General features: G+C 44.1%; 4 protein-coding genes and 1 long non-coding RNA gene across 6 annotated transcripts; 2 read left to right on the forward strand and 3 right to left on the reverse strand.

The window, feature by feature from the left end:
- Nucleotides 1-19,482: 19,482 nt before the first annotated feature.
- On the reverse strand, nt 19,483-36,314 carry UTP14A (UTP14A small subunit processome component). Its single transcript, XM_040265179.1, has 15 exons — nt 36,238-36,314; nt 35,235-35,313; nt 34,336-34,406; nt 33,795-33,859; nt 31,956-32,098; nt 31,499-31,654; nt 26,978-27,097; nt 26,785-26,879; nt 26,048-26,171; nt 25,888-25,965; nt 25,060-25,450; nt 22,614-23,011; nt 21,703-21,896; nt 21,474-21,573; nt 19,483-19,921 (listed from the first exon to the last, which is right to left on the reverse strand). The coding sequence occupies exons 1-15, from the start codon at nt 36,261-36,263 to the stop codon at nt 19,649-19,651; spliced, it is 2,313 nt and encodes a 770-aa protein (XP_040121113.1). The 5' UTR covers nt 36,264-36,314; the 3' UTR covers nt 19,483-19,648.
- On the forward strand, nt 21,892-79,771 carry LOC120881474. The gene is made up of 3 exons (XR_005725314.1): nt 21,892-22,061; nt 33,615-33,665; nt 79,623-79,771. It is a non-coding gene; the product is annotated as an uncharacterized LOC120881474 (long non-coding RNA).
- Nucleotides 64,712-65,353, reverse strand: CCDC169 (coiled-coil domain containing 169). Its single transcript, XM_040265180.1, has one exon. It carries the CDS (start codon nt 65,351-65,353, stop codon nt 64,712-64,714), a length of 642 nt encoding a protein of 213 aa, XP_040121114.1.
- An 11,371-nt stretch (nt 79,772-91,142) lies between the features above and the next one.
- On the forward strand, nt 91,143-120,289 carry ZDHHC9 (zinc finger DHHC-type palmitoyltransferase 9). Of its 2 annotated transcripts, XM_040265181.1 has the most exons (11): nt 91,150-91,332; nt 91,675-91,740; nt 92,910-93,210; nt 103,353-103,513; nt 107,438-107,596; nt 112,459-112,596; nt 113,505-113,553; nt 114,310-114,412; nt 115,324-115,427; nt 115,828-115,924; nt 118,493-120,289. In XM_040265181.1, exons 3-11 carry the CDS (start codon nt 93,044-93,046, stop codon nt 118,604-118,606), a joined length of 1,092 nt encoding a protein of 363 aa, XP_040121115.1. In that variant the 5' UTR covers nt 91,150-91,332; nt 91,675-91,740; nt 92,910-93,043; the 3' UTR covers nt 118,607-120,289. The 2 variants fall into 2 exon arrangements, with proteins under 2 accessions (XP_040121116.1, XP_040121115.1); XM_040265182.1 differs by lacking the exon at nt 91,675-91,740 and having other exon boundaries at nt 91,143-91,332.
- An 8,311-nt stretch (nt 120,290-128,600) lies between these two features.
- Nucleotides 128,601-142,718, reverse strand: SASH3 (SAM and SH3 domain containing 3). Its single transcript, XM_040265183.1, has 8 exons — nt 142,477-142,718; nt 135,079-135,174; nt 134,560-134,706; nt 132,628-132,769; nt 131,307-131,455; nt 130,953-131,162; nt 130,678-130,828; nt 128,601-130,187 (listed from the first exon to the last, which is right to left on the reverse strand). Exons 1-8 carry the CDS (start codon nt 142,531-142,533, stop codon nt 129,997-129,999), a joined length of 1,143 nt encoding a protein of 380 aa, XP_040121117.1. The 5' UTR covers nt 142,534-142,718; the 3' UTR covers nt 128,601-129,996.
- Nucleotides 142,719-143,587: the final 869 nt, after the last annotated feature.

Genomic DNA, 143,587 nt, shown 5'->3' on the forward strand with positions numbered 1-143,587 from the left:
GTGGTGACCATTCTTATTTAGTGTTGTTGTAAGTAAGCAATGTTCTGCCTGTTACCTATCAGACCTAGGGCATTTCTCAAGTCACTCCCTAAGATCCTGGAGAGATGAAATTGCTCCAGGCACCCCTCCCTTTCCAGCATTTGCTGGAATCATTATCAGGATTGACTTGGGATGTACCTAAGATGCTGCCAGGATGGCATTGGCCAGAGGTAATATCCTCTGAGGGAATTTAGCTTTGTTGACTACAATGGTTTTAAGTGGTCAGCTGGGGGCTCAGGGGAACTCTCCCTCCCTGGGCTCTAAAATACAGACCCGTGGTATCTAGGGCCAGGCTAGTACCTCGGCTCTAGGCACCAGCTAAGTGTGTATTTACAATGAGGCAGCTTTGAAAATGTTTTGCCTGATTTACTTGATAACTTCGATCTTTAAATGGCCTTTGTTTAAAAATTTACCCTGGTGTGGAATGAGAGAGAGAGAGTTCACTTTTAATTTCAAATTTTGGAGGCGGGCACTAGTAGGCCGGGGAGCAGCGGCTCCCTCCGTGCTGGCCAAGATGGGCAGGGACACACAATCTGGTTCTGCCAGAAGTTCACGAATATGTAGCTCCAGCGCTGCTTTTGCAGGGCACTTTCATGACATTTTTGGATTCATCCTTTTTTTTTTTTTTTTTGGTGAGTTTGTACTGCAAAGGGGAGGGAGACTGAGTCCCACCAGCCTCTAGCTCCCTGAGGTTGGAGACCTTGTCATCACCCCCCATAGGACCAGGAGCCTTCCGACGGCGGGGTCCTAGTCTCCCCAGTTAGGCTGGCGGTTCCCCAGAGTGGGAACCGAGAGCGCAGCCTCGGTCCTCGGAGCATCTTCCCCTACCGGCGTCCGGTGCCCTTGTTGGTATTCGAGGCGCCCCTAGGCTCAGCACCCGCAGCAGAGCAATTGGCGCGAACGAAGCCCGGAAAGGATGATGCCTCGGGGGCCCTAACTCCCCAGACCTCTGCTGGGGAGGGGAGAGGGGAGTTGCACGCCGCTCGCGGAGGGAGGGGCCACGTGGTGGGGAGCTGCAGAGGGGGCGCCCCAGGAGTCTGTCCAAGACCTTTTGTCTGTCCCCCGCGCAGAAGCCCCCTCCCCAAAGAGGGATGGCATGGGGAAAGAGGGAGGCAAGGCGGTGGCGGGGTGAGGGGGAGGCGGGGGCGAGAGGGGAAGGGAGAGGAGCGGGAGGGAGCACCATGGGGGCTGGGAGAGGCTGGAGGGGTGGAGGGCCGGAGGCCGAGCCGAGAGGAGCGGCCGGAGCTGCCCCAGAAGGCAAGGAGGAAAAAGCGGAGGAAGGAAACCCATCCTGCCCCCAACCCCCGAGTGTCTCTTGTTACCAACCGAAAGGTGCTGCCTCAGGAAGAGGTGATCGGAGCCGTTGAGAGCAGTCGGTCACGTGAACCGAGCCGAGAGAGAGCGAGAGGGCTGGAGAGCCAGTGCGAGAGCGAGCCGACAGACAGACCGACCGACAGACAAAAGAGCCCGAGAGAGAGGCCGGCGGGGACCGCGAGAGGAGGAGGAGCCGGAGGAAGGGCAACGCGGCCCCGGGCCTCCCCCTCCCCTTCCCTCTCTTCCTCCGCAGCCTCAACTCTCCGGTCTCCCACTTGGGGAGCCCAGTGATCGAGGGAGGCGGCCCTTTATTCCCCTCGCTGTCTCACTCTGCCCGTGCAGCTGGGCTTGACGCTTCCCGTTCCCGGAGCGACAAAATCAGCTGTAACTGGGCCTGGTAAATACTCCTTTCTAGATTGCAAAATAAGGGCAACTCCCTGTTATCCGCAGGGGGGCTTCCCAGGGGATCTGGGAATCCGGAATCTGCTTCCCTGCTCCCGGGAAAGTCCTTTGGGACCCCGCGGGGTGGGCACTGTTGTCCATCGGCAACGAGAAAGGAGGCTTGGGTGAGGAATCCACTGGGCCGGGCACTGTGCTGGGTCCAGGGGGCCGCTGAGATGGAGAAGGCTGTGCCCTCCCTTCTGGGGAGTGCCTACACTCTAGAAGGAGAGGGGCTCACAGTGGGACAGTCAGAGCTGACCCTGAAAGGGGCTTTAGGCAGCGCTAGCAAAGAGCTAGAGGGAGTATGGAGGAAGAAGTGACCGAGGAACTGCAAAGCTTCTTGGAGGAAGGATTTGAACATGGCCTTGAAGGCCAAGGAGGGGTTTGGGGGATGTAGGTACAGGTGGAGGAATTATTCTGAGCAGAAGGGCTGGAGCCAGGCTAGGTCCTTCTAGCAGGAACATGCACTGGTTCATAATTATAAAGGTAAATCTGCTGTTTTAAAACAAATTGGATTGTAAACATTGCTATTTTTTTTTTTTATCTAATTGCAGGCCCTACTGCTGGCCCCTTGTTCATGCTGATTACGGGGAATTGGCTGTAATTTTACAAAGTGCTACCAGTTCAATGAAAACTTTCCTTAGCCCGCTTTTTCCATCGGGGAAGCACGGGATAGGAGGAAATGAAGTCAGTATCCTGTTCCCTGTCCCCCTGCCCCACAGGGCTCCTAGGTGGCCACCCACTGACAAGTCTGGACCAAGGGCACAGAGAGATTTGCCTTGGCCTGCCCTCACCTCTCACTGCCCACTGGGCCTCACCACTGGGCTCAATGGGCAGGGATTCCAGGTCCCTCTGAGCAGCTCTGGTGTTCCTTGGCTATCCTGGGCCTTTCTTATTGGTATATTAATCATGTAAATTCCTTTATCTTTTTTTTAGCTTGCAAAATGCAGTCAACTCCCTGTTATTCTCAGGGTCTTCCAGGATGCTCTGAGATTCCAGTATCTCCCTGACCTTAGACCCCCTCCCAGGTCCAGCCCGCTAGGAGCTGGGGCCTGAAAAATACAGGGGTGTTTTAGTGGAAGGAAAGACGTGGTAGCTACAAGCCTTGGGTGGCAGGCCCTGTACATGAAGTTCTCAGGATTAAGTATATCACTTGAGATATGGCTGACTGGGTTGCTCAAGGCAACGGGACCCAAGTCTCATAGGAAGGCTATGGTCCTAATGGCATCCTCAACATTCTGGTGAAAAGGCTGCCCTTCCCCAAGCGCTTTGCAGACACAGGGCATTTACATCATCAGCATGATGAACTTTTTCATGACTGTTACTCATTTGTTCCTTCATTCAGTCCTTTATTCCACAAACATCTCTTTAGCATCTGTGTGCTCCTCTGTGTTCCGGGCTGGGGACCGAGTCCCTCCCCAATGGGAATTTCTACTCTACTGACAGAGAGATCACAAATTCTGAGAACAGGAGAGAATGTGTCCCTTTGTTCCTGATCCAAGAAGGATTAATTAGTCGAAGAAAAGGACAGTTGGGGAAAGGTAGAAAGCACATGTTCTTTGTAAAAAAAATTTGGAAAATAAAGAAAAGAAGAAACATAACTTTTATTTTTAAAATACATTTATTCATTTATTTATTTATTTATTTTTGGCTGTGCTAGGTCTTCCTTGCTACACGGGCTTTTCTGTGATTGCAGCGAACGGGCCTACTCTCTGTGGTGTGAGCCTCTCATTGTGGTGGCTTCTCTTGCTACAGAGCACAGGCTCTAGGGCACGTGGGCTTCAGCAAGCTGCGGCACGTGGGCTCAGTAGTTATGGCTCCTGGGCTCTGGAGTGCAGTAGTTGTGGCACACGGGCTTAGTTTCTCTGTGGCATGTGGGCTCTTCTCAGACCAGGGATCCAACTGGTGTCTCCTGCATTGGCAGGCAGATTCTTTACCACTGAGCCACCAGGGAAGCCCAGAAACATAATTCTTAGCCAGTAACTTTATTATACTACTTCTGAGCTGTATGGCATTGAGTCTCTGGGAGACTAAATTTTCTCATCTGTAAAGTAGGAGTAAATGCCTCAGAGGGTTGTTGTGTAAAGACATGTGATAATTTATCTAAGTAGAATGCCAAGCCCAGGCCTGATATTTAATAGGTCCTTGATAGTTTGCCTGTACCTAGTATTGTTTTTTAATATTCATTTTTATTTATGTATTTATTTGGCTGTGCTGGGTCTTAGTTGCGGCGTGTGGGATCTAATTTCCTGTGTGCTCATGCTAAGTTGCTTCCGTTGTGTCTAACTCTTTGCACCCCTATGAACTGTAGCCTGCCAGGGTCCTTGGTCCAGGGGATTCTCCAGGCAAGAGTACTGGAGTGGGTTGCATATCCTTCTCCAGGGGATCTTCCCGACCCAGGGATGGAACCTGGGTCTCCTGCACTGCAAGTGGATTCTTTACCACTGAGTCACCAGGGAAGTCCCATTGTTAAGTAACTACCATGCGAAGACAGTTAACTGTGGTTAACATTTTGGTGCATTTTCTTCTAGTCTTTTTAAAAATTCATAGTTTTCCCACACAGTGATTCAACTCAATATATCATTTTATAGCTGGCCTATTTTACATTTTACTTAAAATTATAAGAGTTTCCTCATGTTATTAGAAAGGTCCTTGTAAACATCATTTTAGTGGCCATGTAATAGCCCATTGTGTCGAGTCCTGTTGCTTTTTAAAAGCTATCAGGTTATGTGTCAATTATTTTCAATAAAGCTGGGAAAGAGAAAATAAAGAAAATAAATGAAAGCTCCCAGGCCTACTGTCTCCTTTATCCTTTACCCATGACCAGCCCAGCAACACTGTGTCTTTGCTGAAGACAATTAGGAACCACCTGTTTCCTACCCCTCACATTCAGATCTAGGTACTTCCTATGACATATATTGGTCCTTCCACAAGTGTTTGTCCTTCCATTCACTCATTGGCAACCAGACATTCTCAGGCCTTGTGGTACCATGTTGTCAGTCAGCATAGTCTCTACCTCAGAGGACCCTATCTTCTTCCCCCTCACAACCTTTGCCTCCCCACTCGCGACTCTCTGGATGTCAATTCCATTTTCACCCTTCCAGCCAAAGATGGCACCTTCACTGCATTACAACCTCAGTTTCAGGTTGTTTTTTTTTTTTCTTTTTAAATTTTATTTATTTATTTATTTATTGTGGCCACATGTCGCAGCTTGTAGGATCTCAGTTTCCTGACCAGGGATTGAAACCCAGTCACAGAAAGCCCAGAATCCTAACCACTGTGAAAGCAGGGAACTCCCTACAACCTCAGTGTTGATGTCACCAAGAAAGTAGGCCAGAAGGCAAGCACTGTAGCCACTGGTCCCCTTCTCTCCTGGGCTGTGCTGGAATACAATTATACAGAATAAGGAGCCAGTGGTTGGGAGGGGTGTGGAATGGGGAGTTGGTGCTTTTTGGGGGCCATTTATTTTTTCATTAGGTAAGGCCCTCTAACCCCTCTGAGTTTCTCCAAATTGGGGCTGGAATCATCAAATTGATGGCTTGCTGTGGGGAGACCTAAAGTCAGCCGATGTGTTTCTTAATGCAGTCCTTCAGCTTAAAAACATGGACATTCTTAGATATCCAGAGTATTTAGTATAAAGCAGGCAGTCTGGGGTTCTAAAACAGGAGACTTCCCCTGGGGAGAAGAGAATGAAAAATTCTCTAGGGTTCTAGGAGAGACAAGTTGTAGTCAATGAGAGAGTTTCAAGGGCAAGGGCTCACTCAGTGAAAAATCTCAGGCATTTCAAATCGGTGGGAAGAGAATGGATTATTTAACAAATGATTTGTGGATATCTGATTATTTGGAGGGGGAAGTTACCACCTCACGCCATCTACCAATGTAAATTTAATAGTTAAATTGTAGTAGCCTGATGGGTCAGGTTCTTTGTTGCAAACCACATAATCTGATTCGAACTGGCTGAAGCAGGAAAGGAGTTTGTTGGAAGGCTGTTGGGAATCTCACTGTGACTATGTTAAAGAACCAGCCTCAGGAAAAGGGTAGGAAGCAGGTGAGGCAAGCTCGATCGGGATCATGCCACAGGCCAGGCTTGCTTAGGATGCTGTGGCTGCATGGTCACAGGCTTGCTGCTCTTCTGGATGTCTGGGTGCTGAGACCTCCAGGAATAATTGCTGTTCTCCCCTGCAGTGCTGTATGCTCAAGTTCCAAAGTCCAGGGGGAGAGAAGGCATCTGACTGGCAGATCCTGGGCTGCATCCCTGCTACCTAGCTGCTGGTGGGTAGAGAGATGGAATATCTCCCTTCATGTGTCTTAGAATTTGCTTCAAACCATCAATGCTTGTATCCTGAGCAACTAAAAAAAATGTCCAAATACAGTTGCTGATGTTGCTTGAGCGTTATCAATTTGCTATACATATTCCCCTCACCATCTTTGCCTCTCCCCACTCCCTAACGTGCCCTCTAAGCCTGGGATGGGAGTTCTTTAAGGACTGTTTGGATGCCAGTCTCATTTCCATTCTTCCAGCCAGAGATGGCACTCTCGTTGCTCTGTGAATTCTTTACATATACTTTTTCATTTAATCCTGAAAACCACCCTGTAAGTTGAAAACTATTATTATCCTCATTTTATAGTGGAGGAAGCTGAATATGCCCTTGGTCACAGGGCTAGTAAGTTGATTTTGGTTCCAGCTCCATCTGACTTCTGAGTCAATGCTTGCACTACCCAGTCTGCTCCAGAGTGGAAACGAATGGCGAACAATAAGACCATAAGAAACCTAGAAGAAAATAGGGGAATATTCTTCTGGTCTTGAGAATAAGGGAAGTCTTTCTAGGCATAAAGGTAAACGAAGATACAATAAAGATGTGAAAATATAGATTTTGTTATATGTGAGATGTATGTAAAGCTTCTGTATTAAAAAACTAATAACACCACAAGGGCTTCCCTCATAGCTCAGTCAGTAAAGAATCTGCCTGCAATGCAGGAGACCTGGGTTTGATTCCTGGGTCGGGAAGATCCCCTGGATAAGGAAATGGCAGCCTACTCAAGTATTCTTGCCTGGAGAATACCATGGACCAAGGAGCCTGGCAGGCTATAGTCCATGGGGTCACAAGAGTCAGATACGACTTACCAACACCACAAGCAAAATTAGAAGGCAAAGAATATTTACAATATATGACAAAGTTTAAGAATCTTTGGTGGAGAAGGAAATGGCAACCCACTCCAGTGTTTTTGCCTGGGAAATCCCACGGACAGAGGAGCCTGGCAGGCTACAGTCCATGAGGTCACAAGAGTCAGACGCAACTGAGCAACGAGCACAAGAATCTTTGGTGTATAAAGAATTCTTACAAATCCACATGAAAAACACAAATACCTAGTTAGAAAACCAGGCAAAGGACATGAAGTGGCAATTTTCCAAACAAGAAATACCAATGGCCTATAAACTAGGAAAAATATTTAATATTGCTGAAGAAATGCAAATTCAAATTCAAATCCTGGTATATCAACACAGAATATTTTACCCATATAAACGTTTACATTTTATTTTAATAATATTTATTTCAATAATACCCTTCTGGTAAGAGTTAAGGGAAGCATGTTTTAAAAATCTACCTGATTGAAGGATAATTAGCTACAATTAATGTCCATTTAAATTGTGTAATTTATTGAGTTTCAGTATGTGTCTTGACCCTGAAAGTGGCTCAGTCATGTCCGACTCTTTGCAACCCCATGGACTGGACAGTCTGTGGAATTCTCTAGGCCAGAATCCTGGAGTGGGTAGCCCTTCTCTTCTCCAGGGGATCTTTCCAACCCAGGGATCGAATCCAGGTCTCCCACATTGCAGGTGGTCTCTTTGCCAGCTGAGCCACTAGGGAATCCCAAGAATACTGGAGTGGGCAGCCTGTTCCTTCTCCAGCGAATCTTCCTGACTCAGGAATTGAACTGGACTCTCCTGCATTGCAGGTAGATTCTTTACCAAATGAGCTATCAGGGAAGCCCTATCAGTATATATACCTACCCATAAAACCAGTGCCACAAGCAAGATACAAAACATATCCATTGCCCCCCAAATTTTTCTTTTTATAGTCCATCTCTTCCCATACCTCTCTCCCCTGCTTTATGTCACTATAGTTTTGTTTGTATTTTCTGGAATTTCATATAATTATACAGTATATAGTATTTTAGTCTGATTTCTCTCAGTCAGAATAAATGTTTTTGAAGTTCATCAACATTGTTACCTGTATTGGAATTTATTTCTTTGCATTGCTGAGTGGTATTCCATTGTAATAAATATACCATTAAAAATTATTCACCTGGTGATAGTTATTTGGGTTGTTTCCAGTTTGCAGTGACTGTGTTATTGTGAATAAAGCTTGTCTGAACATTCTGGTTGGAGCCTAAACTAGTAAAACCTTTTAATAGGTCAATATTGTTCTGTATGTCAAAATATTAAAAATATACCTACCAAAATTACATGATGTACAAGATTTGCTTCTAAATAATCTCCATTGGCAGGAAGAAATAAGTGAGGGTGTAGGTGAAAAAATATTAGTCATCACTTGATAATTATTGAAAAGGGGAGATGGGTACATGGGGTTTGTTAAACTATTTAACTTCTACACATGTCCCAGTCATAAAATTTTAACATGCATACCTCTTGTCATAAAGTCACATATGCACAAAGAATGTTCATAAGAGATTATATTTATTTAATAGAAAAAGCTGAACAATCTATACACCTAACAAAAGAGTGGGTAAATAAATTATGGCACATTCACTGAACAGAATACTATGAAGTCTTTAAAAATCATGTTTTCAAAAAATATTTAATGACATTGAAAAATATAATATACATTTTATATAAAAATATAGGTTACAGACTAATTGTATATAGCATGATTCCATTTTGTTTAAAATAAAATATATTGTAAAATACAAAGGCTGAAATGTTGGCAGTGGTAGGCTATGTGGTAGGATTATGAATTTTTTAATAATCTTTACAGTTTCCTGTATTTAAAAAATTTCTACAATGAGATGTGATACTTTCATAAAGTTTTTAATGGAAGAAAAATAGTATTTCATTTTTCTCTGGTATTTTGCATTCCTTCCAGTTCTTTCTCCCTTCATTGTCTTATTTTTAACCCTACAAGATCAATGGTGGTGGTTTAGTTGCTAAGTTGTGTCTGACTCTTGCAATCCCATGGACTCTATCCTGCCAGGCTCCTCCATCGATGGGATTCTCCAGGCAAGAATACTGGAGTGGGTTGCTATTTCCTTCTCCAGGGGATCTTCCCAACCCAGGAATCGAACCTGGGGCTCCTGCATTGCAGGTGGATTCTTTACCCACTGAGCTATGAGGGAAGCCCAGAAGATTGATAGAACAGCTTTTTTTTAATACTCCCACAGGCTTGAAGTGGTACATTCTCAGAACTAGATGGAACCTTAGAGACTAAGACTGATCCCATTTTTTTTAATGAAGAAACTGAAGGTTAAAGAAGGGAAGTGGCTTGTTTAAAGCCAGCCACACAGAAAGTGGGTATCAGAACCAGGACTAGAAATCAAGCCTCCTGAGGCCAACTCTAGGGACTTTTCTCTGCCTCCTCGAGGAAAGGATCCCAGTTAAACCCAGCTGCTGGCAGAGCAGGACTAGGCATTCTTTAACGGGAGGCTCTAAACAGGAGACACCTGCTCTGACTTCTAACCCTGGCCCTAATGCTGGCTGCAGACTGAACCCTCCCCCATTATTCCAGGGCTCAATGGACCTCCCAACTCCACACACTGACCAATCCCCATAGCCCTTGCCAGAGGCTAAATTAGGATCTGTTCTGCACGTGGAGACTTCTGTCCGCTCCCACTTCCCAGTATACAGATCCGTCTGATGGAAAGGTGGACAGGGGCAGAATAGGGGTGAATCCATAGAACATCCTCCCTTCAAGGGTCAAGGGCAGCACTTTCCAAATAGGCAGTCAGGCAGGCACCTTTTCACTAGAAAGACAAGGGTAAGTCCAGGTCTCCAACAGAGGATACCCAGAGCCAGCGTTCTAACCGGGGGCAAGTCTGGCTTCTCTTGAGACATCTCTCCTATCAGCCCGCGTGGTTCTTTGGGGTCCTCAGCCTGCTGGATCAGTAGGGCCAGGCCCGGAGCCCCTCCTGGGGTCCCCGAGTTAGCTGAGGGAAGGGAATGGCCTAGTGTAGGGTGGTTCTTGAAAGGCCTTTGGGAAACAGGGGCGGGGCGCCAGGCGCGGGGAGTGTTGAGAGCTGCTGGAGGAGAGCCAGAAAAGATCGAGGGAAAAGATGCCACCCGTGACGCCCAGTTAAAGGAACTGGAGCGACAGGAAGGAATGGACCATCCTCTCTTCACCTTCATTCCCGGAAGCTCTGTCAGAACTCCATGCTGGGAACCCCAGTGGAGAGGATGGGGACTCCCTCAGGATTAAGGGGGTCCCCAAAGCTGAAAAGGAATTTCTCTTCCTGTGAGATAATTGGACTTGTCCTGTCTCCCTCAGCGCCTCAGTTCCCCCTTTCTGTAAGATGGAGCAGCAATAGCCTTCCTGGGGAGAGAAGTGAGAATGCATGAGAATCAGGTACAACATTGTTGAAACATCTCTGGTTTCAGGCTCAGCACGGAGGGGGAGAGGTGTCACACTAAGAGAGTTACAGCCCATTTTGGTGCTTTTACTGACAGGTACTGCAAGGCTGGGCATTTAGCTCTGGCCTTTTTCAAGACTAGGACATTCCTCACCACCTTCACTCTTAAATTTCCAGGGTGGTTTTGGGAGAAAAGGAGGGGGCTCAAAACTTGCCTCTCCACCCTCCCTTGCCCAGTAAGGGGAACTTGCTCAAAGATGAAAGTGATCCCTCAGTGCTCAGCATCTTTCCAAGTGGAAAGAATTCCTTTGGTGGCATGAGGTGACCCTGTCTCTAAGTCTGTGGAACATTGTCCCAACCTTCCTTGCTTGGAGTTCCTGAGATCTGGAAAATGAGCTGTCTCTTTCTAGCTGTAATATTGTGTGTGTGTTGGGACAGTTTGGGAGGAGGAAGGGGAGAGGGGCAGGCGAAGTAGATAAAGGGGAGGGAAATGAGAAGTGATGTTGCAGGTATTAACCTGCCCAATAGATTTTGTTTCCCCTCCCACAAATGTTTAGGGAAAAAAAGACCCTCAAATCCAGAGAGTAGCTTCAGGGTGAATTTTCTGTGTTTAAGGCTTTTCAGACCCAGGTAGCCCTCTGCCCACCTGAGCAAATGAAAGATAAGTGTGAAAAAATAAAAAGAGGTCAAGGTAAACATGTGACTCTCCTTTTTACCTCATGATCTTTGTAGAAAGGATGCCAGTGGCAGCAAAGCTAGAAGCCTAAATGACAACGTGGAGGAAGCAAGGACCAAGGGAAGAAAAAGGAAGCTGACCACGTGTCTTTCTTGAAAGACTTTCCTTTATTTCTCTGTAGCCAAAACTGTGAGCTCAAGGGACTTACAGTGTGGGCAAGGAAACAGATGATAAGAAACAACTAGAGAACTAGGCATGAGAGCAGAGCATCAAGATTTAGCAAAAGTTAAAAAAAAAATCAGACTGGATGAAAAAGCTGAAAGATGGTCAGAATCAGGGGAGACTTCTGGGAAGAAGTGAATCTTGAACCTTGACTTGGAGAATTAAGGTATGGAAAGAGGTGGAGAGGGTATCTCTGACTACAGGAACAGGAGGAATCTGAATCCGTGTGTAGTGGGAGATTGAGGAAAGAAAGTATTTCCCTTTTGAGAACACCGAAGCTCCAGGAGATGGTGGGGGAGGCTCTCCCAATTTCCTCAATACCTGGAACACAAACACTGCTCAGGCTTCTGCCCCCTCTTCCTTCCATGCTTGCAGGGCTAAGGGGTAATTCATAAGGTAAGGATATTGATCCCAAAGACAAAAATCAGTGCAATTATTTTACAATCCTACTGTGAATGTGCAGGTCACTGTGTGGGTGTGCATGCTTGTGTGCATACATGCACATGTGTGTGCGCTACTCTATGAGGACACACGCATGTCTTGTATTCTGTAAAGCTGAAGCAGAGCAGGTGGCAGTCTGTCTGGCACTCTGAGGCAGGCTGTATAGCATAGCGAGCAGGGCACAGGACTTGGATTAGAATCTCGGCTCTGCCGTTGTCCATCTGGGGGAACTGGTTAAGTCTCTTCACCTCTCTGAGTCTCATGGTCTCACCTGTAAAATCAGGATAACAGTACCTGCCCCATAACGGGAGGGTGAAATGAGATCAACCATAAAGCACATGGCTCATGTGCAAGTCGCTCAGTCGTGTCCGACTCTTTGCCACCCCAGAGACTATACAGTCCATGGAATTCTCCAGGCCAGAATACTGGAGTGGGTAGCCTTTCCCTTCTCCAGGGGATCTTCCCGACCCAGGGATCAAACCCAGGTCTCCTTCATTGCCGGCGGATTCTTTACCAGCTGAGCCATAAGGGAAGCCCGATTCATAACCTGGCTCATAACAGGGGCTCAAACATGGACAACTTTCTATATTAGTTACCTGCTCCCCCAGCCTGCATCACCCCTGGGAACCTGCTCTGCAAACCTAAATCCCCACTACTTCCCACCCACCAAGCCCCAGCTCCTTTTTTGAAAGAGCTGTTCAAGGCAGTGCTAGGCACTGTTTGAGTGGGATGGGGGATACAAACATGAAGCAGGCAAAATCTTGATAGCTGTGGAAACTAGGTGATGGGGGTTCACTGTACAATTCAGTCCTTTGAAACCCAAACAAAGTATAAAATGAAGCAGAAGCAATCCTTGTCTACATGAAGGTTACATCCATCCCATATTTACAGCAAGCCAGCAACTCACTTGTACACCTGCCCGGCAGAATGTGCAACGAGGCCCTCAAAGAGAGACTGAGTGCTGGGCTTCACCCGAGACACCTTTCAAAGGTGAGCAGCTTTCTGGAGCCGGGGTGCGGGGGGATGGGGGTTGGAGGGACAGTTGGGCTCATCCTTGGAACAAGAAAATTTGATTTGCAGAGAACAGGGTGGGAGGGTGGCGCTGGTTACAGGGGTCCAGAGTCAGAGAACAGTTGCCAACAGCGTGGTGGACTCTAGCACAGATCTGACTAGTGTGCTCTGAGAACTGCAGTCCGGTTGGGTGTGGCTAGAGGGACAACACATTAACCCCTTAGCGCTCAATAAACAGTTGTGGAGAAGGCTTAATTGATCAGGTTAATCTGCTTTTGGCTAGTGAAAGTGCCCAGCCTGGAGGGGGCCTATTTCAGGGCTCCGGCTGGGAGGTGTGGATGAAGGAGCATGGAGCTTGAGGAATAATGTGGTTGCTTGGGTGTGGGAGGTACTCCAGGTGTAGAACTGGAGAGGATAGGGCCTGTTGGAGTTGGGTGGGTCTGCTCGAGGCCCAGAGTTCAAGGTAGAATTTACAAGAAGGCTAAACAGAGCATCATGGACAATGAAGGGTAAAATATGTCTCCTGCCCAGGCCACCTCAGCCTGTTGCAGGCCCAGAAATCCCCTGTGCCATCTGTCTGCATTCTTTTCTAGGCACCTTGAGGCTTTGTTTTCCAAACTAAAGAGGTTCCTACAGAAACTCCAAGACCTGGGGAGGGAGTGGCATGTTAAACCACTACTAGGGTAACTCCTTACCTGTGCAGAGAGAGAGCATGTTCTAAAGCAGTACTTCCCAACCTTTCAAATTGACAGCAAGACTCTCCTGGAACAGGAAGGGACAAAGGGAGATGGGGTATCAGTGGAGCTGGCAGGTGAAGAGGGAGACTATTTGGCTGAGGATAGACTTCCTTGGCAGGTGACAGGGAAGACAGCAGGCTTCAAAAGGAGAGGCTGGGGCAAGAAGCAAAGGCCACCAACTTTGACTGGGTCACAGTTATTTCTCCTAAAGATCTTGTGGTCCCCCTCCACCCCTTTTCTCCTCACCCTGGCCCCTGTCAGTACTGTGGTCCCCACCTGTCTTGACACACAACAGGAAGAAGGCAACCAAGAACAGCCTAGAATACTCTCTACAGAATGGGTCTGGTTGGCTGTGGAGGGATGCCCAGGACACTACGAGGCTGGTCTCCACCTGGAAAGGCCAGCATAACTCAAGTCTCTTAGTCAGGTGCCAGGACAGAAGGCCCTAGAATCCAGCAACCATGGAACAGGGCAGTGATCATTAAGGAGTGACGCTAATCCCAAGTTAAAGAGATAGCCTTAAGAAGTTATAATTAATTAACCAACAGCATGCCTTTGCCAGCTGTATCTGGGAGGTTCTGGGGACACCAGGGGCCCAAGCTCACCTTTCATGGCTATTATCTAGCAACCATAAGTCATTTCTTTTTCATCTTCACTAGCTACCACTTTTGGAGTGTATACCATGTGCTAGGTACTTTATTGTTAACGGTAATAGCTAACAGGCATTGAGCAGTTAATGGTGTGGCAGGCTCAGAACTTGTATTATCTCAGTTCATCCCCACAACAGTCCTGTGATACAGATACCGTACTGGTCCCCATTTTACAGAATGGAACACGGAAGTTCAGAGAGGTTTATTGACTCATTGAAGGCCACACGGTTAACAACTGGGAGAGGCAGGATTCAAACTCAGGTCTCATGGGCTCCAAAACCACATAGTGTGTGCTTTAGCAGCCTGCTCCACAGTCCCCAGCATGCTTTGCTTCTGACTGGTGATGCCTTCTCCCAATTAGTAGATTAGTCATGTGTTGACACTTGTAGTCTCGGTCTAATGGCTTGTTTATTTAACTGATGGATGCTGCTCCCCATTTGAGGCCATTAGCATTTAAACAAAACAAAACTCTTGAGCCTGGCAAAGTGACACTGTGTTTACTGTTTTTCTCCCAGTGTTAATTGTGGGTATTTTCCAAATATGTATTTTGGTGTGCTAACGGTCCCTAAAGAGAACTTTGGAACAGTGTAGTAATCTCCTCATATATAGCGCCAGCCCCACTTTCCTTAATCTCCTTGTTGAGGGGGACAAATGGTCCAAGGGGCCAGTCTTGACTAGGATAGGTAAGAGAGATGGTGACTGTTCCATTATCAGGAGTTAGGGGGCAGAGAGACTGGGTTGGGCTAGCAATTCTGTCCTTGGGGGCTAAGCCCTGGAGCAGCCCCCCTCCACAGCTGGGTAGGGAATTTCCTATTTCTTTCCAGGACAATAAGAACATTTGTGCCAAGGCAGAGGAGGAGGCCGGGCGCTCCGAGGCATCTCTGTCCGACTCTCTTGACACTGTCCAATTGTTACTGTTTGAGTTTCTGCTTGGATCACTGACCATGTCCATTTAGAGCAGGCTGGCTTGGGTAAAGACAGTGTAGGGCTGAGGAAGGACAGAGAGGACCTGTTGGACTGTGGGCGGGGGTGTGAGGTGGGCAGGGAACTGGACTAACTCTAAAGTGACCACATTACAAATAAGCTACGGCCAAGTACAGGGTGAATCTTGCATCGTTAAATGAGAGGAAGGAGCACTTCCACTGTCCCTCCTCCCCTGGGGTTGACTGCTGTTGATTGGGTCCGGTTTGTTTGTAGCTTCCTTCCTCTGACACAGTGGGGTTCTGTTTGACCTTGGGGTAAATGGATGAAGAGCTATAGGTTTGATCCTTATATGGGACAGTTAGCTTCACACTGAGAAAAAAAAAAAACAAACTGGTTACCTCCCTCCTCCCAACTCCATCTGCAAACGGATGGGAGTTAAACTGGGAATTTTATGGTTCTCTGCAAACCCATTCTGAGTCTTGGAAAGGCGCATCACCCAATGTGTTCTGATAACAAGTGTAGCGGTGTCTGGTCCTAGGAAGTCAGCCTGGGACTGGGAATGAACTAAGGCCGCTCCTTATTTTCTTCCTTACTTAGGCATCCAGCTCTGGAACTGGGAGTTTTCAGGACTAGGAGGAGGTAGGCATCTGCCTCCTGCATAATTAACTACACCAGTCTCAAAAAACGTTGATGGCCCATCTCTCTGGGCATCATGCTGTGCCTGGCACGAGCTAGTAATCCGGACCCGGTCCTGTCCCTCCCGAGTTTACAACCTTAAGTCACACGATAATGACAGATCCCAAATGCGGGCAGTTAACAAATACATCCGCTTGTCTGTTGATCACAAGAGATCCATTGAGGGAGCCACAAACAGGGCCCCCTTCAAAGAGCTTCCAGTCTAGTGGGTAAATAGGTAAGACTGAGTGGGGAGTGGGGTTGGGGGAGAGGTTTAGGCGAGGAAACGCCTTAAACGTGGGCATCGCAGGATATAATTTTTTTTTAAGTGCCCATTGGCCTGTGGTTGGGTTTTCTCTTGAGCCGCGTCTCCCGTCCCGACTGAGGTTTAATTCCAGTGCTACACGCGAGTGGGGTGGATACAAAAGGCTAGAGGCAACATCGCTCTACGCCGCGAGGTGGGCAGCCCGGGACTGGGAGGCGAGGGCCGAGGCGATCGTCGTGGGCTCGCCCTTTCTCCTTGGGTGGCCGGGGTGTGTCACTGGCCCTTGCCTCTCTGAGCCTCACGGTCCCCTGCTAAGGTCCCTCAGCGTATTTTCGGGACAGTTCCCCTCCACTTCATCCCGCTTGCCGCCGAGTCCCCGCTGTGCGCGTTGGAGGGACAGGTTTGAGGCGGGAGCCGGCAGGAAGCTCTGGGTAAAATCATCCCGGTCGGTCAGGTCGCAGCGTGTCCCTGCGGCGCACTGGCCAGGCCCCGGTTGCGGGAGACACCGCGGCCCACCGGGTCCCTCAAACACTTCCGACGGGCGCCTGCGTCCCGGGCGGCCGCCGGGGGCCGGGCTGGGTGGGTGGGGGAGCGACCTGGCCTGGGTTCGCGCTCCCGAGAGGTGTGCCCGCCCGCGAGGTGCCCGTGGCCGCGGGGCGCCGAGGCTCCCCCGAGGGCAGGCTGAGCGCCTCTCGGGTCGGGCCACCGCAGGGCCGCCCGGGCGAAGTGGGGCGGAGGGAGTGCGTGTGTGTGCGGGGGGGAACTGCGCTGGAGCGCAAGCCTCCGGGCCGGGAAGGGTGGGTCGGGGAGCCGCGGCGGCGGCGGCGGCGGGAGGAGCGAGCCGGGAACCCGGGAGGTCGGCCGGGCTGGCGGGCCCGGAGCCGCGGGGGGGAGGGGGGAGGGCCGGGGGGGGGGGTGGGGGCGGGGGGGGGGGGGGGGCGGGGGGGGCGCGGCCAGGGGGCGGGACGCCGGGACCCGGGGAAGATAAGAGCGTGCTCGCGGGCAGCGAGGGCGGGAGTGAGGGAGGGGCGGGGGACTTAGAGACCAAAGAGGAGACAAAAGGACGGGGTGGGTGGGAGGGGCGTGGACAAGCAGGGGTAGGGGAGGGGCGCCGGGGGACGCCTCGGAGGGAGGGGTATGTGTGTACGGGTGGGGGGGTGGCTGGGGAGGGAGGGACTTAGCGAGGGACGTGAAGGGACAACATAAGAAGGGAGCGCGGGGTACGGAGAAAGGCGGGGTGGGCCTAGAGTGCTCCACCACGCTGGCCACGAAGGGGAGGGGAAGCCGCGAAGGGGAGGCCGCTGGGAGGAAGGGCCACACACAGGGAGGGGGATCCTGAGGAAGGACAGTCCGCGAGGAAGGCGGGCCGGGGCTTCGGCGGGCTTGGGAGGGGAAGGGTGAGCAGACGCGGGGAGAGAGTGCTGCAAGAACCCGAGGGTGGAGGCGGATGGGCGTGTGTGGAGCGCTGAGGGCAGCGATTTAACGCTGCCGATCGGGATGACCTAAAGACCACGGTGGGGGCCGCACAGACGGGACGGGACTACTGAGGCTGGACGAAAACTGCCCAGGGGAAAGTGGGACCTACGAGGGCTGCAGAAGGGTGGCGGGGGCGGTCTCGGGCTCGGCAGGAAGGCGCCACCACCGCCCTCTGCCCGTCCCCAGCGTGCCCCGCCCCGTCCGGGGGCCCTAAGGGCAGGGGCCTGGGCCGTGGGGGAGCCGAGCCAGGGCGGTACCATTCGGAACTGAGAGGGGGGCTGGGAGGGAAGGGAGGAGCCAGGGGTCAGAACCCTGTTGGGGGCGGGGGGGCCACACCCTGGGAAAAAGGCTTGGGCACATCCAGAATGGACCAATCAGCGAGCAAGGCCAGGGTGGCGTCAAGGGGCAGCTCTGGCCAATGGGAAGGGAGAACACTTCGGAGGTTCGGAGGAAGAAAAGAAAAAAAAAGCCCCACGAAACAACAATCGAATCCGTTTGGGGGCTTGGAAGGCAGGGAGTGGGAGTCGTTTATAGCACGTTACAGCGCCTGTCCTCCCCTTGGAAGGATAGGGTCGTTTGCATCACTCGTGGGCCGCGGGGAACACACGGCGCTGAGGAGGGTCCCGAGAAAGTAGAAAGGGATTGGCCGTTTACTGGGGGCACTTGATTGGGTGCTTCGATTTTGGGGGGGTGGGTGGGACAGAAGTGGGAGCTTTGTGCTCAAAAGAGTGCAAGAGAAGCTTAAGGTCTCTTAAAGAGAGGCAGGAATTGGCAGGGGTCCCCCATTCCTCCATACGGGCAGTGTCAGCCAGCAAGTGGATCGCAGATAATTTCAAACCAGTGGATAATTTAAAAATACCCCTTCAGCTCTGAACACGATCAACATACTCAGTTCCCTTCCTAGCACCGGGCAGGTTCTTGAGAGGATGAGCAGTGTTAGCCGGGGTCCACAGCTGCCACTGAGAATTTGAGACACGTGTGGCGTGGCTTTTGGCTTCAGAGTTAAGTCTAGGGTCCCAGTGCTTACTCGGTCACTAACTGAAATCTTAAACCTATAAAATAAAGGCATTGTGACTAGTTACCATTGAGGTAGAAACTGACTTGGGGAGTGATGGGCTCAGAAAAAAAGAGCCATACTGGTGGGGAGAATTGCAAAAGGAAATTCGTGGAGGGGCAGAACTTTTAACCCAGGATTTCAAATGTCTGCAAAGCTCCTGAAGCTGTATGTAAAATGGTGTAGGTGTTTGTTTTTCTGGTGAGGGTTCATAATTTAAAATTCTCATAAGGTTGTGACATAAAAATTGAAAAGGTCTAAAAAGACTGTGGGGACCTATCTCCAAGACAATAGGTGAAGTGCGCTAGTGGCTATGTCCTTTCTGTATCATAGGGGGTTTCTCCAGTTTCTTGTTAGGAATCTCTGGCTGCAGGGGCCCTTTTGATACATATGGTCATCCAGAGAAAGGCAGGTTCCTAAGAGCTGAGAAGCTGACCATGAACTGCCATATAGCAAAGTAACACCTGAATAAATCATAAACAATTGTGAGGAGTTGGCCCTTCATTAGGAAGTAAAGGGAATAGAGCTTTATTTCTGAAAGCTCATTTACCTCATCTATAAAGTAAGACTAAAAGTGCTAACTGCTCTAGACTGTAACCTGTGAGCTGGGAGGCTCACACATAAATTCTTCATACTGAAGTGGTTGCGGTGCCTTCCTGCAGGGAATCTTCCCAACCCAGGGATCCAACCTGTGTCTCTTACATCTCTTGCATTGGCAGGCAGGTTCTTTACCACTAGCACCACATGGGAAGCCCAGGACTAGCCCCGAGCAGAATCCAATTGCCTGATTTGTGCATACTGCTGCTAGGTTCAGAGGTTGAGAATATACAATATTTAGTTACTATTTCTGACTTAAAACTGATTATTTATGGTTATATCTGACATGGACTTAAGGTCATAGCCTAGGGTAACTTCCCTCTAGTCCAATTTAGGACAACTTAGTCCTTGGTAAGAAAATAACAACATAGTAAACATTCCAGTTAGATAAAAATGCCTTTATTTCTAAAATGTGGCTTAACTACACCCATGGTGTGCTAAGCTTGTTTTGGAATCATCTTGCAGCTCCAAGTAAAACCAGGCCAGTGGAGGAACAGTCAGGGCTATTGGTTCCCGGCACCATGGTGTCACTACTTCAGCAATTCAATCCACACAGTTATTCTCCAGATGTTTTTTGTGACGTATGGAGAGTCGTTTTGGATTCCTCTGTACAATAGAGAGGTCCGACCTTGAGGAAGATCGGTAGCCCACATCCTCTGCTTTGATAGGCTTAATGATATGGCCTGGCTTGGTGACAACCTTGGGCATGGTCAGCTTTTGGAAGGCCCTCTGGGTGTTCCATGTAGATCCTACGGGGGTCTGGATGGTCCTTTCAAATTGTTGATGGTGTGTGAATGGATGCGGAAGCACCTGCACCTGGAAAGGAAGGCAGAGTGACTTGGCCTGAGCCAAGGCTGTAAACTCTAATGGCAGCTGGCCAGGGAGTTTTAGCACATAAGCCTACATGATGGCTGTGGCCAGTGGAGCTACCGAGTGGCCAAGGTATGGCCACGCACCCATCCAACCTTAGGAGTGCCAAGCTGCTTGATGACACTTGGGAGGGGCCCAATTGGGATCAAAAACTCCCTTCCCCCAGGCTTGCCCAACCATGGAGGGATGAAAAACCATCCCAACAAGGCCCCTGTGGCAAGAGGAACACTAAGTAGCTGCAGGGTTGCTGGCCCCTAATGGGTCTTCCTATATAGCATTGTGACTACCAGACATCTGAGTACTGGTTTATCTGTGCCTCTCCTGCCTCTTCATCCCCTTCCTTTTCCTTCCCTTGATTCATAGCATTGATGTTTTAAGGAACCCAAAGATTTACTCCCAAATCCTGAACTCCACCAGGCCACTACACTCAGCTTCATGCTCTTCCCAAGTCTCATTTCTTTGCCCAGGACACTTTTGCATCCCACCAAAGTGCTGGTTTCAGACTTAAATAATCTTTAAATGCTTCCCCAAGGCCCAAAAGGAGGAAAAAGACATAAGCAGAAAAATGGGGAAGTTACAATCAGTAGTCTCTGGAGATACTCAATGGAACACTCAAAGAGAAGCTTGAGTACTGCCAGGCAGTCCTGGTGGTGGTGAAGGACACAGATTCTTTAGGTTAAGGGAGGGTCTTAGTGGGGTTGACAGAGTATTATTGAAATCATATTTTTCTCCTCTCTTCTGTACCTATTAAATAGCTCCCCCCCTCTTTAGAATGAAAAATACAACTCATTTCAATATTAAACTGACTAGAGTAGATCTCGGGGTCATAGATTTTCAGAACTGAAGGGAACGTAAAGGTCACTGAGTCCCATCTCATTCCCAAGTCCCCTCTATGCATGCTCACACCCCCAGAGCAACCCTTTCTCTCTTTGGACCAGCAGAAAGTTTTTCCTTGAATGGGAATCCTGCCTTTCCTCTAATAGAAATGTTATGTGGCTGCACTCCAAACAAAAGCCTTCAATAAAGTTGAAAGCCATGATTGTGCTCAAGTTTGCTCTTCTCTTGGGTAAACATCCCTAGCTTATTATCATATGATACAGTTTTACATCCTTTCACTGTCCTGAACAAGTTGGTCATTTTTCTTAGGACGTAGGTTAAACCTATAGCCTCCAAACATTACCTGGACTATAAGCACAAGCCCAAAGAATAGCAACTCTGAGTTTTTTCAGACCTATTTGCATCAGCATTTTCTAGGGTACTGGCTGAAAATGCAAATTTGGGGGCTTCACCAATGCTACAAAGATTCAGTTTTAACCTACCCACCAACAGAGTCAATCTGGGGAGTTATTCATCTCAGAGCCAGTGAAAACAAGAATAGATCTGATCTGTGGTCAAGATCACACCCCCCTCTTGACCACAGAGCCCTAGAACGCTCCTCCCGAGGAGGAGAGCCAGGCAACAGGAGGAGGAGGCTGCTAAATTGCTCTCTATCCCTCACCTGGTGAGCTGCTGCATAGGTGTTCCGCTTCTCATTGATAATCACGTTTGGCAAATTCTTGTCTTTCCTTGGAGGACCCTCAGGGGCTTTAATGAGAAACCTGGAAAGCAGAACAGCAGGGTGTCTGACTAAGAGCATTAAGGACTTAGTCAAAAGGGCAGAGAGGACACGTGAGGGTGAAGTGGGAGAACCTGGTGCCCTTCGAACGGGCTTTCTTTCCTGTACTTACCTGCGTCTCTTCTTGGCACTGGGCTTCAGGCCCATACCACCCCACTCGCCCCAGCCAGGCAGAGTCAGGTCCAGGTCCTTTGGCTTACTCGCCTCCATAGCTTCCCTCTTCTCTTTCAAGAAGTCTCTGATGACATCATCCCCAGCAAAAGCTTCCTTTATTATCTGCCTTTGATCTCTCTCTTCTTCATCTTCCTGGGAAGAAACAAGAACAGTTACGGCTTGCCTCCTGAGCCGAGGTTTGTGGCAAGATGGTTGGGTTGTGACACTCTAGCGCCCTCTAGGGGGAAGTGCGGAACAACGATGGTCTTGCACTACAAACCAACCGGCAGCCAACCAAGCTCTGATCTTCTCTCTAGGGTAAATATCCCTAGCTTGTTACCATAGGACACGATTTAAAACTTTCAAGAAGAAAACTGTAGGGTGGAGGAAGGAACCAGTCAGTGTCAGGAGGGGGAGCTCCAAGTGGGCCTGGCTAGAATGTGGGAGTCCTTCAGTTTATATCCCTGAAAAGACAGGTGCCGGGGCTCCTCACTTGAGCAGTTTCAATGACTTAATCAGGGAGCCCCAGACCATTTGAGATCCTACTGAGTAGAGCAAAACTCACTCACCTTTGAGTTGTCCTGCCTGGCATCTGGCCAGATCTTTGAATGAGTCCCTCTGTCCTATGAGAGCTTTAGAGTCACAGGACAGGGAGGATGTGGTGGCTCAGAATTTAAGATGAGGGAGTCTCAGCGGCACTCATAATTGCATCTATTAAGCTGTCACTGGGACCAGCCTGGGCAATACTATTCTGGACCTCTCAACTACCGCCATGTGCCCCCAGCAGAAAACTTTCGATTCTATTGCTCGTGCAGGAAGGACACTTTCCACGCCAGCTCTGATTCCCCCCGCGACCCTGGCTCTGCTCACCAACTCCTGTACAGTCGTGGGAACTGCCAAGGACTTCACGGAAGGCGATTTTGTGGTTAGGAGGTTCTGGAGATCAATCATTTGCTCCTTCCTCTTCTTCTCCTTGGGAGCGCCAATATGATTACTTAGATTCTTCTCCAACTGCAGCCCTTCCACTGCAGTTCTGGGAAGCTCCTTGTTTTCAACACACCCTTCTCTGCCCAGCTCCTCCAGCTCCTCCAGCGTCTGAGCTCTCTTTGGCCTCTGCAGCAACATGGGCTCCTCTTCCTCCCTGGCAGGTTCCTCTCTCTGAGCTGTCCTCGCTGAACTCAGTTCTTGCTTCCCTGACTGATGGTTCTCCGTGATGAGTTTCTGACACAGTGCTCTCAATTCGGACAGCACCTCCTGGCTGCTAGGATCTGGGGGAAGCAATGAAAGGTGTCAGAAAAGTAGGGTGGGTGGTGTCTCACAAGCATTTACTGACCTCTTGCTGGGCATGGGGCACCAGGGGAGACAGGCTAATGACAACAAATGGGTAAGAGAATATGCCATTCATTAGATCTCCTGGTGAGTTCACTACCTGTCAAGTCACAGGCAATGGAGTTTAGGATTTAAAAGCAGCATGTTAGGAAGCGGATGTTCTGGGTCCTGTTCCTAGCTTTGCCAGTGACTGTATAAATAGAGCCGTGGCTTAATTTGCCCAGAGAGTAGGCTCTACTTGGGAGGATCTCTCCAAATTCCACATTTTTATTAAAAAAGCTGTTTTAGCAACTGGCTTCTAAAGGCAACTTTGTTGTCATTTATTGAGTTGGCCAAAACACTCAGATTTTTCTGTTGCAGCTTACGGGAAAAACCCAAAGGAACTATTTGGCCAACACAATATTATTTGTAATTTCTAAAAACTGTGACGTCCTATTTGTAATTTACACTGTGATTTTCTACTTGTAAAAACTGTATACAGCATTGTTTTACCTTAAAGCAGCATCTCACAACCTGCTGTGGCAGTCAAGTAGCTCACACTTTCCAGCCACCAGGGCCATCTGAGCAGAGCAAACACCACTAGTCTCTGAGAGCCCCGAGGGAGACATGGCCGTGACATGCTTCAAGACTGTACCCTGCACTGACTCAAGTTGCTCCTGTTCCCAAGTTCATCCTTTTCTCTAGCTCTGGCTTGAAGTCAATGGCACAAGCTACTTAGATCTGGCCTGAGGATATGTGTGTTTATTGTCAAGGATCAACTTTCCTTGCTCATTTTGTTTGGGGTCCATGCCTTCCCACTATTTTAGGATACTATTTCCCCAAAGGTTTGAGATCTTTCATATTTATCATCTGTCTATGCTAAGTTGCTTCAGTCATATCAGACTCTTTGCAACCCCATGGACTGTAGCCCGCCAGGCTCCTCTGTCCGTGGGATCCTCTAGGCAATACTGGAGTGGGTTGCCATGTTCTCCTCCAGGAGATCTCCCTGACCCAAGGGTCGAACCCACGTCTCTTATCTACCTTTCATTCCACAACCAACTGTTTGATATATTTCACTAGATAGGCAATTTTTGAGGGGTCTGGGAGGAACCATCCTGGCCTGTGGCTAGTGCTTTCTACAATCCTTTCGGAAGTGACTGCTTATAATTACTAACCCTGGAACTCTTAAGCTGAAAACCCCAAAGGTCCCCCAATACATTCTAAACAACAGCTCTAAAAAAAATTTTTTTTAAACCACGGAAAAACAGAATCTTGTCTGTAAATGCAGTCATTATTCTTATAGGAAATATAATTGTACCCAAGAACCTGACCAGACCAGGTGGTTTCTGAGTGCAGTTAGTTTCCTGAGCAGGCTTTATAACACCCTGCTTTGTCCCCAGAACACGAGCTCCAACCTGCCTCAAGGGTGCCAAGGTTGCTAATATATATAATATGCAAATCGAGTCTGAGCATGGGCTAACAATTCTAATTTACCCCATACCTTGTAGTCAGTCATTCATTCCTATCAAGAAAGTCGCACCCCACATCAACATATCAACCAACATTAACAGAGTGCTAAAAATGCTACTCCTCCTCCCCAAACAAAGCAGACAACTGCAGTGATGATCTGAAGACATTTCATAATATCTCAAAATACACCTTTGCATCTATAGCTGTGAACAGTTTTCAGATTTGCCAGCCCACTACCCGCTCTCTGGCTTGCGGGTCCCAGTGATGTTAACTCCCGCCCCTCCTTCAAGGATGCTGTACTTCTGTCTTTCTGAAGACTGAATACATACTCTAGAGCCATGCAGATGCCCGCTTATGAAATGCCTTTGAAGAAAAACGGTCATTACGAATGTATTTTTTCTTCAGGCACCCATGGTACTCTCTTGAAAGGCTCTAGAGCCTAATCTCTGCAGCACGGGTGGGCGGGCACAGTTTTCCTCTCAGTTGGCCAAGAGCACCAGCACCAGGCAGCACCCCTCTGTGGTGTACCACTGCTCACCCTTTGTTACACGGCTGTGCACTGGCTCCGCCATGTGGTTGAGCTCAGACTTCTGTCTAAGTGATCGCCTTTCCTCAAATTCTTTCAAGAGAGTTTCCTCCTCCACCACTGCTCTTTCTTCCTCACTTTCAGAAGTCTCCTGGGCTTCAGGCTCAGCAGGATCTTCCAAGTCTTTCTGGATCTCAGCCTCTTTGGCATCAGTGAAATGATTCTGGACCATCCAGGGGTTCAGTCCATTTGCCTTTATCTGCACCCCATTCACCACGTCAGGGACAAGAGGTTCTTCCTCTTCCTCCTGGCCTTCCTCCTCTTCCTCACTCTCAGAGGCTGCCCGGACCTTCTGCGTCAGCTCTTTGTTCCTGGCCAGCTGTTCCTGCATAGCCTGGCGAGCCTGGGGGAAAGTCATAGCACGAGCACCTATCATTAGTGACTGCAGTCACACCTCTCCCAGTCCACTCCTCAGAGCTGCCTCCTCTCAATCTTCCTGGTACCTACCGTTTAAACTGCTTATACACCATTGTGTTAACAGGTATGGAACAAAATGGAAGACAAATTCTTTGTCCCCAAGGAATCAACATGTGAAACAAGCTTTTTTTTTTTAACATACAACTCCTCTCTTCTTGCCTTTGGTACTGTTTCTCTTTCATCTCTCCTTTTCCACATAATTTTCCTGCCTTAGAAATTTTCTGATGCCTTTTTAGATTCCTGGTTTTCCATTCATCCACATGGCTTTTTTTCCCCAACTCTGCTTCTGCTAGCATCCTTATGGACTGCTTTGCCTTTCTTTCCTCCAATTCCATATCTCCTTTCACCCTGATGGCGTCTTACCTCCATGTCATATTTGGCCATAATTGCCTTTGATTTTGCCCATTTCCCACTGTTCTGGTGCTTAAGGCTCATTCGCTCCTGGAAAGAAAGGGCACAGTGAGCTCTTTATTGCTTTCTAGGAAAAGCAGGTTCAAGGGTTGGGGGCCAGAGGCAGCCTCACCATCATTCTGGCCTTATCGAGTTTTTCTAGTTCTTCTAGTGCTGCAGCAGGATTGACCTTCTGCAGCCTCTCAAAATCTTTTAAGGCTTGCTTGGCCTTTCCTTTCTTCAGAATTCTGTGATACCTATAGGGTGAGAGAGGTATGAGGGAAGAGATATAGCTGAACCACTGGTGCCACACATGTAAGTGCCCCCACCACATGAGGGGTCTCCTAATGCCAGGGATGGACTGGACGTCACAGAGCTAGCTGACTGCAGGGAGCCGGCTGGAGACCTGCGAGGCTTGGTGGGACCCTCAGTCCCTGCAGCCCCCAAGGGCAGACCTCCACAAATGAGTCCCCTCCGCTTCTAGAGCACAAGCACAAGGGAAGAGCAGAACATGATCCCAAAAGGCAAAAAAGGCAGGAAGGAAGCCCTATTGGCTTCATAGCTGTTGAAGTCAGAGCTCATTCAGCAGAACCACTCCGTGATGCCCTGGAAGGGAGTGAAAGTAACTGAACAGTCCTGTTTTTTTTAGCAAATCCAAGATGGAAAGCCAAAGCCAGAGAAGCAGGCACCACTGAAGCAGGCAAAACTCTCTGAGGTTGGTGTGAGGAAAAAAGAGGCCAGTCACTCCTCTTTGGGACTTTTCCTACAGGACCCCACAGCTGCCACGGGAAAGGTTCTCTCCTAAGGACTTGTGATTAGCCATGCCACGTTCCCATGGAACCCAAGGCTGGTTCACAGGGGATTCCTTACTTTTTGCTTTTGATTCTCTTCTCTCTTCGAGCCCTGGCCTCATAGTAGGATTGCAGGGCCCGGGCCCTTTGAAGCTCTGCTCGGCGCATCTTTACCTACAATGTATGACATTTACAGTGACTCCTAGGATTGATGGTAAATGCCGGAGGAAACAGAGCATGCCTGGGTGGATGAAAGGGCTTATCACACTTACCTCTTCCAGGCTCATAGCTTTGAGAGAGGCCTTTTCCATGGGAGTCAGTAAAGGGTCTGTCACAGGCTGCTTGTTCTTATGGAGAAGATTAAAAATCTCCTGCTCCAGGGGAGTTCCTGCCTTAAGGAGGTAACAGAACACTGTAAGTCTTAAGTCATGCTCCTAGAGTCTCCCTCTTTACAATCCTTTGGCCATCTACACAGTGACTGGAATCACAAACTGGACAGGATGGGCTATTACAGCAAAAGAAGGGGGTTCTAGGCTTGCTGTTCAAGTGTGCACGTAAAGCCTTACATTTTATTCTGATTTAAGGTAACTTCAGCAAGGGGCCTCTGAGGTTACTCTCTAATATTACTGAGGGAATCACTCTGTGTTCAGATGACCAATATATATAAAACAATACCATTCTCTTAAGAATCAAAGCAGGATGCTCTTAAGGTAAATGCCTGCAGGACAGAGGAACAGCAGTACCAAATTGTCAGTCTAGAGAGACACAAAACCAAATGGTCCCTGGATTCTTATGTATATTTGAAGCAGATTACTCTTAACACAAAGTTAGGGACCTCAGATCTGTATCAGCCTGCCTTTAAGAATATTTCTAGAGGAAAGGGGAGGTTAGGTCTTAAGATGAACACAAAAAGACACCGCCTTTAATAAAATGACCTCCAGGTAATTAGCCTGCTTCCTGACAGTTCAAATTTAACTCTAGTCAATTTTTAACTTGGCTCTGATGCTTCACTTTCCAGATAACTTTGCATGCTAGGTGGTGTCTATGCTAATGAAACGAAATGGACTGTGAACCAGTGACTTCACATGTCAACAAAAGACCCCATTTGCTGCTTGACTGATATTGTAAGGATGGCTAAAATAATCAGGCTGATCATGTCATGGTCCGCTTTGGCAAGGCATAAAGATAGCCCTGGGCAAGAGCCAGTTTCAAACCTCATGCACATATTTTATGTGGTTTTCTTGAAAAGCCATATATATCACAGTCAGTGTTAAACTTACAAATATCTGGACAAATGCGTAAACACACATCATCCCATGTTACACTACCCTACTGATCGAACCGTAAGCCTATCCTACTGAATAGTAAAGGTGCATGTTCTTCCATTTTTAGTATTTGCAGTAGTGATCAATCACAAGCTATAAAATGATTTATATTACAATGTTGTAATCTCCCTCTGACTCAATTCAATTTACAAACACTTATTGATTGTAGCTACATTCCAGGCATTTGTGTGGGGTGCTAGGAATACACAATTAATTAAGATAGTACCTGTCCTCATAGAGCTCATAGCCTTTCAGAGGAAAGACACTGCACCATCACCAACATGATGGGTTAAAAGTCCATAGGAGTAATCACAGAGGAAGGAACAATTCCGATTAGGAGATGGGGTAGGCTTGGGGAAGGAAGAGACTTTTTGAATTAGGCTTTGAGGCTTCAGCACAATTCTACAAGGAGGGGGAAAAAAAACCTAAAGGGAGAGATGTGTATAAGCAAAACACAGATCTAGGGAAGGGAAAGATACGTTAGGGAACAATGCATTGTCCAGTGTAGCTAAGATGCCCGGTACTTCTGTCTTATTCTGTAAGTGGAGAACCTTTTGAAGGATTTTAAGCAGAAAACTGACAACTGGTGCTGTGTTTTGGAGAGAAAAGCCTGGTGACTGTGTAAGGGGTTCTATGGAAAGTGTCAAATGAAAATAACACAAGGCACCAGGGCTGTGAGACAGAATTACAGGACTCACCCCCTGCATGGGCTGGCAGTTGAGGGGAGGAATTATGTCACTGACTGAGGTACAGCATGAAGGTCATAGTACAGCTTAAGCATCTGGGGAAGGAAAATACTAGGTGTACTTTGTCGTGTGTCAAGTTCAGGTGCACAGGGGAGACCCAGGTGAGGCCTGTGAGTCATGTGCAACACGGGTCGAGAAATCGGGAGTTGACAGTGATCTGTACCATGTTTACAGCCCAAGGATAAAAAAGGACTAAGAAAGTCAGATAAAAACCAAAACGGACACGAAAACAACAGCAAGCCTATGTTCCAAGGCAGCAGTTTTAATCACGATATGTTAATGGTGTCAAATAGGCTGAAGACACAGACCTGGGATGTGGCCATTGGGAGGCCCTTCACTAATGCATTTTCAAAGAAGTTTCAGGAAGGTAGTAGGGAAGAGGGTGACAGAACAGGCACCAGCTCTTTCCAAAGCATGTTCCTCATCAGCTGATAAGCTTTACTTCATTTTTGTAAAGTTTAAAATCCAGTGGGTTTGATGAATAAAATCAGTTTGCCCTCTAAGTCAAAGGGGTTTCTTTACCATCTTTTCATACCATTTAAAAGGGTGTCTGGCACACACCATGGTCTGCCTAACTCTCAAGAGTGGCCTGTGCTATTTTCTAGCAACCAGACTCTGCCAGTACCCCCTAGCCCACCCCCAGGCACACCGAGAAAGGAAGGTTTGGAGGAGCACACTTCTGGAAATGGTGGTGCCAGCTGCTAGGGGAGGGAAGAAGGGAGTGGGTGGTAAGTTACCTTACCTCATTTCTAGCACTTTGCTGTTTACAAATGCTTTCTCACGCATTATCCCCCTTAATGCTTCTCAGCTAGAGTCAAATGGAATTTTAGGAAGCTGGACCAAAACTGTAAGTGCTGACTTTTTAGATTCTTTATTTCCAGAAACACTAGTATACTGCTAGCCCCTGGGCTCTGCCTTCTAAGGTGCTACTAGTCACCAAGGACCCCCTGACTTCTCTGTGCCATGTTGGTATAATTTCGCAAAAATGAACCTCAGACTGGCTGCACCATTCTCAGTGCAACCCCTCCCCCACTCTCATCTTCACTGACCAACTTGGCATTTGCCTGCCACCTCCAAGATCACACCAGCATTTGGAAAAAGCAAGGTGCAGAACAGTGTGGAGTAGATTACTACTACTTTTTTGATTTTAAAAAATGAGATAAACATAAATATATCCATAAAACTTTTAATTTAATAAGAACAAATAACTTGTAGGAGTAGTGACCTCTGGGTGAGAGTATGGGGGTAAAAATGAGCAGATGGGGGACAGGGGTGGGGTCAAATGCTACATTTCTTCTATACTTATTTTCAAATCCTGCAAATTGTATTACCTCTTAAAATTTTTTTCCTAAAGTCTCCCTTCCATCCTGCAGCCACACTTTAAACCTGATCTCATTTTCATGTGGAAAAGGAAGCATCCTAGAAAGAGAATGGTGGTGACTTTCAATAACAACATCAGAAACAGAGTTTATCCCCATAATAAGCAACACCTTGCTCAATGTCTAGCTTTGACGGCAAGCCATGTTTACTTTGATGAGCTTTAATTATCTCAACTTCCTGACACATACGACACCATTTTGGGATTTACAGAAAGCAGAGAAACCATCTATCCAGGGTTTGGGCACTGCTATTTTGGACTATCCTTCTGCTGAAGACAGAACACCCCCGTATAGACTCCATAACCAATGGTGTATTGGAAAAGAAAGGCTAGCTGTTCTGAAGTTGTTCAGACTAAACACTGACACTTCAGGTACAACATGGGACTACTAACTTTTTAACTTTGCCATTGGCTTAACTACTGTTCCACCTCTGGCCCCATCATTTACCACCACCACCATTTCATAACAGATAAGCTATTTCAACACCATTAAAGTGGAAAGAATAACTTCATGATAAAAAATAGCTGACAACCCGACACCACCATATTCACAATTATCCTTACAGTTCAGATGATTGAAAAATTTGCCAGAGATTAGTGTTTGGGAAACCCAGCTCTAAAATATAATTTTTATTTTCTGCAGCTCAGTCATAATGAGTTACTTGCTAAGATTCTAGTTATTATCACCAATCTGCTATATTTTAATGTGGTGTTCCTTTTCAAGTAAACTTCGGTCCTGCTGCTCATATATCCTGCCTAAGGCATCATTAATGCTGCCAGGTTCCTGACTCTCCCCAGATCAAAATGCTGGCTGTAAAAGCTTTTAAAAAACCAGGGTGTGAAAAATAAAACATCACGATGTTCCTTCTCTATTGGCAAATCAAACGTCATCACACAAAAACATGGAGATAATCATGTGTATGTGGGGGAGGAGGGCTCCCTGGTGGCTCAGAATACCTCCCTGGTGGTAAAGAATCTGCCTGCTACTGCAGGAGATGTGGGTTCGATCCCTGGGTTGGGAAGATCCCCTGGAGAAGGAAATGGCAACCTGCTCCAGTATTCTTGCTTGGGAAACCCCATGGACAGAGGAGCCTGGCAGGCTACAGTCCATGGGGCGGCAGAGTCGGACACAACTCAGGGACTAAACAACAACCATGTAGGGGACACTCCAAGCTGAGGAAGGGTGAGCTACCGCCTATGAATCTTGCTTTCCCACCCCCTCCCTTTCTAATCACTCAACTAAAATGACCACAGTTGCCATTTCCGCTTAACATGTCTAATGAGACCAACTGCAGGCTCTGCAATGTCCATGCTGTGTGACCTCACCTTTCAAGGGGCACTAACCTTCCAGCCATTGACCACATGTTCGATGGGAGCAAAGGCTGATTGGGGCTTGCTCAGGGGAAAAACCAGCTGCTCTGCTTGCCGGTTCTTCAGAACGACAGGATCCCATTTGGAGAGGATTTGGGAGCTTTTATTGAATGCCACTTCTCTGTGGATCTGAAACAGGCAAAAGCACACAGAAAGAAAGAGCCATGAAATGAGGCATTAAACTCAAAAGAACCAGCAAGAAATTAGGAGGCCACGTTACTCAGTCCAAGAAAGAATCAGGATGCTAGAGATTAGCTCTTGCTTACTTCTCAGGACTGCACTTGCCCTGAGATTAGTTTTAATCTTTTCCAAGGTGAGGCAACCACAACTTGCCCCCCTCCCACTTCTCAGGCCTTCCCCGCTTCTCATCTTGCCCTTTTTTTCTTGGTCAGTTTCTTCCCCTTAGTGGACCACATTTTCTTTGACTTACCCGCTCAATCTCTTCTCTGTGAAGTGGTAACTCCACAGTCTTCTTCGATTTCACTCGATTCAGCTGCTTTTTCACAGCAGCCAATGAAGATGAAGTTTTAACAGGCTCAAGCAGATCTGAAAGGACCAGCTTTTCTCCTGATCCTGTAGAAAGGCCAAACTTTCTGGTCAGACAGAAGTGAGGCAAAACCTCAGCATCACCTCAGCAGAAAGTGCTGGTAGCCAGGCAGGTGTGCAGGGAAGCAGGAATAGCCCTCTTACTTCCATCACTAGCCAGAGTGATGGCACTGCTTTCCTACATCCCCAAACGTGTTGAAGTGTAGAAGTGAGAAAACTATTTAAAACAGTCATTTGCTTTTCTCCTGGTCTTTCTGGTTCCATGCTTGCCCACTGCAATTCATTCTTCACACAGCAGCCAGTGTTTTAAAACTGTAAATCACAGGATGTCATGATCCTGCAGAAAGTCCTCCAATGACTCCCCATTATCCTCACAGCTCAGTGGGTCAAGAATCTGCCTGCAATGCAGGGGACCCAGGTTTGATTCCTGGGTTGGGAAGATCCCCTGGAGAAGGAAATGGCAAACCACTCTAGTATTCTTGCCTGGAGAATCCCATGGACAGAGGAGCCTGGCAGGCTACAATCCATGGTATCACAGGAGTTGGACACGATTCTTAGTGACTAAACCACCACCCTGTCTGCCTCTCCAATCTCAAGTTATCCATAAGTGGAGGATGGTCCAGCCACACTGACTTTGCTCCTCTTCTTCAATCATGCTGACCATATTATCTCCCTCAGTGCTTTTGCACCAGCTGCTCCCTTACCTGGAACACTACTCCCTGTCTCTGCATGCTTGACTTTTCTTGTTATTCAGATCTCAGTTTAAGTTTTGCCTCTTCAGAGGCATTTCATTCATGCTTACCCACTCCAGTACTCTTGCTTGGAAAATCCCATGGATGGAGGAGCCTGGTAGGCTGTAGTCCACGGGATCACAAAGTCAGACACGACTGAGCAACTTCACTTTCACTTTTCACTCTCATGCATTGGAGAAGGAAATGGCAACCCACTCCAGTGTTCTTGCCTGAAGAATCCCAGGGACAGAAGAGCCTGGTAGGCTGCCATCTCTGGGGTCGCACAGAGTCGGACACAACTGAAGCGACTTAGCAGCAGCAGCAGCCAAAGGAAAGTAGCTGCTTAGTCTCCTGACTATCATTTTGTTATAATTCCCTTACTGTTTCACTGCCTTAGAATGTAAGCCCCAGGAGGTCCATCACTTATTCTTTACTCTGTATCTAAACCAATCCTGAAACTCATATATAGTAGAGGTACAGTATATGCTGAATGGGTAAGCTTGGGAGAATACATTGTTACCAGTGCTGAAAGATTACATTAAAGATCACTAAAAGTGCCTAACTCATTCACATTACCTAAGTTGTGAATACAGTGGGAAAGATTTGGCACCTAGACTCAGTGTCAAGTGAAAATCTCTACTCTGCTATTTACTAGATCATATATTCTCAAATGGGGTGATACCATTTCCCCACCTAGGGGTAAAAATTGCTTCTTGGGTGAGCACGCATAAGGAAAAAAAGTAACCTTAGATACAGTTAGCTCATTAAGCTCTATGGCAGATCTTGACTGTGGCCTTTTCATTTTCTTTTAGAAATGGAAGAAGTTCAAGAGCATCCGATTACCCTTCTTCATTCACTCATGGGTAAGTATGTATGGTATGATTCACTAACCACATCAAAAATAGCTGGAAAGAGGGCGCCAAGGGGAAGTAGACCATTATGCTTTTGGAATTCCACAAGGTCCATGCAGACAGTTTCCTTTGTTAACTTACCTTCAGAACTTACACTGAACTCTGACACCTTCAGACTAGCCTCAGACCTATCAGCCAATTTCTGCCTGAAATTAAGCAAAACAGAATACATAGAGAATGGATACAGTCTGCTGGGGAACAAACACCTCTCTTCAAACAATGCTTTCCTTTCATGTTTATTCTAGAATTAGGTTTTGTCACAAAATAACCAGGAAATCTGTTCCTAAGCTGGACACAGTAGTTTAACCATCTCTTAATGAAAACAAGCCTCTCAAAAACACAAGGCAGTGCAAGGTAGGCATAGTGAAAAAGGTATTGGACTTGGATTCAAACATGTCTGGATCTGAATACCCGATCTGCCACTTATTCTAGTGACTTTGGGACATGTCAATCTTATTTTCTATTTGAAGAAGCTGATGTGCAGAGGATTTACCTACAGTCTCCAAAGTACATGCTCTTAAGAATGATGCTGAAAAATGTTGTCTTCGGCACTGAATGTTAGCTGCAGATAAGTCCCATGGAATCAGCTAGTTAGAAATGTCCATATTGAAGGGAACGTTACCTATCCTTTCCATTAAGTGAACTGATTGATTCCAGAAGCTTCTGATGCTTTCTTTCTCCATCATTGTCCCCCTGGAAACAGAAAAAGGAAGAACCATGAGAATGATAAGGGGAAGGAAAAGACAGTATGGAAACTGAGGCACATGTAAAATCTCCCATTCTTTTGGTCAGTGGAGAAGTGGGAAATCAGATGAGGTCTGGCATGCAGGCATTCCAGCTCAAACAGGAAGAACTGCTTCAAAAACTGAAATTTCCCCACGGTAACGAATATAGAGCCTTAGTAACCAGGAGCTAATGCCATGCTTCTGTCTTCATTGGTTTTAAGAAAAGTGCCATGAGAATAATATTTCTGTATAGAATATATAGTGTGATCTGACATGGGAACCTTGACATAAAAAAGCCAATCTAAGTAGTTTTCTCAAGAGAATAAAGAGCTGGAATTCCTATAGCAGCTGCCCAGCTTAATTATGCATGTGTATATTTCAGTCAGAAAATCAAGTAACTCTCTATGGAAATCCAAACTTGGAAATAGGGAAATCATATGGCACACACACTCCAAGTGGCACCACTGAGCCCCCTCCCCAGAAACTACACTTAGCATCTCAGCATCAAGCTGCCATAGCTTTCACTGTGTCTGTGAGCATCTATGCTTTATCTTGATTTATTTTGAGTTTCTATTAGCAGGGTATGTTCTAAGGTAATCACTTCTTTGCTTTCTGCCATTTTGGCTTAGGTTTAGTAGGAATGCTCTAATTTGGAAAATTGTAAGTAATTTATTTGTGAGACCTGAACAAGTATAAACAATGTTGCCACCCCTTTTCCTTCCATGAAGTGTGTCCTCTACCCTAATTTTGAAACAGAAGGGAAATTGGAGAAGGCAGTTTAGCAGGTGTCACTCACTTCATCTTCACTGGTGCTCAAGGGGTAGTCTTTTGGCAAATCCTCTAGTTCTTTCTGTTGGTTCGAAACCAGGAGGTTGCTAAAGGAGATAAAAGAGAAATACTATCACTTGAAGGAATTTTTCTTATATTGAAATGATCTCTAAAACATAACTTCAGTTCTCAGTACAGAAGAGTCTTATCCCCTGGAAGAGGTGCAAAGCAAGTACTATTGAGCATCTTTGGAAATTTTCCAAGACATACAATCTGGACTGCAGAAGGCAGGCATCACCCGTTAAAAGGTGAGCAGTGTTCGTGGTATCCATACAGAACTGCATGAAAATGGAAAGATCTAATACTCTTCAGTGATTGATTAGCACTGCATTTTCCACCTCTGGGACCTCTGGGAGGCTATAAAAATGTCAGACCCTAGGTAAGGTGGCAGAAGATGCTGTTGCTGGCCCTTGAGGCAAGGCAACTTCACCATTAATATTTCTAAGCAACCGCCACATGGAAGACACCTGTATAGGTGCTGCTTACTCAAAAGTGACATCTTGATCACTTATTCTCAGAAATCAAAAAACAGGGAATTGGAAGAAAGCAGCTGAAGCGTGTTCAGCAAAGCAGGTACTTAATTAAAATGTCGTGGATGACACCAATTAACAAAGGTTTCCAAGATAAGGCGAGTTTATAACAAAGTCACTGCCTGCGCAGTAGGCGGAAACGCTCCGCACCAGCGGCATCAAAAGGAGTCACGTGATGAGGAAAGTGCTACATATTAACTTCTCTGGAGCGGGAGAAACCGCCAACAGGACCAAGGATGAGACTAAGATGCAGAGCGGAGGGGGCGAATTAAATTAATAGGGCTTTAAAGCATGGATCATGAAAACAGTAACGAATCGTGAGATCCTGGGAGGGGAACAACTGTCGCCAGCTAAAAGATGGCCTCTGTTTCTCAAAAGCCGGGAAAACCGACCCCCAGCGAGGCTCAGACCCTCCCCCTCCCTCGGACCGCTACCCCTCACCTCTCCGCAGCCTGGTTCGCGTTCATCTCAGCAGCCTGTCTCACATGGACCAGGAGCGGAAGTCGAAAGGAAAGAGATTTCCGTACCGGCCGCAAAGCAATTTAGGCTTCCGCCAATCACGCGCGACTAGCGGCGTCACTTCCGGCCCGCCCCGAGGTGTGCAAGGAAATAAGCAGTTTGGGAGGCGCCAGCGGGGAATCAGGAGTCTGGAGGAAAAAGCCTGTCAGCGGGTGGAGCTCTGCTCTCCCCACCCACCCCTCAGCTCTTCGGCGCGTCCGCGTCTGTCTTCCCGGGCCCGGGTTTCCAGGCGGCCCGGGCGGGTGAGGTTAGCATGAGGGTGCCGCGCTGTCGGGGACCGGGCTGAGCCTTCGTGGCCCTGCCTGATCCAAAAGGAGAGGCTCCAGCGTCTGTCGGTGATCGACAGCGTCCTGCGAGCCTGCCGCCAGCCAGCTCGAGGCGTTATTGACCGCCGAGGAAGTGGCCAGCATTGTGCTAAGGCCCTGGCGATCCGCCGGTGAACAACAAAGCAAGTTTCCTGCCCTCTTAAGGAAAAAATCCTTTGTCACCCCGCGCCCCCTTGTAATTGCAGCTCTGGGTTCCTACTTCCTACATAACAAAGTTTCATTCAAGAATGGGCTGTGTCTGTGGCTGCAACTTCCTCCTCTCCCATCAACCTTTAAGAATTTTTCTTTAATTAAAAATAGAAAAGTAATACACGGAAAAATACACTTATTTTTCGAAGTCACTCCCATTTTGTTTTCACCCCACCATTCCGCTGAAACTATTCTGGACAAGATCATCTTGTTACTAGATAAAAGGGACACTTCTCGGTGTTTGTCTTCCCAGAAGTCTGTGGTATTAGATACTGTTGGTTTGTGTTCTTAGGTATATTCAGGGAATGTTTTTGAGTAACTACTGTATGCCAGGCCCCTTGGCACTGGCGATACACTGGAGAATAAAACAAACATGTTCCATGGCCTTATACAACCTGCTTTCTTCTGGGGTTAAAGACAATTTTGTCATGGTTGCAACTCCATACTGGGCTCCCATGACTCCACTCTCCTGGTATCTTAGCTTTATGACCATTTACCAACGTCTTCTCTGCTGGATACTTTTTATGTACGAACTCCCTAAATGATGATGTTCCTTAGGTTTTGTACTCAGTGCTCTTTGTTTATACCACGTACTCTTCTTAAGCCTTTAACGCTTGTATCGGTTCAGTCCCTCTGTCATGTCTGACTCTTTGTGACCCCATGGACTGCAGCAGGACAGGCTTCCCTGTCCATCACCAACTCCCAGAGCTTGCTCAAAGCCATGTCCGTCAGGTCGGTGATGCCATCCAACCATCTCATCCTCTGTTGTCCCCTTCTCTTCCTGCCTTCAGTCTTTCCCAGCATCAGGGTGTTTTCCGGTGAGTTCCTTCTTTACATCAGGTGGTCAAAGTATTGGAGTTTCAGCTTCAGCATCAGTGCTTCAGTGAATGTTCAGGACCGATTTCCTTCAGGATTGACTGGTTTGATCTCCTTGCTGTCCAAGGGACTCTCAAGAGTCTTCTCCAACACCACAGTTCAAAAGCATCAATTCTTTGGCACGCAGCTTTCTTTGTGGTCCAACTCTCACATCCATACATGACTCCTGGGAAAAAACAATAGCTTTGACTAGACAGACCTTTGTCAGTAAAGTAATGTTTCTGCTTTTTAATATGCTGTCTAGGTTTGTCATAGCATTTTCTTCCATGAACCTGGAAAAGGGAAAGAGTACCTACTCCAGTATTCTGGCCTGGAGAATTCCATGGACTACAGTCCATGGGGTTGCAGAGCTGGACACGACTGTGACTTTCACTTCTTCCAAGGAGCAAGCATCTTTTAATTTTATGGCTGTAGTCACCATCTGCAGTGATTTTGGAGCCCAAGAAAATAAAGTCTGTCACTGTTTCCATTGTTTCCTATCTATTTGCCATGAAGTGATGGGACCAGATGCCATGATCTTAATTTTTTGAATGTTGAGTTTTAAACTGGCTATTTCACTCTCCTCTTTCACTTTCATCAAGAGGCTCTTTAGTTCCTCTTTGTTTTCTGCCATAATGGTAGTTATCATGTACATGTATGAGATTATTGATATTTCTCCCTGCAATCTTGATTCCAGCTTGTGCTTCATCCAGTCTGGCATTTCGCATGATGTACTCTGCATTTAGGTTAAATAAGCAAGATGACAATATACAGCCTTGACGTACTCCTTTCCCAATTTGGAACTAGTCCTTTGTTCCATGTCCAGTTCTAACTGTTGCTTCTTGATCTCCTGCATCTCAGGAGACAGGTAAGGTGGTCTGGTATTCCCATCTCTTTAAGTATTTTCCGCAGTTTGTTGTGATCCACACAAAGGCTTTAGTGTAGTCAATGAAGCAGAAGATGTTTTTCTGGAATTCTTTTGCTTTTTCCTATGATCCAGCAGATGTTGGCAATTTGATCTCTGATTCCTCTGCCTTTTCTAAATCCAGCTTGAACATCTGTAAGTTCTCAGTTTGCATATTGTTGAAGCCTAGCTTGGAGAATTTTGAGCATTACTTTGCTAGTGTGTGAGATGAGTGAAGTTGTGTTGTGTAGTAGTTTGAACTTTCTTTGGCATTGTTTTTCTTTTGGATTGGCAGTCCTGTGGCCACTGCTGAGTTTTCCAGATTTGCTGGCATGTTGAGTATAGCACTTTCACAACATCATCTTTTAGAATTTGAAATAGCTCAACTGGAATTCCATCACCTCCACTAGCTTTGTTCATAGTGATGCTTCATATCAGGACTTGTATCAGCACTTGTATCAGGACTCCCAAAATCTACATTTCTAACCCAGATCTCTTTCTTGAACTCCAGACTAGTACCTTAGATTGCAATCTGGCAATTATTTTTGTTCCTCAGGCACATCAACTGTGAAGTATTTGGTGATTTCTCTCTTTTCTATCAGAATTTTGTATTTCCCATCTCTATGACTGACACCATCAACTATCCAGTTAGGCAAGTCAGAAAGATGAGTCACCTTACACTCCTCTCTCCCTGATGATTTACAGTGATTCCCTCACATTGCCAGTTCTACCTCCTAAATCTCTCTCATGCAGCTTACCACCTTTCTGCCATTGGAAATCTAGACATTGCCATTGTGTCAGACCCTTGCAATTTCAAGCCTGTGGTATTGCTGTAATCTATTGTAGAAAAGGGGAGCTTAAATCATGCTGATGAAGAGTATGGGTTTTGAACTAGATTCTGTGTTTGAATCTTTGCTGCTTGCTAGTTTTGTAATTCTTGAGTAAGTCATCTCTCTAAGCCTTTGTTTCCTCATCTTTAAAGTGAGAATTCTAATAATTGGATAGTTGTGAGGACTAAGTGAATTAATATACATAAAGCACTGGAATAAATGGCAAGCCCTTAGAATAGTGCCTGTCACATTAAAATGCTTGATAAATATTAACTCTAATAATTATTCTTTTTGGTGGCTCAGATGGTAATGAAACCTCCTGCAGTGCCAGAGACCTGGGTTCAATCCCTGGGTTGGGAAGATGCCCTGGAGGAGGGCATGGCAACCCACTCTAGTATTCTTGCCTAGAGAATCTCCATGGACAGAGGAGCCTGGCAGGCTACAGTACATAGGGTCACAAAGAGCTGGATACGACTGAGTGACTAAACACAGCACAGCACAATTATGTTTTACTGGCTTTTCAGTTGTTAGTCTCTCCTCATCTAGTCACATAAGTTGGACCATGTCATGCCCCTACTTAAACAATGCAAACAGACCCTCATCCCTTTCAAGATAAAATGAAAAAACTCTTTAGTCCTGTCTACTTCTTCAACTAGTTGGAACTGCTTGGTCATTCCCCCAAAGCAATTCAAATTATATTTTTATGGGCAGATGATGCTCTCTTAATCTTACATAAAGTATGAATAAAAGCATTTTAAGAAAACATTGACATTTTTTATTGATTTATACTTAATCTAAGTAAAGACAGTGTGTTTGCTATGCAAATGCAGCTTTGAGACAAGTCCCCTAGGTACTCTTCTTTCGTAGCTCTAACCAGATTGCTGCCCCATTTCCCGCTTATGTGAAATTATGGCACAGCTGAGACCTAAAGGAAGAGAGGGGACCAGCCCTGGGGGAACCTGAGGATGAGTGTTTGGGCAAAGGAAACAGTGTATACCCAGCACCTCTGGATTGGGGAGAGCTTGTTATATATTCTAGCAACTGAAAGGCCAGCGTGTGACTGAATGGTGGTGAAAAAAAAAAAAAAGGTAAATATAACAGCAGATGGAGAGGTAGGCAGGGTCTCCAGGTATTGTAGGCTATGGTACAATTTGGATGTTACTCTACATAAAAGGGGTCACAAATAAAGGGGTTATGTAGGAGAGTGACATAATTTAAATTTTGATAACATCACTTTAGCTGGGGTGTGGAGAATGGATGAGTGGGGCACCAGTAGAAGCAGAGAAACCTATCAGGAAGCTATGGTGTAGTATAGGGAGAGAGGTTAATGGCTTGGAATATCATGGTAACTGTGGAGATGGAGTCATTGGTGGGTTCACCAGAGACATGTGGGAGGGGAAGGTAAGAGGAAGATTATGCCTGCCTTAGTGGATTGAACAAGCACAGTAGATTATTAAGATGCAGAAGACTAGTGATGGAGAGACAGATTTGGCGAGTGAGACCAAAAGTTCAGTTTAGTACTTTTGAGGTTTGAGAGCAAGATATCTAAGTGGAGAAATCAAGTGTGTAGTTAGGTAGAAGAGTTGTGAAAGATAATAAGTCAAGAACTCTTGATCTTTTTTGGGGGGTGGTGGGCTGCACCACACGGCTCACAGGATAGGATCTCAGTTCCTTGACCAGAGATTGAATCCAGGCCACAGCAGTGAAAGTGCCGAATTCCAACCTCTAGACTGCCAGAGAACTCTCAAGAACACTTTGTCTTGATTAGAGCTATTAGTGATTATCAGTAAAATAAAAATATACCACCCCCCACACAAGTATGTTTATATTTCAACTGGTTGACATTTCATAAAGACCCAGGCGCACTCAAAACTTGCAACATGGCAACAGTTGTGATTTTACCATAAATTCATGATGTTGTGTGTCCTACAGCATCTAACCTATTCCTTGAATATAGTGGGCTCAATAAGTGTTTTTGAATTAGTGAATGAAAAAAGTCATGCTAGTCCATGTTATTCATTCTTATAAAAGAGGTATAATGATAATAATGATAATAATTTTTTAACTTTAGAATTTACAGAGTGCTTGCTATGGTCTGAATGCTTGTGTCCCCTCAAATTCATATGTTGAAATCCTAATCCCCAATATGATGGTATTTGGAGATGGGGCCTTTGGGAAGTGATTAGGTCATGAGGGTGGAGCCATTATGAATGGGATTAGTACCCTTATAAAAGATACCCCAGGGAGCTCCCTTGCCCTACTCCACAATGTGAGGACATAGTGATAAGGTGCTGGCCCTGAACCAGGAAGAGGGCTCTCACCTAACCATGAGGGCACCTTGATCTTGGACTACCAGCTTCCGGAATGGCCAGAAATAGGTTTCAGTTCTTAATAAGCCACCTTGTCTGTGATCTTTTGTTTTGCAGGCTGAATGAACTAAGACAGTGCTTTTATATCCCTTATGCCATTTTACATTTTTTGTATTAAACTTTGAATTTTAAGATAACCATAGATAGATTCACATTCAGTTGCAAGAAGTAATACAAAGATTCAGTGTATCCTTTACCCAGTTTACCCTAATGGTTATATCTTGCAAAACTCTAATACAGTGTTACAACCAGGATAATGATATTGATATAGTCAAGGTACTGAAAACTTCCATCACCACAAGTATCAGTTATGTTGTTTTTTTACAGTATACCGGCTTTCCTCCCACCCCTGAGTCCTCCTTAACTCCTATCAATCACTAGTCTGCTCCCCATTGCTATAATTTTGTCATTTCAAGGATGTTAAGTTCAGTTCAGTTCAGTCATTCAGTCGTGTCCGACTCTTTGCGACCCCATGTTATATAAATAGAATTATATAGGATGTAACTTCTTGGATTTATATTCTTTCACTGGAGATTTATTCACATTATTCTGTATATCAGTAATTCATTTCTTTTTGTTGTTTTTTAAATGTATAATTCAATGATTTTTAGTATAATTACACAGTTGTGCAGTCACCATCACAATACATTTTAGAATATTTTCATCACCTCCCAAAACAGACCTTGTACCCTTTAGCCATCATCCCCTTGTATAATCGGAAATATATTTGATCTTTGTCCCTGGATCCTGGCACAAAGCTCCCAACCTCCTTGGAATTTTCTGAGCAATAGGAATGCCTTTTGCCATTCATAAGGAGCCCCTTTCAACCATACCTGAGTTTATGTTAGTGAGGTGACTTTTGGAAGTGTGTTAGTTGCTTAGTCATGTTCAATGCTTTTGCAACCCCTTGGACTGTAGCCTGCCAGGCTCCTCTGTCCATAGAATTCTCCAGAGAAGAATACTGGAGTGGGTAGCAATTCCCTTCTCCAGGTGATTGTCTTGACCCAGGAATCAAACCCAGGTCTCTTGTGTTGCAGGCGGATTCTTTACCATCTGAGCCACCACTTTTGGAAAACCCCTAAGTAACCTAAAGGTGGGGGCTGGCTGCCAGGAAACCAACCATGGTTAAGGAGTTGGAACTTTCAGCCCCACTCCCTGACCTCTGGGGAAGGGATGGGGGCTGGAAGATGGAGTTCAATCACTAAGAATCAATGATTTAATCAGTTATATCTATGTAATGAAGTCTCCATAAAACCCTGAAAGGTCAGGTTTTAGAGAACTTCTGGGATGATGTGGGGAGATGGGTGTGTCTGAGAGCATGGAAGCTCCATGCATCTTTCCACATACCTGGCACTTAGCATCTCTTCCAATCTGTCCATTCCAGAGTTACATCCTTTTTACAATAAACCAGTAATCTAGTAAGTAAACTGATTTTCTTAGTTCTGTGAGTCCCTCAAGCAAATGAATTGAACCTGAGGAGGGGGTTGTGAGAACCTTCAACTTACAGTCAGTGGTTGGAAGCACAAGTAGCAATCTGGATTTGTGGTGGGTATCTGAAGTGGGATGGGAACAGCCTTGTGGGACTGAGCCCTTAACCTGTGGGATCTGACACTCTCTCAAGGTAGATAGTGTCAAAACTGAGTTAAATTTGTAGGACACCCTGTCAGTATCCAGGTCTTCTCTGTAGCTCAAATGGTAAAGAATCTGCTTGCAACGCAGAAGACCCAGGTTCAATTGCAGGGTCAGGAAGATCCTCTGGAGAAGAGAATGGCAACCCACTCCAGTATTCTTGCCTGGAGGATCCCATGGACAGAGGAGCCTGGTGGGCTACAGTCCACGGGGTCACAAAGAGTCGGACACAACTGAACTACTAACACTACTACTACTGTCAGTATCTACTGAAAATTGGAAAATTGCGTGATGGTGTGGGAAAAAACACACATTCTGGACTTCTGCCCCAGACCCTCCCAGCTGTAGGCATTCATTTAACCTATTTTTTGTCTCTATAGATTTATCTATTTGACAGTTCATATGAATGGAGCCATACAATATGTGGTATTTTTGTGACTGGGTTCTTTCACTTAGAATAATTTTCAGGGCTCATCCATGTTACAGCATGTCTCAGTACCTCATTCCTTTTTACTTTCAGAATAATGTTCCATTGTATAGATGTACCTACGCTATTTTACTTATCTAGTATTCATAAGTTGATGGATACTTAGATTACTTCCACTTTTGACTATTATGATGTATCAAGATGGTATTATTTTTTACATTATATACATGGTGAACATTTGTGTACAGGTTTTTGTGTAGACTTCTATTTTCACTTCTCTTGGGTATATACCTAGGAATAAGATTCCTAGGTCATACAGTAATGAACTGCCAACCAGTTTTACAATGTGACTGCACAATTCTACAATGTATGAGGCTTCCAGATTTCCCACAACCTTGTCAAAACTTTCTTGTTTGTTTTTTGATTATAGTTGTACTGGCAAGTGTGAAGTAGCAGTAGCAGTATCTCAGTGTAGTTTTGATTTGCATTTCCCTAATGACTAATGATTGGAGAAGACAATGGCACTCCACTCCAGTACTCTTGCCTGGAAAATCCCATGGATGGAGGAGCCCGGTGGGCTGCAGTCCATGGGGTCGTGAAGAGTCGGACACTACTGAGCAACTTCACTTTCACTCTTCACTTTCATGCATTGAAGAAGGAAATGGCAACCCACTCCAGTGTTCTTGCCTGGGGAATCCCAGGGACGGGGGAGCCTGGTAGGCTGCCATCTACGGGGTCGCACAGAGTTGGACACGACTGAAGTGACTTAGCAATGACTAATGATGGCCATCCCTGTGGCTCAGTCGGTAAAGAATCTGCTTGGCCCCAAATATGGTATATATTGGTAGGTGTTTAACATGCATTTGAAATATATATGTATTCTGCTGTATTGGTTGGAATGATAAACATCAGTTTGGTTAAATTGGTCAATAAGTCAAATTGATATGACCCTCAGTCATACAGCCACAAGAAATAAATCCCAAGGTCACAAAGAATTTTTCCTATGTTTATTTATAAAAGTTTTATAGTTTTACAGCTCATACAACTCAACAGCAAAAACCCAGAAATCAAGAAAGAAATAAAAATATGCATAGAAACTAATGAAAATGAAAACAACTCAAAACCTGTGGGACACTGTAAAAGCAGTACTAAGGGAAAGGTTCATAGCAATACAGGTTTACCTCAAGAAACAAGAAAAAAGTCAACTAAATAACCTAACTCTACACTTAAAGCAACTAGAAAAGGAAGAAATGAAAAACCCCAGGGCTAGTAGAAGGAAAGAAATCTTAAAAATTAGGGCAGAAATAAATGCAAAAGAAACAAAAGAGACCATAGCAAAAATCAACAAAGCCAAAAGCTGGTTCTTTGAGAAGATAAATAAAATCGACAAACCGTTAGCCAGACTTATCAAGAAACAAAGGGAGAAGAATCAAACCAACAAAATTAGAAATGAAAATGGAGAAATCACAACAACAATGAAGGAAACTATAAGCAAGGTGAAAAGACAGCCTTCAGAATGGGAGAAAATAATAGCGAACAAAGCAACTGACAAAGAATTAATCTCAAAATATACAAGCAACTTCTGCAGCTCAATTCCAGAAAAATAAAAGACCCAATCAAAAAATGGGCCAAAGAACTAAACAGATATTTCTCCAAAGAAGACATACAGATGGCTAACAAACACATGAAAAAATGCTCAATATCACTCATTATCAGAGAAATGCAAATCAAAACCACAATGAGTTACCATCTCATGCCGGTCAGAATGGCTGCTATCCAAAAGTCTACAAACAATAAATTCTGGAGAGGGTGTGGAGAAAAGGGAACCCTCTTACACTGTTGGTGGGAATGCAAACTATTACAGCCACTATGGAGAACAGTGTGGAAATTCCTTAAAAAACTGGAAATAGAACTACCATATGACCCAGCAATCCCACTGCTGGGGATACACACCGAGGAAAGCAGAATTGAAAGAGACACGTGTACCTCAATGTTCATCGCAGCACTGTTTACAATAGCTAGGACATGGAAGCAACCTAGATGTCCATCAGCAGATGAATGGATAAGAAAGCTGTGGTACATATACACAATGGAGTATTACTCAGCCATTAGAAAGAATACATTTGAATCAGTTCTAATGAGGTGAATGAAACTGGAGCCTGTTATACAGAGTGAAGTAAGTCAGAGAAACACTAATACAGTATACCAATGCATATATATGGAATTTAGAAAGATGGTAACGATGACCCTATGTGTGAGACAACAAAAGAGACACAGATGTATAGAACAGACTTTTGGACTCTGTGGGAGGTGAGGGTGGAATGATTTGAGAGAATATCATTGAAACATGTATAATATCATATGTGAAACAGATCGCCAGTCCAGGTTCGATGCATGAGACAAGGTGCTCAGGGCTGGTGCACTGGGATGACCCTGAGGGATGTGATGGGGAGGGAGATGGGAGCGGGGTTCAGGATGGGGAACATGTGTACACCCGTGGCAGATTCATGTCAACGTATGGCAAAACCAATACAATATTGTAAAGTAATTAGCCTCCAATTAAATACATTTTAAAAAAGAAAAAACCCAGACAACCTGATTTAAAAATAGGGAAAAGAACTGAATAGGCATTTTCCTAAAGAAGACATATAGATGGCCAACAGGCACATGAAAAAATATTGGATATCACTAATCATCAGAGAAATGCAAATCAGAACCACAAAGAGATATCACCTCACATCTGTCAGAATGGTGATCATCAAAAAGACCACAAGTAACAAATGTTGGCGAGGATGTAGAGAAAAAGGAACCCTTGTACACTGTTGGTATGAATGTAAATTGGTGCACCAACTGTGGAAAGCAGTATGAAGATTTCTCAAAAAACTAAAAATAGAACTTCCATGTGATCCAGCAATTCCACTCTTGGGTATATATCTGAAAAAACCAAAAACGCCAATTCAAAATGATACATGAACCCCAATATTCACAGCAGCATTATTTACAATTGCCAAATATGGAAGCAACCTCAGTGTCCATCAAAACACGAATAGATAAAGAAGATGTGATACACACACACACACACGCACGCATGTGCACACACACACTGGAATACTACTCAGCCATAAAAAGAATGAAATTCTACTATATGCAACAACATGAATGGATTTGGAAGGTATTATGCTAAATGAAATAAATCAGACAGAGAAAGACAGATACTCAATAACATTACTTATATTTGAAATCTAAAAATATATAAAAGAAACTAGTGAATATAACAAAAAAGAAACAGACTCATAGATATCGAAATCAAACTAATGGTTACCAGTGGAGGAGGAAGTAGGGGGCAAGATAGGGGTAAAGATAGGGGCAAGATAAGAGGTAGAAGCTACCATATATAAAATAAATAAGCTAAAAGAATATATTATACAACATAGAGAATATAGTCAATATTTCATAACTATAAATGGAATATAACCTTTAAAATTATAAATCAGTGTGTTGTACACCTGAAACATATGATATTATTTATCAACTATACCTCAATAAAAAATAAAAGTTTTATGACTATAGCTTTTATTTTAGCTCACCCATTTTGACTTCATTTTTTAAGTGTATGGTGTAGATAAGGGCCTAAAATTATCTTCTTGCTTGTGAATCTCTAATTGTCCTAGCACTATTTGTTGAAAAAACTGTCATTTCCTCAGGGACGGGGGACCCTGGTGGGCTGCCGTCTGTGGGGTCGCACAAAGTCAGACACGACTGAAGTGACTTAGCAGCAGCAGCCACATTGAATTGCTTTGACACCTTGGTCAGAAATATATTGACCATTATATAAGGGTTCATTTATGGACTCTTCATTCTGTTCCATTGATCTATATTTCTATCTTTATGATATTATCATACTGTCAATAACTGTGACTTTATAGTAAGTTTTGAAATATGGAAATGAAAATTCTCCCATTGACTCTTTTTCACAATTGTTTTGGCTATACTGGATCCTTTGCATTTTCATATACATTTCAGGGTAAGCTTATTAATTTCCAAAAAGTAAAAAAGCCTGGTGGACTTTTTTAGGGGTTTTGTTTTGGCCACATCTAGCGGACACGACTGAAGTGACTTAGCAGCAGCAGCGGCAGCAGCAGTGGCATACGGGATCTTAGTTCCCCAACCAGGGATTGAACCCACCGCCATGCCCCCTGCAGTAGAAGCATTGAGTCTTAACCACTGGACCACCAAAGAAGTCCTGGACTTTTTATAGGGATTTTATTTTATTGATTTCAATTTATAGATCAATTTGGTAAGAATTGCCATCTTTCATGGCATGGAATGTCTCTTAATTTATGCAGATCTTCAACTTCTCTCAACAATATTTTTTATAGTATTTTGTGTAAATTTATTTCTAAATATTTTATTCTTTTTGATGCTTTTGTGAATAGAATTATCTTTCTTTTTTATTTTCACATTTTCATTGCTTGTGTATAGAATTGCAATTCATTTTTTTTAAGTTTTTATCTCAGTCCTTACTGAACTCATTAGTCTCATAGGTTTTTTCTTTCATTCAACTTTTTATATTGATTGTTATCTGCCAAAAAAGCCACTTTTACTTCTTCCTTTCCAATCTGAATGCTTTTTATTTCTTTTTCCTTGATTGATTACCCTGGCTTAGAATCTCCAATACAGTATTTAATGTAAGTGACAGGAGTGGGCGTCCTCGACTTGTTTCTAATCTTAGAGAGCATTCGCTCTTTCATTGTTGACGCTAAGATGATGTTATGATGTGAGCTATAGACTTTTCTCATCTCCTTTATCAGTTTGACAAATTTACTTCCTATTCTTTGTCGATAATTTAAAAGAATTGTGGTAAACTATACATAAGATAGAATTTACCATTTTAACCATTTTTAAGTGTATGTATGGATGTGAGAGTAAAGAAAGCTGAGCACTGAAGAATTGATGCTTTTGAACCGTGGTGTTGGAGAAGACTCTTGAGAGTCCCTTGGACTGCAAGGAGATCAAATGGGTCAATCCTAAAGGAAATCAGTCCTGAATATTCATTGGAAAGACTGATGCTGAAGCTGAAACTTCAATACTTTGGCCACCTGATAAGAAGAACTGACTCATTGGAAAAACCCTGATGCTGGGAAAGATTGAAGGCAGGTGGAGAAGGGGATGATAGAGGATGAGATGGTTGGATGGCATCACTGACTCGGTAGACATGAGTTTGAGCAAACTCTGGGAGATGGTGAAGGACAGGGCAGCCTGGCTTGCTGCAGTCCATAGGGTCATAAAGAGTTGGACATGACTGACTGACTGAACTGAACTGAGAGTGTATACTTCACTGGCATTAAGTACATTCACACTGTCATACAGTCATCATCACCATCTGTCTCCAGAACTTTTTCCTCTTCCCAAACTGAAACTCTGTAACTCCCCAGTTCCCCTCCCCGAGCCCCTGACAACCACTATTCTATTGATAGTTTCTGTCTCTGGACTTTGATTACTCTAGGTCCCTCATATAAGTGGAATAATTTATGTGTCCTTTTGTGACTGGCTATTTCACTTAGCGTAGTATCTTCAAAATTAATTCATATTGTAGCATGTGTCAGGATTTCCTTCCTTTATAAGACCGAATCATAGTCCATTGTGTGTATATAGCACGTTTTATTTATCCATTCATCTGTTGATGTATACTTGGTTTGCTTGCCCCCTGTCAGTCCATTCAGGATGCTGTAACAAAATACCACAGTCTAGGTAGCTTATAAACAACAGACATTTCTTTCTCACGTTTCTGGAGGCTAGAGGTCCAACATCAAGGTGCTAGTATGTCCAGGTGAAGGCCCTCTTCCTGGTGATAACTGGCACCTTTTCTCTGGGTCCTCATATGGTGGAAGGAACTAAGGATCACTGTGGGATCTCTTTTACAAAAGCACTGATATCACTCATGAGGGCTCCACCTTCATGAACTAATCATCTCCCAAAGATTCATCTACTAATAAATTAATATGAATGGGGGAGGTGATGGACACAGCCATTCAGACCACAGCACCACCTTTTGGCTATTGTGAATAATGCTTGAATATGGGTGTACAAATATCTGTTGGAGTCCTTGCTTTCAATTCTTCTGGATATATACACAGAGGTGGAATTGCTGGATTGTATGGGAAACCTACGTTTTTTTGAGGAACTGCCATATCATTTTTTTTAGGAACTGCCATATCATTTTTTTTAGGAACTGCCATATCATTTTTCATAGCAGCTGCACCAGTTTACATTCCCACCAGCAATGACATAGGTTCTAATTTCTCTAAATCCTTGCCAACACTCTATTTTCTTTTCCTTCCTTCCCTCCTCTTCCTTCTTCCCTCCCTCCCTCTCTTTTCTTCTCCTGCTTCTTCTGACCTTCTTATTCTTCTCTCTCTTTCTTTCCCCTTTTCTTTTTCTCCTACGTGCCATCCCAGTCAGTATCACATTGTTCTGTGCTTGGGTCTTCATTTATAAAGGTGACTGAATGGTGGCACGGAGAGAACAATGCCATTGAAGGAAAAGTTTGATATTACTCACAGTTCCCCTAGAAACAAGAAACAATAGTCCTCTGCCTTATTCATCCAAGGGCTGGATACTAAGCAACTAGAAATCACCCCTATAGTTTAGGACCCACCAAGATTATTCAAACTAGCCAATGTTTTCCCTGCCCTGTCTTGCCTTTCCCTCAGAAATCCCAATAAAGGCTGTGGCCGAAGTCTATCCCTCCCTCAACACTCAGTCACCTTTTTAAATTAAGACTTGGGCAGAGAACCATTGGTGCAGTGTGCAAGATGACTCAGCGTTCATTGGAGGGGGATTGCCTCTAGACTGCTCTTGGTTTACTAAGTGGATTTACCAAACAAAGAGTACTTCCCAGATGGCGCTAGTGGTAAAGAATCTGCCTGCAGTGCAGGAGATGCAAGAGACAAGGGTTTGATCCCTGGGTCGGGAAGATCCCCTGGCGAAGGGAATGGCAACTCACTCTGGTATTCTTGACTGGAGAACCCCATGGACAGAGGAGCCTGGCAGGCTACCATCCATGGGGTCACAAAGAGTCAGACACGGCTGAGCATACACACACTGAGTACTGCCTGGGAAGGCATGGCTGACTGTTGGCACACTGGCACTCTGGCTGCCACTGCTTCATGCCGTATGGGCTGTATGCTGCCATGACCCACCAACTAAATCTAAGAGGACCTCAAAGGCCTCTACGGTACTCCTCACTTAGTTTCAGGTGCTGAAGTTTCCACTGGTTGTTGCCAAAATTCCATATTTGTCATCTCACCTTGGACAGCTGGGTCCACTGAGTCAAGCCTGGTTTCCCTGGTTTGACATACCTAAGTCCTGGGCAGTGACATTGGGGGTGATTAGGATCACTGGCTAATTTAGAAGATCCAGCTCCCTGCCCAAAGGAGTGAAGAAAGGCTTCCTCTGATGAGACCATGTTGGGTGGTTGGGTGTCACTCTGATCCATTGGCCCAACAGGGCTGAAGTCAGCAGTGGGCTGAAGTCTTCCCTCCCAATAAGTGAGTAGACACTAGGCGTTGGTCCCTGGTACACTTTACAGATGTACTGGCAGTACAGCTCAGGGTTCCTTTTCACAGCAAACCATGGTATATGTGTGTAGTCACTTCAGTTGTGTTCGACTCTTTGCAACCCTAGGGACCCTAGCCCACCAATCTCCTCTGTCCATGGTGATTCTCCAGGTAAGAGTACTGCAGTTGGTTGCCATGCCCTCCTCTAGAGGATCTTCCCAACCCAGGGATTGAACCCGCGTCTCTTACATCTCCTGCATTGGCTGGCAGGTTCTTTACTACTAGCATACCTGGGAAGCCCCAAACCTTAAAGTTCATTTCAAAGGCAAATCCTTTTGTTATTGTTTGCTCTGCTGCTGTCATATTTGTTCTTCAACTAAGAGGGATGTAAGAAATCCATCCTCGGAGACCAGTGGCTCAATGTTTGATTTAAAAAAGGGGATATGAAGGAAAAGGGGCACTTTAATTCCACTCCCTATAAAACACGTGAGGAGGAGATGGTAAATGTCCAGGTCCATGTGCTTGGGCTGCTTATGGATATGCTGAATCTCCTCTTTAAAACAAAACCACCACAAAACAAAACACTGAAAAGATAAAGCCGAGGTCACCATTGCTGTCCTAGATGTCACCCCTTTGAGGTGGGGTACCCTAGAAAGAGAGGCCACTACTCACAGCAGAGGCTACTGGGGATCACCAAGAGCTTAACAGGTAAATGTCCAGAAGAGAACAAAGAAGGGGAGAAGTTTAGCTGCCTATAAATTCTACAGACCATTCTAAAAAAAAAAAAAAAAGTCCAGTGGGGATAGGGGTGGTCCCAGGGAGTGGTTGCTTAAATACAAGGGGTCCCCTTTTTCTCCCTTCTTTCTCTCTTCTCAGTTGAAAGCAAAAACTAGACTGTAGCTTTGGTTGGGTGGTGACAAGCCTAAAACAGAAGAGAGAAAAAAGATAAAGATAAAAGACTGCTGCTTTAGGTGGCTACAATCCTGAGGGAAAATAAAGGGGAACTTTGAACCTTATGTACTGAGCAAATGCCAGTTCTAACAAGCATAATGTTAGTCCTAGATTACTTATTGATTTTGAAACAAATCCCTAGCTAGACACAGGAGGAGAAAATAGAAGGTAATTAGATTAGGTAAACATAATATTTTAATATCAATATACAATATATGAATTGTGGATATATAAAATATATAGCTAAATTAAAACCAAATCCCACAATTTATCCAATTTGAAACTTGAAATTTATATATTAAAGAATTTATGTAGCAAAATGGTAGAAACAATGCTGATTGGCTTTTGTGCCTCTATAGCCTTGGTTCTAAATTAAGTCTAACATTTGCTAAAATACATCAACTGACAAGAACTTTTATGAACTTAATTCAGATGGGGCTTAAATTACAATTGTGCCTGGGGATCCCAGTAAATTTACATATTGTGTCCCCTAAAAATCTAAAGAAGGTAACTAAATGTAAAATGAAGGAAAAATGGGTATACCTCACTCTAATTGTAGCCTTGGCTAAATTTCCAGTCACATACCTATTGCCCTAAAATATTCTATATTGGGCATAGATGCTTGATACAACATAATAAATTTAAACTTAAATTAAGTCTTTGAGAACTTACAATTTGGCTTAAGAAAATGGGACCCATGGACCCCCAGATAAAATAACTTGGTTCAATATAAGTTAAAACAAGGAACTCAAAGATTAAAACTTATGATTTAAAGTTATTAATGAGAAAAGCTAATTAATAAAGGAATGGTTATCCCCATTTCTTCTCCCTTTGATAGCCCAATTTTGCCCATTCTTAAATCTAAAAAAATAAGAGGGGATGTATCTCAAGGTGGATTATCACCACCTTTATGCTGTGGGCCCCTCCACCAAGGACCAAGTTATCCAATATTATCAAAATCACCGATTCTATTCATTTGACAACTGGGAAATATTTTTAAAAAATATTTGCTTTAGCTCTGGCTACCATTTTCTGTCCACTGCCCATTCAACAGCCTCTGAGTGGTCATTTGCCTTTACCCTAAAAGGACATTATACATCTTCTCCAGCCTACCCATGGGGCACCTCAGAAGCTTTGCCATGACACGCAGTCCTTACAGACAAGATCTTAACTACATCCACCTTTCTCCAGGAGCACAGGTATGGCATCCCATTGATAACATGCTCCTCCAGAGTAATTTGGGCTTCCCTGGTGGCTCAGAGGTTAAAGCGTCTGCCTGCAATGTGGGAGACCTGGGGTCGATCCCTGGGTCGGGAAGATCCCCCTGGAGAAGGAAATGGCAACCCACTCCAGTATTCTTGCCTGGAGAATCCCATGGATGGAGGAGCCTGGTAGGCTACAGTCCACGGGGTCGCAAAGAGTTGGACATGACTGAGCGAATTCACCTTCACCTTCACCTTCCAGAGTAATTCATTAGACACACTCATTAAGGACATACAAATCCAAATATAAATTTAGCCCTTCTTGGGTTCTAATGACAACATATATCTCATTTACAAATTTTACTCCCAAATGAAAATCAACAGGTACTCCTGTTAATGCCCCCCTAAAAGTGCCTTCACTAAAGGGACTTTGGCAACCTCTTCTAATACCTCCCATCATCTCTGCACAACTTGTTTTTTGAGGGGATATGATGTCTTAGTTCCCTTACCACGGATGGAACCCAAGCCCCCCTGCAGTGGAAGTGCAGAGTCTTAACCACTGGACCACCAAGGAAGTCCTGTCTGTACCATTTTTGATGGTCATAGGTGGCCCAAGGGTTTCTGGTGCAATATATGCATGTGAAATTTTTTCAATTGTGTCCGACTCTTTCCAACCCTATGGATGGTAGATTGCCAGGCTCTTCTGGCCGCGGGATTCTCCAGGCAAGAATACTGGAGTGGGTTGCCATGCCCACCTCCAGGGGATCTTCCCAACCCAGGGACTGGACTCACATCTCATGTCTCCTACACTGGCAAGCATTACCACTAGTGCCACCTGGGAAGCCCTCTACTGCAATATACTGCCCCTGAACAAATGTGCCTGGCTGCTGCTGCTAAGTCACTTCAGTCGTGTCTGACTCTGTGCGACCCCATAGACAGCAGCCCACCAGGCTCCCCCGTCCCTGGGATTTTCCAGACAAGAACACTGGAGTGGGTTGCCATTTCCTTCTCCAATGCATGAAAGTGAAAAGTGAAAGTGAAGTCGCTCAGTTCTGTCCAACTCTTAGCGACCCCATGGACTGCAGCCTACCAGGCTCCTCCGCCCATGGGATTTTCCAGGCAAGAGTACTGCCCCTGAAAAAAAGTGCCTAGCTACCTACTGGCATTTTCTAAAAACAGGTTCTCACAGATCTTGAACCTGTGACCCTCCATACTCAGTATGGAAACAGCACCCCACCAACTCAGCACAACTATGGGGGCCTTTTTAATCAAGACACCACCACACCTGGGCCCTGTGACATGTTCTACTTGCAGGAGGGGATGGCTTCCTCTGTGCTTAGTCCCTTGCCAGATTCCAGGGTGCTAGAGGAAGTCACCCCTCCCCCAGGCCCTTGGCTACCTGGGAAACCCCTTGGGATTAACTGTATAAGCAACAATAGATTATGAAAATAGCCTTGCTAACCATCCTACAAGATGGAGCTCAATGGAATGTTGCTGTTTTCTATCCCTTAACCAGGATGGCCCTAAAAAAGGACAGGACTCCCCAAACCACACACTTGGCCAAACTTCAGGCAGCCATTTTAGCACTGGATGCCCTGGCTAGGAAATAGTTTCATCTTTAAATTTATTATAAACTGGTGGGCATTGTCTAAAGATCATCTCTGTCAGGTTAAAGAACTCTGGAAAATCTTGCCTCACAGATACCCCAAATATAAAATCGCATGTTTCTCTATATATTCAGTTCAATTCAGTCCAGTTGCTCAGTCGTGTCTGACTCTTTGTGACCCCATGGAGAAGGCAATGGCAACCCACTCCAGTACTCTTGCCTGGAAATCCCATGGATGGAGGAGCCTTGTAGGCTGCCGTCTATGGGGTCGCAAAGAGTCGGACATGACTGAGCGACTTCACTTTCACTTTTCACTTTCATGCACTGGAGAAGGAAATGGCAATCCACTCCATTTGTTCTTGCCTGGAGAATCCTGGGGATGGGGGAGCCTGGTGGGCTGCGGTCTGTGGGGTCACACAGAGTCGGACACGACTGAAGTGACTTAGCAGCAGCAGCAGCAGCAGGACTGCAGCACACCAGGCCTCCCTGTCCATCACCAATTCCTGGAGTTTATTCAAACTCATGTCGACTGAGTCTGTGATGCCATCTAACCATCTCATCCTCTGTTGTCCCCTTCTCCTCCTGCCTTCAATCTTCCCAGCATCAGGGTCTTTTCAAATGAATCAGCTTTTCTCATCAGGTGGCCAAAGTATTGGAGTTTCAGCTTCAGCATCAGTCTTTCCAATGAACACTCAGGACTGATCTCCTTTAGGATAGACTGGTTGGATCTCCTTGCAGTCCAAGGGACTCTCAAGAATCTTCTCTAACACCACAGTTCAAAAGCATCAATTCTTCAGTGCTCAGCCTTCTTTATAGTCCAACTCTCACATCCATACATGACTACTGGAAAAACCACAGCTTTGACTAGATGGACCTTTGTTGACAAAGTAATGTTCCTGCTTTTTAATATGCTGTGTAGGTTGGTCATAACTTTCCTTCCAAGGTCACAATATAAGGCTTTGCCAAGAGCTCAGTACTCATTATCAACACTGTTAATAGTAACCAAGGCACACATTTCACTACTCAAAATGCACAATGTTGGGCTCTTGGAAAAAACAATAGAAATTTCATGTCCCTCCTGCAAAGAGTCGGACATGACTGAGCGACTAAGCACACACACACATATATATCATGTACCCTATTTAAATTACCCTGCTCACTCTTCTCTATATATGATATACATTTCCATTCTTCCGTGTTATTGATTGTGTCTCACAAATATGTAAAAATATCAAATATGCACAGCTTTCTTAAGTGAAAGTATTAGTCGCTCATTCATGTCCAACTCTTTGTGACCCCCTGGACTGCACCCTGCCAGGCTCCTCTGTCCATGGGATTCTCCAGGCAAGAATACTGGAGTGGGTTACCATGCCCTTCTCCAGGGAATCTTCCCAACCTAGGGATTGAACTCAGGTCTTCTGCATCTTCCTGCATTGGCAGGAGGATTCTTTACTACTGCACCACCTGGGAAGCCCACCCCTTAAGATATTTGAATGTTAAACCAACTGGACATTCCTGGGAACAGAATCTCATTTAGTCATGATGTAAAATACTCCTGATATATTGCTGTGCTTAGTTGCTCAGTCATGTCCAACTCTTTGTGACCCCATGTACTGTAGCCTGCCAGGCTCCTCTGCCCATGGAATTCTCCAGGCAAGAAAACTGGAGTGGGTTGGTGTGCCCTCCTCCAGGGGAATCTTCCCAACCCAGGGATCAAACCCGGGTCTCCCATATCGCAGGTGGATTCTTTACCCTGAGCCACCAGGAAATTTGGTTTAATTTTCAAAGGCATTTTCGTCTCTATTCATGAGGGATATTGATGTACAGTTTTCTTTTCTTATGCTATCTTTGTTTGGCTTTAGTGTGACTTAATATTGGGCTTGTAGAAGGAGTTGGAAAGTGTTCTTTCCTTTTATACTTTCTAGAATATGGTTATTATTTATCCTTTAAATGTTTGATAGAATTCACTAATGGACTCATCTGGTTCTTGGGTTTTTCATGTGGAAAGAATTTAAATTACAAATTTAATTCCTTTACTTATTACATTCTTTCAGATTTTCTATTTTTTCTTGAGTCAGTTTTGGTAAATTATGTCGTTCCAGGAATCTGTCCATTTCGTCTAAGGTATCTAATTTGCCAGTATAAAGTAGTTAAATAATATTCTCTTATAAACTTAAAAAATTTTATTTACTTATTTATCTATTTTTGGTTGCACTGGGTCTTTGTTGCTGTGCATGAGCTTTCTTTAATGGTGGTGAGTAGGAGGCTACTCTTCATTGAGGGGCACGGGCTTCAGCAGTTACAGCATGTGAACTCAATAGTTGTGGTGCAGAGGCCCAGATGTTCTGCGGCATGTGGAATCTTCCTAGACCAGGGATAGAACCTGTGTCCCCTGCATTGGCAGGCAGACTGCTATCCACTGTACCACCAGGAATGTCCATCTTATAAACTGTTTATTGCTGTAGAGTCAGTTGTGATGTCTGCTTCTTCCTTCTTGATTTTAGGAATTTAGGTCTTTTTGTCTTCGTTGTCTATCTAGCTAAAGGTGTATCAACTCTTGGTCTCAAAGAACAAACTTCTGTTTTCATTAATTTCTCTCTACTGTCTTTCCATTTTCTATTTTATTGATTTCTGCTGGAATTTTATTATTCTTATCTTTTAAGAAGCATATTCATATATTCTTATTATTTTTTGGCTGTGCTGGGTCTTTGTTACGGTGTGCGAATCCTCTCCAGTTGCAGTGCATGGGCTTCTCACTGCAGTGGTCTCTCTTGCTGTGGAGCACAGGCTCCAGGGTGCCTGACCAGTTCTTGCCACACATGAGCTCAGCAGTTGCAGTTTGTGGACTCTAGAGCATGGGCTCAGCCCCATTGCCCTGTGGCATGTGGGATCTCCTCGGATCAGGGATTGAACCGGTATCCCCTGCATTACAAGGCAGACTCAATCATTTGACCACCAGGGAAGCCCCTATTATTCCTATCTATGCTGTGGAAAATTCTTCACAACAAACTGTGGAAAATTCTTCAAGAGATGGGAATATCAGACCACCTGACCTGCCTCTTGAGAAACCTATATGCAGGTCAGGAAGCAACAGTTAGAACTGGACATGGAACAACAGACTGGTTCCAAATAGGAAAAGGAGTAGGTCAAGGCTGTATATTGTCACCCTGCTTATTTAACGTCTATGCAGAGTACATCATGAGAAACGCTGGGCTGGAAGAAGCACAAGCTGGAATCAAGATTGCCGAGAGAAATATCAATCACCTCAGATATGCAGATGACACCATCATTATGGCAGAAAGTGAAGAGGAACTAAAAAGCCTCTTGATGAAAGTGAAAGAGGAGAGTGAAGAAGTTGGCTTAAAGCTCAACATTCAGAAAATGAAGATCATGGCATCTGGTCCCATCACTTCATGGGAAATAGATGGGAAAACAGTGGAAACAGTGGCAGACTTTATTTTTTGGGGCTCCAAAATCACTGCAGATGGTGACTTCAGCCATGAAATTAAAAGACACTTACTCCTTGGAAGGAAAGTTATGACCAACCTAGATAGCATATTCAAAAGCAGAGACATGACTTTGCCAACAAAGGTCCGCTAGTCAAGGCTATGGTTTTTCCTGTGGTCATGTATGGATGTGAGAGTTGGACTGTGAAGAAAGCTGAGCACCGAAGAATTGATGCTTTTGAACTGTGGTGTTGGAGAAGACTCTTGAGAGTCCCTTGGACTGCAAGGAGATCCAACCAGTCCATTCTAAAGGAGGTCGGTCCTGGGTGTTCATTGGAAGGACTGATGCTAAAGCTGAAACTCTAGTACTTTGGCCACCTCATGCGAAGAGTTGACTCATTGGAAAAGACCCTGATGCTGGGAGGGATTGGGGGCAGGAGGAGAAGGGGATAACAGAAGATGAGATGGCTGGATGGCATCACCGACTCGATGGACATGAGTTTGAGTAAACTCTGGGAGTTGGTGATGGAGAGGAAAGTCTGGTGTGCTGCGATTCACGGGGTCGCAAAGAGTTGGACACGACTGAGCGACCAAACTAAACTGAACTGATGCTTGCCTTATGTTTACTTTGCTCTACTTTTTCTATATTCTTAAGGTGAAAACTTAGCCATTTTAGTTTTCATTGTTTACTCTACTTGTTGAATTATTTTTTAGTGGTTGCTCTGGGCTTCCCTTGTGGCTCAGCTGGTAAAGAACCTGCCTGCCATGTGGGAGACCTCGGTTTAATCCCTGGGTTGAGAAGATCCCCTGGAGAAGGGAAAGGCTACCCACTCCAGTATTCTGGCCTGGAGAATTCCATGGACTGTATAGTCCATGGGATCTCAAAGAGTCGGACACGACTGAATGACTTTCACTGAGGATTGCAGTGACGTGAAGTGAAGTCGCTCAGTCATGTCCGACTCTTTGCGACCCCACGGACTGTAGCCTACCAGGCTCTTCTGTCCATGGGATTTTCCAGGCAATAGTCTTGGAGTGGATTGCCATTTCCTTCTCCAGGGGATCTTCCCAACCCAGGAACTGAACCTGGGTCTCCCAAATTGTAGACAGATGCTTTACCATCTGAGCCACCAGGGAAAAGGATTGCAGTAGATATCTTAAAACAATGTACTTCACGTTGATGCTAATTTATTTCTCGTAGTGTATTGAAACTTTGCTCTAACATTGCTCCCTTTCCTCTGACCTCCTTTGTGCTATTATTGTCATATACACTACATCTTATATATTCTCAACACTATTTTTTTAGGCCCTAACTTGGCCGCCTTCACCCCCTACAGCTAAATTCGGGCCCCTGGCTCTCCCTGCCACTAATTCCTGAACAATGTTTTAATAATATTGTTTCATGCAGATATCTTTTAAATCAGTTTTGAGAAGGAAATAAAAATATATTTGTATTTTGTTTTCCTATGTAATTAACATTGAAGTGAAAGTCGATCAGTCGTGTTTGACTCTTTGTGACCCCATGGACTATAAAGTCCATGGAGTTCTCCAGGCCAGAATACTGGAGTGCGTAGCCTTTCCCTTCTCCAGGGGATCTCCTGCTTTGCAGGTGGATTCTTCACTGGCTGAGCCACAAGGGAAACCCTAATTAACATTGCTTATGCTTAGTCATTTCAGTTGTGTCCGACTCTCTGCGACCCCATGGACCATGGCCCGCCAGGCTCCTCTGTCCATGGGATTCTCCAGGCAAGAATCATGGAGTGGGTTGCCATTTGTTGCTCTATTTCTTTGTGGGGACTCCAGTTATAATTCCTCTTCAGCCTAATCAAGCAAGTCTGATAGCAATTTGTTTTCTTAGGCTTTCTTTTTTTCCTCTGAGACTGTCTTTGTTTGTGGGGCTTTTTGATATTTAAGAGTTATTTTTCTGCATATAGAATTATTTTTTAAATAGCAGAATTATTGAGACATCAATCATATTACATATGATTAACCCAATTAAATTGTATAGTTCAATGGTTTTTAGCAGTATATTCACAGAGTTGTGCAGTCATCACCATAAACAATTTTAGAAATTTTCATCATTCAAGAGAGAAAACCTGTACCCTTTGCAGTCACTCTTCATCCTCTCAATGATTCTACCAGCCCCAGGCAACAGCTCATCTCCTTTCTGTCTTTATGGATTTGCCTCTTCTGGACATTTTATATAAATGGAATTATGCAATGTGTGGTGTTTTTTGCGACTGGCTTCTTTCACTTAAGATATTGCTTTCAAGGTTTTCCATGTCATAGCAGATACCAGTACTTCATTTCTTTCTACTGTTGAATGATATTCCATTGTTTGACTATACTACATTTTTTTAATCCAATCATTAATTAGTAGACATTTGAGATGTTTCCACTTTTTGGCTATTATAAATAATACTGCTATAAACATTTGTGGACAAGTTTTTATGTGGTCATAATTTTTCCTCTCGGCTGTATACCTAGGAGTGGAATTGCCTGGTCATGTGTTAACTCTATGTTTAACCTTGTGAAGAATTGCCAGACTGTTTTCTAAAGCGGCCGTACCATTTTCCATCTCCACCAGCAATGTATAAGGGCTCCCATTTCTCCATATCGCCACCAAGACAATTATTACCTATCTTTTTGATTATAGCAATATTTGTTTTATAAATGGTATTTCTTTTTAAAATATAAATTTATTTATTTTAATTGGAGGTTAATTACTTATAGCAAAAGAGACACAGATGTATAAATGGTATTTCTTGATATTCTGTGATAATTTAGATATTTTAGATTTTGAAATATATTAAATATTGTTTTACTGATTTTTTGCTTAATGAATTCTGAGCTTAAATACTGATATTAATACACATTTCATTGTTAAGCCAAAAGGGAGCCCAAATTTTCATTTTTGCTCTGATTATTATTGCTATTTTTAATTGAAATATAGTTGACTCACCACATTATATTAGTTTCAGGTGTAGAACACCATGATTCAATATTTTCATAGATTATACCCCCTTTTGTATTTATTACAAAATAATGGCTTTAATTCCCAGTACTGTACAGTATATCCTTGTTGCCTATCTATTTTATGCATAGTAGTTTGTATCTCTTAATCCCATTCCCCTATATTGGCCCCTGCTCTGATTATTGCAGGAAATAACTGCATTTTCTCATAAAAACTCACGTGGAAAATTATCTTCAGAAATTAGAACTAGATCAAACTTTTCGTTTGCTTGTATATTCCTTCTACAGAAAAGAGAGAGAGAGCTGTTTAACTTGTTCCTTCTTTGTACTGGCTGCTAGAAACCTTAAAACGAGAGTTTTTCTCAATCTTGAATTCTTGCAAAACTTTTATTTTCATCTTTTGTCTTATGGGTGTCGTTTTTATACCTCTAAATATAGCAAAAGCTAACTCACTTTTTTTTAAAGTGGTAAAGAAGTTACAAAGAAGTAAATAAATAATTGTTTACTAAATTTCCTTGACCTGCACAGCAATTACAAGACAGTAGTTAGAGTAAATATTCCCTCCCAATTCTTTTTTTTTTCTCCCAATTCTATAAATGATGAAAATGAGTGAATGAAAAGTGATCTACTCAAAGTAAAAGCTTAGAAGTGGCAAAACTTCTAATACCAGAACACAGATTTGAGAGAGTCTTCCATTTCAGTTCTTTATATTATCCCACGAACATCTCATCACTCTGGTTAAGACAGAGGCACTCTGGTTAAGACAGAGACTTAAAAAAAAAAGATAATTTGTCACATTTGAAAGTATTTCAACATAGCTCTTGCAGAGCTAACACTTAAATGTGATAGAGTCCCCATGATAATATGTTCTACTAATACAACCATCACAATGATTGAGATAATTTTAAATGTTCCTCAATCTAATCCCTACAATGGCCTACCTCCCTCTGTATATTAATAGAAACAAGCTTGTTAATTCTTCAGTGATGATCTGTAATATTCAGAGTATTAATTTGCTGCTAATGATATGAAAGATAGTATAAAACATAAAAATCTAGTATTTGTTTAATAATATAGGTCATAGTGGGCTTCCCAGGTAGCTCAGATGGTAAAGAATCTGTCTGCAATGCAGGAGACCCCAGTTCAATCCCTGGGTTGGGAAGATCCCCTGGAGAAGGAAATGGCAACCCACTCCAGTGTTCTTGCCTGGGAAATCCCATGGACAGAGGAGCCTGGCAGGCTACAGTCCATGGGGTCACAAAGAGTTGGGCACGACTCAGTGACTAACCCATCAGTTCAGTTTCAGTTCAGTTGCTCAGTCGTGACCCCATGAACTGCAGCACGCCAGGCCTCTCTGTCCATCACCAACTCCCAGAGTTTACTCAAACTCATGTCCATTGAGTTGGTGATGCCATCCAACCATCTCATCCTCTGTTGTCCCCTTCTCCTCCAGCCTTCAATCTTTCCCAGAATTGGGGTCTTTTCCAATGAGTCAGTTCTTGGCATCAGGTGGCCAAAGTATAGGAGTTTCAGCTTCAGCATCAGTTCTTCCAATGAATATTCAGGACTGATTTCCTCTAGGATGAACTGGTTGGATCTCCTTGCTGTCAATATATAATATTTGTAGTTAGCTTAAGAACGGGGAAATATTTCCCAAAACTCCAGTGTGGAATAATTTATAGGAAGTTGCTTTATATTTCACTGCATTGCATTTTAAAGTCATATAAAAGAATTATTTAGCTGTATGAAATGTATGCATTCTTCCTTAAAAAAGAAAGTGAACGTCTATAGAGATAGTTATAGAAAGGTATTTGGTATCAATACTGGCAATTCTGAATAGAAAGAATTTAGGTTTTAGGATATCAGGTGAGAACAACATAAGCTAGAAACTACAATTGCCATTGGATGATTTCTGGAAATTTAAAGGCTAACAGTTTCATTTATTATTAAGTTGGGAGAATAAATTATATTTATGTTGCAGACCTATGTGACAGTTGCAAAAATAGTCTAAACATGAATAAGAGAATTCAATATATTTTCTAAATGCCTTAAAAGAACCTTTTTTCCTATCTGTATTCAATCTCTACTTCTTGAATATTGTGGACAGTTGCAAAGTTTGCTCCAAAAAACTAGGCCATCACTATGAATTAATAAGCACCCCAAAATGACATATATCACCCACCATATACTAAGTGGCAAGTCCTTGCAGTAGTTGAATAAGTATTGGGTTTCTAGAATGGTAAGAAGCCTTTGAAGTTGCATAGTTTGCCTCATTTATTTTACAGGTGTGGAAAATAAAGACGAGGTGAAGAGACTTTCTCAAGTTCTCCTAATTTTACAGCAGAAGGGGTCTATGGCTTCCCTGGTGGCTCAGTTGGTAGAGTCTGCCTGCAATGCGGGAGACCTGGGTTCGATCCCTGGGTCAGGAAGATCCCCTGGAGAAGGAAATGGCAACCCACTCTATTCTTGCCTGGAGAATTCCGTGGACAGAAGAGGCTGGTGGGCTACAGTCCATGGGGTCACAAAGAAAATAAAGATGAGGTGAAGAGACTTTCCCAGTTCTCATAATTTACAACAGAAGGGGACTATAGCCAAGCTGACTCCTGATTGGAGACTATTTCCACAACACCATGATGCTTCAAGTCAAAGTTTAAAATGCGTTTGGTTTGTAGCTTTACTTAAACCTTGGGTTTTAAAAAATGAGCATGATATAGCCTAAAATAGCACACAGTTTTGATGAACTCACATTTTCATGCTAACAGCCAACTAGAAACCAAATATAATAACAATATTAGTATCAGAGTAGATAAAGGATATATTATTAAAATCAAGTGTAAGATAACAGCATTCAGGTTTCCTAGGATATTTTATGAATCATAAACACTGCTACTACATATTTTAGGGTCACTAAAATTACTTTCTAAAATAATTTTTGTAACTAAACTGAATTACTTAAGAAAATTTATTTTAGATAGACAAAAGAACACACTACTGGAAGAGGAGCTTAAAGAGGTTTAATAGCTCTTTCTCATCTACCTCATTTCCTGAAAAATATGTTGAACAGTAACTTCACAGTTTGAATATTACAAATGAAAAAAGGGAAAAAAATAGAGAAATCCGTCCAGTTCTGGAATCATGGATTGAGTTTTGGAAGATGATTTGATCTTGTAATCTTTTTTGCTGGGCCTCTCTTGGCATTTATCATCTTCTGATAGGCAGGATTAGATCTTCCTATTTTCACCGGATCCTCTTTCATTCTATGCAGATTCACTGGTTGTCTTTTAGAAGAGTGGTGTGGGCCAGAGAGCTGAGACATTTTAGCTAGGTACATACGACGTTCATCCTTCACCTTGTGGTAAGCCTTTGATTCTCGTTCCAGTCTAAATGCACACTCTCTCACTTGACTTTCAAGCCTCTTTTTTTCTTTTTCTAGCTGTTTAAGTAATGTACTTAATGATTCCACTGACATCCGCTCATAGACACGAATAGAAGATAGTCTATCTGAAGGACTTCCACGGATTTGTTCCACTTTCTCTCTGAGACTAGCAATTTGCTTCTCTAGTTGATCATTCAGTTCAAGTTGTGCCTCATAACGGGCTTTCCATTCACTGCCTTCATGGTTAGAATTGAGTTTGTCTTCCAGTTTCACTATCTTTTGTTTTATTTCAAGTATTGAGAATTGCACTAAGTCTTTCATATGGATTTCTTCCAATAACTCCAGTTTAAGGCAGTCAGTGCTCATACCTTCGAAGTTGTCACCTCCTCCGTCCCCCATAGTATCAGCTCAAGAGCTCTCCCACACCGTTCCCTTCAGCACAGCTTACAGCAGAAGACTTGAAGGGACACTTGGAAGTTGGGAAGGACAAAGTGTTGTCATGAGCTGTTGCTATGGTGAACTGATTCTTAGAATCCTAGGTTGAATTTCTTTCCCTCAGCACTTTGAATATGTCATAAGACTGCCTTCTTGTCTCCACTGTTTCTGATTAGAAATCAGCTGTTAATTTTATTGTGGTTTCTTTATATAAGGAATATAATTTTCTTCTTGCTGTTTTCGGGCTTCTCTCTTTGGCTTTGGCTTTCAGTAGTTTTTCTATGACCTTTCTATCTGTAAATATCTGCTACTCGGAATTCATTGAGCTTCTTGCATGTGTAATCTTTGAAATCTGAGAAGTTTTCATAAATCCAATGTTTCTTCAAATACTTTTTATGTTCCTTTTTTTCTCCACTCCTCTTCTGGAACTTCCGTTATGCATAAATGGTGTTTTCGATGGTGTCTCAGTGGCCTTTGAGGTTCTTCATTCTTGGACCAACCTCTTCATTCTTTTTACCTTCTGTTCGTTAGATTGCTGTTGTTATTGTTTAGTCACTAAGTTGTGTCCGACTCTTTTGCAACTCTTTTGTGACCCCATGGAGACACAGGTTTGATCCCTGGGTCAGGGAGATCCCCTGGAGGAGGACATGGCAACCCACTCCACTATTCTTGCCTGGGAAATCCCATGGACATAGGAGCATGGCAGGGTACAGTCCATGGGGTCCCAAAGAGTCGGACACGACTGAACAACTAAACAACAACAGTGACAACAATTTGAAGTCTTTATGTACTTAATCTATCACCTAGGCCCTCTTAGAGACAATTTATATAAGCTTCCTTTTTTTTTTTTCTGTGTAACGGCTGCTTCTTGTTTCATTGTTTTTTAATTTTGATTTTTTGTTTTTGTTTAGTGATGTGCTTGGACTAATTATGTAGTGTCTATGTCCCCTGTACTGTGTGAGAACTGCAATCTGTGCTCAGTTATTTTTTTTTAAATTCTTGTTCTTATTTTTATTTTTTTAGTTCTACCAGTTTATTGCTACCAACCCATCACTCTCCACCCTCATGCACACATGCTCAGTCATGTCACCCCATGGACTGCAGCCCGCCAGGCTCCTCTGTCCATGGACTTTGTTCTTATTTTTAATTTCTTCTTTTCCTTGTTCTCATTTTTAAGCCTAGATACCTAGACTTAACCCTTGGGTTACCATAGTTTAGTGGTCAGCCAACTATTGGTCCAAGATCTTGTTTAAACACTTTGAGCCAGTAAGATTGTATATTTGTCAGGTCAAGTTGATTGACCATTTTGTTCAATCTTCTATATGCTTAACTGTTTTTTATTTGCCTTTCATGCCAATTACTGGGGGAGATATGTATGAATCTCCCAATCTGATTGTGAATTTTTAAAATTTCTTCTTTTAGTTCTGTCACTTTTTATATATTTTCTGACTCTGTTATTTAGGGTACATATAAATTTAAGATTGCTATCATTTCCTATTGAGTCAAATCTTCTGTCATTATGGAAAGTCCCTGTTTATAATGCCAGTTCCCTTAAACTCTATTCTGTCTGATATTCACATAGTTATCCTGATTTGTTGTTTAGATGATATTATTTTGTTATTTATTTTTGACCATTTTGTATCACGTCATTTAAAATGTGTTTCTTACAAATAAAATGAAATGTGTTTCTGGCAAGCAGCATGTGGCTGACTTTTTCATAAATTGAACTATATTTTTAACTGAATATTAATCCAATTACTATAATTATTGACACATTAAAGTTTATATCTGCCATCCTTCTGTTTGTTTCCTGTCTGTCATATCTGTTGTTTCCTTTTTTTCCTTTTCTTGTCTACTTTTGGATTTATTAAGTTTCTTTTAAATAAACTTTTAATTTTGGAATAATTTTAGATTCACAGAAAAGTGGCAAAGTAATACAGAAAGTTTCCATACCCCCTTAACTCAGTTTCAAATTCCTGTAATGCTATCATTTGTTGAAATTTTTAAAATAACATTGTTAACTAAATTTCAGATGTTCTTATTTCACTAGTTTTTCCATTCATGTTCTTTATCTGCTTCAAGATCCTAGCATCACTACCACATTGCATTTAATTAGCCTGTCTTCTTAATCTCCTCTAATTGGTGACAGTTTCTCAGTCTTTGTTTTTCATAACCTTAACAATTTTGAGCAGAATTTGTCATAATTAAGTAAAATATCCTTCAGTTTGGGTTTCTTTGATATTTTTCTCATGATTAGATTGGGATATTGGGCTTTGGGAAAGAATACCTCAGAGATGAAATGCCTTTCTAATCACATCATATCAAAGGGTACATGTTATCAACATGACTTATCATTGGTCACATTAATCTTGACTAAGGTGGTGCCTGTCAGGTTACTCCACAGTAAAGTTACTATTTTTTCCCCTTCCCGTGCTCTATTATTTTAAAGTGAGTCACTAAGTATGATGTGTTTTTAATTATTCTAGTTTCCATCTTTTCAGAGAAGGCAATGGCACCCCACTCCAGTGTTCTTGCCTGGAGAATCCCATGGTTGGAGGAGCCTGGTGGGCTGCCATCTATGGGGTCGCACAGAGTCGGACACGACTGAAGTGACTTAGCAGCAGCAGCAGCAGTAATACATTCTTTTTCTTAACCATTAAATATTTTTCTTCCAGTTTTATTGAGATATAATGGATACATAGCACTGTATAAGTTTAAGGTGTACAGCAATGATTTGACTTACATACATCATGAAATGATTATCACAATAAATTTATTGAACATCAATTATCCCATATAGATACAAAATTACAGAATTAGAAAAACACTTTTTTGTGTGTGTGATAAGAACTCTGAGGATTCACTGTTAACTAACTTTTGTACATACAGCAATGCTAATTGTATTTACCATGTTGACATTACATCCGTAGTGTTTATTTATCTGACAGCTGACAGCTTGTACTTTTTGACTGCCTTTATCCAATTCCTTCTTTCCTCACCCCTTGCCTCTGGTAACCACAAACGTGACTTCTTTTTTCTATGAGTTTGTTTTTGAAGCATAATCAGCCTATTACACTATGTTACTGCCTATTACACAACATAGTGATTCGCTATTTTGGTACATTTCAAAATGATCACCAAGATAAGTCTAGTTATTGATATGATATGTCACCATACAAAGATATTAGAGTTATTGACTGTATTCCTCACACTGTACATGTCATACCATGATGTTTATTTTGCAGATGGAAGTTTGTATCTCTTAATTTCCATTACCTGTTTCTTTTCTCCTCCCATCCCTCTCCCCTCTGGTAACAACTTGTTTGTTCTCTGTATCTATTACTGTTTCTGTTTTGGTATGTTTGTTTACGTATTTTGGTTTTTAATATTTGACAGATAAGTGAAATTATACAATATTTGTCTGTCTCTGTCTGACATTTCCCTTAGCATAATACTCTCTTGTTGTTGTTTAGTTGCTACATCGTGTACGACTCTTTTGCAACCCCATGGATTGTAGCCCACCAGGATCCTCTGTCCATGGGATTTCCCAGACAAGAATACTGAAATGCGTTGCCATTTCCACCTCCAGGGGATCTTGCTGACACAGGGATTGAACCTGCGACTCTTGCATTGGCAGGCAGATTCTTTACCACTGAGTCAGCAAGGAAGCCCATAATACCCTCTAGGTCCATCCATATTGTTGTAAATGGCAAGGTTTAATTCTTTTCTTGGCTGAGTAACACTCCATCATGTTTATATACACCCCACATCTTCTGTATCCATTCATCTATCAATGCACAATTAGGCTGCTTCTGTGTCTTGGCTATTTTAAATAATGCCACAATAAACATAAGGTGCATAGATCTTTCTTAATTAATGTTTTGTTTTCATCAGATAAATACCCAGAAATGGAATGACTGGATTGTATGATAGTTCTACTTTTAATTTTTTGAGGAATCCCCATACAATTTTCTATAGTGGCTTCACCAATTTACATTCCCATCAACAGTGCAAAAGGGTTCCCTTTTCTCCATGACCTTGGCAATACTTGTTACTTGTTGTCTTTTTTGATAAAAGCCATTCTGACAGGTGTAAGTTGTAATTTCTTTGTGATTTTGATTAGCATTTCCTGAATGATTAGTGACGACTTCCCAGGTGGCTCAGTGGTAAAGAATCCGTCCGCCATTGCAGGAGACACAGGTTCGATCCCTGGGTCAGGAAACTTCCCTGGAGAAGGAAATGGCAACCCATTCCAGTATTCTTGCCTTGGAAATCCCACGGACAGAGGAGCCAGGGAGGCTATAATCCATGGGGTCACAAAGAGTTGGACATGACTGAAGTGACTGAGCGCCCACGCACACATGGTGACTGGTGATATTGAGTGTCTTTCCATGTGCTTGCTGGCCATCTGTATGTCTTCTTTGGAAAAATGTTTACTCAGATCCTCTACCTATTTTTCAATCAGGTTGTTTGCTTTTTTGAGGTTGACTTACATTAATTCTTTGTATGTTTTGGATATTAACCCCTTATCTGATATATCGTTTGAAAATATCTTCTCCCATTGAATAGGTGGCCTTTGCTGCTTGATAGTTTCCTTCACTATGCAAAAACCTTTTAGTTTGATGTAGTCCCATTTGTTTAATTTTGTTTTTGTTTCCCTTGCCTGAGGAAATATACGTTAAAAAAAAATTACTAAGACTGATGTCAAAGAGCTTACTGCTTTTTTTTTTTTTTTAGAAATTTTATGGTTTCAGGTCTTACATTTAAGTCTTAAACTGTTTTGAATTTATTTTTTCATATGGTGTGAGAAAGTAGTCCAGTTTGATTCCTTAGCACATAGCTGTCCAGTTTTCCCGATACCAGTTACTGAAGAGGTTGTTTTTTTCCCTATTATATATTCTTGCCTCCAATATTGTAGATTAATTGCCCGTATAAGTGTGGGTTCATTTCCGGGCACTGTTTTCTATTCCATTGATATTTGTGTCTGTTTTGTACTAGTATCATACTGTTTTGATGACTGTAACTGTTGTATAGTTTGAAATCAGGGATCGTCATACCTCCAGTTTTGTTATTCTTTCTTAAAGTTGTTTTGTCTATCCAGAGTAATTTTTGTTTCCATAAACATTTTAGAATTATTTGTTCTGCTTCTGTGAAAAATGTCATTTGTATTTGATAGGGATTACATTGAATCTGTAGGTTGCCTTGGGTAATATGATCATTTTGACAATATTAATTCTTCCAATCTATGAGCACAGTACATCTTTCCATTCATTTGAGTCCTCTTCAATTTCTTTCATCAGTACCTTATACTTTTCCAAGTACAGTTCTTTTACCTCTTTAGGTAGGTAAAAGATATTGCAGATATTCTTTTTGATGCAACTGTAAATGGAATTGTTTTCTTAATTTCTCTCTCTGATTATTTGTTGTTAGTGTATAGAAATGTCTCAGATTTCTGTGCATTAATTTTGTATATTGCACCTTTACTAAGTTCATCATGAATTTTAGTAGTGTATTGGTGGCATCTTTAGGATTTCTATGTATAGTATCATGTCATCTGAAGATAGTGACAGTTTTAATTCTTGTTTCCCAGTTTAGACTCCTTTTATTTCTTTTTCTTGTTTGCTATGGCTAGGCCTTCCAATATTATGTTGAATAAAAGTGATGAGAATGGACATCCTTGTCTTGTTCCTGATCTTAGAGGAAATGCTTTCAGCTTTTCACTGTTGAGTATAATGTTAGCTGTGGCTTGGTCATATATAGCCTTTATTATGCTGAGGTATATTCTCTCTATACCTTCTTTGTTGAGAGTTTTTTTTTTTTTTAAACTGATTACATTTTATTTTTTTCTGTGCTGGGTCTTTGTTGCTGCACAAGCTTTTCTCTAGTTTTGGACAGCAGGGCCTATTCCCTAGCTGAAGTGTGCAAATTTCTCAGTGCAGTAGTTTCTCTTATTGTGGAGCAGGGCCTGTAGGGCACTCAGGCTTCGGTGGTTGCAGCACATGGGTTCAGTAGTTGTGGCCCCCAAGCTCTAGAGCACAGCCTCATGGTTGTGGGACACAGCCTTAGTTGCTCACGGCATGTGGGATCATCCCAGATCAGGGATCGAACCTGTGTCTCCTGCATTGGCAGGTGGATTCTTTACCACTGAGCCACCAGGGAACCCAAGAGAGCTGTTTATTTTTTATTTTTATTTTTTTAATCATAAATTGATGTTTAATTTTGTTGAAAGCTTTTTCTATATCAAGATGTTCATATGATTTTTTCCTTCAATTTGTTAATATGGTATATCACATTAGTTGATTTATGGATATTAAACCATCCTTGCAGTCCTGAAATAAATTTCAGAATATTTGCATCTATGTTCATCAGTTATATTGGCTTGCAATTTTCTGTTTTTGTGATACCTTTGGTTTTGGCGTCACATATATATATGAAAATTTTAAATTACTGATTTCTTAAGTTCAAATGCATTTTAATTCCTGCATTTTTACTCCCTCCTCCTGCACCATTTAACATTTTTAATGTCATATTTTACATGTTTGTTGTTTTGTGTATTCCTTAATTATTTGCTGTGGATATAGATGATTTTATTACCTTTGTTTAATACCTTCCTAATACCTTTATACATGGTTGATTTTCTACCTTTAACTATATATTTGCCTTTACTGATGAAATTTTTCCGTTCATAATTTTCATGTTTCTAGTGTGGTCTTTTCTTTTTCCTGTAGAGAAGTCCCTTTAACTTTTCTTATAAAGCTGGTTTGATGATGCTGAACTCTTAGCATTTGCTTCTCTGACAAATTTTTGATCTCTCCAGCAAGTCTGAATGAAAGCCTTGCCAGGTAGGGGTATTCTTGGTTGTAGGCGTTTCCCCTCCATCACTTTAAATATAGCATGCCACTCCCTTCTTGCCTGCAGAGTTTCTACTGAAAAGTCAGTCGATAGCCTTGTGAGAGTTCCCTTGTATATAATTTGTGCTTTTTCCTTGCTGTTTTTAATATTCCCTATCTTTAATTTTTTGCCATTTTAATTATACTGTAATTATACTATAGTCCTCTTTGGTTTGATCCTGTTTGGGACTCTCTATGCTTCCTGTATTGGGATGTCTCTTTTCTTTCCCAAGTTAAGGAAATTTTTAGTTTATTATGCCTTCAAATATGTTTTCTGCCCCCTTTTCTCTCTCTTCTCCTTTTGGGATCCTTATAATGCAAATATTAGTATGCTTGATGTTGTCCCAGAAGTCTCTTAAACTGCCCTCATTTCTTTTTATTCTTTATTCTTTTTTCTGTTCAGCATCCATGATTTCCACTACTCTGTCTTCCAGTTTAGTGATCCATACCTCTGTATCATCTAATCTACCATGGATTCCTCCTCCTAGTGTATATTTTATTTCAGTTATTGTATTCTTCATCTCTGTTTGGCTCTTCTTTATATTTTATAACACTTTGTCAAAATTTCTAACTTCTCATTCTGTTCATCTAATCTTTTCCTGAATTTTTTAACATCTTTACAATAATTGCCTTGAACTCTTTATTGGGTAGATTGCTTATTCCACCACTTAGTTCTTCTTCTGGGATTTTATCTTGTTCTTTCATTTGGAAAATATTCCCCTGTTGCCTCATTTTGCCTAAGTTGCTGTTTTTATTTCTGTGTATTTGGTAGGTTAGTTATGCTTCCAGACCTTAGATAAATGACCTTTTGTAGAAGGCATCCTATGTGTTCTAACAGCACAATCCTCTCTGTTCACCAGAGCTATATGCTCTAGGAATGCCTCTTATATGGGCTGCATGGGTCCTTCTGTTGTGCTGAGCTATACTATTATGCATGGTCTGATGGATGTGTCTGCCCCCACTCTGGTTAGTTACTGCTGTGCCTGGTGCAAAGGCTTGCTAGCCTTGGGTGGGTGGCATCAGGTCATGAAGTAGCTTTCTGCAGGGCCCCAAGTGTCCTGGATCTAGTGTCAGCCCACTTGTGTGGGGGACCAGATTCCAGAGCAACTGTCTGAGGGGCCCAAGTTGTCCCAGAGCTGGTGTTCAGGCCTTCTGTGGTGGGGCTAGTTCCTGACATGGCAGGCTGCATGGCTGTGGTAGTCTTGAGGCTGATGCCTGACCATTGGTGGGTAAGATCAGGTCTTAGGTCGAGTGTTGGCCTACTGGTGGGCAAAGCTGGTCCTGGGGTCTCTGGCTGCAAGGCCCAGGTACCCTGGAGCTGGCATCAGTACACTGGTGGGCGAGACTGAAGCTGGTGTCCTGGGACTAGTGTTAGCTCACTGGAGGGTGGAGTTGGTCCCAGGGTTTCTGGCTGCAGGGTCCTAATGGTCCCAAAGTGTTTTGACCTGCTGATTGGTGGGGCTAGGCCCAGGAGGTCCTGGAGCTAGTGCCTGCCCACTAGTGGGTGAGGCTGGTCCCAAGGCTAGTGCTGGCCCAGTGGTAGGCTGAACTGGATCACAGATTCTCTGGTTGCAGGGCCCTGGATGTCTCAGGGCTTAGGCCGGTGCACTGGTGTGCAGGGCTGTGTCTGGGTCCTCTGGTGAATGGGACCCTGTCCTGTGGCAGCTGTGGGTTCAGGAGGTCTTAAGCCAGCAGGCCTGCTGGTGGGTGTGGCTATGTTCCTGCCAAGCTAGTTGCTTGGCCTGAGTTGTCCTAGTACTGGGTGCTGACAGGCTGGTAACAAGCTGGGGGAGGATCCCCAAATGGGTCTTGCCTGCACTAGAGTCCTTATAATAGAATTAGCTCCTCTAAATAGCTGCCATCAGTGTCTGTGTCCCCAGGGTAAGCTGCAGCTGCCCCCTGCTTTTTCAGGAGGTGCTCCAAGATCAGCAGGTAGGTCCCACTCAGGCTTCTTTCAAATTACTTCTGCCTTGGGTCCCGGAATCAATGAAATTTTGTCTGTGCCCTTTATGAATGAATAGAATCTCTACTTCCCACAGCCCTCTGGCTCTACTGAAATTAAACTCTGCTTTTCTTCAAAGCAAGATGTTCTGGGGATTGCCTTCTCAGTGCAGGACCCTTGGACTGGGGAGCCCGATGTGGGGCTCAGATCCTTCACTCCTTTAGGAGAACCTCTGCAATTCTTATTATCCTCTATGCTGCATCTCTGCCCCTCCTACCCATCTCATTGTGGTTTCTTCTTTATAGCTTTAGTTTTAGAAGATCTTTTCTGTGAGTCTCCAGGTCTTTCTCATCAATAGTTGCTCTGTGAATAGTTGTCATTTTTGTGTGGGAGGAGGTGAACTTGGGGTTTTCCTACTCTGTCAGCTTGGCCACTCTCCTAGCAACACTTTCTTTTATTACTTTTTTAGTTGTTAATCTAGAAAATTACAACATGCATTCTTGACTAAAGCCTACCTGCAATTAGTACTTTTACCACTGCTTAGTGCAAGCACCTTTCAACATTTTAAGTCACTTCATTCCCTTTTAAGTTGAGTTATTGTCATGTGCAGTTAATGTCATAAATTTTAATTCACTGGGTTTTTTTTTAAAACCCAGACATTTTTTAAAAAAATTTGAAACAATCTCAAACCTACAGAATAGTTTCAAGTACACTACAAAAACTTTTTTCCCTGAAACTTTTATGTGTAAGTCACTGACATTTTCCATGTGTATTTCAAAGAAAGCAAAGACCATTTTCTCTTACAAAACTAAATATAACAATCAAATCAGAAAATTAACATTGATACATCATTAATATCCAGTATTCAAATCTCATTCAAGTTGCTGGTTTTGCCAATAATATCCTTTATAGCCAAAGAATACAATTCAGAACAAAGCATTGCATTTTTTGGTCATGTCCATTTAGTGTTCTTCAACCTGAAACGGTTCCTCTCTTTCCTTGACTTTCATGACCTTGACATTTGAGGATTATTATTTTGTAAATGTCCTGGTTATTTCATAAAACGTCCCACAACCTGGGTTTATCTCGTATATCCTCATGATCATATTAGTTTACAATTTTTTGGCAGGAATATCACTGAAGTGATGCTTTGATCTTTCATTACATTAAGGTGGTATCTTCTGGGCTATACATATCTATTTAGCCCTAGTTCCTAATCAAACTACTTATTCATTCGTTCAGATCAATATGGACTCACCATTTCATACTTTATTCAGTGGGTTTTAATCTAATACTATCATTATTTACTGTAATTTTCAAATTTAGCCAGTGGGAACCCTTTTAGGGAACTTCTGTGTCCTGCTGATGTTTCCCCATCTTTCTTTGAGCAATTCTTTACTTCTAGGGACAAAAACACGTTTCGAGCTGCTTATTCTCAGTCCATAGTTTACACCGGGCTTCACTCTTGATGTTGTAAACAAGGGATTTATTTTTTGCTCTGGCAAGCGCTCAAGGTAGGGATGGGTCCTCTTAATTAGATTAGAGACTGAGGCTGACCTGCAGTCTTACGAGGCTTGATCGATTTCCTATTCTCTTTTATCCCTGCTGCTGCTGCTGCTGCTGCTGAGGCTCGTCAGTCGTGTCCGACTCCGTGCGACACCATAGATGGCAGCCCACTAGGCTCCTCCGTCCCCTAGGTAATGGCTATTTGGGGGAATCAGCTGAAATTCTGTGGTGTTTATCAGGGCTCCTCCTCCTCCTTCATGGGCACTCAACTCGTCTTAGCCCTCCCCTCTCCACTCCCCTCTTTTACCCCTCTCTGGTCCATGATGTCTCTGAAGTCTCTCCTCGGCTTCTCAGACTCCCAACCACTATTTTCTGCACTGTTTTCTGCTTAGGTTATTAGCTTCTCAGTTAGCAGCTTTCAGACTGGCAAATGGCCCTAAAAGCAAAAATGCAGCCAGATGTCTGGCTCATTTCTCTCTATCTAGATTCTCCAGAATCTTGCACTCTCAATTCCTTGCTGCCTTGCTGGCCCTTCGAAATGACCAAAAAAAAAAAATGTTTTTTCATATGTTGATCAGCTTTTGTAGTTGTTCTCAGTGAGATGGTTAGTCTGAAACAAGTTGTTTCACCACTGACAGAAGCAGAAATTGCATTAAACTCACAAGAGATCACTCTGGCTATTGTTAAGCAGTGGGGGGAGGGCAAGAATGGAAATAAGGACACTAGGTAGGAGGCTTGATAAGATGATGGCTTGGACACATGTGAAAATAGAGGTGTAAGAGAATGGACGTAGATTGAGAGATAAGAGTGAAAAGAAGTAGAGGGAACTATGGGAAATTAACGTCTTTATCTTGCAAAGTGCAGGGAGGGAGGGAAATACCTCTGGTTTGGTCAAATAAGAAATATATGTTTAAGCATATTATTTAAAGTAAAAAAGATCATCATTAGAGGAAATAATAATAATGTGAAAATTATATTGCAAAGATGGATGGGAAGTGGGAGAGGTGGAAGTGAACTTAATCTTCGTCCTTTCATTGCATTATGTAATAGGTAATGTCAAAGAAGAAATATAGAGAAGGGGACAAATGTGAAGAATTTTTAGGAGATAAGATTTGCAGGGCTTCGTGATTGATTTAATTTAGTGAATAAGGAAGGAGGGGAGGCAAAGGTGATCTGTAGATTTCTTGCCTTGAGTGATTGGATGCATGTGGCATTACAACTGAGGTAAGGAAAATGGAGGAGTATCTAGTTCCAGAGAAAATGATAAACTCAGTTTTAGTTGTATGTGGTGCATAGTGGTTGAGAATGTATAGTTAGGTACACACACACACACACACACACACACACACATACACACATGTGCTCGAAGTTCCTTACCACAATAAAGTTAAAAAGAGAATTAACTGTAAAACTATAGCAAAAAAAATCTGACCACTTGGAAATTTAAAATGACTTGTCTAAGAACACTTGGATTAAAGTGGAAGTGAAACAAATTGCAAAATGTTTTATAAATACATGATATTTAAAGCAAAAAAAGAAAAGAACCCATGCTACTGTTAAATATCTTTGCTTTGTAGACCTCTGCTATAGACTGAATGTTTGTGTCCCCCACAAATGCATATGTTGGAATCTAACTCCCAAAGTGATGATATTAGGAGATGGGACCTTTGGGAGGTGCTTAAGTCATTAGGTGGGTGCCATCATGAATAAGATTAGTGCCCTAGAGTATTCCTTGGTGGTCCACTGGTTAGGACTGCTTTCACTGCTGTGGCTGGGGTTCAATCCCTGTTCCACCCCTGGTTGGAGAACTAAGATTTTGAAAGCCATGTGGCACAAACAAACAAACAAAGTATTAGTACCCTTATGAAAGACACTCCAGAGAGCTCCCTTGCCCCTTCCACCATGTGAGAATGCAGTGAAAAGATGTTAACTGTCTAGGAAGCAAGTTCCCACCAGACTCTGGATATACAACCTCCCTGTCTTGGATTTCCCAACTTCCAGAACTGTCAGAAATAAGTGTTGGCTGTTTAAAAGTCCCTCAGTTTATGATATTTTGTTATAGCAACACTGATGGACCTAGACAACCTCATCGATAACTACAGCTGGATTTCTATACACAGAATGGGCCAAGGAGATGAGCCTTACCCCTTCTGTGATGCTAAGTGAGGACCGTGTTTGTCTGATAGTGCCACACATTTCATTCTGTCTGGCATTCATTTATAACCCTCAGCAATAACTCCCTCTCCCAATAACCTTGATGTAAATTGGCTTCATACTCTAACAGAACTTGGGAATGTTGATATGCTCAACTATAGCATCCCAATGTTTCCATAGTAACTAATGCACAACCGGGGGGAAAAGATGGAAAATAAATGAAAATAGCATTTTAACAAAATAAGTGAGGGGCGAAGAGCCTTTAGACATGTGATTACCTCTTATTTAGGAATATGAAGATATTCATCTCCTTAATAATGGGGTTATAAAAGTTGTTACAATGAAACATGTCAGTAGCCATTTATATTCCATTTTTCTCTATAATCATCACCATTGAAAGCATTTAAATGCCTTTTTTGCCCAATAATGCTGTAGAAAGTGAGTTAGAAGGACATAGTTGCTGTTCTTCTGTGAGTGTGCAATCAGGATGAGACAGGTTAGGCCAATGTTCATAGTCCAGCCTGCCAGACAGAGCTTTGCCCCTGTGAATATCGGGAGGAGTGTGTACTCAAAGCAGTTTATTCAATCCTGTGGAATTTGTTTGCTTTAATGCAAGGCTTTGCTAGCAACTCAACACTCTCCTGGTTAAAGATTCCCAGTATAGTTGCTGCCCCTCCTCCTTTCTTATTCTACCAGTTGACTTTTCCCATTCTTCCCTAACATCCTTATTCTTCCTTCTCCAAATGCATTCTATGCACCATCTTGACCAATTCCAAAACAATCGGCTCACTTTGCCTCTTGGCCAGTTGTAATGTTCTCAATGTCTGTATATATGTAGGTAGATACTTTGAATATTTAATCCTGAATAGTCATTGGAAGAACCGATGCTGAAGCTGAAACTCTAATACTTTGGCCACTTGATGCGAAAAGCCAACTTACTGGAAAAGACCCTGGTGCTGGGAAAGATTGAAGGCAGGAGGAGAATGGGACTACAGAGGATGAGATGGTTGGATGGTATCATTGACTCAATGGACATGAGTTTGAGCAAGCTCCAGGAGATAGTGAAGGACAGGGAAGCCTGGTGTCCTGCAGTTCATGGGATCACAAAGAGTCAGACATGACTGAGTGACTAAACAACAAGGTAGATACATGTTCCCTATATCTCCAATAAACTGATAATTTCCTAAAATATGAAGCAGTCTGTTTAAGTGTTAAACCAGTTGTTAAGATCTGAATTGTGTCCCTCCAACTCAATTCACGTATTTTTTAAAATTAATTGTTTATTTATTTTTGCTTGCGCTGGGTCTTCATTCCTGCACAGACTTTGTCTAGTTGTTGTGAGTGGGAGCTACTCTCTAGTTGCAGTGTTTGGGCTTCTCATTGCCATGGCCTCTCTTTTCAGCTCCCAGGCTTTACAGCACAGGCTCAGCAGTTATAGCATGTGGGTTTAGTAGCCCCATGGCATGTGGAATCTTACCAGACCAGGGATTGAACCCGTATGCCCTGCACTGGCAGACAAATTTTAAACCACCAGAGAAGTCCCTCAGTTCACATACTGAAGCCTTAACCTTCATTGTGACTATATTTGGAGACAGGGCCTCTAAGGAGGTAATAAAGGTTAAGTGAGGTCATAAGGGTGGGACTCTAGTCTAATAGGACTAGTATCCTTATAAAAAGAGGAAGAAAGACCAGATCTCTCCTTGCCCCTGCACCTCCCTTTCTTTCTCTTTCTGCATGCCAGAGAGGAAAAGACCACGTAAGCACACAGCAAGAAGACAGCTGTCTGCAAGTCAGGCAGAGAGCTCTCACCAGGAACCTAATCAAGCTGGCACCTTGATCTGGGACTTCTAGCCTCTAGAATTCTAAGAAAATAAATTTCTGTGTTTACACGACCCAATCTATGTATTTTGTTACGGCAGACGGAGCAGACGAACATACCAGAGTGACATATACAACCAATTAAACTGTGATCATGTAAGAATAGACTTTGTAAGATTGAAGAGATACCTTTTTAAATTTTAGACTAGCAGAGATCACATTTCTAGAGATAAATATAATAACTAATGGGATATTATTCAACCCAGAACAGAAACACGGAGTGTAGAAGGACAGAGGTAGGCTGAATCGCTCTAGGTAGTTAGATAGCCTGGTTTAGCTGATTCGGCTTGGCCTGATTACTTCCCCATTTAGAAGAGAAGTTAAGAAGCACACTCCAGTATTCTTTTTTTTTTTTTAAACACATTCATATCACCTTTTGAAAATTAGTCTTCAGTTTACCTTCTATGCAAAAGATTTCAGGATTAAAAGCAAGATGTGACAGGAGCGGCCAGTGGGGAAGAGGTTCCTCAGTGGAAATGAAAGTCAATTTCCTGGAGTTTCCAGGGGAAGATACATCAGAATAGTAAAGATTATTTATCTTGGATGGCCAGAGGTCTGGTAGACATTCTTAAGTCCAGAAGGATCTTAGAAGTCAGATAAAAAAAGGAGTATATCTTCATACTAGAGGCTCAGTTTGGACAAGAGACGTTTCTATTTTGTTTCGTTTTTAACTTGTGACGTTTGGTTTTGCAGTCCCTGGGTAATGTGGAAATTTTCAGGAAATGAAGTTCTCAATAAAGCATTCTCTCATCCCAAGGGATTTGGTCTCTATCATTATTATATCCTAATTAAAACAAGGCAGAGACTATTTATTCCTGGATAGAATGGCCTTCTCTTGTCATCTATAACCAACACAGAGTGCTAAAAGCTCCTGGCCAATCAGTTACATATCATTAAAATGTAATTAAAATTTTGTCACTGCATTTTTTTCAGACCTCTAAATATCCTTAAAATTAATGCTTTAGTGAGGTAGATGAACATTATAGTTTACTATAGACAATTTTCTTCTGCCTATTTCAGGGCAATTTAAAGAAAAATCATATCAACAGGGAACATATCTTTGCAGACATTAGTTTCTTTTTAGTTTTTTTCTCGGTGTGGGATTCAGTCTAACAGGCTGTCTGAATATATACATAATGCTTCAGTTCTGAATATAAGAGATGGGATAATTTTATATCCATTTGTGGCTGGGTAGAGGTTTGGCTTGAAATCCAAGTACTGTAGTTTTGTACAGTATATTGATGTAAAAATTAATTAAAATTTTTGTATAGGTAATATATGCACATGGAGCAAAATTTCAAAGCAGTAAGAGAGTGTATACTGAACATTCTCTCCCACCTTTATACAAGTTCTCCGGTTTCTACCCCTGAAGGCAAACACTGTTACCAGTCTCTTGTGTTTGCTTTTATAGATCTTCCACAGTGCATTGATGGTGGAACAGATCTTTCCCCTTCTCTAGCTGGCACTCAGTACCAGCAGCATGAAAATGCTGTGCTTTGAGGTGGAAAGTGTTGCTCTAAGTAGTAGCATGGAACAGTGACTGCCCGTGTTCCTTCTCACATCCCTCCTGGAAACCATATACCCAAAGCAGATCACATTTGTCCAAACCACTTCTAACTGGACATAACACTAACACAGATGCATTTATCAGAAATACACAGCAACAGAAACAGCTAACAGATCCATACATTAAATATTTACTTAGTTATGTATGTGAACAAGTAGATGCTTTTGCTAGCTGTCAAGCGGCTTCTGTTTTTATGCAGTGTGGATTCAGTCAGAGATTGTTCACTCTTTTCCAAGGAGATGGAGAAGGTGTCATCAGAGAGGTCCTGTGTAAATGACAGAAGGGAGAAACTTGCCTCGAAGGTGCAGAAAAGGCATTCCAGCACGAGTTGTGGTCTGGGGGAAATCTTGAGATTGGAGTTTGGGATAAAAGAAAGAAGGAAATGTTGAATGGTGATTTGTGAAGAGCTGAGAAGATGGATTGAACTGGCTGGACGAGGCAGTGCAGTGAGAGTGAGGAAATATGGGATGAATAGCCATTTGCCTTTGTTTGTAGTGAAGTTTTATATAAGGATCTATGGGCAGAGGTCAGTCAGTTCCTCTATACTTACTATGCCCTCCATGTTCCTAGCACTGCCATCATTCAGTCCAGAATTTTTCTCTCACAGAGGCATCAAAGAATAGATTGTAGAATAGTATGGTAGTTTCTCCCCAGTATGTTCTTCTACTGATTATTTCTATTAACATTGTAGAGATTAATTCTATTTCCTCAGAAGCCATAACTTTCCTTAATAATCTGTTATGGCTCAATCACCCACACATTTATGTAAAACAGTTTCTCATTGTCAGCACTCTTGGCACTCTGGGTGGAATAATCCTGTTAGGAGGCACTGTCCCTTGTATCGTAAGATGTTTGGCAGTGTCCCAGGCCTCGGCCCACTTGATGTCAGTAGCACCCCACCCCCACTTGTGACAACCAAAAATGTCTTGACATTGACAAATGTCCCCTGGGGCAAAATCATCACCAGTGGGGACCCAATAATATAAAGCTTCATGAACTTAACATCATTTTTTGTTCTTCTGTAAAAAACCCTTTTTAAAAATTACCATTTATAAATGTTTATCAAAGTGATACATTCATGTGGACAAAAATGAAGTAGTGCCAAAGGACTTCCTTATAATAAAATGCAACTATCTCCTGCCACACTCTTCCCCACCTGTGGTCCCGTCCCCTGAGTGTTACCACTTTAACTCTTTCTGGTTTGAGTTTTTCTAATGCTCCTGTTGTATCCATCGACCTGTTTATTCATTCACTCAAACCACATATTTACTGAACACTGCAATAGTGCTGGTATAACAACACACCACAGACTGGGAGGCTTAATCAGCAGAAATTTGTTCTCTCACAGTTCTGGAGCCTGGAGGTCCAAGATCAGGGTTCCGGAAAGCTTGGTTTCCTCTGAGGGCCATTTGGGAAAGATACGTTCCAGGCCTCTCTGCTTGTCTTAAAAATGGCCACCCTCTTGCTGCCTCTTCATGAGACTGCTCCTCTGTGCATGTGAAGGCCTGGTGACTCTTCCTCTTCTGATAAGGATACCAGTCATCTCGGATTAGGACTCTTCCAACAGCCTTGTTTTAATGTGACCACATCTTTAAAGACCTTATTTCCAAATACTGTTGTTGTTCAGTCACTAAGTCATGTCTGACTCTTTGTAAAGACTCCATGGAACTGTCAGTTTTCCCTGTCCATCACCAACTCCTGGAGTTTGCTCAAACTCATGTCCATCAAGTCGGTGATGCCATCCAAACGTCTTATCCTCTGTCTCCCCCTCCTCCTGCCTTCACTCTTTCCCAGCACCAGGGTCTTTTCCAGTGAGTCAGCTCTTCACATCAGGTGGCCAAAGTATTGGAGCTTCAGAATTTCAGTCCTTAAATATGGTTATATTCTGAAATAGTGGAATTTGGGAGTCCAACATGTAAATTTTGGGAGCATACAATTGAGTCCATACCAAGCACCTTCTGTATGCCAGTCACTATTCTCAGCACCTGGGATAGAGCAGTGAACAAAACACAAAAATCTCTGCTCTTATTGACTTTACATTTTGGTGGCAGAGAGCAACAATAAACAAGATAATTAAGATATACAGTATGTTAAACGACAGTAATTGTGGTGGAGAAAAATAAAGCAGGAAAAGGAGCTAGGGAGCTCTTAGAGGCAGAGTCTGCAATTTCAAATAGTGTAGGCAGGGAAAATCTCGCTGAGAAGGGGACATTTGAGTAAGGATCTGAAGGAAATAATAGATTAGGCCATGCAAGTATCTGAAGAATACTCATTCCAGTATTCTTGCCTGGGAAATCCCATGGACAAGAGGAGCCTGGCAGGCTACAGTCCATGGGGTCGCAAAGAGTCAGACACAACTGAGCAACTGAACAAACAACAAATGCAAATATCTAGGGAAAGAGCAGACAGAAGAGCTGGTACAAAAGGGTCCTGCAGGAGGACATGTCCCGTTTGCTCAAGGAATGGCAAAGAGGGCTGACACAGCACCAGCAAGGGAGTGTAGCAGGAGATGCAGGGCTTGGGAAGTGCTGAGACAGATGGCTGGGTGAGGTCTAGGAAGCCTGTGTAATGACTGGCTTTTGTTCCAAGTGAGATGGTGAGTTAGAAAAACCTTTTCCCTCCCTGTATTTCTCCTTTATTTGTCATATGACTGCCACACTCACAGCATTTCTGACACCAGTTGTGTGCATGTGGGTTTCCCTGCAACGAGCCGTTGGCTGGGAGTCCTACCCTAGAAGTCACGACCACACTTTCTGCCTGGAGAGAGCATCAGATCCCACAAGTTAGGGGCTCAGTCCCACAAAACTGCTGCCCTCCCCCGCCAAATTCAGATGGCGAGTCCAGATTGTCACCTCTCCTTCTGTCTGATGGGCTGCTATGACCCTCTCCTTGGGTTCAATTAATTTGCTAGAGCAGCTCACAGAACTGTTCTAGCAGTTACAACTCATTTTCCTTATGTTTACCAGTTTATTATATAATTATGTGATAAAGGATACAGATCACATAGGCGTGATTGATTACTAACTCCATTTTCAGCCCTTCTCCTTTCTCAAGAGAATGGGAGGTGATGCTGAAAATCCCGTTTCTAATCATGGTGTGGTCTTTCTGGTGACCAGTCTTCCTCCAGGAGCCCCCCAGAGTTGCCTCATTAGAGCAAAAGACATTCCTATCACCCAGGAAATGACAAGGGTTTCAAGAGCTCTGTATCAGGAACTGGGGTCAAAAGCCAAATATTAAAACAAAAGATGTTCTTAGTGCTCTTACCACTTAGGAATTTACAGGAGTTTTAGGAAGTCTTTGCCAGGAACTGGGAGACAAAGACCAATAAAAATTTTTCTGTTATTTCACAGATGGGAAGCCATTGGACAAGCTGCAGCTGGCAAGGTCTGAGTTAACTTTTTTTTTTTTCTGAGTTAACTTTTAAAAGAACCTCTTTAGCTGCTGTGTTAATAATAGACTAAAAGAGGACAAGGGTAGAAGCAGAGAGATAAGTAAGGGGGGTGTAATCCATTTTCTCTAAATGATATGCCTTTCTTTGATTTACCAGCTCTAGATATCATCTATCTAGTGACTTCCTGGTCTAATAAATGGGAATTTAGCTCACTTATGGGCTTCCCTGGTGACTCAGATGGTAAAGAATCTGCCTGCAATGCAGGAGACCTGGGTTCGATCCCTGGGTTAGGGAGATCCCCTGGAGGAGGGCATGGCAACCCACTGCAATATTCTTGCCTGGAGAATCCCCATGGACAGAGGAGCCTGGCGGGCTACAGTCTGTGGGGTTGCAAAGAGTCTGACACAACTGAGTGACTAAGCACACACACAACTCATTTAAACTGCAGCAACCATTTCTCTCTTTTCTCCTAATACATCACTCCTTTTAGTTCCTTTATTTAGTTCCCTTCTCAACTGACAACCATTTTAGTGCGTATCTTTTCTGTTCACATAGCTTTTTTGGTTATCTTTGTGTCATATAAGACATATAAATATTTCTTGTTCCATCATCTATAGATAGTATCTCTTGATTCTATACTTTCTAAAATTAGAATATTAGTGCCTCTATGCATCCTTCCACCTCCCCTAAATTTGTCTACTTTCCAGTTTCTGTATGCTATGCTTTAAAATTATTTGTTAACATTTATCTTACACTTTGTAATTATAATTGTTTCCTGTGACTGTCTCTAGATTGGATTCCAAAGGTTGAAAAGCAATAAAGATAGTGTTTGTATTATTATGATTGTATATTTTTCAGTGTAAAGCTAAGAAATGGGCCTTGATTATATTTTCATGCTACAACTTCCATCAATTATTCTATATCACTCCATGTTCTAGTTGGTCATCATTATTGGAAAATGACATTTTTAAACAGTTTTGTATTTGAATTTTTGACTGCCCGCCATTTTTTTTCTTCTTGGCTGTGAGTTGACTAAACATGTGCTATCTTTACCATATCTCTATTCTCCAGCTTTCTCATTTTGTCTAGTGCTCAGAATAAATTCTATTCATCTAGAAGCCCACTTTCTGTGTTAATTCTATCTGATTTTTCACATTTGATCCATGATTTCTTGTACAGATTTTGTTTTTCTTGGATTTCTTCATTGCTTCTTTTTTGGATTATTTCTTGCCTTCTATGCTTTTATTGTATCCTAAATTTCCCTAGCTCTTAACTATATTATCTCTTTTTCCAACTTCCCTTTTCCCTGGATGCCTCTTTTTCTGTTATCTATGGTGTTTTTCTGGACTCGTTGGTTCCAAATCAGCGTGTGTTCAGTCAATATCCTTTCCTCCAATTTCTGTCTTCTAAACATTTGTAAAATACAGTGTCATCTGAGTCCTTCTCTTTGTTATGAGCTTATGCCTTTTCAATCACTTTATTATAATTCTAATAGTGTCTTATAAATGCATGTGGTCTTTCTGCCATATTGAATGAGAGATATACAGCCTTATAATATAAATCTTTCTTTTAAAGTTCTAAAATTAATAACACTTTTTGTAACTAATTCAGACATGAAAGACCTGTATAAAGTAAAACTTAAAAGTTTGTTTACCACTCTCACTTGCCAGAGATAACCACTGTTCAGTAAATATCCTTCCAGACTTTAAAAACTATACATATGTTATATAAAGTCATACACATACAAAATGAGTTTTTTATTTTACAAAGTTTGCATTTTAGAAAAGTTTAGATACTTGATTTTTAAACTTAATATATATTGGGCACACTTGCTTGTCAGCTGATGCTTAATTTTTTAATGTAAAAATCTTTATTGAAATATATACACCTACAGAAAGGTGATAGTCTTCTCTTTCCTGTGTATACAGTTAATGAACTTTTGGTTGCTGCTAACTATTTCATTGACAAGCAATGTTATAGTGAATGTCTTTGTACATATATCTTTGAACACATGTGCTAGTATTTCTTAGTAGAAGTAGGATTGTTGGGTCAATGGTTATACAATATGAAAATATTAAGAGATACTAGTGAACAGCCCTACTGAAAGATTTTTCCAATTTACTCTTCTATCAACAGTATTTGAGAGGGTACACCCTTCTGAGGTAAGCTCTCCTTAAAAGGTTGGAAACTCTGTGGTGCATGCTTGAGAATTGGACTCTGCCCTGTTTCATGTTTATCTTTAATGACTTCACATGAGCTACTCTGTTCTCCCTTAGAATACTTGAAGTTCTTTAGAGCCTGGGATCATGTCGTTTAGTTCTTGGATATTTCCCATCGTGCCTGGTATAGGCTGAGCAAACTGTGGGTGCTTGCCACAGTTTAATGATTGACCATAAACCAGTTTATACTTTTGGGCTAACACAATCCCTTGAAGTCAGCTCGTGGAATGAGAGGGCTGGGCAGAGCCCTAGGCTAGGGGAGCTAGGAGCAGGAGGCTAGGGCTGTGCTGGGTTTGTATCATATGCTCTCACTTCAACATCAAGTTTAGACCATAATCTAGGGACCTAAACTGTGAACACCTAGCACAATCCTTGGCTCAGAGGAGGTCCTTAATAAATAGTCTCCATTGATGTGATTATGACTCCTGTTTAGTGAAAGGGGGCTCAGCAGTAGAGAATCAGCCTGCCAATGCAGGAGAAGTGGATTTGATCCCTGGGTTGGGAAGATCCCCTAGAGAAGGGAATGGCTACCCACTTCAGTATTCTTGCCTGGGAAATCCGCCAGGCAGAGGAGCCTGGTGGGCTACAGTCCACGGGGTCACAAAGAGTGGGACACGAGTGAGCAACTAAACAACAACAAGAAGTCTTAGGATTAGTGTTGAGGGCTCCAGCACAGCATCTAAAATCATTCTGGGTAGAGTCAAAGATCCACAGTCTAGAGATGAAATAAAATTCAAAACCGGCAAGAGCAGACTGGCATCAGAGGCAAGGGCAGAGACTGGGTTGGAGCACTTTAGTCGCACTGTCATAGGATCTTCCTGGCACCCAGGCAGTTTTTCCTGGACTTTTTGTATTGTATTTGTTATACAAATATTACCTATTTGTAAAATGTTTGGTTTTCACACGGTGGCATCCTAAAGGTGCTTCTCAGTCTCTGACAGGAGCCAACAATCCCAACACAGTGATGTGAACACAGAAGGTGTACAATGACAGAGATGCCAGTGGTCTCTTACTTATTGAAACACATAATATTCAGGCAATATTGAGGATTCCCTGGAGATGATGGTGCTACAGAACAGCCACTCTACTAGACCAAGATTATAGCCCAAGCTTTTCCCAAGCATAAGTAAGATTCCCCGGGGACTGGGAAGCCAAGGGGCCAGTCAGATAAGGATTAGTTCCAAGTGAAAGATTTAGATGCTCTGTAAACACACAGCACACGGATAACCAGGGTTCGACAAAGTGAAGAATGGGTCTGTTTCTTCTTACAGTTCTACCCCCAGTCATCAGTGCAGATAAAGGAGGGAGGTGGGAAACGGCAGTTACCTACAGATATCATTAGAACATACATCATTGATTGTGTTTCTCCTACATGCCAGACATTTAGCACACATCATCTCCCATTCCCTTTATAACTCTATGAAGTAGGCATTAGCTCTGTTTTACAGCTGAGGAAATTGACTCAGAAATGAGAAATTACTTGATATAATTTACATGAGCTCCTGAGTAGCAGAGTCAGGATTTGAACCTAAGTCCATCTGGCTATAAAGCTTTGGCGCTTTCTACTATGCATACCATCTTGCCTCTTCTGCGTCAGGGAGAGCAGCCCAACCCCCAGGGAAATAGCTATTGCTTAAGAACACTAAGTTGGTCCCTGTGGACAGGATGCCCATGGTTCTTTCCTTTGTTCATCAATTCATTCTACAAATATATGTTTATTTATAGCCAGAAAGTAAGGAGAAGAGAGCAGGCCAGGTGGGTGAGCTGGAAAGGGACACTTGTGTGGGCAGGAGGATAAGGCGGCCTGAAAGGGTTGAGGCTAAAGTAAACAGACAAAAAACAAAAAACAAAAAAAACAAAAATGGGGCCAACAAGAGCTTAAATGCAGGATGGGGACTAAGTTTGGGGATTTGTTTTGGATACAGTACTGAAGGGGTCTCTGGGTGTTTACAGGAGAGATGTCTGGAGCAACACAAAGAGGCAAGTAGCAACTCCATGGCAGCACTCAGAATCTGAGGCCGTTGACATCTCCACACCATGAACACACGCAGGAACTGTCAATATGGAGACAAGTATTTTTAAAAAAGCACACCAGAATGTGTGTGACCACACAATGGAGGCCTATGCCTTTATTCCATGCCGTTTCGAGTGCTCACCACGTGACTGCAACTCCTCTTCAAAGGAGCCAACACCCCTTTGGATGCATAAAGTCTAGAGGTTTGTGGAAAAGAGAAAAAGAGAAAACAATGTTCATTTATAGTCACAGTGTAGTTAGGGATGTGTATTAAGACCTTGGGGATAATATGAAACGATGCAATGACATAGAAGGAATCGGTATGGAGGGTTTGTCCATATCCATTTTCCTTATTTTTCTTTCAGAGGTGAGCACAAATGATAACAGATTGTAGTAAAGCAAGCCTGACCTACACAGTCACTTAATAATCCCAGAAGGAATGTGACCCAGAGCAGGGAGGGGCAGAGCTCAGGCATGTGTTGCTGTGACTCATTCCAGGATTCCCAGGGCTTCACCTACACCTGAGACGTTTGGGTGCTGTGGAGGTTTATTTTTGTCCACTCCCCAATTGGGAGGATGACAGCTGGGGAGACTCCTAAGGGCCTCTGGAATACACAGGCTTGGGAACCCAGAGGCCTGCTGGGCTGTTCCTCTCCTTTCCATACCAAATGAATGCAATACCAGCAGCCTCCAGGATTTAAAGGGGAGAACTGGAGGTGATGATACTGATCATACAGTTCATAAAAACTACACCGATGATTATAATCAGCATGAGTGCTGGGGAACAATAAAAGCTTTATAAAGATGTACTTTCTCCTACAAATGAATTATAACACATCTCTCATAAGAGAATTACCTAGTAATTTTTTTATCCTTTAAAATTTTTGATTGAAGAGTACCATGAATGTGTCAAATGTAACTATCATTAGGTAGAATTTTGCTTCATATCTTGTGGGACCCAAATCCCATAAAAGGAGAAATAGTTCTTGACCAGGCACGTGGTCCTTCAACTAACACACACAAAAAACTGCCTTGGGAAGAGCTTTGGCAGTCTCTTTTGTATTCATTGAAAATACCTTCACCCCAGAGAAACTTTGTTCAAGCTTAGGAAAATAGCTGACAATCTGGGCACTCTCCCCGATAGTGTGACAGGTAAGGAAAGACCACCTTACACCCTCTCTCATATTTCCCTTATATTTGGAAGCCAAGAGCCACACTAGCGGAAACAGACCCAGTATCTTTTAAAGTCTGTTGTAGAATATTGATGCCGTGGTTCTCAACTGTTTTCCCCACTCCAATCTTATGCTAAAGGGTGCGACTCACTCAGATCAGCAGCTGTGGCTCATTGTGGTAATAACTGCCCTGTCAGAGAGGTGGCAGAAAGACAGAGTCAATGTGGTTGGTGGGTAGAGTTTCTGCTGCTCCCCTCTGAGCCCCACTCAGCACCTCATTATCACAAGCTCTTCAAATCTAATAGTCATTTACAAGCTTTTGAAGCAATCTTTACTTCATCACCTACCTGAAAGAATTTATGTCCTGTCAGTAGAGTTTCAGCATCAATTTTTTGTTTACGATACTGCAAAGTGATTCTACCTTCTTGGGGACAGTTATCCCTTTCAAGTTCCTTTTTATATCTGTTTGTTTTGTTCCTAAAGCCACAGATGCAGGCCAGGGTGACTGGGACAGAGGTGGGATCCCTACCTCTTGAATAGGACTTGGGAGGCAGAGGACTTATTTTTGTGCGGGTACAGAGTAAAATCCCAAGTCGCGATTGATTTCATGTAAGTACGGCTGGAGAGGCCCAAGGAGGATCCAGTTTGGGGTGAGCATCGGGATCTGTGAGCCAGGGTTCCTTCAGCGTCTCATGGTACGTGTGTGTGGGGGGAGAGGCAGGCCCCCTGTTCCTCCTAGTCCCATTGACACTACGCTTCATCCCAGTCCCTGCGGAACTATATTAATAGAAAGCGACACTTCACACATCGGTGCTCAGACCCCAAAGGGAGGCTGGCAAAGGCTTGGCAGGTGGGCACGAAGCCGGGAGATGGGTGGGGGAATGGGGCGGAGGCGTCGTCGAGTGGCGTTCTGCGCAGCCAATGGTAGTTCGGGGCAGGGGTGGCAGGGGCGGAGGCGCCGAGGCGGATCAGCCAATAGAGGGCTAGCAACTACTGGAACGACCTGGTGACGTGAGGAGCGTTCCATTTGGCCAGCGGTGGGCGATTGCCACAGCTGGTTTAGGGCCCGGACCATTGGGGCCCCTTGTCAGGAGGAGGCAGCCTCCGGGCTGGGGAGAAGCCGCTGCCATCTCTGGCGGCCGACGCGGTCCCCTGGGACAGTGTACTTCCTGGCTTCGGTTCCCGGCCGAGTTCGGTCTCCGGGGTTCAGGTAACAAGGGGGTGGGTGGGGGTGGGGGTCTCCGGGGCTCGGCCGCGTGGTGGGTTGCAGCCCGCTCGGCTGCCCTGGGATGCACGGAGCCTGCTCTGTCCTCGGCTCGGCGATTGCCGAGCCCCTGGCCGGGGGTGACTACACGTGGCGGGGCGTGTGTGTGTACGAGCGTGCGGAGGTGGCGCGCGTCCCATCCTGCCCGGGGCGGTGGTCGGCGGCGTGGCTGAGGCTGGGCGGGCCTCTCGAGGCCGCGCCCGCCGCCCGTCCGGGACTCGGGCCTCGGGGCCCGAACCGCTGGGCTGGTCGCTGGTTCTCGACGGATTTTGATCTTTGTTCTCCCAGGCCCGGCTCCCCTTCCTGGTCTCTCCTCCCGCTAGGGTGGTTTATCAGGAGAAGATTGTTATCCAGGTTAGTTTTACACAAAGGAAGTGTTCTCTACACCTCCGATGCCCCCTCCCCTTTCCCAAGCCTTCCAGCTTCTCCTTTCCCTGCTCAGCTCCTAGTCTCTCTTTAGACCGTTGCCCTCTCCAGCCCAGTTGGTTATTTCTCATCAGTCAGTCGAGCTGCAGGTTTCCGCCTCCTTCTTGCCAGCGTGAGGCATGTGGTATCGGTAAATAGAGGCCACAGCACCACACCTGAAAGGAGAGGGGTGACAGCGGTGAGAAAGGCTTGGCCTGGGGATTCAGGATGCTAAAGTGGAGATGGTACTTCTGAAATGTCCCAGAAAGCACCTTTATGACTTTTCTTAACTGCTGCCACCCACCCCCCTCGTTGGGCCCCTCCTCCTCCCAGCCATATAAGAATCTCTCTGGCTTAAGTCAGCCTTTCACCTACAGGTCTGTGATGTGGTTTCATTAAGATTCCCACAAATGTTAGGCTAGACCGGCAAAGTTGGTTCATTTCCCAGACTCAGGAAGTTAGGAGGGTTTGATTAGGGGAAATCTGTTTTGAGTAAATACAACCTGGGTTTGTGTACAGTGTCCAAAACCTCCTATCTTTCCCAAAGGATGACTTGTTCCCTGGTGTGATTCAGATTCCAGTGGCTAATTGAAGAAAGAAGGTGAAGAAATGGAGGAGGGGAGGGAATGGCCCTTAAGGATAGAAATTCCATTATTTTTAGAGTCTTCTTCATGATAATTATACAATAATATGGTATGGTGGAGAGCACCCTGGACTGAAAGTCAACAGACCTGTTTTCTTGGCTTAGCTTCGTGGCTTTGTGACCCAGAGAAGTGATTTCCCCCCTTCAGTCTTCAGTTTACTTATTTCCAAAACAAAGTAATTGGGGCTGTCACCTATAAAACCTCTTCTAGTTCCTAGTTCTGTGATAATCAAATCATCAGTATTATACTGAAAGTAAAGGGATGTATTTAAGATATACTAGCCTCTTTCTCCTTTTGAGAACCTTTAACCTTTTCTTCTTTTAGGGGACAAAAACAGATTGGAAATAAACTCTTCCATTTCTTCACTCTCAACCCTTGAGGCAGTGCTCATCTTTCTGCCTCTGGGAAAGGAAGATTGAACTGCATTTTTTTGTTCTTGCCTAATTTTTTTTTTCTTTTTGTGTTTTTCCTTAGGGCTAGAAACTGGACTTCTGATGATGTTTGACCCAGTGGCAGCAATAGCACACATCGTGATTTCAAAGCTGGGCTCAGCTTCTGTTTCTTCCCTCTTATAATCACAAACCCATTTTGGACCAGGAATTCCAATCATGTCTGTGATGGTGGTGAGAAAGAAGGTGACACGGAAATGGGAGAAACTCCCAGGCAGGAACACCTTCTGCTGTGATGGCCGCGTCATGATGGCCCGGCAAAAGGGCATCTTCTATTTGACCCTATTCCTCATCCTGGGGACATGTACACTCTTCTTTGCCTTCGAGTGAGTTTCCATTGAGTACTATTGCCTGATTATGGTTACTTTGGGTCCAGGGGAAGAACCTTCTTTCTGGGGAGTTTATGGCTAGTCCTTGGAAGGTTGTCACTGTCCTCTTGAGCAGTGTCTGTAGATCATGTCAACTGAATTCATTGCTTTGTATGTGCCTCCTTAAAAGACCAAGACGTTTGATAACCAATTTTATAGCACTGATTTGGGGCTGCCCCTGGAACACTTAGGAAATAAAAGAATTCATCTTCATTACTCACCTCCCCTTTTCAGTGGTCTCCTTAGGTGGTTAGTGACAGATTGCCTCTTCTCCACCCCTCCTGAGCCTAGGAGCACTCCCTGTGGTCGTAACTCCACCCCATGATACTTACCTATTCTGTTATTCTGGGTCCTATTTTCTTAGGGCTCAGCTCTCAGCTAGCTGGTAAATTGAAAAGCCAACTGAATTGGGAACCTGCAGATTGGTTCCAGCCTCAGCTGTGCCACAGTCTAGCTGCCTGTGTGGCACATATGTGCTTATTAAATGTGAGTTGCTCTTTCTTTCACTCAAAATCACTCAACATAAACAACTCTGTATTCTGTGTGTGCCTGATACCAGCCTTGGAGTTATTTTTTCTGTGATGTGACAGCTAGTACTAGAGGCAGTTTGAAATCTGTGTCAGTCACTGCTCTAGGGAGATGACCAGTTGACTACTGTGGCATGACTCCTGGGTATGCTGAGAATGTGGTACATTCCAGGGATGAGAGCAATGCTAATTGGTTAGGGATTATTATGAGGAAGGCCTTGAAGGAGCCAAGAGATGTGTTTGTAGACTGTGAGGCACACCTAATATGAACCTGCTACACTTCATGCACTCTAGTGACCTGGAAATGGAACTCCCCTCAGGGGCTGTGGCCACGGGATGGAGGAGGGGGCTTCTTGGCTTGCCTTGGTGGATAATTAAAATGAACTCTGATCTTTGGGGGCTCATTTTTGTCTTCCTTCTGTAAGGGCTTCAGGCTTTCCCAGTGCATCAAGAGTGATTTTGGGGGGGCTGGTTTGCCAGACTTTGGGATAAGTGCAAATGGCTTGAGTAACAGCAGGGGAAGGAGAGGGATGTAGTTTATAACAAGGCCAGGAAAGTAAGGTCAGAGGACCTTTTTGTCAAAGGCACGTTTTTTGCTGCTGCTGCTACCAAGTTGTAAAATACTTGGCAAAATCAGACAGGTTGATCATGACTTCTTAGCTGCTTTCCAGTCAGAGTTTCATGGCTGAATGTGTGTGTGTATACTTCGTGTGGTACAAGTGAGCATGTGCAGGCGGGCAGGCATAAGCATTACATTTTAAAAAATATTTCCCCACTTCTCACTCTTGTCTCCAAGTTAGCTTTGTTTCTTCCTTGCTTGTTTATGGAAGTGCAGAGCTGAACTCTGCTTTCTGTCATTCTCACTCCTTCCTCTGCTAAATCACTAGCTCTTTTTGCCTCTCTCCCCTCCCCAACTCAGGGTTAAATTTTTGTGGTTAAAACCATTCAAAACATAGATGAGATTTGTTTCCAGGCCCTGAGCGAGCTGGTAATTCTGGGCCCAGGAACCCTCTGGTTTGACTGGCCAAGGGAACTTGAAATTTGGAGCCACTGGCATTTGACCCTTTTTGTACCTGGGAGCCAGACAGAGTATGATTTGATGTGTTCTGTTCGGCCCTGAAGGCCTCTGAAGAAAACTGCCTGTGAGATGAAGCTTATAATCAACCAAGTTACTGTTTGACAGAGGCAGGTTGGGTTTTCTGGTGAGATGACTTTTTTCCCCCCAAGTTATTTCTTGCGCTTTGCCCTCAGATATGAAGGGTGAGGTTGTTTGTAAACTGCCCTGGGTTCCAGCTGTGTGTGTGGTAGAGTAAATAGTTTTGAGGGTAGGGCTGGGCGAGGGAGTAGGAAAGGGGGAAGGGAGAAGGAAGTAAAAGCGTTAGCTGAGAAGTGGAATGGGGAAGTTTACATCTGACCAAAGGGGAGAGGGCCCTGTCAGTGAATCCTTCTTACTAAGAATGGTGGGATCTGTGTTTGTGAGCATGTATGTATATGCATATGTGTGCGCACATGCACGCATCTGTCTGTCAAATGCAGACACATGGGCACTCTAGGTGGCGGCTGCCTTGAGCCTAGCCACTGACAGGCTGTACACAGGACACCAGCCTGCCTCTGAGGAATGAAGTCTCTTTCTAGTCAACCTTTTTCTTTGGGGGTCTATAATTCACTATCCACCACACGGTGGAGGATAGGGTTTGGGGGCAGAATATGGGCTCCTTTGCTAGTATGAGAACTTACAGAGACCTCAGGAAATCACCTGGTTTAGTCCCCTGCCTTCAGGCAGTTGAGGGTGTCTGAACCGGCAGTGACAAAGGACTGTCTCTTTTCATGTTTAAATTGTATAGGAGCATAGACTGTACATTCTCTGGCTGCTGCATTTTGGCCTTGAGGAAAAAAGTTCAGATCTTGAGGCACATCTGGACCTGCATTTTCATAACAGGGTCCTGCTTGCAGCAGGTGTGCAGGAATGAGTGAGAGGTGATTTATAACCCCCCCGTGGCACAGCCCTGGGTCGGCCAGATGGCTTGAGAAATCTGGTCAGGCGTGTGGGCGCCCCTTGATGAAAAACATGCAGTGTTAGTAGTGTCAGTGGACATCTTTTTATTTTTGGATTTCGCTTTTCCATGTTTAGATTTCTCAAAGGAGGGTCCTGTGATTTTTCAGTGAACAGACAGTAGGTTAACTACATAAAATGAGAAAAAGTGGTCCATACAGGTGCTCATTAGCTCTGTGTTGCTAGAAGCGTTTCCAGAGAAGCTGGGTAGCCATCTCTCAGAGCTGCTGTCACAGAGTGAATTCCTGCCCAGGATGGGAAATAGGGCTAGATTATCACTAAGCCTCTTGCAGCTCTGAGATTCTGAAATTCTATAACTCTTGTGTCTGTCTGGAAGATTCTAGTACACACATAGAAAAAGAGAGGATAGAAGATTACCAGTAGATAGCTGTATTTTAAATGTATCTATTGTATCGATAGTAAATGTATTTGAATTTAGAAGCAGAGTATACATTGTACAGTGCTTAAAAAAAGAATTTCCTTGCAAGTAGAGATTATCATACTAAGTGAAGTAAGTTAGAAAGAGAAAGACAAATACCATATGATATCACTTATGTATGTGGACTCTAAAATGTGACACAAACGAACCTATCCACAAAACAGAAACAGACTCAGAGACACAGAGAAAAGACTTGCGGTTGCCATGGGGGATGGGGTTAGGGAAGGAATGGAGTGGGAGGCCGGGGTTAGCAGATGTAAGCTATTATATATAGAATGGATAAACAACAAGGTCCTACTGTATAGCACAGGGAACTGTATCCAATACCCTGGAATTAATCATAATGGAAAAGAATGTATAGATAACTGAATCACTTTGCTGTACAGCAGAAATTAACACAACATTGTAAATCAGCTATACTTTAATCAAGAGTATTCTAGTTAAAAAAAAAAGAGGAATTTCCTAATGTATTCTTAGGATGAGGTATTTAGGAAATGTGAGCTTTAAGCACATGAACCATTCTCCATCCTTTCTGCCCACACTCTGTCCAGCTTGTGTGATGAACACATAGCCAACAGCTTGGCTAGGAATGTCAGGACACTGTAGCAGACTGACACTGACAACCTGTGAACTGTCCAACTACTGAAAGGCTATTGTGGTATTTAGTCAAATTCAACTTTCTGATAAAGCTTGGGGAAAAGACCAAGTGCACTGTGTTCTGAAAGTGGCTTCCTAGCTTTCTCTTTTAACTGTGTGACCAGATCACTACTGGGGTCAAGGTCTCTTGTGGCATGAATGATTGTGTGACTCTTGACCCCTGAAGTAGGAAGGCGTTTACTGCTGTGATCAGTGCTTATGCCTCACTGTGCTGTGTCTAGCAGATATCGTATCAAGGCATTATCAAACCCTGTTGGACTGACCCTCCTGGGTGCTTCTGATGTACAGAGGAGTCATTGAATTGGATGAACTGAAAAAAGCTTTGTAGCACTGCTTAATAATTGTCCCACTTCTAGCCTATTCAGACTCTACCTCTTTTTCAAGTCCCTTCTTGACTCTTCCTTCATGAAATTTTTCTAGTAATTTCTGCATTCATAGGACTAATTGTACATATCAGTCATTTAACACATAATTACATGACATTTTTAATATTTTGTAATTCTGTGGATATTACAGTTTGAGTTCTTTCAGGGTCAGGGACTATCCTCTGCATGTGTGTGGCCCCCACAGTGCCTTCTACTAGGCCTTACTTAGAGTATGTAATCAATAAATGTAGCTGAATTGATACATTCTGGATGCACTTAAGATGTAGCAGTCTTGACTCACAGAATCATAGAATGATAGATCTGAAGGGGGCCTTGGAGACCATCCCCATCCTTTTGCGGGTGACAAAACCAGGTCTACAGAAATAGATTTCAACAAGGTCAGTCGGCCAGCCAGTGCCTTTATACAACACTACCTTTCATCTCATTGTTACCTTTTGAATACGGAATCCTGAAGACATGCAGAATACTAAAGCTGTGCATAGTGCCAAATGCTGGACTGGCATATTCTGGAGTCTTGCTAGCTAGTGTTTGTGTTGCTTTAGTGGATTCTAGGTTACCTTGGCCTCCTTAACTCATGCTCCTAGTGGCTCAGATGGTAAAGCGTCTGCCCGCAATGCTGGAGACCCAGGTTCGATCCTTGGGTTGGGAAGATCCCCTGGAGAAGGAAATGGCAACCCACTCCAGTATTCTTGCCTGGAGAATCCCATGGGCATAGGACCCTGGTAGCATACAGTCCATGGGGTCGCAAAGAGTTGGACACAACTGAGCGATTTCACTCACTAGAAAACGAAGGCATGTTTGTGGAAAACTGACTGTATTCTAGCATGGCATTCTGGTAGCCTTACAGGAACAAGGAACCTCTTCCTTTAAGTGTGAACTTAGAGAGTAAGCTTTTGAGTTACAAGGGATCATCACCCCTGTTGCTGCTCCTAGTCCCTGCTTCCAAGATGAGGACAGCTCTGAGAAAAATTAGGTAATGTGTGCTCCTTACCATGTTACTCTGTGGGTGATGGCAATGAAAGGGGCACTGTGTCCCCATGGTCAGACAGAAGGGAAGAGGCAGTCTGATAACAAAGTTACCGGGTTTGAGGAGACACAGGGCTAGGTAGACCAAGGCCAAACTCTGACATGGAGGGATATCCCTGTCTATAGTGACAAAGTCCAGGTCTCTGAATTCCTTAGGTGAGATTAAGAAGAAGAAAAAGTGACTTTATCATGATCTCCAATCAAGAGAGTATTCTCTGAAGAATTGCCCTGTGGAGGTTCAGTCTTGTGCTTATCTAGCCCTATTCTGTGACTCTGCCAACCAAAGACAGTTTTAGAAAGGCATAGTTGCCTCTTTTATATCAATCTGTTACAGTACTTAGCTAAACTCAACTTCCTGATAAAGCATGTCCCCTGGAGAAGGATTGGGCTATGTCTCCTGAACAATGTATTTCTCTTTATCAATTTTTTACGCTTCTGTCATTCAGAATTCATCTGTGTATTTTCAGCCTTTACTACCTTTTGTGGTGATGAGGTTCACACTGCCAGTCTCCACTGAACGTATCTCCCATCTTTTGAGAATGTCTTAGTTGAGTATAGTGATCGTCTGCTTTGGGAAAAGTGAACACAAAGGACAGGAGTGTCCCTAGCATGCTGACAACAGTTGAGATGCTTATTGAGGGAAAGAAGTCTTAAATCTTCCTCCTCAGAGATGCCAGAGCTGGTATTGTGTTTAACAACAAAAAAGACACTTTATGCCTCCTCTTGCGGTAGCAAGAGGCTAATGAATTCACGGTAATGAGGAAAATGTGTCTGGAATGGAGCAAGGAAGAGGCAAGAAAGAACCTATGATGATGATTAGATAAGGCCAGTTAAAGGAGGGCCTCAGAATGCTGGCCTGAGGAGGTGGGGGCTTAATATAATAGGTAGCAGGGAACTGTTCTAAGTTCTTGATCAGGAAGATATTATAGTTGAAATTTGTTACTTGTTATTTTTGAAATTGGTTATATTTGTTATAATTGAAATGTGAAATGTATTGTTACAATAGAAATTTGGGAACTACTTAACAGGTTTGCCTCTATAGAGATTTTCGCCTTCCTCAGTGAGAGGATGGCTCATTGCCTCAGAATTGAAAATGTCCTTGTTTGTTTAATTTTCCCTTTGCTGCTGGAGCAAAACAGGGTTATGCATTTTTAAAACTCTGACCTTCACATAGCAGTAAATCTTGAAGCTGATATTAAATTATGTTTTAGTGTCCAAGGAAACTTTGTTCCTCATGCAAACTCTGAATGTCATCAGCAAGAATGTTGAACTGGTCCTGTGGGTGGTTCTACATGTTTATGTGCTCAAGAGATAGGACGTATGTATAAGGACAGATGGCAGCCCCTGTAAGGGAGGACTTAGAGCAAAGGCTTATTTCTGTTATGTGGGCTCAAGGGCCATTGTGGAGCTCTAATCCTTGGCCCTTTCTGCTGTGCCAAGCTTCCCTAAAGACACCCTTAATGACTGCTATGGGAGCAGTTTCAAGCAGCCCCCAGATTCCCAAGAGAACTCTTCTCTGACCACTTACAGTCCTTAGAGTCTGACTCACCATCCGTACACTTGATTATTGGTCTTATCTTATTTAGCTGTTTCATATGTTAGTTATGTTTCTCCAACAAAATTAAGTTCCATTTCTCTTGTTCTTCATTTGTTAGACCCATAAATACTTGGCTGATTGTGCTGATAAAAGAACAACAGCAAAAAGCATAGCAAGAAAGCTATTAGGGAGACAGAACCAGAGTACAGAACACTAGTGCACACTGCCGGGCTGTGAGGCAGCCCTGTCGTGGGATCTGTCTGGTTTCTTACCACTTCCACTCATGAATCTCTTTTGAAGTTTTTTGTGTGAATTGAAGTCTATGTCATTATGATTGTCCTTCCAATGAACTCTCGTGTGCTAGAGATGGGGGATGGGATATGGCACACCAGCCCAGCCTGGTACTGCTGGTTACTGCTGGTCAGTACCATCATGTGGCCCATGAGACATGTGGGAGTCCTGTCATGTAGTCCAGCTGTGGAAGCCTGAAGCTGATCAAGAGGTTGAAAGAAGATGGCTTAAAGTGATGATGTCTCTGCAGGTGGCAGAAATGGAGATTTGGTGGGGACATGGTTGCATTTATAAAATTCACAAGGGAGAAAAGTCACTTCTAACTGCCTGGTATTCTGAAGACAAAGGAGAGTTCTGTTTCAAGTAGTGTATGGATATCATTATTCATATCAATATAGATAGAAAGTACACAGGGTTTCAAAGACAGTTTATATTTGTGGATGATAGATCCAGTCTTTCTCTAGGACAAATTAGTGATGTTTGAGGATACTCCCGACTTTTGAGGTTGATACTGGGAATTACCACCAAATCTTTGCATAGCTTATTCTTATTTAAGAGAGATCACTAGCTTACTGCAATTATGAGGCTAACCCAGGTGGGTATTAAAGGCAGACAGATGGGTTGTAGTTTGCAGCAGTCTTAGCCTCTGGCTTTCTTATTTCCTCTTATTCTGATTAGAAAGGCCTGCTGGTCCCACATCTGCCTTCCCAGCCACACCCACTCACTAGTGACAACTGGCTGCCAGTAGCCTTGTCTCTGAAGAACAATACAATGGGCCTGTTGTGTACTTGTTGACACAGAGTGGATTGTTTTAGCAGGTGCAGAAGATATTCTGTGTGGAGATTACAGAGACCTTTATCCTTGATGGTGAAGCGTAATTCAAATCTAAGTTGTCCTTTGTCCAGTCAACAAGCAGGTGTTGAAATGAGACTTTAGTTAAGCTCGGTCCTTCAGGGTATGGGGGCATCATTAATGTGTGCGTTTGTGTTCTACTCTCTTTGTATCTTTTCCCTCAAATAAAGCAGTTTTAAACTCCCTTTGGTGGCCAATCAGATGGCTCTGATTTTTCTAAGGCTTTTCATTGGCAATGATACACCCAGGGCAGTCTGAATTCTGGAGATGTCACTTCTTTGTTTTCAAGAGTGATTTTAGGGATGGGCAGTGATGAGGAAGATGGCTGTTTTCTGCCAGTGTGGTAATTTCATTTGGCTTGTCTCAGAGGTGGAGCCTTGTGTTTCTCCTGTGTCCTTTTGGGTCCCTGATGAGTGCAGGTGACTTTTCTGAATTCACCTCTTGATTATCTGTACCAGTGAAGGGGAGCAGTGGAAAAGAGGGTAATCCACAAGCTCGTGCTATGCAAGGACCTTCATTACCCTGAACTCAGTTAGCTAGACCCTACCCTGGGATTTTAGGAGAAGGAAGAAAATCATACAAAAGCAAGCTGAGAGCAAGGATTTTGTTAAAAAACAAATGAGCAGGCAAGCAAACAGAAAGCCACAGAAATCATTTGCAAATTCACTCCGTATGTTCACCTTCATGGCAAATTGCTCAGCCGAGCAGTACGGTTGGTTCCCACCCGCCATGCAGTTGAGTGTGTGGCAGGGAGGCAGGAGAAGGATCTCATGGGGATTGTTCCAAACGTGCAGCGTAGGTACAGCCTGGGGTTAAAGGTCTACTCCACGTGGACAGCAGCGTGCTTAATCCCCATGCTGATGAGGTAAGCCTTTTTCCTTAGCTTACTCTCTTCACTCTCCCTCTGGTCCTTGTTCATCTACTTATAGTCAGCTTCCGAGACAAGATTTCTGTGTTGAAGGAGGAAATATGCATCAGGAGAAGGAGAATGAAAATAGGTCAGTGATAACTCTCATCACGTATTCCCATTTATTTGGTTTGATATTCAGTTCAACTGGACAAGTATTTGTTGATAGCTTCTTGGTTCCCATACTTGTATTAGGCTCAGGGAGATAGAGATCCATGATGATAATGCTAATAGCTGACATTTACTTAGCATTTACTATGTGTCAAGGGCAGTTCTAAGCATTTTATTTAGATTCATGCATTTGAGCCACACAATCACCCTATGAAATACTACTATTATCATCTTCATTTCATAGGTAAGGAGACAGAAGTTAACTCAGTTACCCCAACATGAGCTGGTAGAGCCAGAATTCAAACCCAAGCGTTCCCACTCCTAAAAGGCAAAGTTCTTGCTCTTCGGAAGTTTAACTGGGGGAGTTGAAGTCAACGTAGTGAAAAACAGTGCAGTTTAGGATAGGCCTTTGGAAGAAGCAAGACCTCACTAAATCCCAGATTCTTCAGCTATCACAGATGTAGTGTGAGAAGTGGATGCTACAGTGCGTCTGAAGAGCCAAGTGCGTATGGTGTGTGCTCAATAAATTGTGGTTGTAATGGTGACAATGATGGCATTGATGGCTTTAGATCTGAAAGGCCAGTAGAGGTGGGATATCCAGAGACAGGGAGGAATGGCCTTCCAGGTGAGTTAAGGGGAAAGAGGGGAAGAAATATGATATTGAGAAGGGGTGCTAAAGAGATACAGTTTTCTTATTCACTTGCTTGTGGTCACTGGTCACCTACTGGCTGAGCTAGTTGAGGAAGGAAGAAGAGTGAGTGGATGTTGCAGAGTCAGGCAGCATCTCTGAAGCTTTTCAGTGGCCTTTGAACACACTGGACATACCATCTGTTTGACACTGGGACTCTGCTTCATGGTTGGTCCTTATCTTTTCTTCCCCCTCCTTGGGCTCAGGCCCAATGTCAGATGAGTGAGTGCAAAAAACTCTAGACATTCCCAGAGTGAGAGCAACCTGTGGTGCTTACAATCCAGACTCAGTGATGTTCCGGACCTTAACAGGTATGAGCCTTTGCTGAAGTCCATAGGAAATGTGGCTGCCAGCAGGCTGATGGAAGGGACTGGGCTTGGGGGTATTGGAGGTCCCTTAGACTATCTCCTGTATATTACAGGTAGCATCAATCAGTGATGTATTTGTTGAGCTCCTAGTATGTGCAGAACCATATGTTAGGAGGTTTTGGTAATTTGAGAAAAGTAAAAAATATGTCCCTGCCCTTGAAGTACTGTGATTTTGTTGTGGAGACCAGAGTGACACACTGGTAATAATTCGAGGTCAGTATTGGAATAACTAAGTGTTCAATTGTCTGCTTTCTTCAGATGCCGCTACCTGGCTGTTCAGCTGTCTCCTGCCATCCCTGTGTTTGCTGCCATGCTATTCCTTTTCTCCATGGCTACCCTGCTGAGGACCAGCTTCAGTGATCCTGGAGTGATCCCTCGGGCCCTACCAGATGAAGCAGCTTTCATAGAAATGGAGATAGGTGGGTTTTCTGACCAGCTGGCAAGATGCTGTACAGTGAGTGGCTTTGATTGGTAAGGGAGTGGAATCGTAATTATAGTTGCAGATTAATACTCACTTCCAGCCTTTTCCCCTAGAGATCCTGAATCTGAGATTGTTACCACTCAGTAAAGAATGTGAACTTCATTCTTCCCTCTTTGGGGTTGCATTTCAGGAAGGATCTCTTACCAAGGTCCTGCTCCACTGTTTCCAAGAGGATTTTTTTTAAATTAAGAAAATAAAAACTTTTGGGGGGTCATCAATTCATTTGATTTTTTTGAATGAAAACTATAAACCTTCTCTTCATAAAAATATTCTTAAATACATCACACACATACAATTTTTTATTTATTTTTATTTATTTATTTGGCTGCACTGGGTCTTAGTTGTGGCACATGGGATTTTTGTTGGGACGTGCAAGATCTTTTTAGTTTTTGGCATGTGGGATATAGTTCCCTGACCAGGAATTGAACCTGGGCCCCCTGCATTGGGAGCTCAGAGTCTTAACTGCTGGACCACAAGGGAAGTCCCTGGATATAATTTCAGGACTTCATAGATCTTTTGAAGCACTCGCATGGGTTTCTAACTAAGAATTCCTGCTTTAGGGAAACACAGGATGAAAGGGGACACTTATGGTGCCAGGAACCATTGAGAATTCTAGGAATGGTAAAGGAAGTAGTTACAAGCTCATCACAGTGCAGTCTGCAGCTCAGGGTAGGGCTCTTTGGGACAGAGATGAAGTGCTGTACTAACCAGGAGCCAGCCAGGGTGCCTTCATGAATTGAAGCAGAACATTCCAGAACTCGAGGAGGGGATATCCTAGGAGCTCACACTGCAAAAGAAGGCTCTGATGCCAGTACTCAGAGAGACTGGGAGCCCACCAGATCCAATAGCAGTCGGTGCCTGCCTAAGTTGTTCTCAAGTCTGATACTCAAGTAGCTAGAGTCAGTATCCAAGTCACGTAGAGTAGAAGAAAGGGACCCAGGACTTGTAAGACTAAAAGTCTTGCCAATGGAGCACTGATCTGTGGTTAGCTTTTAGTTCCTTCAGGTGGTTTGTTGTTATTGTTGCTTGTTTATTGGGATTTTATTAATAATAATATTATTTTATTTAATTAGATACAAACATGTTAGAGTTCTAATAGGTATTATATTGCATTTATATCTTATTTTTGAGAGAATTTATATTTGTATAAATATTATGTGCCTCTCCAAGAGGATAGTATATTTTTCTGTGTTTTCAGACTGAATTTTGTACCCTTTGATACAATTATTATCATTTTGAATATAATTTCTGTACTTCTCATCCTGAGTTTATTCCTAACGTTTATATGTGTGCTCTTGTCAAGGAAATGTTTTCTCCCAGTTCTAGTTGGTTTCTTTTTCCCCCCAGTTTTATTGAGATATAATTGACATGTGACATTGTGTAAGTTTAAGATGTACAATGTTTTGATTTGATATTCTTGCTTTGAAAGCTTCCAGCTTTTGTATTTCTTTTGTTTATTTAACTGTGTTTATCTTGCTTCTTAGTGGATTTCTTTTTGAAAAATTTCAGCCTGTTTTAGTTGTGCTAAGGGGACATAGGTCTGTGCACATCTGAGCTCAGACTACTTAGGGATGCACTGAGGGTGGGAGTTGTGGGAAGAAAACAGAGGTGGGGCTTGTTGGCACAGCTGGAGTTGGGGAAGACCTGGGCTAGTTAGCAGCAAGATAGAAAGGGACAGTTGTGAGTGTAGTCTTTGCTCTCTCGGGGTTATTATTCTTTTATCATCCTCTTTCCATTCACATATGGAGAAGCTGAAGGTCAAGGCAGTGCTTTGACGTGATCTTGCCTCTCACAGCAGACAGGTTAGCAAGGTTAGCTCTGTTTTGCCAGATTGCTGGGCCCGGGGCCCAGTCTTGAGCTGTCAGGTTGTTACCTCTGAATTTAGCATGTTTCTCTCAATAGTAGAGTGTATTCTTGAATTCATACATATGTTTATGTTAACAAGTTTTTGTCAACTTACATTTGGCCCTGTACTAGGTATGCTGTGGGTGAGGGCTGGGTAGGGGAGAGAAGAAGACGTGTGGTTCCCTTGCATTGTAGCCTGCCTCATGGTGAGGGTGAGCCATGAACTCTGTCTCCCAGGTGCCTTCATGCAAAGCACATGCAGAAGAATGTTAAGGTGACATGCTGGTACTTAGATCATCCTCTAATGAATAGCTCTCCCCATTCTTTTAAGACTTATGTCACACTGTTATTGTTTGATTTCACAGCATCCGCCCCACTCTGCAAAAAAAGGAAAAAAGTTCCATATGGCAGATATTTTAAAAATCAAAGTGAATTGAAAAAAATCTGTTTTTAGAATTATCTTGCACAGCAAGGGTGCAATGAGACAGGCACTCTCACATGCTACAGATGGGCAGGCATTATATTGACACAATCTGTCTGGGAGGCAGTTTGGCAATAAGTGACATGGGCTTTAGGGTTCTTACCCTTTGACTCAGTCATTTCACTTCTCTCAGGATTAGCTAAAGGAAATAATCTGGGATGTATACAAATAATCGTAGAAGGATTTTTAATGCATCATTTTTTTCTTTTTCCTAGCTATTTTAATGACAGCAACTTAATATATTACTGCTCAGACTTCAACACGTTTTCTTTTTTTTCTTTATGATTTAGCAATAAATTTTAACACATAAACATATTCTTGAGGAAAAGGAGGAGATTGTGATTAGGGTGGAGATCAAAGGGAACAAGCTTTGTCTTTAATGTTTTAAGTTTTTGCATACAACATCATTTAGATAGCAAAATTCCAGAGACAGCTTAAATGCCCAATAACATGGATTGGTTAAAATAATTGCAGTACATGCATATGATACAATATAGATAATGATGTTTTCAGGAAAAAACAATTAACAACTGTGGGAAAATGCCCATTGTATAATGTTAAGTGAAAAATACAAGGTATAAAATTGTATCTATAATATAATCTCAAATTTAAAAAATTATGAATGTTTATCTGTTGAACAGAGGGAAATACACCAAAATGCATAAATATCCCTGAGTTGAGAGATTGTCAGTGACTTTTCTTATCTCCTATTCGTATTTTCTGTCTTTTAGAATTTTTTTGCAGTAAGCATGTATCACTTATTTTTAAATAATTGTTTTTCTGATTCTAAATATTGCCAGTTTTTTCATGCATATATTTACTTTTGCAAGATAAAATCCTTTATACCTGTTTCTTTTTAGCATACATTTTCATTTTTCAGTATGTTGTGAACATTTTCCTATGTCATTTAAAATGCAAACATCATTTAAAATGGCTACATAATATTTCACCCCATGTGTGTATCATAATTTACTAAACCAATCTCCTACTCTGATATTGAGGTTATTTTCAGTCTTTCACTATTAAAAGGGACTTCTGTGACAAATATCCTGTGTTAACATCTTTTGTACATCTCTTTGTAATTTGGGAAGTTCCTAGAAGTCGAATTGCTGGGTCAAAAGTATACACATTTAAAAATTTGGTAGTCCCTGCCATATTGCTTACTAGTACCTCTTCCCCATCCTTGCCAACACTGAGTATTTTTCTTTCTAATATTTGTTAATATAGAAAGTGGAAATGGTAACTTTGTGTTAATTTTTTATTTCTTTGGTTATAGATAAAGTTGGATGTTTTCATATATTTTTTTGCCATTTTTATTTCTTCTTATATGAATATTTTTCTTTGTTATCAGCCAAAAAGCTTGAAGAAACACTTTTTTACATGTAAACAAAATAATTGCATGGCACTCAGTGGAGTTTTGGGAAGATACTCTTGTGATGTTGAGAGTCTAGTCTGGATGGAGATGACAGTGGGCAACCTTTGATTATTCTCATTGCTCTTGGAGAGGTGGTATTAACTGTCTTTACTGTTCTACAGAAGCTACCAATGGTGCGGTGCCCCAAGGCCAGCGACCACCCCCTCGTATTAAGAATTTCCAGATAAACAACCAGATTGTGAAACTGAAATACTGTTATACATGCAAGATCTTCCGGCCTCCCCGGGCCTCTCATTGCAGCATCTGTGACAACTGTGTGGGTGAGTAAAACCAAAGGGGTTTTGCCTGGGGGAAAGGCTGAGTTGCGGAGGATCAGAGTGATTTTTCTCAGGAAAAAAAATCAGTGGGGACGGGAAGATAGATTTAGATAGAAAATGAGCTAGATTTAGTTAAGAAACTTTAGATAGGAAACAAGCTTCTGAACAGTTGTAAATCAACTGTACTTTTGTAGATCAGATCATAATTTAAATATCCTCTAGTCTAAAAATTTAAAAAAAAACCTCTTGTAAATGAAGAGATAAACTTTACCTGTTTTTCAAATCTGAATTTTCCTCTGCTGAATCTGTTTCAAGTGGAACCCACCTTACAAAGGGGGAGGAGAATCCTAGTCCACTGGAGGGCAGCATCGAGGAAGGAAGGGCTAAATAAAAAGTGTTCCCAAGAAGAAAAAAGTTGCTAGCACTTATTGAATTTCTCGTATATATTAGGCACTGTGCTAAGTGCTTTCCCTTTCTCTCATTTAAGACTTATAAAAACACCATAAGATAGATATTATCCCCATTTTACAGATGAGGAAATAGGTTCGTATGAAGCTGGAAAGGGTCTAATTCCAAAATCCTCATTTGTTCTTTCTCTGCTTCTGCCTCAAGTGTGGCAGGTGTATGTGTGCATAATACAGGGGTCTGTGCTTCTATTTGCATATATATGTGACTTAGTTGTAGTCACTGCCTAGTGTATGCTGAGCCCTGGAAATGATCAAAAACAGACAGTAAATATGTCTGTTGAAAGGCAGATGTGTGCAGTTCCTTATATTATCAATAGGCATTCTTCAGCATTCTTCGTATATGCCATGGAGTATGCCTGAGTACCTTGCTTTCCTCTTATTAGCCAATTCTCTTTAGTTTAAGGGTGGGAAGATGTATCTTACTTTAAATAGTAAAAGCTATATGTAGATAGGATTTTTATAAATTGAAACATTTTAAGTGAATCAGGAAACTTGATATTTCTAGAAAGTCTGATGTGACGGTTTTCAGAAAGAATTTCCTCTCCTTATTAATATTCTTAAACATAAAGAACTCAATGCAAGTTGATTTTTTTAAGAAGAAGCCCTAATATTTCAGTAGAAATATGGACAGCAGATAAAACAGGAAATGCATTTACTTAGTTAACATGAAAAAAAAAATGTTCATCTCTACTCAACATCAAAGAGAAAAATTAAAACAAGATCTTTTTAAATCTAGAAATTCAGCAAGGAAAACTTGATAATGCTTTGTCCTACACTAGTGAGAGTATAAATTGGAACAAACTTTTTGGAAGGCAACCTAGTAAGATTCATGCCTTTAGAACATGTATACTCTTTGATGCCACTAACTTGCTTTCTAGGGATCTATCCCAAGAAAGTAATTAGGGATATGGTAAAAGATTTAGGTATGGACATATTTACCTCCAGATTATTATAATAATGAAAAATTGGAAAGAATTGTATTGTTCACAAGTAGATAGATGGTCAAATAAATTGTGGGACATTCATGCAGTAGACTTCTGTCTATGGGAAAAGTGGAATGAAATAAAATAGAAGATAGGCTACATTTATAGTGTGATCTCAGTTACCCATTGAAAAAAATATAAGTATATATAAAGAATTACACATGGAAGTTCTCCAGAATGCTTATTGTCTATTATCTATAGGTTGTGGGGTTATAAGGGATTTTGTTTCCTTCATGAGAAAAAAAATTATTTTCAAGTTTTCTACAATGAGCATGTACTAGTTGTATTATTAGAAAAAAGTGTGATTTTAATATAATAAAAATATATCTGTATAAATATATATTTTCCAATGTTTTTTATATGGCAGGTTTGTTTAAAGTAAGGCTATCTTCATTCCTTTTTCTGAAAAGATATTGTAGCCCTTTAACTAGGAGATGTACCATTCTTAACACTTATTTTTTTGACTGGTACACAGCTCATTGTGCTTTAAAAATGATGTATTTTATTCTTTGTGGGTTTTTTTTGATTCATTAAAATAATATACATTCATTGTAGAAAAGATAGAAAGTACAGGTGTAAATAAAACTTAATCCCAAACTCATTCTCCATTTTGTTGTATTTCCTTCTAGTCTTTCTCTTGTTTGTAAAACTCTATCTACATGATAGAGTTTTTAGTCCTGCCTTTGTCACTTAATGTTATCTCCTGAGCATTTTTCTACATCTTTAATAAATGTTTTTTGAATATATTATTGTTATTATTTTGGCCTCACTGCATGGCCTGTGGGATCTTAGTTCCCCGACTAGGGACTGAACCCACATCCCTGCATTGGAAGGCAATGTCTTTACCACTGGACCACCAGGGAAGTCCCAGAATATGTTATTTTAATGACTGCATAATCCATCATATGGCTATATTCTAGTTTATTTAGGTAATCTGCTATCAGTCTATATTATTCACAATCCTATTTCATTCATTATTATAACACATTAATCAAAATTAATAAGTTTAGGAATGTGGTGAAATTGGAACCTTCATACTTTTCTGGTGGGAATTGTAAAATGGTGCTGGCACTGTGAAGAATACTTTGGCAGTTCTTCAAAAAATTAAAATTATTTGGCTCAGCAATTCCACTCCTGGATATATACCTGTATTAGTGTGCTTGGGCTGCCGTAACAGAATACCACAGACTCAGTAACTTAAATAACAGAAATTAATTCTGTCATGGTGCTGGGTGTTAGTGGTCCAAAATCACAGAGCCAACTGGGTGGATTTCTAGTGAGGATTGCAGGTGGCCACCTTCTGGCTGTGTCCTCACCTGGCCTTTTCTCTGTGCTCGCATACTTCCAGTTGTATTGGATTAGGGCCCCACCCTTATGATCTCATTTAACTTTAGTTATCTCCTTAGAGGCCATATCTCCAAATACAGTCACATTGGGGCTTAGGGCTTCAACATATGAATTTTAGGGAGGCAGGGGAATGACACAGTTCTGTCCATAACAATACCAAAAGGAACTGAAAAACAGAAACTCAAACATATTTGTACATCAGTGTTCACAATAGCCAAAAGATGGAGGCAATCCAAGTGTCCCTCAACAAATAAACAGATAAGCAAAAATGTGGTACAGCCATACAATGGAATATTTTTCAGTCATAAGGAGGAATGAAGTGCTGATACATGCTACAACATGGTTGAGTCTTGAAAACATGCTGGGTAAGAAAAGTCAGATGCAAAAGGCCATATATTGTATGATTCCACTGAAGTGAAATATCTAGAATAAGCAAATTCATAGAGATAGAAAGAAGATTAGAGGTTACCAGGGGCGGGGAGAAGGGGAAAATGGAAAGTTACTACTTAATGAGTACAGAGTTTCTGTTTAGGGGTGATGGAAATTTTTGGAAATAAGTATTTGTGATGGTTGTACAACACTGTGAATGTAACTAATGCCAGTGAATTTTACACTTAAAATTGGTTAAAATGGCAAATTGTATGTTTTATATATTTTACCACAATAAAAAATTTAATGAAAACGTATTGACCCTAAATTTCTGTGCTCTTCTCTATTTCCTTATGAGAAATTACTGAAAATGGATTTATTCTGCCAAAGGGATGTGAACATTATTAAGGCTCTTGATACATATGCCCAAATTGCTTTCCAGAAAGGTTCTCTCAATTTGTAGTTCTACAAACAGTATATTATACATTTTACCCTGTTCTCACTAGCATTGAATATCATTTTATATATCCTTATTTTGATAGGCAAAAACTTTCTTATTGTTGTCCATGCATTGGAGAAGGAAATGGCAACCCACTCCAGTGTTCTTGCCTGGAGAATCCCAGGGACGGGGGAGCCTGGTGGGCTGCTGTCTATGGGGTCGCACAGAGTTGTACACAACTGATGCGACTTAGCAGCAGCAGCATTGCACTGGCTTATTAATGAATCAGAAGACTAAATATATGTTTATGTGGTATTATTAACTGTTTTGCTTTTTTACTATTTTCTTGAAGGAGTATTTGTATTTAATTATTGATTTATAAGGACTTTTAATACACTAAGTTACAAAATTCAAATATATTCCTGTTGGGTTTTCTTCCTCTTTAATTTTCCTGATAGTATTTTTAACATATAGGAAATATTTTTTAAAGTGTATGAAGTCAAATCATTTCTTTGTCATCTGTGTTTTTTTCCATTACTTTTATGCTTAGAAAGCCCTTCTCCATTCAGGAGACAAATGTTCACCTAGTATTTTTGGTTATTTTAAGGTTTCACTTTGTTTTTACATTTAACTCTTTAATCCATCTGGAATTACTTTTGATAAATAGTGTGAGGAAAAAAGATTGAAGCTTATTTTCAGTCAAGTAACCAATTGTTTATGGAATGATACTGCCTTTCACCACTGGTTTTGTAGCACTGCCTTTCCCAGACAGAAGATTTTTGTATATTCTATTTCTGGGTGATTTCCATTCCATTAAGCTATGCCACACCATTTAAGGTGTATAATTTTTTACTAACTGGAGTTTAAGAAAAACCACACTACTCATTTTTCAAAATTTCCTTGGCTATTTATACCGATTTATTCTTCCTGCACTTAGTAGACACACGTACTAAGACTTTTCTTGGGAAAAACAAGCTCTGTGCTGTTAACTGACGGTGAGACAGATCACTTAACCCCTCAGTATCCCAGTTTCCTTATCTGTAAAATGGAGAAAAGAATATCTTCTTTTGCCTAACTTCCAGGGTGATTGTGGGGATCGAAGGAGATGGCTGTGAAAACATTGCAAAAAGTAAAAACCAGTATTTTTTACAGTTGCAGTACACAAGGACCCTAAGGGTCTGGGAATTCTGTATGAAGTGGATGGTGGGGTTGTGCTTTGTCTTGGAGGCTTTGGTGCTGGACTCTCTCTTTCTCCCACAGAGCGCTTCGACCATCACTGCCCCTGGGTGGGGAATTGTGTTGGAAAGAGGAACTACCGCTACTTCTACCTCTTCATCCTGTCTCTCTCCCTCCTCACGATCTATGTCTTCGCCTTCAACATCGTCTATGTGGCTCTCAGTGAGTATACAGGGCAGTGTCTGTTGGTGGAAGAGTGGGTGGAGGGAGGAGACTTGAGGACAGCTTAGGGGAGTGGTTCTGTATCCTGGGGAGACTTTCCCATTGCAAAGGCACCTTAGGACCAGTTAGAAGTGAGCACTACTGTCTGCTACTGAGTAGAGCTCCAAACCTCAGGATTTACTGAGCATGTTGGCCTTCTCAGTGGCCCTCTGCTGGGGATTGGGACCATAATTACCAGTTTGTCCCTAGAATACCTGGCATGTCCCAGGTGATCCCAAAGGTTGGGGATGTATTTTTGGTGTATGTGTCCTCTCTTCTGCCTCATAAGACCTGCTTGGTGTCAGGTGGTAGAAGGGGTTATACCAGAGAAATGTCTTTTAGTGGCTCATGGTCTGCTTCGGAAGATAGAAGACACACACTTGTGCACGTCTGCACCTGCACACATCCCCCACATCCAACAGCCCAAGAACAGACAGGATGTGGAGTTAAAGGAGTGGTCTTCCTCAGGGTAGCTCCCTGGGAAGAGATGAGTTCTGAGCTGGATTTTGAACAGTGGAGAGATACAGATTGGTGAAGAGAGAGGATTTTTCTTGGATATTCCTGGTTTCTTTCACCTATGAATGCATTTCCCTGCTGCATGCCCGTAGCTGGAGGTTAGGGAGAAGGGAGGGGAGCCAGATGCTGGGCTTGTAGCTGACTCTCTAGTTGTGTTGGGTCCTGCATTGGAAAGGTGAACCCTTTAGTCAAGAGAGCACCAGTTTGCAGGTGAGTCCCTTACCTGAATGAGGGCTTATCTCTTGCCAGCTTGTAACAAGGATAGGGAGGGAAGAAAGTAGACACTAGAGTATGTGGGTATTTTTTACTGAAGTTACTAATCTTTCTTTCCACTCCTCCTCCCAATTTCACAGAATCCTTGAAAATTGGCTTCCTGGAGACATTGAAAGAAACTCCTGGAACATATCCTCCCCTGGCACTAGGTCCCTGTGCAGCCCTCTTAAACTACTTTTCAGTGTGCTTTCTGTCTGCAGTTCTCCACCATCTCATTTTTCCGATGTCAGAGAGTGCCAATGTCTAAAACTGAAAAATGTAGTCTTAGTGGTAGCAACCGGGATGGAAAATGGCTGGGGCTTAAAGGGAGGTCGTTTTTTCACCCTTGTCTCCGCTGCTTCCCTCCCAAGTCCTTCTGATCCCAGGCTCAGCTCGGCCTTCTCTAGTGGGCTGTACTTTGCTCTCAATAGACCTCTTGTGTCACTAGAAGTCCCACCTTCCTGTTACAGCTAAGGCTTATTTTGTACAGCAGTTACATTTCTGAGAAGGAGATTCAACTGGGATTTCTAGAAATCACATTCTGGTTTTTTTCCCACCATTTTTTTTTGTTTATAGAGTTTGTTTTCCGGTGGCAGAGATGACCATCATTGTTTTGCTTTGGACCCCTCCTAAATGTCCCTTTCAAAGAGCCAATGATGAATAAACAGAAAACGTCTAAATACACTAAATCTGTTAGAGAGCTCCTTGTAGTGTATAAACAGGAGTCTGTTACTTTTCCTGAGGGATACAGCCACTGAGTTTAGAATTCATCCATTGTTATAAATGGATATATATTTGTGAGGTATGTTCCAAAGGGTAAAGATGGTGTGATTGGTGCCATGAACATGGGCTGAGGCATTAAGTCCCCTGGTGTGGCTTCTTCAACATTCCTTAACAACACCTCACTGTTCTAGAAGTACTCATTTGCTTCTTCACGCTCTGGTCCGTCGTGGGACTGACTGGATTCCACACTTTCCTTGTGGCTCTGAACCAGACAACCAATGAAGATGTGAGTCAGCTTTTCCTCTCCTTATCACATATTCTTCTACCAAAAGCCTATTCTCTAATTACCTGCTAGGGAACTGTCTCCACGGTCTGGGAGGTTGAGGCAGGCAGAAGCCAGGTGTGAGAACTGGTTAAACCAGGTGTGTAGAAGAACAAGCAGACTGCTTTGTTTGGAGCTGAATGCCTATAGGGAATGAGGAAAAAGAGATTGAATGGTTGGGTGGGCACAAGGTCTTCAGATATTCATACGTCCTTCAAAGTTAACTAACTGGGTTTGGAATGGAGAGAGACAGTTGCATTGAATTACATCCTTGCTTTTAAAAAGTTACTGATTAATCCATATTTATTGTAGAAAATCAGAAACTACACATAAACAAAAAATAGCAAATAAGTCCCTGTAATTTTACCTCCTAGGCCTCACCATTGTTATGGTATGATCTATAGTCTCCTAGACTTGTCTAGACTTGTTCCCATGTTTGTTTATTTGAGTATATTATGGGTTTTTTTTTTCCAGTCTGGATTTCTTTTTTCTCTTTTTTTTAAAATAAATTTATTTATTTTAATTGGAGGCTAATTACTTTACAATATTGTGGTGGTTTTGCCATACATTGACATGAATATTATATATTTTTAACTGGAAATAATATATAACGCTCAGGTATCTACATTTTCAACTCTATTGTGAATATTTTTCCATGGCTATGCATATATTTCTGTTTTTTCTATTGTGGTAAAAGACATATAGCATAAAATGCACTATCTTAAACCATTTTTAAGTGTATAATTCATTGGCCTTAGTACACTGACATTGTTGTGCAACCATTGCCACCATCCATCTCTAGAACTTTTCCATCTTCCCATGCTCTATGTATTTCTTCAACATGTTTAATGTAAGCCTTGGCTTTTATCTTGCAGATCAAAGGCTCATGGACAGGGAAGAATCGTGTCCAGAATCCCTATAGCCATGGCAACATTGTGAAGAACTGCTGTGAAGTGCTGTGTGGCCCCTTGCCCCCCAGGTACTCAAAGAACTGGAAGGTTCTGGGACTCTTGGGACAAGCAGTTAGACCCAATCCTGTCACCTGGTCTGATGCGTTCTTCTGAACATGGCCTCTTGGTGTCAAAAGAGGGCTTCCAAGGGATTGTCCCTGGGTGCCATATCTACATGGACCGTAGACCACAGGCTGGTTGTTTTGAAGGGATGACCTTTCATTCTTATTTCATCTGTTTATTCCTTTGTTAATGTGGTATTCCATGATTTGTGGAAGAAAAAAGTGAATGGAAGGCAGGAGGTGCGTGCTTGGGTCAGGGTAGACTGCCAAAGGGCAGGTTTGTGTTTTCCAGCACACACAGCAAGCAGATGTGGGTGGATGGACAGGTGGATGCAAAGTGTTTTGTTAACTCTGCTATCTCCTTCAGTGTGCTGGATCGAAGGGGTATTTTGCCACTGGAGGAAAGCGGAAGTCGACCCCCCAGTACTCAAGAGGCGAGTACCAGCCTTTTGCCTCAGGGCCCAGTAAGTGTTCCTGACTTTTTTAAAGCTTTTAGACTTTAAGACTGATTCGGTGGTAGAGGGTATAGGGTAAATTTATACCTTAGCAATATAATTAGGCAATTTTGTGTCCAATCACTCCAGCTTCCCTGTGTCTGCTTCTGTGCTGACATTTTCTTAAGATCTTTGTGCCCTTGACATAGATTAAGATCTAGTCATTTCTCCAACATTTTGTGCCAGCCAATGTGCTAAGGTTACACCAATGAACAAGGCACACAATGTCCCTGATCTTACGGACCTCATTGTGTAGTGGGGATGAGAGACAATAAAACAGGCTGTTAGTTGGTACAGTGACAAGTGTCTTGATGAGGGAAGAATAAAATGCTATAGGAGCAATGGTAGTGGTCAGGGGAGTGGGTTGGAGTTAGTGGTGTGGTTACTTTGATAGAAAGGGACTTCTTCTCTGGAATATGCAGGTGTTATGGAAACTCTCCCAGCTATACTGCTCAGATATGCTTTAATAAAGTATGTCCCTAAGAAGTTATTAGTTGAACTTTCTTCTTAAATAATAGCTCTATTGAGATATGATTCAGATACCATAAAATCTCAGTTAAAAATGTAGGATTCAGTGGTTTGTAATATATTCACAGAATTGTGCTATCATCACAACAATCAATTTTAAAACATTTTCATTGCCCTCCCCACCCCAAAAAAATCCTGTACCCATTAGCAGCCACTGTCCCTTTCCCCCCAGTTCCCTCAGCCCCATCCCGGCTGCTGCTGCTAAGTCACCTTAGTCGTGTCCGACTCTGTGCGACCCCACAGACAGCAGCCTGCCAGGCTCCCCAGTCCCTGGGATTCTCTAGGCAAGAATACTGGAGTGGGTTGCCATTTCCCTCTCCAATGCATGGAAGTGAAAAGTGAAAGTGAAGTCACTCAGTCGTGTCTGACTCTTAGCGACCCCATGGACTGCAGCCTACCAGGCTCCTCCGTCCATGGGATTTTCCAGGCAAGAGTACTGGAGTGGGTTGCCATTGCCTTCTCCACAGTCCCATCCCTAGGCAACTGTTAAGTTTCTTCAGTACATTTCATGTAAATACAGTCGTATTATATGTGGTCTTTTGTGACTGGCTTGTATTTTCAAGGTTCATCCATGTTGTAGCTTGTGGCGGTACTTTTTTCTTTTAAATGGTTGGATAATATTCCATTATATGGATAGACCATATTTTATTTATACGTTCATCAATTGATAGACATTTAGATTGTTTCCACCTTTTGGTTATTATGAATAATGCTGAAATAAACATGTGTATGCAAGTTTTTACATGGACATATGTTTTCATTTCTCTTGACTATATACATGAAATTACTGGGTCATATAATAATTTTATGTTTAACCTTTTTAGGAACAGCTGTACTGTTTTCCAAAGTGGCTGTACCATTTTTTCACCCCTACCAGTTGCATATGAGGGTTCCAGTTTCTCCATGTCTTGGGCAACACTTGTTATTATCATCCACCATTTTGATTCTAGCCATCCTTGAATATGTGCAGCCATATATCATGGTAGCTTTAATTTGTATTTCCCTGATGCATAATGATATTGAACATCTTTTCATTAGTTTATTGGCCAGTTGTGTATCTTCTTCTTTGGAGAAATGTCTATTCAGATCCTTTGTCCATTTTTAAATTGGATTGTTTGGGATTTTTTTTAATTGTTGAGTTGTAAGAGTTATTAATTCTGTATATAAGTCCCTTATCAGAGATTTGATTTGCAAAGATTCTCCAATTTTGTATATTGTCTTTTCACGTTCTTGATGGTGTCCTTTCAAGCACAAAAGATTTCAGTTTTGTGTAGTCTAGCTTATCTATTTTGGTTGTTGTTTTTGCTTGCGCTTTCATTGTCAGGGCTTCCCTTATAGCTCAGCTGGTAAAGAATCTGCCCACAATGCCGGAGACCTGGGTTTGATCCCTGGGTTGGGAAGATCCCCTGGAGAAGGGAAAGGCTACCCACTCCAGTATTCTTGCCTGGAGAATTCCATGAGCCTGGTGGGCTACAGTCTATGGAGCTACGAAGAGTTGGACACGACTGAGAGACTTTCACTTTCACATAATATAAATGAAATTATTTTGGAGACTTCCCTGACTATCATTCAGGAGATATTTTCAAAGCAGATATACCATCTGAAAATTTAGCCACCCTACCCTCTTTGGTTTAGAATCACTGTTCTAGTGAGCCACGTATTAGGGCCCAAAGAAGATTGAGAGCCACTGTGTCAGACCTTGTGAGACATGTATGTTATAATATTCTTTTGTGAAAGAGGGAAGGTGATCTGTGTAATTATTTGTGGTCCTGTTTATTATCATGAATAATAATGGAAACATCTGTCCACAACAGGCAGTTAAGAGTAGAACTCAAATTTCAATTGCTTTCTGTTGAGAAGACAATAGTCTAGCTTTGGTTCTGAGTTTCGGGCTGGTGGGAGCATATTTCTAGCCATGAGTGTGGTTAGTGGGTTCAGAGGATGATTTCATTGTCTATGGATTATCTCTATTTGGATTCTGTATTGACTTTGGTATCTTTTCCTTCTCAGGCCCCAATAGACCATTTAAGCAATGAGATGCCGGAGGACACCAGCACTCCTGAAGAGATGCCACCCCCAGAGCCCCCAGAGCCCCCACAGGAGGTGACGGAAGCTGAGAAGTAGCCTATGTATGGAAGAGACTTTCATTGTGTTTGATTAGGGCTGTGAGAGATTTAAGAGGAGAAGGTAAACCTGAGACAGAGAGAGAGTAAGCTGTTCCTCTCACTGTTTTTCTTTGGTCTTTATTCACCCTGTTGTAAACTGACATTTTCTTGCTGCAAGTTTTTTTTAATTTCTGGACTCTAAGCAGTCGCAGAAGATGTCAGTCACCTCTGGTAACTGGACAAATGGGTCCCTTGGGCCCTGGCGCTGGTTTTCCATGGCCTCAGCCACGGAGTCTCTTTGGACTCCCCTCTCTTCCCTCCAGATCCCAGCTCTCTTGCTTGGGGTCACTGGCCCAATCCTGGGGTAAAGGTCCTTGAGACTGGCTCAAATCCCCTCAAGTTGCTGCATGTCACGAGTCCAGAGGCAGTCACAGAGACTGCTGGCCAGGGTATTCTACCTGGATTCTCGAGGCCTTCAGAATGGAGGAGGATGTAGAGTAGGTTTGGAGGATTCTCACGGCTCCAAAGTGCCAACATTGCCAGCAAATCCTTTCAGGAATGGGGCAGGTAGCTTCCAGTTGTTGTATTTATTCGTGTAGCTTCTCCTTTGTCCCCTGTCCACTCTCTTAACACCTAAGCCCCACTCTTTTCCTGTGAGATATATGTAAGTAGTTGCAGTATAGATAACAATTTACATTTCTTGTAGACTACCCAGAAACTTTTTACTACCTGTGCCATTCTCAATAAGAACTTATGAGATGCCAATGGCATGGCCCCTCACACTCTGTCTCATCTCTCCTCCTCTCTCACTAGCCCCTTTTAATTTGTTTTCCTTTTGACTCTTGTTCCCATTGGGAGCAGGAACGGCAGTAATAAAAGTCTGCACTTTGGTGGTTCCTTTTCCTCAGAGGAAGCCCGAGTGCTCACTTAAACACTACCCCCTCAGACTCCCTGTGTGAGGCCTGTAGAGGCCCTGTATGCACAAATGGGGAAACCAAGGCACAGAGAGGCTCTCCTCTCCTCTCCTCTCCCCCTGTATCCCCTCAAAACAGAAAAAAAATAATAGAAAAAAGAGGATAACAAGTACTTCCATTAGGCCTCGGCTGAGTGAGGAGGGAAAGCCCCGCACTGCTGCCCTCCCGGGTAACCCACTCCAAGGCCTTGGCCCATCTCGGGCTTGGTAACCACACCAGGGGCTTCCTCCAGGCCCCACTCTTCCAGCACTTCCACCGGCAGAGTCCCAGAGTCACTTCACCCTGGGGGTGGGTTGTGGCCCCCAGTCAGCTCTGCTCAGGACCTGCTCTATTTCAGGGAAGAAAATTTATGTATTATATGTGGCTATATTTCCTAGAGCACCTGTGTTTTTCTCTTTCTAAGCCAGGGTCCTGTCTGGATGACTTCTGGGGAGGGGGGGGAGTGTAAACCAGAACTTTTAATCTATTTGAAGGTGATTAAACTGTGTCTAATGCAAACTGCCTGCCTCCTCCTTCCCCTTCCACTTCAGGAACCACTGTGGGGTGTAAGTATCTTTGTGTGGCGGTGTGGGGGGTGAGGGTGGGTTGAAGGGGTTGCTTGTTACTACTACCCATACTTCCCTTTTCCAGGGGACCCTTGGGTTGGAGAGATTGCTCCCAAACTCTCCACTGATCTATTTTACACTCTGGGTTGAAGTTTACCTTATTCTGAACTATGAAAAAAAAAAGCCTTTCAAGGCCATGGACAGTGTTGGAAAGCTTGGGAGGGTCGAGGGTTATATTAAAGTAAGAGAACAAGTTCTTTATTAGGATATTGTTTTTATGCAGATGGATGGTTTTAATTGCAGATGAGTCTTGGTTATTAAAGCAGGCTTATCAGCCCCCTGCCCCCGGAAATATTTTGTTAGTGATCTTTTACGAGTGATGGTATATATTTCTTTTTAAATGGTCTCTAATCAAAATTCCTTACCAATTCCTGTTTCACTCTCCCAGTTAATCAAAAGTAATGAAACTTGGCTGCTCACAGATTTTTCTCTGTCTTCCTATTTTCCTTGTAGCAGGATTTGAGGTTAGCAGTCCTTGGAGAGACAGACTGGGACTGGGACTGACTGATTCCTGTCCTATCTGCCTCTGCTTTCCCATTCTTTTTCTGGCTCTCTCGGTTTTGTCCTTGTAGTTAGATTTTAGTCAGTTCAAAATAAGGCCAAGCCTGGAAAGTTGGGAAGATACTAGATTTTTTTCAGTTAACTCGCCACTCAGATGAAACTGTTTTTAGTCAGTTCTCTGCCCATCTTGTCTCAGCCCATGTCCTCTCTCCTCCAGTTTACCTCAGCCACTCTTCTGTTGACCCTTGGGTCCATTAGATAAGCTGTCTTTTCCTGAGGTGAAGGGTCAAAATGGAAACCCCTTATCACTAGTGTGAAATGCTTTTTTTAAAGCTTCTGGTTTTCCCTACTCCCTGCCCTTGTTCTTTTCCTTTATAAATCTTCTATTTTTAAGACCTTGGCCTGAAGATCTGTCCATTCATACCATGCACCAGCTGGGACTATTCCTAGTCTGAGTTCTGATCAGAGTGGAGATTGATGAATTGGTCCTTCCCAGGGGAATAGGCTTTAAATTGTTTACTCTTTTCAATGGCTGACATTCTTTCCACCTCTCCCCTTCCTCCCCATTCCTTAAGTTTCCTATGTTCCCCACTTCCCCAGGCCAGGATGGTTGGCATGAATCCAAAACCTCTGGGGGCTGGTGGAATTTGACTCTTTGGGGCCTTTTTATTTTTCATGTCCCTTTGGCCCTGGGGCCCCCTTTGCCCTAGATGAGAACACCATCTCCCCCTTTGCTTTTTTCACCAGTGGCAGCAGTGGGTTCTCAATCTATAGCAGCTAAACTCCATTCTTCCTGTCCTGACCTTCCTGCCTTTACCCATAAGTCCCTTTTTCCTGCTGAATGAATCTCGTTACCTTGTTGAGAGAAAAATAATTATTTCGTTTTAAAATCTGTTTTCTAACTTAAATGCAATTTAATATGTAAATCTCAGCACTTTTGTGTGAGCCTACAAATGTGTGTGTGTGTGTTGTATGTGTATGGTGGGATTTTCACTCTCTGGTGTTTCTTAATAAAGAAATCCTTCTTTCTGGGGGGAAGCCAATTAATGAAGGAGACTTGAATAGTTGTAGAAATAGAAGGATGTTTGTTTCTTTGTGCTTCTGCCTCATTTGTTTACTTGTGCCTAGTGTGAATGACCAGACCCCTCTACCACCCTTTGACCCCCTCCCTTTTAGAGGGCCCTCAGCCTAGTGGGGCAGAAAGAGGGACCAGTACTGTGTCTGGTGCCTCCCTGGGACCACTTGGATTGGCTCAAGCAGTAACCTAGCAACCTAGCTCCCCTCCCTCTCCCCAAGGCCTGGCCCTGTTAGTCCTTTTCTTCCAGCTCAGTTCACTTTATACCTCTGAAGCTTGGGGCTGGGCTAGGGAAAATCACCAAGGGATCACAGTAAATGTTTTTTTTTTTTTTTTTAAATAATTTTCTCTCGTGCCTTGGTGCTACTAAAGAAGACCAGTGCTTTCAATGATTCAAAAAGCATTTGTGTCACTTTTGAGAACACATTCTAGGAATTGCTTGCTGTTCTTTGGAAATATGCTTTAGAAATAGTTTCAAAGGCTACAACTGCAAATATCATTATTTTTAAAGGCATACTCCCTAAAAAGGGAGTCATTGTGGATTTCATGTTGTGGATAAATATGAAAGGGAAATGGGAACTAGAAATCTTCTGTAAACCATCAGATGCCCTATAGGACATCACTATAGGTAGAAAAACCTAGTACAACTATCTGGGCCTAATCATTATACAAGTAAACACAAAACATATTTTTATAGTTTTAATATTATACACTGAATTTCCAGTAATGCAGCAATTATGTAAATTGAGTAAAGATGGTCCTTTATTTTATTCAGAAATTTACCAAGAGTTGTGACTTTTGAAAATCAGGTCACCAACAGGAGTGCCATTCATGGTTTTTTAAGTCTCCAATATTTAGTCTTCCTTTGTAGCACTTGCATTTGCAGTGAATCTGCATGTATAGTGGAAGCATTGGACTATTAGATCTTTTAGTATAGTCTTGTAAAGGTGTTTGCATCTGAAGTTTAGTTATCTGATTCTAAATGACTTTCTTTTTGTTTCTTCTTTATACTATAGTTAGTGTATTATATTGCTCTTCTGGAAATTATGTGTATAAACAGTTTATATTAACTATGAAATGCATTTCAGGCCAAGGGTATATTACAAAATATTATATACGAAGGGAGGGTTGAGAACCCCTGGACTAGATTATCTCAAAGGTCCCTTTCTACCTCTAAATATTTGGAAGACTTAGAAAATCAACAGTGCCCCTCATCTCCTTATACCTTTAATGTGCTTTTTAAATTAAGTAACACATGTTGAAATTTCGAAAATACAGGAATGTAAGAAGATTGAAAAAAATCACTCATAAACTTATCACCAAATGTATTAATCACTGTTAATGTTCTGGTTTATTTCTTTCTGGTCTTTTTTCTTGTGCATACATATATACATATATATATATATATATATATACACATATTTTTGAACATAACTGGAATTCAACTATCAATATAGTTTTGTAATCCAGCTTTTTTTACTTAGTATTTTTCATACCATTATAAATTATTTGAAAATGTTTTTTAATGACTCCATGATATATATATAATCTTTCCCCTATTGTCAGACATTTTTTAGGCATCTCCAATTTTTCCTTATTATAAATATTGCTATGATGAACTTCCTTATATATGGGCATATCTGTTATTATTTCTTTAGGATAAATTCCTAAAGGTGGAATTACTGAGTTTAATGGCTCTTGATGTGTGCTATGCTAAGTCACTTTAGTCGTGTGACCCCATGGACTGTAGCCCGCCAGGCTTCTCTGTCCATGGGATTTTCCAAGCAAGAATACTGGAGTGAGTTGCCACTTCCTCCTCCAATGGCTCTTGATAAATATGGCCAAATTACTTTACAGAAAGGCTGACCCAGTTTGTCCTACCACCTCTGTATCAGAGAGCCTCCTTCAACACACCTTATTTAAACATTTGATTATCTGATAGCTAGTTATTAACTGGTATCTCCATGCCTTCATTTCCTAATTCCGTTAATTATGAGGTAAAACATTTTCTGCACCTCCCTTATGTTTCTTGCCATTTTTATTCTGTGAATTGGCTAAGTCCTTTGTTTATCTTTCTTCTGGCATTAGGGGTTTTTCTTGTTGTTTAGTCACTAAGTTGTGTCCGACTCTTTTGTGACTCTTTGATCTGTAGCCCACCAGCTTCCTCTGCCCATGGGATTCTCCAGGCAAGAGTATTGGACTGGGTTGTCATTAATAAATGGAAGCTTGGAGCTCATCCTCCACCATAGGCCAGGAGGTAAGGGAGCTTTGAGTTAGAAGTGTCCTTACAACTCTGGAGCACAGCGTAGATTAACCACCCTAACATTCCATGTCTCTTCACTTTCTTCAAGCTCCCCTCCCACTACCTTTTCTGCAAGCCACTGCTGGTCTTCAGCTATCTGACCATTCCAACTTGCCTGCGTGGGTGGTAGTGTTGTGCCCCAACTAGAGACATGGTTGTCATAAAACCTGGCCTCTGTCCATGACACTCCTGAAAGGAAAACACCAATCAATCATGTAGTTCATATTGCTTGTGCTTACTTTTGTGCACCCTCTCTGTCTCTCAGCAGAAAGTACCATGACTTATCTAAGGTCACATGGACAGTTATTGGTAAAGCCAAGACCAGAATCCAGATGTCCTCAGTCCCAGTCCAGAGAGTTTTCCAGCATAACCCTCTACCCCTCAGTCAAGCAGGTGTAGACAGAGAAAGTTTGAATAATTCCAAGTGCCACTGAAATGAAATGAACCTTTCCTTTATTTAACATTCAATAAATACTTGTTGAAAACTGACCACATTCTAGGGCTAACTTTAGGTGAAATTGCATTGTTAACCCCATTCTCTTGAAAGTTGAGAAGCAGGGATGATTTTAGGATTTTTTTTTTTCCATTTTGGATGAATTTTACCAATGATGTCTCCATTTTAGGCAAGCAGAGAGCTGACTATATATAGTCGAGCTGGTCTGGGGGCAGTTGGGTTTTTGTTTTAAACTTAAATCTCTTAAATCTCTCTTCAGACACCTGCACTTAGGTTGAACTGATGGTGGGGTTTCTTTAGCACAGAAAGTCAGGAAGTTGCCTAGCCGGGTTCCCACAGTCAAATTGCCTGTCCCTTTGTGAGGGCCATTGCCCTGGGCCCTTTCTGACGCTATCCCTGGCAGGTCCCAGAGGCAGTGGTATACAAATGCTATATTGGTAACTGTGAAGTTATAGGAAAAGGTGAAGTCTACATATCAAGTGCTATAGAATTGCGTTTATTTAGGGCCTTCCTGGAGGAGGAGTGTCGGCTGGGTCTACAGGGGAGGCAGTTCCTTCCCACTTGATTGTGTTGTTTGTTGGCCAAGCAACATAGAATGTGGCTGACGTTGTGTGAGAAGTGAAGGTAGCCTTTATTGTGAAGGAGGGGTGGGAGAGCCACTTCTTTTCCCCAGCTGGGAAACCTCATACCTCATCCTGAATTTCCTGCCTGGGAGGCTGGGGGGGAAGGCGGTGAAGCTCACTGAGACTACCGTGATCAGGGCCCATTTTTCCCTTTACAGACCTCTGTTAGCTTGGTTTTAATGCCCGTTGTCTCCCATGGCTCCACTGGGAAAGAGAGGTGGCGAGTGACAGGGGAGATGGTTTAGGAGGAAGGTGCTGATACCGCTGACTGTTTCCCCTAACTGCTTCAGCCTCTAATCCTGACTTGATGCTCTTTCTTTTTGAATCTGGCTTTTATCCACTTCTTTCTGGCAGCACTTGGACGTCCAAGGGAGTTGCCTAAAATAAGGCTGGTACCCAGGGCTGATCATCTTCCTATGGTCTGGGCACAGCAAGGGCTGTCCCGGGCTTCCCAGATGGACTTTCTCCCATCACCAGCCTCTCCACACACCACAGCTGGAACCCCCTACCCTGAATGCTAGCACCCTCTGGAAGCTTCGAGATAGCTTGTCTCTGAGCTACAGCAGTTAGCCTGCAGACAAGCACATGTCAGCATGGCCTTTGTGCCCATTCTTGAGCTCAGTACCTTGAAGGTTACAAAAAATGTAAAACTCCATGATTTATTGTCACTATGTGCTAGGAACTTTATACACTATCTCATTTCTTTCCCTGCTGACCCCAAGAGGTAGGTATTATTAGCTGATTATTCTTTTTTGTTAAATTTAATTTTTATTTATTTTAAATAATTTTAAAATTGAGATTTAATTAACATAGCATTGTGTGAGTTTAAGGTGTATAAAGTGTTCACTTGATATATTTATCACAATATAGATCATTATTCTTATTTTATAGAAAAGAAATGTATGTGTATGTAATTACCTCAAATTGTGTAACTAACTAATAAGTGGTGGAGCCAGGATTTGAAGACACTTTAATAACTCCAAAGCCTTTGCTCTGGGTCACTGCACTAACTAGGGGTCCAAGGAGAGATGGGCCTTAAAGGGAGTGAAATGGAGGTCACAGGATGGTGACATGATATCATTCATTGTGCATGAATTTTGTGCTCAATGCTATGCCAAGTATTTTGCATACACTACTTCATTCAATGTAACAGCCCCATCATGGGGACTAGTACTATTATCCCCACTGTACTGATGTGGAAAGTAAGGTTCAAGGAGGTTTAACGATTTGTCCAGGATGATCCAGCTAATGAGTAAGAGACCTAATACTTGAAGTCATATTGGCCAGAGCTGCTAACTGCTAGTACTCTCCTTTCTGCCCTAGAGGAGCTTCCACTGGCTGGAAGAACCCCATTGCCCTCTTGGCCTAGGCCTCCCCCACCTTCCAAGGGGAGCTAGAGGCTACAGTTCCCTTGGCCTTTGACATCCTGGGCTGGGGGTATCTGCTCTCCAGCTGTGAAGACTTTGCCTCCTAGACACCAGCCCTTGGTTTGCTGGGCCCGGGGCTCCACTTGACATCTTCTAGATGTCCCTGGGGCTGGACAGGAGCTTCCAGCAGCTCTGCCTGGACAGGGGGCTGCAGGCTGTGGGCTGCAGACCTACAGAGGTGCACTGCCTTTCTCCCCCTGGCCTGTAGTCTACATTTCCTCATTGCCTTTCTTCACGGCCCACTCCCTAAATCTGATGATCATTGGAGCCCTTGCACAACTACTTACTTTCAGCCCATATTCGGTTTACAGACCAAACTGAAGCCCAGTAGCTGTGAGACACCTTCCCATCCCCACTCCAGGGTGGGGCAAAATTTCAAAACATCATGTTCTCAGTCATTCCTCTTTTTCTGAAGTTTTCCTTTCCCCAGCTGGGAGTTAATAGGGGGGTTGAAAATTGTAGGACTCTCCTCTGATAGGCTCCCCTTGGTGTATGTGGATTTTAAGTACTTTGGGTTTTATTCACCCGCACTCTGCATCTTTCCAAAAGCCTGCATAGAAAGGCAGCAGGACAATGACTTTGCTGCTACCCTAAACTGGAGGCTTAGGCCTGTTAGTTCCATTGTTTTCAAAAATTAAAACACGATGTATGGCAAAACCAATACAATAAAGTAGTTAACCTCCAATTAAAATAAATAAATTTATATTAAAAAAGTAAAACATTGGTCCTTTTTTATAGATATAAAAATCATTGTTTTGAAATTCAAATGAGACAAGAATATATTATGTGAATACTTCTCTTGCTCACTCCCCTAATCCCAACCACCCTCCTCACAAGATCACCACTGGTTAACCATTTGATGCAGATTTTTCTGGTCTTTATTCTTGTGTATATTTCCTTTTCATAAATAAAAATGGAATCACTCTATAAATAAGGTTTATTACTCACTTCCCCCCCATGATATTGCTCAGACTTCTTTTACAAGAACGTTTGTACGTTATTTGTAAAATTTTAACATTTCAAGTTAAACAATAAAAAATCACAAAGATTTTTCCTGTGTCATTACATATTTTTCTACAACATTGTGTTTAATGATGTATGAATGAACCATAATGTATCTAACTAATTCCCCATTTGCATTGTTTCCAATTTTTTACGCGAATCTAGCCTGAATATCTTTGTCCATATATCTGTGTGCACTCATGTGGCTCTTTGTACAGATGGAATCCTAGGAAGGGAATGGCTGGGTCAAAGGATGTCAGAGGCACATCACAGAGGGATAGACTGCCCTCTGGAGGGCTGGCGAGGCTTTGAAAGCTTGTTGGGTTTCCCACTCAACCTGTTTCCTCTGTAAATTGGGAAGATGATGGAAGATATCCCCTCAGAGGATGAGGATGCATGCAAAGCCCGTGTTGGTGCTTTTGAAATGACGGCAACTCTTCAGTACCGCTTGGGCGGTGAGGCCATTTGGGCTGCCCAGCCACTCACAGTAGTGGATGATTGTGGCTGGGAACAAAGCATGGAAGCAGAGTGGCCTCATCCTCACGCTGGTGGGAGCTCACATTCCAGTTTGCTGTCCCTAAAGCAGTTCATGTTGGAGAAACAAAGCCAAGGGTCCTAGTCTCCAGTTCACCTCCCAGGAGACAGTGGAGCTTCAGTGGGTACATGGTGGGACCTGAGAAGAGGTGACCTTGGAGAAAAGGCCATGCTGACTGCAAGTCTCCCCGTCTTGGACCCTGGACAGCCCCCAGGACAGGCTCCTCAGTCACTGAGGGTGGGGAATGAATAATTCTAAGAAGGAGAGAGCTATTGCTTCCCACCCTCAGACCCGAGCAAGGCTGGTGGCCACAGGAGCCTGGGCTCTGAGGAGGGTTGGTCAGCCATCAGCGGGATCAAGGGCATGAGCATCTTTTGGGTAAGGGACAGATGGCCCTGACAGTGAAGGAAATTCTGCTGAGTCCAGCTTTGAAGGAGACTGATCTCTTCCATCCCCCCACACCCTGCCCCTTACCTCCCCGCCTCCTCCATAGGAAAGACAGCAGGAGACAGTAATTTAGTTCTACCAGTTTATTACTACCAACCTGTCACCCTCCACCCTCATGCACACATGCTCAGTCATGTGACCCCATGGACTGCAGCCCGCCAAACTCCTCTGTCCATGGGATTCTGCAGGCAAGAATACTGGAGTGGGTTGCCATTTCCTTCTCCAGGGGATCTTCCCAACCCGGGGACCAAACCCGTGTCTCCTGCACTGGTAGGCAGATTCTTTATCACTGAGCCACCTTGGAAGCACCTCCCCCCACCTCCCTCATATTTACACTGAAACCGTCCCCCCAAGATGGCTTCTACCAGAGTTTCTGGTTCTGGATCCAAGTGTGTCTGCGAAGCAGGCAGTCCAAGACATGGTGGGCACTGTTTGCCCTCAGGCCATTTGGGCCCTGGGAAAGAGTTACTCTGGGAATTCTGGGCACAAACTTGGTACTGGGGTCAAGGGAGGCCCCCTACCAACACTCTCTCCCTTCTGGAGCTCAAGGTCCATCAAAACCTTTAGCAGAGTAAAGGTGGAGTAGCAGACTCCACAATGTTAAGCTTTGCACTTTCTTTGCTTTTAAGGACCCACGTGAGAGGCCAGGTCTGGGCCTGGACCTCTGAGGGGCCAGTCTGTCCTTGGAAGCCAGGTCTGGCTCAGCCTTGGGGAAGTGTCATTTGAGGGGCTCAGAAGGTGCTTATTGAGATGTGGGCATTGACTTAAGCTGGGGCAGTTGCAGCTTGGCTTGAGTTATATGAGAAGGTACGGAACGGATGAGCCCCTCTAGCACCCTCAGTAAACCCCACTGGCGTCCGGGGCCATAGTAACAGGACAACAGACATTTAACCATCACAGAATGTCAGAGTTAGCAAGGCCCTCAGAAACTATACATTCTTATCCTGACCCGTCCTAGACTGAGACTGAAGAAAGCACTTGGTTGAAGTGGCACAATGATTTAGTGGCTAAACCTGTAAGAAAATTAAGGTGAAGGAAAGTAGGAAAGACACATGTGGCTTTCTTCAAACCTTTGAGAATCTGGATTCATCTGTGATCAGTTAAGAGTCCTTTGCAATGGTCACCTTTCCCAGGGTGTTGAGATTGGACCTGAACCACTGACTTGGCTCCCTTTTCAGGATCATCACGACAAAGGAAGATGGTGTGGAGGCAAGGAGGGTCTGGAGGCCTTGGTGGCCTCTTGGTGCCCCCCTTGCCTTGGCTGCAGCTGGAAGAGCTGTGCTGTCAGTAGCTGGTGGAGAGAGGCGGCCAGGCTTGTGTGGCCTGTCAGGCACTCCAGTTGCATCTGTAAGGCCTGGCCGGCCTCTGCTGCCCTAGGGGCCCTTGGGGGAGCAGGGCCAGGATCAGGGCCAGCCCTCCAGCCTAGGGCCACCACGGGAGGCCGGGTCCATCCCCTCTCCGGCCTCAAGGGGCCCCAGACAGGGAGAGGCCATGCAGTTGCTCCTCGGTGCCCGCCAGCTCTGCTTCATCACGCCCACTCTCAGAGCCCTCGAAGCAGCCAGAGTCGCGTGGGATGTCCACCTTGGGCTCTGCCACTGTGCTCACCGCTGGCTCCTGGCCACTCTCCGTGCCCTCTTCTGCCTCCTCACTGCCAGCTGCCAGAGGCCAGGGAGGAAGAGGAATTTGGGGAGGCTCAGGCTTTAGTGGTGAGGGGGCTTCAGAAATCTCAGGGGCTCCTTGTGGGTGGAGGGACCCTGGGAAGCCCACTGGAGGCTGTCTCGCCCTCTGGGGGCCCACCACCACCCTCCCCCTGCCCCAAGTACTGTCCAGGCCAGCTCTCCTGTCCAGGAGTGCAAACGTCTTCAGCACTGAGCTAGTAGCCAGGAAGCCTGCTCTTGCAGGCTCATCATTACCCAACACTGAGGCCTGGAGTCTGTGCCTCACCTCCTCTGGCCCCCTTTGATCTCACAGGATGTTGTAGAGGTTGAGAAAACTCTCCTAAAACCCCTTCTCCTCACAAGCTCTGCCCAGAGATGGGAATTCAAGTGTAGAAAGCGCCTGCCCACTGTGGAGGGGCACCAGGGCAGGACTGGGGCAGGCTTCCCCACCCCACCCTTCCCACCCTCCACTCCTAAGCCCACTCACTGTCATAGTCCAGCAGCAGCTCAGCGGCCGTGAGCAGCTTGGCCCGATGCTGCGGGTCCATGATGTTTAGCTCATTGAGGTGTGTTTCCCGTAGCTCTTTGAAGTCCTCCAGTGTCTGGTAGCCATTGAGCAGCAGAGTGGATGTGTGCTCCTGTGGGCAGAAGCAGGCCACTTACCAGCAACCCCCACTGAAGACCCATCTCTCCGCCCGGAACTGACTTGCTCTGGCCCCCATCCCTTGCTCCTAGACATGCGGGCAGGCCCCCTACTCAAACCTCAAGGCCGATGCGCTCCAGCAGCTCATGCAGAGTCTTGGGCTTGGGCCTCTTGCCCTTGCTCTGTCGGCGGCTGGGGCGGGCAGGCCCCACAGCCTCCTCGGGCAGCACATCCACATAGATGAACTTGAAAGAGCCCAGCCTGCCGTTGAGCAGGCCCAGCCATGTGCCCACGGGCGGCTTTTCAACGATCTGGATCACGTCTCCTTTCTGTGGGAGGAGAGGAGAGTAGAATGGACGGAGGATGAGGGGGCCCCTTGGCCTCTTGTTGACACCACCTGACCCTGGCTCAGTTCAGCCTCCTGTATGGGTACAACCTGCCAGGCTCAGCAGAGGCCTGAATGCTAACCTTACCTGCAGTTTCAGTGAGTCACGGTCATAGGGGCTGGGAGTGAAGTCAGTGTGGACTCGTGCCCGGCCACAGAAGGGGCCCGTGTATTGTGGTGCAGTCGATTCCTCCCCAAGGTTTCCAGAACCTGGGCTGGGGCTGCAGAGTTCACTGCCTGCAGGAAATGGGGTGGGGAGGAAGGTCATCTTTGTCCCCAGGATAGCTGGGGCAGTGCCTAGCTGGTACCTTCCAGGGGGTCTGGCTAGAAATCCCAAGGGAAGAAAACTGAGCTCCAAGAAATCTCACACTGCAGAAGTGATTCTGAACCAACCTCTCCGCCACCCTGATGAGCATAGCTTCAGGGGCCCCAGGCATGAAAACAGTTGACCATAAGAGGATCAAAGACTAGGCATATTGGGAGGGTCTCTAGAAACCAACTGGGCCAACACCCCCAATGAGCAGATGAGGAAAACTGAGACCAGTCAGGCTAAGTGAACTGCCCAAAGCGTCTCATCTTGTAATTGGCAGCCCTGGGTCTGTTAGACTCCAGGCTTCCTGACTCCCACTCCAGGGCTCCTGGAAGTCACCTTCCACCAAGAAGCCACACCGTGCATCAATATTACTTAATAAGACTCGGTGTCTAGCTACATCACATGGAAACTCAGATTCTTTCTGAGAAGGGCAGGATGAAGGGCGGAAGTGACTTTTAGTGGGGGTAAGGAACTGTCTTTGGAGCAAGAGAAACATCAGAGAACTTGGAACTAATCATAAGGGTGAGAAAGGCAGTGCCTCTGTAGGTCTGCAGCCCACAGCCTGCAGAACCTCGTTCAGCAGGGCTGCTGAAAGCTCCTGTCCAGCCCCAGGGACATCTAGAAGATGCCAAGTGGAGCCCCGGGCCCAGCAAACCAAGGGCTTGTGTCCAGGAGGTGGACTCTTCACAGCAGGAGAGCCAATACCCTGACCCCCAGCCTTGGATGTCAGAGGCCCAGGGAGCCCATAGCCTCTAGCTCCCCTTGGAAGGTGGAGGAGGCGACCAAGAGGGCAATGAGGTTCTTCCAGCCAGTGGAGGCTCCTGGAGGGCAGAACTAAATTCAAGACGGGGTCACCTTGGGCAAGTCACTTAACTTGCCTGAGCCTCAGTTTTCACATCAACGAAGTGGGGATAATAATATTACCGCCCCATGAGATTATTAGGAAGATTTAATTTCAAGAGACTGGGAAAGGTCCCAGCAGATTAACAGGAAAGATTCATTTCTTTTACCAAACCTCTCAGACAGTCATCTGTATGGTGTTCACCCTGTCCTTTCCTCCAGGGTCAGCAAGTGTGCCCCCACCTCCCACACTCACCTGTGGATGCCTGGCGGCTGAGAGCTGGGAGCTCCCGCTCCTCCTGCTCAGAAAAAGCCAGCACCATCTTCTCAGGGCCTGGGCTGTCCAGGCTGCAGTCTGGAGATGTTGGGGATGCTGAGCCCTCCTCCAGAGTATCTCCCTGGAGGGGAGAAGAAGCAGGAAGCTCTGAGTAGTCTCGGTTGAGGTGCCCATGGGGCCGCCTCGGATGCAGAGGAAGTGAGCCGGGGCTCCCAGGAGAGCTGGGGCCTGGCTGCCACCCCAGCCATGCCTCTTGCAAGGCTGCAGGGCACCCTCTGGGCCCTAGTTTCCTCTTCTGTGAAGTGGGACTGAGAGTGCTTGCCCTGCCCATGGAATGAGGCTCCCTTGATACCATGTGAATGTGCTGTGTCAGCCTGAAGTGCCCATGTACACACACAAAAAGTCTTGGTGCTGGAGTCTGAACCCAGAGGTGTTAGTAGCGCATAGCCAGGCAGGTCACAGTGCTGAAGAGACTCACTACTTTTAACTATGTTCCTATGTGCGACACAGGATTTTAGTTCATCCTTACTCAGGGACAGGTGCTTGATCCTCCCAAGCTGACAGGTGAGAAGTCATGGAGGAACATTCCCAAGGCCATGCAGGAACTCACAGCCCCGTCAGCCTGACTCCACAGCTGCTGGGCCTCCCCAGCCCTCAGTGCAGTTGTAACTCTTTCACTAGTTGACTGAATGGGAATAAAAGCCCTGAGTTGTAGGGGTTGCCAGTTTCTGTCTTGTAAATACTTCCCACAGTGGCCAACAGATTTACCACCTAAATGAGCAGTGTGCATGCGTTCACAGTCGTGTGAAACTCCTTGTGACCCCATGGACGGTAGCCCACCAGGCTCCTGTGTCCATGGGATAGCCCAGGCAGGAATACTGGAGTGGGTTGCAATGCCCTTCTCCAGGGGTTCTTCCTGACCCAGGGATCGAACCCACATCACCTATGGCTCCTGCATTGGCAGGCAGAATCTTTACCACTGGGCCACCAGGGAAGCCAGCATGAGCGGCAGCATTGGCTATTTGCAACCCCCAGCCACTGGAACAAGGGCACAGAACACAGTGAAAGGCAGGACAAGAGTTAGGAAGTGAATTTTGAAGACTGACTTTACTCTTTTTCTTCTTAAAATAATTGATTTAATTCTAAGTTGGTATAAATTAACTTTCAATAATGCTTGTATCTCACACCTGGCTCATGAAATTACTGAAGATTTGAGCAACTGCTGTCTTGAGCTGGCAGGAGTCTGCTAGCGGGAGCTAACTCCAGCACACTGCTGCCAGGGTGCCTCCTCTGAGAGCCAGGAGCAAACCAGACGCCCGGTGTGACTTCAGCTACTTGGATGTGCCTGCTCCACAGCTGTCTGTCTTGCCCTCCCTCCCTGGGCCAAGGCCAGCCTTTTAAAAAAAAAAAAAAAACTTTTTTATTTTGTATTGGAATATAGCCAATTAACAATGTTGTGATCTTTTCAGGTGGACAGCGAAGGGACTCAGCTATACATGTATGTATTCTACCCCAAACCCCATCCCCACGGCCAGCCTTCTCGATTTTCTTTCTTCGGGCACCTTTGAATCAAGCCATTCCAATCCCAGTGGCTGATTTCAAGTAAAACTTCATGGTGAATGAACATGCCCCAGGCTATCTCATCTCCTCAGGCCAGTCTCCCGAGGAAGCTTGTTTCCCAGACCTTCATCCCTCCTCAGACCGCACTCCTGCTCCCTCAGGACTGTGCCTGCCTGCCACGTGCTTGGCTGGGGGAACTCCCTTCCCATGGTGACCTTCGTGCTTGTATGGGGCCAGGCAGTGTGCCCAGGCAGTGGCTCTCCTGACGGCTATGCTCACCCCCTACTAGACCGCTGCTTTTCCTTGTGGCAACCCCCCCAACCCACGGCGTCCCTGGGTCCCAGGCCTCACCATCTCCTCTGACAGGGCCTTCACCATCTTCTTGCCCGTCTTCCTGTTCATGGTTCGGGAAATCACCGCCCTCCACTTCTTCCCCAGCTTCTTGCCGCTCTTCTCGGCATCCTCTGGGGTCGGCACACCTGACTCATCTTCTGGAATCTGTGACAAGAAATTTGGAGATTCAGGAACCTAGGTGGCCATGTCTGGGTCCAGGACTTGGGAGCAGAAGGAGGGCTTGGGGTCCAGGTAAACCCTGGAGGGGTGGGAAGGAGAGGTCCTTATCCTCATTTTAGCCCCAGACCTATTCTTGGCCCTATTCATTCATATTTAAATTGGCAATTTGCAAACGAAAAGAATGCAGGTGAAGCTTTAGGGCCCAGACTTTTGGTGGGTGCAGAGGTAGGCCCAAAGTGTTTAAAAAGGCTTTGCCTCCACAATCCTAAAATCCTCTTTCCCCTCCCTCCCTCCCTCCCCTCCACTCCCCAATCCAGGGCCCGCAGCCAGATCCCCCAAGGAGGCTCTGGAACTCACATTATCATCCAGATTAAATTCCTTCTCGCTCACCACAGGGGAGCTGGGTTTGGATTTGGCAAAATCTTTGAAGCTGCTGGAGCGCTGAAGGGAGAGCTGGGAGAAGCAGAGGTGTTACCAGGAGTTAAATTGTGTGGCATTACACTTGTGGTCAGTAAGGAGCACAGAGCTGTTCTCGCTCCCAACACAGCGCGTTTAACGCAGGGCCGGGCCCAGAGCTGAGAGGTGACGCTGCAAGTCCTCATCCTGCTCTTCAGCAGCCAGCAGTCCCCTTAAGCAGGCTCCTCACCTCAGGAGCCTCAACCCAGTCAGGCCACAGGCTGAGCCCACTGTTCCACCAGAACCTTAATTCTGGTCCCCAGAACCCTGTAGTAAAAGATTAAATGTGTCGGAGGAAACGCATGTCTACTACTGGAGACCTACCTCGCGTGCAACAGCATCACCTCTTCATACAGTAGAGCAAACCCTCCAAAACCCCACAGCCCGGCCTCCAGGCTCTCTCTTCCCCAGGCCTGGTTTCCTGTGACTGATCGTGGGAAACACACTGGGGCCCTCAGCCTGACACATCGATATCCCAAGAAGAGAGAGGGCCGTGACACATTGGTGTCCCATCCAAGGGCCAATAAGACTGGCATTATGCGTTCTGGAAAGCCATGGTACAGACTGAATGAGAAAAGGTTTGGGACATCAATGATTGGTTCTGACATAATAAAAGAACGCTGCCATTTTCTGTCTTCATCTCTGCTTTTAATCTCAGCTGCTAATGAGCTGGCTACTCTACGCTCTTGCCAGTGTTCAGATTTGTTGTTGTTTAGTCACTAAGTCCTGTCCAACTCATTGTGACCCCCATGGGACCCCTATGGACTGTAGCCCACCAGGCTCCTCTCTCCATGGTTCAACCTATTGTTTGTGCTTCGAATGAAAACTGTTGCCCATCTCTGCTGTATCAGCAAACAAAGGATGCCGTGGCCATCCAACCATCAGTCACCCCTTGGTGAGCCTGAAGGCACCAGGATGCAGACTGGCTGCCGGCTGCCAGGCTCTTAGCCACTTCAGCCACCACTGATGATGCTCCCTGAGGGGACACAGGATGGGAAAGAACACAATACTGGCCCTTATCTTTGCAAAGCAAAGGAATAACTTCAGTAAGGGCAGACTCTTACATCTTCCTATAACACAGAGAAGTGCTAAATTTATTTACTTGGGTTGTCTAGTTTTCTTTAACTAACAGTAATCTTTTGATATTCTGACTACCTGGTCTTTGTTACAAAACTCCTTGGTATTCTGGCTCCTCCCTTACCTCTCCGGAGCAGTCCCTCGGAGCTATCTGAGAGGCTTCCCCCAACCCCCACCCCCCCCAAGTCCTCAGAAAGTCCACTCAATAAACCATAATTCTCAACTTTTAGGTTATGCATTTTCAGTCGACAGCACTGATAAGCCTGTTTTCAGGAAATGAGCTTTCTTAACTGCACATGCATGCCCATGGCGAGATAGTAGGAGAAAGTGGGGCCAGGTAAGGAGAGCTGACTTGAGACACAAGAAGGGGAGGCTGAACCCGAATCAAGTCAAGACCAGAGGTGCACACAGGAACCAGGGTTCACAGATGGCCAGACAGATAGAGTGGGGTCGGCTGCAGACACCAGAGATAAGGGCTTGAGGAACCGAAGCCCCAAACCTGCACAAAGTTGAAAGTTTCACATCCTCTTTCCTACGAAAGGGGGGTCCAGTGACAATCCCCCAGGGCAGGGGCAGTATCACACACACTCCCATCCATATAATTGGTCCCCCGCTCCCAGGGACTACAGTGGAGCACTTCAGTAATCAGGGGCAGCGGCCACACCTTCTGGGAGGTCACAGCAAGCTAGCGGACCAGAAACCAGGTCAGCGGCCAGGTCAAGCAGATACCACCACCATGAAGGCCTCCTGGGTGAGGCGCCTGCATCCTTAGGAAGAAAGCCCCTTACATGTGATGCGGGGGAGCTGAGAAAGGGACCTGAGTGGTACAGGGCATGGTGGTGGGGTGACCGCTCCTATTCCTATGCATCTCTTCCATCCTCCTTCCCTGGTTTTCCCTGTCCACTATTTTTTTCCTCTTTTTCTCCCTCGTTCTCCCCTTCTCTCCTCCACCTTCCATTCATTTTCCCCCTAGCTAAGATGCAGCTGCCTGGATAACTTCCTCCTCTTATTGCCTGGAAAAGAGGGAACAGAGAGAGGGTGGGCACCAGGCTGGCCCGGGCCCAAGGAGGGTAGGCTGGGCACCTATATTTAGGCCGATCAGGCCTATTGTGGCTTTCCCTTCACCAAGCCCGAGTCTGGTCTGCAGACCAGGAGGCTGAGAGTCGCCCCTGAAGCCCCAGGGACCAGTGAGCCTGGAAAGCCCGCAGCAGGGAAGGCGTGGGGCCGGAAGTGGGCTTTGTTGAGGAAGAGTAAACTGACCGCTAGGCTGCCCTCTAATTGCAGTTCTTTCCTTTTCCTGTCATTAATCTGCCGTCGTCGGGGTTTGGGGGTGGCTGGGGGGGAGGGGGTTTGGGGGTGGCTGGGAGGGCGGCTTTTTGGCTCCTGGGACCTCTGTCCCAGCTTTAGCTCGAAATGGGAGAAAACAATCTAAAAGGCCCAAGGGGACGGCGCTGGAACGTGGGCCTGGCCAGCTGCTCCTCAACCCTGGCCTGGGTACACAGAAAGGACTAGAAAAATTCTTTGGGGGACTAAGGATAAGGGTCTTTTGCCCAGCCCACCTCTAAACTCAGGAGCACCCCAAATATCCTGAATGCCTTTCAGTGAGTCTGAAGTGACTCATATGTCCAGGTATGAGTGGAAATCCTTGAGCCCTTTTGGATTTTCTGCCTGGCCTCCCTTTAGGGTGAGGCCTTCCTGGGTGTCCTGGGCTGGAGGTGGTACCATACACTGTAAGCCCCATTTTCATGTCTAAGGGGAGTATGTGGGCCTCTCGGAAAGAACGTGTGTCACACATTGCTGAGTGTGACCTTCGGTAAGTTTCTTTATCTTCCCCAAACCTCAGTCTCTTTATTTGGTGTCAGCTGGCAAGAGTTCACATCTTGCTTCTGTCATGGAGCAGCTGTGTAAAGCTGGGTGAATTTCTCAACTTCTCTGGGCTTCTGTTTCCTCATGGGTGAAATGAAGAGCATAGCACCCATCTCACTGGGTTGTTGTGAGGCGGAGAGGGGTGAGCCTGGGACATGGCAACCACTCACGGCTCCTATCCCTTGCCTTCCCTACAATCAACCATAGCTTTTCCCATCCTTCAGAACCCAGTTTAACTGGAAACAACTCAAACACTCATCAGCTGTAGAGAGGACCTGTGAACTGTGGCAGTCACACGAGGGCATAGCACACGGCAATGAACTTCGTGCAACTCTCCCCAGCAATATGGTGATGCTCACAACTACACTGTTGGGCAGAAGAGACTGCCACCAGGGTATACTATATGGTTCCCTGTACAGAAAGTTAAAAACTAATCCATGCAGTTGGAAGTCAGGAGAGTGGTTGGTTACCTTTGGGGGAAAGGGGGCATGCAGTGACTGGCAGGGGCATGAGGGAAACTTCTGGAGTGTTGGAAGTGTTCTGTGTGATCCAGGGGCTGCCTACATGGGGATGCTCACTTTACAGAAATCCGTCGAGTGTTATATTTGTGATGTACATGCTTCTTTGTATGGATATTATACTTCAATAAAAAGGATTTTCAAATCTAGTTTTAAAGGCACTGCCCCCCTGCAGGAAGCTTCCCCCATCGCCCCCTCAGAGGCTCACCCTGCTGGGCCTGGCATCTTCCCTGCTTTCTAAGCAACTGTGGCTTTCCAGCGTCTCTCCAGCCCCATCCCAGGTGTCTCTGCTGCTATGCTGTCTGCTCCTTCAGCATACTGGTCGCATACTGAGCACCCTCTGGGCTCTGGACGCTGGCCTGTGCATGTGTGGGGATCCAGTAATGAGAGGTCGAGTACCTCCCCTGTGCCCTGTGCCTTGCCAAGCACTGTGTGTGTGTCCACTCACTTCAGCCTCCCTGCAGCCCCGTCTTACACCCACTCTTTCCCCTGGGGACACTGAAACTGGGAGAAATGAAGCATCCTAGATGGAATGACACAGTAGGTGGAAGCCAGTGTCAAGCCCATGTCTGAGATTCTGGAAGCTTCTGCTTGTTACTGTGCTCAGAGCTCACGAAGTCACCCCCTCGTACAGAAGTGGATTAAGGGTAATGGTGACTGTAGGTGGGATTTGGAAGAAGCTACCAGGAGAGCAGGTGGGAGCATGGAGGGAGAAGGACTCTGGAGGGCTTCGTGGAGGAGGAGGCACGTTTGAGCTGGGCCATCCTGGGGATCCAGGATTGCTCCAGGTGAAGCTGGGAAGGGTTTGATCAAGAATGATGATGGAATTGTGAGTATACCAGTGTTTGGGGTGAATGGTGGAGCAGAAAAGGCCACGGAAGGCCCTTGCCAGCCATGGTGTTAGCCTGTGGGCAATGAGGAGCCATGGAAAATATGAAGCGCATGCTAGTGGCAGGGGTAGGGGGTGGCACACCAAGGTGTGCTGTAGGAAGGGAGCCAGCAAAAGTAATGTGCCAAGATTGCAGAAGAGAAGGGCAGGGAGAAATTGGAAGGAGTGGACAAGTGACCCCTCAGATGGGAGCCTTGAGTCCTCTCCATTTTCCCTGGTGGCAGGTCTGGGATGTAGTGAAGAGTAGGTATGCGATGGGGTAGGACTATCCTTAGGGGAGGCAGGTCCTAGGACAAACTCCTGTCCACTGCCTATATTCCAGCAGATCAGAGAGAGTGCAAAGAGATGCTTTGATGGAGGCAAGAGTCTCCAAATGGCAGCCAAGGGGTATTGCCTCCCCCAACCTCCCTCCCCCTTCAACCTGGGCATCTCCTCAGTCCTTCATGACACACACATCCTGACCCCACCACCCTGGAAGGCTTGTGCCTGACTCTGCTTGGGGCTCCTTGGAAGGTCACTCAGTCCATAGCCATCTGGGCCTGCCATGCAGAGCCCTTCTGCTGATAGGTTGAGTCTTTTATGCTCATCAGACTTCTCCAGTGCTTTTGAGGTCAGTAGAGAGATGAGAGTAGAGGGAGAAGGGGTTAAGACTCTGGACACTGACAGATCTTGGCTTCACTCCCTGCTTGGCAGCTTCCTAGCTGTGTGTCCTTGAGTAAATCACTTCACCTCTCTGCGCCTTGGCCGTAAAGTAAAAACAACACTGGCCCCCACCTCACAAGGATGTTGTGAAGAGCCAGCGAGCTAAGAGATGAGTGCAGAGCATAGCGCCCGGCATCTGATGAGCTATGAGGTCTTGTTTTCTCCACTTCAGGGCTGGCTTGTTTTTGGCAGTGGGCTCTCTGCCCCCACCCACGGCTTCAGTGTGCACCCCTTCATGTACACAGGCACACATGTGATAGTGCACTTGCATGTACTGTTGCAATTGGTCCATACAACCTCCTGAGGTGGGCAGGTCAGGACCTATCCCTCTTTGTCAAGGTCCCCAGCACATCTTCCACTCACTCCACACTAGCCTTTGTACTATTCCCTCCACCACATTGCCTTGGCCTCTCAGGGGCAGGGATGTGCCCAAGTCACAGAGCTGGAGCTGCGCTGCTGCCTCCCGGCCTGGGGAAGCTGCTGTGTCCGCCTTCTGGAAAGCTGGTTTGTCTAAGAGTGCTTCCAGGGGATGCGGCTGGGAGAGTGGCTCTGGGGGCTGGCCCAGGCTCTGATGGGCTGAGGCAGGATTTGCCAGGCCGATGTTGCCCTAGAGGACATGGCCCTCAGAGGGCTGCAACAGCCTGGACCCTCCTGGGAGAGGCCTGTGGGGAATCCCAGAAACCCACCAAACCCAGAATCTGGATGATGGAAGTGGGGAGAGAAAATGGGACTTCTGGCTCCTGTGAGCCTTCAGGCCCCTCCACCTGAGGCGGCACAAGCTGCTTGTGTGGAAGTGTCAGCTCTTTCTCAGACTCTTTTCTCTGCTCAGCTCCCGTGTGGCTTGAGGCCCAGCAGTGTCTTGGGCGGTCTCCGATTCCCATCCCCATCAGCCGAAGAACAAGGGGAAGTGGACCCACTCACTGAGGAGGGCCAGCCAATGGCAAGTCTGCCAGGGTAGTCTGCCGGGGCTGGCGCTGTGTGGTGCTTGGACAGGGGTGACAGAGCCTGTGTGAAGAGTGGTGAATCTCTTTCCCACCCGCCCACCTCCACTGCAACCTCAGCCAAGCGGCTGGGGTGGGGGAGAATACAGCCGGAAGTGGCAGCCACCCCAGGACTTGAGGGGGAGCAGGATATACACCCCAGTGCCCCGAGGCTCGGCTTCTCAGCTGGTTCGGTCTCTGCCTGGTAGCCGCTCCTCTGACAAAGGGGCTCCCCCACGGAGCACCTGGGCTAGGCTCCAGGGGAAAGCAGCAGGGCACCATGGAGGCCTGGAGGCCCCGGACCTTGGCCTGTGGCTATGCCTGGCCTCTCCGACCTGCTTCAGGCCTAGTTGGGATGGTCCTAGGATCCTGCTGGGTGTGTGGATGTACCTGCTGATGGCTGGGGAGAATCTGACAATTGAGTCCAAGATTGAAGTGTAGAAATCCTCAAATTCAACTAGAGAAACCTAAATGTGGCAGAGCCTTCAAGGAATCTTCTAGGCTGGCCTCAAAACTCCAGGAAGATGAGCAGCAGCTTTTCTTGTTGGCCTTTAAAATATGCCTGCTCCCCACCCACGGAATTTTTCCCCCTCAGCCCTCACTCCCACGCCTCATCTCAGCAGCTTCATTTCTCATTCTTCACAAATAATTTCTCCCCAGCTGGGAAGAACCTGCATGCCCCCTGCCACCCACTGCGGGTTTGGAGGCCCTTTCCCTGAATCTGGAAATCTGGGCTGCATCTTCAGGTGGCCCCCTCTCCTGTGGGCGCCCGGGAGCTACAACAAAGCTGAATGAAGATGGCCAAGCTCAGGCTAGGGCCAAAGGGCAGGGGTTCTGTGAGCATCATGGCTCCTGGCCGGGCAGCCCAGTGGAGCTCTGTGAGTGAGATGGCTCCTGAGAGGCAGGCTCGCAAGGGACTGTTGTAGGGGAAAGACTAAATACAGTCTCAGGTTCAACTTGAGAATTGTATTCTGTAATTCTTAAATTCTAGTCTAGGATTCTAGTCCCCAATTTTAAGTCTCTTACCCTGGTAGTGTTGAATCCTGCAACTCAAGGCTTCCAAGAGTGTATTCTATAACTCTGTTTCTCTACAATTTGGGACGTCTCTCCTGGACTTCTGTTACTAGTCCCATGCCCTTGGGAGAATGGCCGTCACCTACAGACTCAACAGAAGGTCTTTGGCTCTTCCCACTTCTGTGAGTTCTGGAGAGGATGGGCTGAGAGAGCAGAGGGAAGGAAGCAACAAGTTCCCAAAGATGCTCCTCACCTTTTTCTTCTGAGTAGGCTCCTTCTCGCTGGCGTTGGAGGGCTTACGGCGCAACATGGTCCTCTATCCTGGTGATACTCCGTGCCTGCTCTCTTAGGTGTCAAGATGCAGAGGCCTCTTGCTCAGCCTCGCCAGTACCGTCCAGGGGCCACGGCATGGACTGAGCCTGTGGCTGCCACTCTGACTGCTGCACTGGCAGCTTGGGGGTGCGGGCCATGGACACCCGGCGGCAGCGGCATACAGGAAGCCCCGTCACGTGACCTACTCTTACAGCAATCGCAGCCCCTGCCGGCCCCTGGGGAGGAAGGAAGTCCCAGCTTCAGTCTCCAGAGATTCTGATGCAGACAGCTTTTGGGTTGAACAAGCAGAGAAAAGTCCCTACCCTGCCATCTCATGGCAATCCTTGCCAGTCCTTTGGCCAATCAACCTGATGTTATACAGCCTACTCAAGCCTTTTATCTCACTGACCAGAATCCAGATACTGCAGGTGGGACCATCTCTCTGCTGGTGTTGGGCCAATGCTCCCAGTCACCTTGTATCACCAAGATCATCACTGTGATCACTACCTCTACCATCACCCTAGAGTCATCATTCCTATCTACAGCCATCACCTTACAGATAAGCCCTGAAGTCATCCCCACTGCCGTCAGAACATCTACAGCCATTATTGCTAGAACAACCCCAGCCATCACCTCTACAGTCATCATCACTGCCTCTGTGACCATCACAATTGTATCCTTTCAGCTGTTACCCTTACAGACATTACAACCAGTCATGCCCATGACACTCTTCCCCATATGACCATCACCTCTACCACCATTACCACTTTCCTGTAGCCAACACCTCTGGGCTCTCATCCCTGCCATCAACACACCTGGGTGATCTGTCTGTATCTGCCTCCCGACTGCCACTGTCACCCATGCAGCTATCATCCTCTTAGCTACCACCCTTCCAGACACTATCACTAGAGCCAGTCATGCCCAGTGATGCCTTCACCCTTACAACCGTAACTGCTAGAGCCATGTACCCTCTGTCATCATCACCCTGCAGCTGTCATCTCCCCCCACACCGGCACACCTCCAGCCATCCTCACCAGAGCAGTCACACCCAG

This window comes from Oryx dammah, unplaced genomic scaffold (assembly GCF_014754425.2).
Source record: "Oryx dammah isolate SB20612 unplaced genomic scaffold, SCBI_Odam_1.1 HiC_scaffold_23, whole genome shotgun sequence".
NCBI lineage: Eukaryota > Metazoa > Chordata > Mammalia > Artiodactyla > Bovidae > Oryx > Oryx dammah.

Coding starts and splice junctions, on each gene's coding strand:
- UTP14A (XM_040265179.1), bottom strand. CDS start 36,263: ATGAACGCGAACCAGGCTGCGGAGAG. Junction 31,655..31,955: donor ACAGAGAAGAGATTGAGCGG/GTAAGTCAAAGA, acceptor TGCCTGTTTCAG/ATCCACAGAGAAGTGGCATT. Junction 25,966..26,047: donor TCGATAAGGCCAGAATGATG/GTGAGGCTGCCT, acceptor CTTTCTTTCCAG/GAGCGAATGAGCCTTAAGCA.
- CCDC169 (XM_040265180.1), bottom strand. CDS start 65,353: ATGGGGGACGGAGGAGGTGACAACTTCGAAGGTATGAGCACTGACTGC.
- ZDHHC9 (XM_040265182.1), top strand. CDS start 93,044: ATGTCTGTGATGGTGGTGAGAAAGAAGGTGACACGGAAATGGGAGAAA. Junction 103,514..107,437: donor TTTCATAGAAATGGAGATAG/GTGGGTTTTCTG, acceptor ACTGTTCTACAG/AAGCTACCAATGGTGCGGTG. Junction 115,428..115,827: donor TGTGGCCCCTTGCCCCCCAG/GTACTCAAAGAA, acceptor TATCTCCTTCAG/TGTGCTGGATCGAAGGGGTA.
- SASH3 (XM_040265183.1), bottom strand. CDS start 142,533: ATGTTGCGCCGTAAGCCCTCCAACGCCAGCGAGAAGGAGCCTACTCAG. Junction 131,456..132,627: donor CAGCCGCCAGGCATCCACAG/GTGAGTGTGGGA, acceptor CATTTCCTGCAG/GCAGTGAACTCTGCAGCCCC. Junction 130,188..130,677: donor GCTGCTGCTGGACTATGACA/GTGAGTGGGCTT, acceptor GGCCTCTGGCAG/CTGGCAGTGAGGAGGCAGAA.